The sequence below is a fragment of the Vulpes lagopus genome, chromosome 3 (assembly GCF_018345385.1).
Source record: "Vulpes lagopus strain Blue_001 chromosome 3, ASM1834538v1, whole genome shotgun sequence".
Classification (NCBI taxonomy): domain Eukaryota; kingdom Metazoa; phylum Chordata; class Mammalia; order Carnivora; family Canidae; genus Vulpes; species Vulpes lagopus.
In genome coordinates this window covers 98,618,378-98,760,471 of record NC_054826.1, presented here as the reverse complement: position 1 = coordinate 98,760,471, position 142,094 = coordinate 98,618,378, and the positions used below count along the sequence as shown (strand labels likewise).

General features: G+C 44.7%; 2 protein-coding genes across 14 annotated transcripts in view; one reads left to right on the top strand and one right to left on the bottom strand.

Annotated features, from left to right (window-relative positions):
* Nucleotides 1–16,872, bottom strand: part of TMEM130 (transmembrane protein 130) — a 17,289-nt gene extending 417 nt beyond the window's left edge. The window contains exons 1-8 of one of the 2 annotated variants that reach the window (XM_041747070.1): nucleotides 16,716–16,872; nucleotides 10,226–10,531; nucleotides 8,368–8,527; nucleotides 5,425–5,591; nucleotides 4,668–4,752; nucleotides 3,291–3,493; nucleotides 1,348–1,460; nucleotides 1–977 (exon numbers count right to left, since the gene is read on the bottom strand). The exon at nucleotides 1–977 is cut by the window's left edge and continues 417 nt beyond it. In XM_041747070.1, the coding sequence (XP_041603004.1) occupies nucleotides 789–977; nucleotides 1,348–1,460; nucleotides 3,291–3,493; nucleotides 4,668–4,752; nucleotides 5,425–5,591; nucleotides 8,368–8,527; nucleotides 10,226–10,531; nucleotides 16,716–16,800 (1,308 nt within the window). In that variant the 5' untranslated portion in view covers nucleotides 16,801–16,872 and the 3' untranslated portion in view covers nucleotides 1–788. The remainder of the gene's footprint in view (nucleotides 978–1,347; nucleotides 1,461–3,290; nucleotides 3,494–4,667; nucleotides 4,753–5,424; nucleotides 5,592–8,367; nucleotides 8,528–10,225; nucleotides 10,532–16,715) is intronic. The other variant, XM_041747071.1, reaches the window with a different exon arrangement.
* Nucleotides 16,873–21,294: 4,422 nt separating this feature from the next.
* LOC121486689 (transformation/transcription domain associated protein) lies at nucleotides 21,295–138,562 on the top strand. Of its 12 annotated transcripts, none has more exons than XM_041747820.1 (73): nucleotides 21,297–21,412; nucleotides 22,469–22,729; nucleotides 23,716–23,875; nucleotides 24,286–24,335; nucleotides 29,399–29,509; nucleotides 30,514–30,618; nucleotides 31,723–31,806; nucleotides 33,641–33,697; nucleotides 35,424–35,549; nucleotides 37,289–37,366; nucleotides 37,576–37,664; nucleotides 38,527–38,623; nucleotides 40,747–40,885; nucleotides 43,949–44,027; nucleotides 45,506–45,740; nucleotides 46,450–46,810; nucleotides 46,902–46,996; nucleotides 47,437–47,631; nucleotides 48,457–48,648; nucleotides 52,064–52,229; nucleotides 53,904–54,160; nucleotides 56,215–56,415; nucleotides 58,719–58,870; nucleotides 59,789–59,988; nucleotides 61,854–62,071; nucleotides 62,171–62,368; nucleotides 63,006–63,266; nucleotides 63,929–64,090; nucleotides 66,041–66,137; nucleotides 67,720–67,841; nucleotides 68,174–68,344; nucleotides 71,878–71,946; nucleotides 74,315–74,368; nucleotides 76,204–76,323; nucleotides 76,554–76,673; nucleotides 77,067–77,231; nucleotides 77,326–77,507; nucleotides 77,718–77,916; nucleotides 78,327–78,455; nucleotides 80,267–80,533; nucleotides 81,994–82,200; nucleotides 83,219–83,377; nucleotides 83,464–83,598; nucleotides 84,478–84,588; nucleotides 85,602–85,748; nucleotides 87,399–87,612; nucleotides 88,175–88,300; nucleotides 91,152–91,298; nucleotides 92,028–92,227; nucleotides 92,922–93,043; nucleotides 93,361–93,574; nucleotides 95,664–95,843; nucleotides 98,193–98,339; nucleotides 101,154–101,273; nucleotides 101,659–101,946; nucleotides 102,099–102,236; nucleotides 102,867–102,979; nucleotides 103,440–103,575; nucleotides 106,931–107,122; nucleotides 109,836–110,064; nucleotides 110,701–110,966; nucleotides 111,577–111,677; nucleotides 116,182–116,383; nucleotides 117,986–118,150; nucleotides 119,546–119,636; nucleotides 121,137–121,336; nucleotides 122,079–122,340; nucleotides 126,200–126,425; nucleotides 127,361–127,578; nucleotides 129,927–130,111; nucleotides 134,649–134,852; nucleotides 134,938–135,132; nucleotides 137,412–138,562. In XM_041747820.1, the coding sequence occupies exons 3-73, from the start codon at nucleotides 23,776–23,778 to the stop codon at nucleotides 137,694–137,696; spliced, it is 11,628 nt and encodes a 3,875-aa protein (XP_041603754.1). In that variant the 5' UTR covers nucleotides 21,297–21,412; nucleotides 22,469–22,729; nucleotides 23,716–23,775; the 3' UTR covers nucleotides 137,697–138,562. The 12 variants fall into 12 exon arrangements, with proteins under 12 accessions (XP_041603751.1, XP_041603754.1, XP_041603755.1 ...); XM_041747821.1 differs by having other exon boundaries at nucleotides 46,899–46,996; nucleotides 63,929–64,075; XM_041747822.1 differs by having other exon boundaries at nucleotides 46,899–46,996; nucleotides 109,836–110,031.
* Nucleotides 138,563–142,094: the final 3,532 nt, after the last annotated feature.

Genomic DNA, 142,094 nt, shown 5'->3' with positions numbered 1-142,094 from the left:
AGTCTCAGTAAAAGCAGGCGCTATTTATAAAGCACTCTGTGCTCATGAAGCATCAGCCCTGTCCACCCCAAACTGCTCAACCCCCACCCCCCAAAAGCAGGCAGGAAACAGTGTGTTGTTTAGAACAGGCCCTAGGAGCCACATGGACAGCACTCAAAGGGAAGGGTCAGGCCCAGGAGCTGCAGAGGCCAAGTGGAGAAAGTCTGGTGTCATTTTAGTTCTAATTCAGGACACAGTAACCGACATAACTGATACAGAAGACATCATCTGAGACACCTGTGTGACACGTATGATGTGTGCATCTGTGTGTGTGTATGCATGTGCTTGTCTCTGTATCTTTGAGCTTTTGTGATGTAGCCTTCACCATTGGTAACCTTCCTCCCAGTTCTCTGACCTTGGCAGGGCCACGCTGGGGAGGGAAGCTTGGACCCTAGATGGATGGCAGAAGTGCCCATGTGGGAAGGATGCGTGAGGGGCAGCCAGGCACACCTGGGAGACAGGAGGCACCCCGTTGAGTGTCAGGGCCCTGCTTAGGGTTCTTCAAAGGCAAGGGGTGGAGTAGGGCTGATGGAGGAGGTCTTACGGCAGAGGTTGGACTGTACAGATGGATGGATGGCAGGGATGTAGGGCTGAAGGGGGGGTGGTGGCGGCAGCTGGAAGTACAGATGTGTGGCCAGCAGGGTGGACAGCCCCGCCCATGTGTACCCCTCCTGCTTGGTGGCATGCACCACCCTGTCTGAAGTGCCCAGTTCGTGGTCAGTTAACGCTAAGATGGGACTGGGGGGTGCTCACACAGTGTAAGTTTTGACGGATTTGTAGAGGGGTGGCAGCAGCCCGTGGTTCTCCCGGACAACCTCCAGGTACTCAGATGGAGTCTCCAGCAAGAAGGGCCCGCAGCACATCTGGCAGCAGCACCGGACCCCAGCAGGCGGCTCCGGGTTCTTGTCAGACATGGGGGAAAAGTCAAAATCAGCCACCTATGGTGAACAAAACCCCATGGGTCAATCACCCGCCTGCCCAGACCCCCTTTAGGTGGCCTTACGAGCTCAGCTACCTGGTGGCACAGGCACACAGTGCTTCGCTATGCCATTGGCTTTTCTGCTCTCTGGTCCTCCCTCTTTGGGTCGCCCTCCCCCTTTCCAGCTCAAGGGCACGACTGCAAGGCAAGGGGTGAGCACAACCACGAGTCAGATGGAAAGAATTCAACTCAATTTGGCCCACCTATGAATGTGTCTTGGGTACATCACCCCCAGCCCTAGGACCCTGCTCTGACATCCAGACGCCTGCTAGGCACACCTCTTTCAGTGAGGGCCCGGTGGTCCAGCCTCCACACTCCTGAGCACCCACCTCTACCATGTCCTTCTGATGAGCGGCATTCCGTAGGGTCATGTACATGATGAAGGCCAGCATCATGGTGATAAGCGTGGCACATGGAAAAGCAAAGACAGCCGGCTGGATGCCTGGGGAAGAGACAGGGTAAAGTCACAGGGCTGGACAATTGGTGGTGAAGGCTTGCTTTCTGACTGCAGTGGGGAACAGAACAGTCAAGAGCTGTTTTTTCCTTACATACACGCATCCCAACTAGTCAAGCCCAATGGGTGAATCCTGGATTCTACATAAACCAAGTTGGGTGTGTTAGCGTTTTAAGAACTGTCCACATTACTTGACAAGAGGTGCACCCCGAGTGTGGGCTGGACTTAATGACTTGCCCTAACAAATAGCACAGGATAGAAGTGATGGCTTCTGAGTCCAGGCCATCAAAGAAATCATAGCTGCCTCCTTACTCTCTTGGGTGACTTGCGTTGGAGATGGGGAAACATGTTGTGACCTGTGACCTATTGTAGCTGCCTGCCCTCCACCAGCTCTAGGCTCACGGCCTGCCCCTGCTGCCAGGAGGCTGTGTGATGGAGCAGGGGGGACCTAGAGTCTGCAGTTAGGCGGCCCTGGGTTCGAACCCTGGCTGAGCAAGCTCCCTGATGCTAATGCTGCCCCACGAGGCTGCTTCAGGGATTCCACGAGGTGAGGGGTGGGAGTGTGCCATATGCATGGCAGGTGATCTGCACTGTGGGTCCTCCTCACACTTCCCCAACTCTGCCCCGGGTGTAGATGTTGCAATATGCCAGGAGGCTCTGCTTTCCAGGGAAAGACAACATGGAAATATATGGAATGCTGTCTCCTCTGTAGGATTCAGGGGGATCCTGGGCAACCAGGGCTCAGGAGGGCCTGAGGGAGGCAGGGCCCCAAGCCCTCAGTGATGCCCTCAAGGCCAGCCAGGGCCCAGAGTGGAACACGGCATCTGCCCAGTGGCTCAGACAGAGACTGAGGACATGGGAAGGGACAGCAGCAGCATCTGGTGTCCTCGCAGGTCTGACCCTGGGGCCAAGAGCAGCTGGCAAGGTTTCTCTGTGTACCCTAAAAGCTGGGACCTGGCTGGGCACCTGAGAGGCCACCCCTCAGGGTTTTGGGATCCCACTTTCTCCTCTATGTAAGGGAGTGCTTTTCTGGGGTCACAAGAGTACCCCCTGGAAAAGAAGGGTAGAATTTCACACTATCATCAGCTAATCCTCTGACTGTAAGCCAGTGGCTGGGGCTGACTGTGGTGACTCGGCATTCCAAAGGAAGTGTCCAAGGGTCCTAACAGATAATAGGACCCTCACTTCACACTTTCTCAGCAGCTCCCACTCCCTGGGGGCTAGTTTAGTGGCCACAACAGTGCCGGGATCTGGGTGATGGCAGAGAAGAGAGCACTGTGATTGTGGGGTCTTATTTAGAGGAGGAGTGCTCACGACGGGGACAGTGTGGCATTGGTAATATGTGGGAAGGAAACCGGGGACAATGACAATGGCAGCAAGTGAGAGTTGAGCTGTCTTGATGCTGAGTACCACAGGATCGATGGCCCTGGTCCATACAGTGGGTGTTGGGGCCGGTGGGAGGGGTGCTGACGGTGGTGTGGGCAGTGGTACTGACAGCTGTCTGCTGGCTCTGGATGGTCCTTCCAGCACTGTATGCAGATAATGGTGGCAGAGCCGGTTGGTCAGGTTGGCCACTGGTATTGCAAGTGGTGTTGGTGTCAAGGGTGGTGTTGGCAGAAACGAGGGGTCCTAGGGCTGCCTGGTGATGGCACTGGTCGTCTGGGGGAGCTAATGGGCACTTAGTCAACAACATTGGTTGGGCCAGTAGGTTTAGTGATGATTCCCTGGGTGGTGGGTTGGCTGCAGGTGATGGTGCCAGGGTTGACTGTTTTTTTGCTGCCTGTGTGGCACTGGAGCAGAAGGCAAGATGTCACTTACTGGAGGGCCACACCTGGATCCTGTGGTACTGATGCGTCTTACTGATGACATTTTCAGCCCGGATGCTGAAGCAGTAGTCCCCCGGATCCCTGAAGGTATGGGTCAGGTTGTACGCTGTGGTGGTCACGGACACCGGGTGGCATTCCCCTTCCTCCAGCGGGAGGCACTCGGGCTTGAGCCGCCAGCACACAGTCAGAGGAGGGCTGTGGGGAAATGGGAGTGGGTTTTCAGAAATGGCTCAGCGAGGGGTGTGGGCACAGACCAAGTCTGAGAAAGGCCAGACAGCCGTGAACTTTAGTGTACTTTTCAGCACAGAACACCTAGCTGTCCTGGCCTCTGCTTCACACCTCCCAGACCGGGGAACCAGATGATAAATAAGAGATACCCCCCACCCACCACAGAAGAAGATGCCAGGCTAGTGAGGCAAACAGGGACAGGCAAGGGCTGCTGGATGGGACAGAATGAGTGCTCCAGTGACACACGGAGTGTGCCGTGGAAGCACAGGGGACAGGTGAGCACATTCTTAATGAGCAAGTCAGGGAGGCCTTTCTGGAGGAGGCACCATTTAAATAGGATCTGAAAGGATAAGCAGATTTTTGACAGGTTGGGAGGGGGGAGGGCAGTCGGGGTTATCCACCTGCCACAGCACGGGCTCAGAGGCTGGGAAACAGCTTACAAGGAATGCTGAGCAAGCAACCCCAGGCCTGAGTAAAACACACCCTCCTGCCACCTCACCATCAGATCTGCAGCCTGAGTAGCTTCCCACCCCACTTTTCCAGTATTCAGCGCCTGCCCCCAAAGCTCCCAGAAAGCTTTAGAAGCTTCTTCCAGCTCCATGGCTCATCCTTCTCTTTTCTTGGCCGCTTTGCTGCGTCCCCATCTAGCCCTGCTTCCGCGTCCTGTCCCTGTGTTGAAGGGTGGGACTGGTCCTCCCCACAAGAGACCTTGGAGGGCTGAGCCCTGACTGCCAACCTCTGCAGCTCCATCCACCCTTGTGCAGAGAATATGCCCTGCTTCCCAGTAGCTTACTACACACTCAGCCTAACACTCTTGTCAAGAGCCAGGCCAGTTTGCTTTCTCAGGGCTGGAGGCAGGCCCAAGCCACATGCTGAGGGCTTTCACACGACTGGTTCCTCCCCTGCCTTTGCCTCAATGCCTACACTGCAGACAGCTCCAAGGGGCCTGTGCTTTCCCCGCTGGACCACAGTAATGGAGCTATGCCCACAACTTTCCCATGGTTGCAGGGCAAGGTAGGCACCAGCTTCCACCAGCCCCCAAACTTGGGCCCCCTCAGGGGATGGAGCAGGCTCAGGATCATCCATGGGAGAGCGTGGGCAGGGCAACAAATCACCCACTGTCCCATCGGGGTTCACTCACCTCCCCAGGAAGTTCAAGGTCACTGTCAGCTTTTGGAAGGTCTGAATTAGGGTGGGCCCCAAGACCTGGATGCCTCGTAGGGTTTCTGGAAGGCAGAGAGGGCCCCTGTTAGACCTGATGACTGAGGACAACTGTCTCAAAGTTCTCAGGGCTCAGGGTTGTGTGACCACCACCCTGTCCTCCTCCAGGCTCTCTCCCAGGGGTGAGTCGCAGATCTGCCCAGGGCATGCCTGGGTCCCTGACAGCAGCAGGTGCTGGAGCCCACTCAGAGTAAGGATGCTGGTAGGGGCGGAGGGGCGGGGGTCTCTGGTAACCAGGACTAAGGATGGGCTCCGAATAAGCCAAAGTCTGGGAGAGGCAGGTTTGGGTGTTTCCCCTCTGCAGAAGCCTGAGGCCGCCCAGCCCCAGCCAGTGTGGCCCGAGACTAAAGAGCAATGTGGACTGCCAACTCACAGCACAGTGTCTGGCCACAGGCTCAGGCTCTGGGAGCTAGGAGGCCTGGGTTCAAATCCAACTCCACCTCTTGGTGGCCATGTGACCTCCATTGGGCCTTCAGTGACCTCTTAGAGGGGGGATAATGACCAGCTGCTCAGAGGGCTGCCCCAGGGGAACGTGAAGAGAGGATGTGCACCCAAGCTCAGTCCCATGCCCAGCTGGAGCCACTCTATCTTCATGGGATCCAACCCTGGAAAGAGTGCTGCCCAGGGCTCCTCAAGGTGGCCAAATGCTCAACCAGTACCAATCCCCAGAGACGCACCCTGAAGCTTCAGTGAGGCAGAGAAGTCGCCTGTCTTCTGCACAATGCCCTTCCCAGCATTCTGCGTTGCCTGTTCCCACTCTGCCACCACCTTGAGCTTCACAGTGAAAGTTCCAATGATGGAATAGTTGTAATAGACCATAGCATCTTCAGTCACCATCTGGGTGCTGTAAGGTGACAAGAAGGGACTCACATAACCTCTTAGAGTCGGAGGTGTCCACAGAATGACAAGCTCGGCTACCAATGCTTTGTGAGCAAACTGGGCATCCTCACAACAGCAGCCCCCAGAGCCAGCCAGGATGCAAGGTCAGCCATGCTTGTGTGGTCATCTGGCTGCTGGTCATCTTTGTGCTTATAAATGACAGCTGGGAGAACTTCTAGCAACAAGCGCCTATCACCTGCCAGGAAATGCTCTTCCCCCTTCCACCAGGAATCTAAAAGAGGCCCTGCATTAGAGACAAGGACAATCCTGGGATGGAAAAAATACAAACTTTGGAATTAAGACCTTCTTGACTTTTCTAGATTTCCTATCTATATAACTCTTAAGTCTTATTTTTCTCATCTGTAAAACAGAATCGTATCTCCATCACAGTTTATGATATGACATATAAAATATTATGCTTTTTCCTGCAATTACCTGAATTACTTCAAAAGGAAATCTAATAAAATAAAGGAAATATTTGTTGATTTCTCAATGCTCTTTATATATGAAGTTTAACAAACCTTTATCTATTAAATATCTTCCAAATATTTTCTAAACCCAGTTTAGCTTTTGTCTTTTGGTTTGCTTTACTTCTTTCATACTCAGTGAAAAGTGAGGTTTTGGCTAAACCTAGTGAGCCAAATCTAGCATTTTTTTCCTTTATAGTTTCTGCCTCTGTTTCTCTATTCTTAGAAATGCTTTCCCCACTGCCAAATTATCCAATTGCAGAGGACCATCAATATTTCAATGTAGCCCTGTTTCATTGTGTTTTTTTCAATCTCTCTGGAATTGCTTTTAAGGATCAGATTGTTTTTCTTCTAGTTAACCAACTGCCCTAGTGCCATTTATTAAATAATCTATCTTTACTCACTGGCTAGAAATACCGCTGTTAACATATACTAGATGTGTACATAGACTTAGGTTTGTGTCTGCCTTTTCTGTTCTGTTCTGAGGAGCAGCCTTTTGTAGCTGCAAATTATTTGTGGCATTTTTTAAAAGATTTTACTTTTAAGTATTCTCTACACCCAACATGGGGGTCGAATTCATAACCCTGAGATCAAGAGCTGCATACTCTACTGACTGAGACAGCCAGACACCCCTATTTGTAGTTTTCATAATACATTTATGTATCTATATCTATTTTTCTCCCCATCTCCACTCATCACCATTCTGCTTTTCTGATTATTTTTCCTTCTGGCAATATTGAGAAATTCTCTCTTCATTTTTTAAGTCCTTTTAAGGTTCTAGGTACAATCTGCAGTTTTATTCACATAAATCCTACCACTTTAAGCTATGTTTATGCTCTTCCAGCTTTAATGTTTTACAACTATTGTAAAAGATTTTTTTCTATTGCAATTATATATGGAAAGGCTATGAATCTTTGTTTTATAACCAGCCATATCAGTAAAATCTCTTTTTAGTTTTAAGATTTTTCATTTGAGGCTTTTGCGTTTTCCAGGTCATCTGTGTGTGATGATTTTTGTTTCTCCTTTATAGAATTTATATTTCTTTTTCTTGTTTTATTTCATTGTCTAGTCAAAAATGTTCCATTATAGCAAAAATAGTAAATAAAGTATTTAATGTGAAAAGAAATGCTAACTAGTATAGAGCCTGTCCCCTGGTTTGAGACAGATTTTCCAGATATTCCTTATGTTATAAACTACATATATATTTATAATGACATACATTTTTATACATGTATATATGCATTCATGTATATATGTGTATGTATATGCATATTTAAACACCAAATTTAAATGAACTGTAGAATCTTTGTCACATCTCCAAAATTATACTTTATGGAACATTTATTGGACTTGTATCAAGCTTACAAAATAACTGGAGAGAAGTAGACATCTTTACAATCTTAAGATTCACAATCCTGGACATGGCGTATATTACCCGTCTACTCAAATCTTTGATATCTCTTAGTAGCTCTAGTTTTCTTCACACAAGATCTTGCCCATTGTCAGGTAAGTGTGCTCTTAGGTTTATTTTATGTACTATTTTTGTTGTAATTAGGAGGAATCCCCACTTTGTTATTCTAAATGGTTAGTGTACATAAGAAAGCATGCTGAGTCTGTAAGTTCCTTGGGGCTGAGGAGTGGTACACTAAGCCTTTGATGAACTTGGAAAACTGGTCTCTGTTTCTCTGCCTGAGAAATGTCTTAAGGAATGCCAATGAATGAAAGGTGGAAAAATATGGGATAGAGTAGGAAGGACCATCAGCCAGGGACTTGACCCAAATGGAAATGAGGGGTCTTCACAGAGCACCACCCTCATGGGAGCTTGGGACATCTGTGGGCTGCCTGGACTCAGTGCCTGTCACCCATTTCCTGACCTGCCTCCTCCAGCCTGGCTTGTTTGAAGTCAGGAGAAATGAAGCCAGAACACCTGAGTTCTATGACATGAGTATAATCGCATGTGCTGATATATTAGCCAGGTAGGTCTTTCTAGAATCAAATGGAAAAAATGTCCTATTTTGACCTGTCTTAGAGGGATGTTGGGGCACCAATGACCTCCTGTACTAGGTTGTAGGCACTTCAAAGGCAGGTCCTGTGATTGGCTCACTACTGGTCCCCACGTACCCCAAGCTTGACACAGAGTAGGTGTTGAAGGAATGTCTAGAGGCAGAGAGAGTGAGCAGGTGAAGGTAAGAAAGTACAGAGCAACTCTGCATGGGACGGTGGGGCCACCAACCACAGGCCAAAGCTCTGGGGCATCAGTGGGGAAGGACATACCCATCTCCGAAGTCCCAGTTGTAGAGAAATGAGGCAGTCTTGAAGAAGTTGCTTGGGTCATGGAGGAGGAAGGAAACTTTAAGGACAGTCTTGGTGAGGTAAGAGCTGGGCCAGGGCAGGGAGGTGTTCTGGGTGACAAGAAGGTTCCCCACGAGGAGCTCTGGGAGAGAGACCAAGGTGAGTGAATCTTGGTGAGAGGGTGGGAAGGTAAGGCCAGGGAGTGACCTCACATGCTGGCTGGCAGGACAGCCTCTCCCCACACTAACCTTCTATCAGAGTGAGTGGTAGCAGGAGGGGACCCAGCAGGTCACTAAACACATACATCATTGCCCCTGCTGCATGGAACACTGGTGAAGACTCACAGCACACATGTGAGCACACACATCACATGTATAGCCTTGCTCCTGCACCGCTTTTACCAGGATCCCAAACTTTCTAGCACAGAAGATGCCCAGGACCAGGAGGAAATGCACAGGCTTTGAAAGAAATCATCAGGAGAGATTTCAAATTATTAGATGAATCTAGAAAAATTAGCAGTTCTACTGATCACAACTTTACACCCAATGTGCTAGGCTGGGTAAGGACCACTGTTCTGTGTCTGTGTCTCTAAAAAAAAAAAAAAAATTAGGAGTTGATTTTTTTCACCCTAAAAGCAGAATGTAAGGTGTGCTCAATAAAACTCATTTGGAAACTGCTGAAAAGTAGGATGAAAAGAAAAGAAACCTCCTGTCAGTCAAACATTAACTATTGTTGATGTTTTGGAGAATTGCAAAGCATTTGTGTGTGTTTAACAGATATGGACACTACATACACATACATGTATTAAATACAGTTGAGTAGATTGGTTACTGAAGTTTGTGTTTTGGTTTTTAATTTTTTCTTTTTTTTTTTTTTTTTTTTAATGATTTTATTTATTCATGAGAAACACAGAGAGAGAGAGAGGCAGAGACACAGGCAGAGGGAGAAGCAGGCTCCACACAGGGAGCCCGACGTTGGACTCCATCCTGGGTCTCCAGGATCATGCCCCAGGCTGAAGGCGGCACTAAACTGCTGAGCCACCCGGGCTGCCTGGTTTTTAAAATTTTCTAAGCATGAGTATTCCCCCAGGACATTACAAACTTTGTAAAGGTAATTGTTATTCGTCATACAAATTACACCCATATACTTAACCAGTCCCTTTATGGTTGCGTACTTAGCTTACTTCATATTTTCTTCTGTTGCTATAAACATCACTGCAGTGAACATATCTGTACATAAAACATTACCCAAATGGAAATTTATTTCCTGAAGACAAATTCTTTAACAGATTGTAAACTCTAAGAGAGCAGGGAGGGACGCCTGGGTGGCTCAGCGGTTGAGAGTCTGCCTCGGGCTCAGGGTACCATCCTGGAGTCCCAGGATCAAGTCCCACATCGGGCTCCCTGCATGGGGCCTGCTTCTCTCTCTGCCTCTCTCTCTCTCTCTGTCTCTCATGAATAAATAAATAAAATCTTTAAAAAAAATAATAAGAGAGCAGGGACTTCCTGGAAGGAGAGAGAAGTAGTAGGGTGGGAGGCTGGAGGGAAGAGAATGAACAGACAAGAGATTGAAACAGTGCATAACCATTGATATGTATCGATCAGCTGCTCTGGATAGGGTTATGTTAACTTAGACCCCCAGTAGCAACATGTACTTTCTGTGTCCCTTCCAGTACAATGCTGCCAGCAGTGGGTATTAAGCATTTTCTGATCCTTCATTAACATATAACAGAGAAGGGACTAGGAGCCTAATTTGTGTTTAGAAGATTACTAACCAGGGTGGATGTTTTTCTCTGCAGCAAGAGTCTGAAGGCAAATTAGCAAACAGAAAGGGTCTTTACCTGTGATAGGGAGGACAAGGAGACTCCTCGCCACAGGCTGGCACGTCCAGCAGTCGGCAGCAGTGACCCAGACAGAGATGGGGAAGTCCCCAGGCATGTTCCCCACGGCTCGGATAGCGGAGCTGAAAGGCTCATCAGTCTTCCCCATGAGCAGCAGCGGGGTATGGATCCAGTGGAAGCGGTAGAGGCGGGAGTTGGTGGGCAGGACCAGGCTGCCGTTGTCGTTGGCCACTAGGCTGGCTGTGATGGTCACCTCTGCCCCCGTGGTGGCAGGGCCGTCGGTGGTGAGGTGGAGTTCATACAGCCCTAGAAGCCCAGAGACAAACTATTTCAGGAGAGGCGTGGCAAGGGACCTACTGTCACCCTCTGGGTTGGCTTCTTCTTGTTCTTCTTCTTTTTTTTTTTTTTTTTTAAGATTTTATTTATTCATTCATGAGGGACAGAGAGAGGCAGAGACACAGGAAGAGGGAGAAACAGGCTCCCTGCAAAGAGCCCAATGTGAGACTAGATCCCAGATCCTGGGATTACGCCCTGAGCTGAAGGCAGACACTCAACTGCTAAGCCACTCAGGCGTCCCTGGGTTGGATTCTATTATTCTATTTTACAAGTGGAGAAACTGAGGCCCAGGAAGCTCAAATGACTTGCCCAAAGTTCCTATGGCTAGTTCATTGTAGGCTGGGATTCGAGGTACCTGGGTGTCTCGGTGGTTGAGTGTCTGCCTTAGGACAGGGAGTTTGCTTCTCTCTCTGCCTAGGTCTCTACCTCACTCAGTGTCTCTCATGAATAAATAAAACCTTTTAAAAAACAACAAAATGAAACATTGTAAGCAGAATTCAAACTCAGGTCAAACAGACTCCAGAGAATTTCTTTTTATGCCAGCCAAGCAGAGCATTTCCAGAGCACAAGTCTGATCTGGCCAGAGTTATTTTTTAGCTATGCAAATGACTCCCAACATATGTTACAGGAGGGATCACCTTGGCTGCTGCCAAAAAAATGCCCTCTATTACCCACTCTTTCAGACTAGGCTTGACATGGCAAACAAAATTCTGATCTGAAACCCAAAGCTGAGTCTGGGGTCTTTTAGAGGCCTAAAGTGATAGACAGAGATAGAACAAGCCTTGGGACAAAGGTCCACTCTGATTCAGGCCAAGCCCTCTTCTGTATCTGTAACAGAAGAGGTTCTAGATCAACACTGCCCAACACAGCAGCCACTGGCCACACATAGCTGTGTGTTTCAATTACAATGAAACAAAATTTAAAACTCACTTTCTTAGCCACAGTAGCTGCATTTCTTTTTTTTTTTTTTTTTTAAGATTTTATTTATGTGTGAAAGAGAGCAAGCGAGAGAGAGAGAGAGAGAGAGAGAGAGAGAGCAGGGAGGAGGGGCAGGAGAGGAGGAAGCAGGCTCTTCATAGAGCAGGGAGCCCAATGTGGGGCTTGATCCCAAGAACCCAGGATTATAACCTGCGCTGAAGGCAGAGGCTTCATCAACTAAGCCACCCAGGTGCCCCATGTAGCTGCATTGCAAGCGCTCAGCAGCAAAGATACAGAATATCTTCATTATCATCAAGGTCCCACCAGACTGCACTGCTCTTAAATGACCTCTGGGATTCCCGCAGAGGCCAAGGCTGGAACTATATACCTCCAGCTGGTTGACTCCTCAGGGAACTTGAACTGAAATATGGGGGATGTAGCTCTTACAGGGAAACTGAGAATCAGTCTTAGAAGATCCTAGCAGAGAACAGGGCCTTGAGCGTTTGGGATGGAGGCCAGGTCAGAGGCCCTTTAAATAACACTCCCTTCCTGATTATTGCATGGAAGGTGACACTAAATGTAACCTGAAAATAGAGGAAATAGAAAGTTAAAACTTAAAAATTTGTCTTAAAAATACAAATAATCAGTAACAACCGGTATTACCATGTGTGGGCATTTCCTATTTAAAAGAAAAATTGTGCTCACACTTTGGAATTCTATATTCTAATTGTTGTTTTCAATTCCATATGTGGGCATTTTCTTAAATCATTATTCTTCAACTGCTACCATGTGCATAATATTTTGTGTATAAACAAAGTAAGATTTTTTTTAAAAAGGTTTCTTTCCATCATGAAAGTAATATGTATGTATAAAGAATATTAGAAATATCCCATTATCCCACCTCCCGAAAACAGCTGCAACCATACTACAGTCCTCATAGCTCTTCTTCACATGTAGTTTTTAACTGAGATATAATTACACTCTGCACACAATTTTAAATTATTTTATTTTCACATGACAACATGTCAAAGGCATATCTGTGGTCACACTAATGTGAATTTCACTCTTGGTTTGATGATCCCTCAAGCAGGTAGATCTTTTTTTTCCTTCTTTTTAAAAAGATTTTGTTTGTAAGCAATCTCTACACGCAACGTGGGCTCAAACTCACAACCCTGAGATCAAGAGTTGCATCCTCCACTGACTGAGCCAGCCGGTGACCCTAATTTTTTTTTCAAGTAAACTCTATCCCCAATATGGGGCTCAGATTCGTGAGACTGAGTCCCATGCTCTGCCAACTTAGCTAGCCAGGCGCCCCAAGCAGGTATATATATCTTCATTCCCAGAACTCTTCACTCTTGTCAATAGCACTACTGCACGTCTTGGTGACTATTTTGTTATAATTTGTAAATTTCCTCTTCAGATGAGATTTCTGAAAGGCTCCAGGTTAGAGAGTGTCTAGCCAGCAGACACCTCACCAGAAGAGGTAAGACAGAAGGAAGGCAAAGGGGCTGCAAGCACCTCTCCGCTCATTTCCCCCACTCCCATCCACCTTCCTGGCCTCATGCACCTGCTCCCCAGGTTTCAAGTGCCTCCTAAATGCTGGCGGAACCAAGTAACATAGACCTACTTTCTGGCTCCAGATCTGCACTGAGCAGAAGAGGAGCTGCTAACCACACGTCACTAAGTTTAAATTAATCAAAGTTAATTACTTAAATTGAATTTGAACCAATACTAAAAAGTCAGTGCCTCAATTGTGCTAGCCACATTTCAAGTGCTTCACAGCCAGATGTGGTCAGTAGCTCCTCTTCAGGGCAGATACAGAATATTTCCTTCATCATGCAATGTTCTGCTGGACGGTGCCACTCTAGGGTTCTCCCCTCCCCACACCTACCATTTTCAGCCATCACATTCTGTTGGGGCCGGAGAGAGAAGCTGTCCCAGGTGTAAGTCCCTAGTCCTTTGCCACTACTCCTCCCATCTGGGTACGTTTGCTTCCTCTCCATCACTACTAGCATTGCTAAAAGCCAGCATTCAGCCATCTGGATCACTGCTTCATTCTTGGCCCTGGCCTTCGGCCTCCAGTCCTCTCTCTCAGCACCATCCATCTCCTGCTCCTACCACCAAGGAGCTTCCTCTACAGCTAATGTTTTCACGGGCCAGCCTCCATGTAGAGTCCGAATTCACATCTTGGCACATCAATGCTGGGGCTGGCCATTTTAACTCTTGCAGTTCCTGTGACATGTTCTGTCCTTCCTAACCTCAGGACCTTTGCACATACTATCTCCACTGCCATTCTCCACCCACACATCGGTGGATATAATCTCTTCCAGGAAACCTTCCCCGAACCCCTCGTCCCCTCAGTGTTCTCCAAACAACCTGGGCACACAGTGGTCCCAACCCCAAGTTGACATGAAGGTTTCTTTGTCTCCCTGCAAGCTCCTTGAGGGCAGGGATCATTGTCATCTCCCCATTCACCCAACAGAGTGCTTGGCACGTAGGTTCAACACTGATGCTGCCCAAGAGAGATGAGAGGGACCAGCCCATGTGGCACTGCCCCAGGAGACCATTTACCTAGGTGGTACTGACTGACCCCCTTCCTTGTGCTCCACTCTACAAGCGCTGGGGAAACCCAGAAGTGCAGGACATGCCTCTTGCCCTCAGGGAGCTCACTAGAGATCTGTCGGACTCAGCAAATCTGTGACGGGAGCATGTGTGTGCTTCAACTGCATCCCATTAGCCTTGTGGCAGTGTCCCCTGCCTACTCTAGACTCCTGCTCCAGGTTCCCTCTGTCCACATCACATATTTCCTGTTCTGAATCCCCATCTCTAGAGGCATGTTTGGATTGTAAAGTCATTTGGACTGGCACTGAAAAATGGACCTGCAGGGTCTTAATCCCAAAGAGAGAATTCTAGATACTATGGCAGAAATTGCTTCAAGAAAACACAGTGTGTATTTTACACTGAGGGACATGAGTCTTCTGAGGTCCCCCATGTAACTACCTAGAGTCACCAAGCAAATCTGTACTCCCCCCCCCGGCCCCCCCACCCCCCGGGGTTGAGTTGTCTTCTCCCTCCCTTTGGCTATGAGGCAGCAAACATTTGGCCAGGCTTCACTGAAAGAGAGGCCATCTCATCCCTTCTCCCTCTTGCTCCCGCCCACCCCCCAGGCGAGGAGCGTGGGCCAGAGCGAGGCTGGCAGGTGGCAGGGACATTCGGCTGCATGCTAATGGCCATCCAGCATCTGCAGTGAGACTGGAGACAAGCGCATGTCAGCACTACGCAGACCCGTTGCCAGGGGAATGGACTGGCTGGGAGGAGGGAGGAGGTAGGGGGGGGCTGTGGCTACAGCTATGTTGCTGCAGACACTGACCCAGCTCCTGGGAGCCCCCACACCTGTCCAGACACAAGGATCCTCGGTGGGCACTTTTTCCCAAGCTTTTTTTTTTTTTTTTTTTTTTTAAGCAGATGTTTCACAGCCCCTGGGTAATGCTGCTTCTCTCTTCCTCAAGGCTCTCAGAAGTGTCCAGGGCATCCAAACTGAAATGGACTGTGAAGGCTTTGCCATGTGTAGCTAAAGGAACCAAGCCCAGGTCCTGTTGCCCTACGAATCTTTCTAGGTTTCAGACCCCAGGTGACATGGCCTTGCAGTACAGAGCGGCTAAGGGAGGGGGGTTAGGGGTCTCCACAGGTGTGCTGAGTGACCCAGAGCTGAAAGAGCCAAAGCAAAACACCAAGTGGCAATTACCACGAAGCCTGACCCACAGAAGTAACACTCACTCACTAATAGGCCCTGTGGGCTTCCACTTTGGAGAACGTCTTCCCTGATAACACTGCATGTGGGACCCTGAACATTCTAGAAAATGGCTGCATCGGCTCTTTCACACTGCACATGTGGATAGCCACGAACGCTTCCTAAGTTACCTCTGAACAGCATAACCTGGAATTAACGAATGGTCCAGTACTTGGACTCGGATCTCCACTTGTTGCGTGGGAAGCATCCCATACAGGCTGACCCAGGCCCCAGGAAGGACGGAAAGGGCTTCCAAGTCTCTTTTTTCACATGTGTGAAGGAGAAGGTATGCTCCCCAACCTCATTACCAGCTTATTTCGGTCATATCATGAATAGGCCAGGCTGGGAACCATACAGGACTTCCAAAGAATTAACGTTTTGTTTTTGTTTTGTTTTGTTTAGGCCACGGTGATCATTTCCAGACACATGTAAACCCAATGGACAAGAGACCCCCATCTCTACACGAAATTTATAGGAGGGAAGCAGGTAATCCTGACCAAGCATAATTCCCACAAAGTTCTCTTAATTCATCCCTAAGATACAGCTTTTTTTTTTACCTTTTGGATTCTCTTTCACAATTCTGCATTAGATCTCTTCCTCTCCCTACCATTCTTGGGGGAGGGCGGCGTAATGAAGAATGTTGGCTATTAAACACACGCTCATCCCCAGAGCTGCCACCTGTCCCCCAACAACTCTCCAATCCGGGTTCTTTTGTTGTTACCGAAATGAGGCAGGAAGGTTGGTGCTGGCCTTTCCAGCTGGGGGGAAGGAGGGGGCCTGGAGGCACGGACCGGTGGGGAGGGGGGCGGAGGGAGCACCCAGCAGGACCTGTCAGCTCGGGGTCCATTTTGGAAACCAATCCAAAGACGAAATGGCAGACTGGCCCCTTGGGCTTTAAAATCGCCACCTCCCCGAAGCCAACACAAGCAGGGGGGGAACCTCTCCAGACAAGATGCCATTTCAAGGCAAAGACGCTGCTCCGCGGGCAACCTGGCCGTGCTCCCTCGGGGGCGGGGAGGAGGGGAGGAGGGGAGGAGGGGAGGAGGGGAGGAGGGAGGGGAGGAGGGGAGGGCTGGGCGTGCGGACCCACCGCGCACATTCCCGGTCTCCCCGCAGCGTCCTCCCCGCCCCACCCCCAGCCACCCGCAGGGGCGCACCGGCCACCGCGCGCGGTTCCCAGGGCAGGGCCGATCTGCAGGTGGCAGCAGGACCGCGGAGCCCCCTCGAGGGCCGAGGGCCCACTGTGTGCCCAGGTTGTTTGGAGAACACAAAGGTGTGGGGAGAAGGATGAAGGGACAGAAGAGAGGGCTTCGAGGAGCCGGCTGGCCACCGTCCCCTCCGCCGCGCGCTGCAGAGGCCCCCGGGAGGAGGAAGTGCGTGCAGGGCGCACGGCTGGACAGCCCGGGAGCCCGCCCGAGGAGGCCGGCCGGCGGCGCAGCGCCTTACCTGCGGCCGCCCCAGCCGGGGCCAAGGGCAGGAGGCAGGCGAGCCAGAGGACGTGGCTGAGGCGCGGCCAGAGGGCCGGGGCCATGGCTGCGCCCGGAGCGGCTGGAGCGCCGAGGGGACGCGCGGCTGAGTCGGCGGCGGCGGCGGCGGCGGCGGCGGCGGCGGCGGCGGCGGCGGCGGCGGCGGCGGCCGCTCCTCCGGGCGCGCGGCGCGGGCAATGCGGGGAGGTGCGGGCGCGGCGCTCGCTCGTCCTCGCCTCGAGACGCTGTGGCTGCGCGCCGCCGCCGCGCCGACCCCGGCCCACGTCAGCCGCGCCGCGCCCCCTCCCCGCGTCCCGCCCTCGGCGCCGCGCCCCTCGCCGCACCCCTCCTTTCCCCTAGAACCCCCGCCTCCGGGAGTCCGCGCTCCAGCAGGCTGCGCCGCCTCCCGCGCCCCCTCCCCTCCCCTCTCCCCCCAGCCCCCCTCCCCTCCCCTCCCCTCCCCGCGCGGCTGCGCCGCCTCCCGCGCCCCCTCCCCTCCCCTCTCCCCCCAGCCCCCCTCCCCTCCCCTCCCCTCCCCTCCCCTCCCCTCCCCTCCCCTCCCCTCCCCGGAGCCGCGCTCTTCGCGTCTGCGCCGCCTCCCGCGCCCCCCTCTCCTCCCCTCTCCCCCGGTACACCTCTTCGCCCCCCCGGACCCCCCCATCCTCCCCTCCCCAGAGCCGCGCTCCTGCAGGCTGCGCCGCCTCCCGCGCCGCCTCCCGCGCCCCCTCCCCTCCCCTCTCCCCCGGTACACCTCTTCGCCCCCCCGGACCCCCCCATCCTCCCCTCCCCAGAGCCGCGCTCCTGCAGGCTGCGCCGCCTCCCGCGCCCCCTCCCCTCCCCTCTCCCGCCGGTACACTTCTTCCACCCCAGTCCCCCGATCCTCCCCTCCCCTCCCCTCCCCTCCCCTCCCCGGAGCCGCGCTCCTCCCGCCCGCGCCGGCTCCCCGCGTCCGCGCCCGCCGGCTCTGACTCAGCGTCCCCAGAGGCGCGCGCCCCGCTGCACAGCCGCGCGCAGGTCCCTTTGCATTCTTCTCCAGGTGCCATTTCCCCGCTTGACGCACACGATTCGGCGATGCGGCTCCTCATTCACGTGGAGCTGTGCGCCTGCCGGCCCCGGGGGCAGAGGGCCAGCAAACGCCTCCTGTCCCTCCTGGGATGCACTACATACGCCGAGACTCCTGTCATTCCTCAGTTTACCCTCTCTGTGCCAGCTGTGAAACGGCTCATGCTCACAGCTGGGCCCACAGTGCCGTCGCTGTCTGGGCGGGCCTTGTGAGACTCAGGCGCAATGAGGAGTGGCCAGGCCCTTCCTTGCCCTGCCGCGATAAAGCGGAGCATGTCTTTCTTCCTAGAAGGTGGCTGTGCCTGTCTGGCCTTCAAGACTGGAAGCTGGCAGCCTGGACCCTTGTCCCACCTCTGCCTTTGCTTAACTCTGTGCCTGGGCAAGGGATCCCACCTAGAGGGAGGGGAATTGGACGACCCCTCTGGCCTGGTGGGCCCTGATGGACCACGACTTGAATCACAGCATGGGAGTGAAGACACCTACAGGTATGGCCTCTGTCTCTGTGACAATTGTGGCCTCCACTGAAGATAGGCCCAGTGGCCACACTGCCATCTCACGCTAATGGAGGCCAGACAGATTTGAGTGACACCCCCCCCCCAAGGAAAGTTAAAAGTGCTAGACAGGGGTCACCACTCAGTAGCATCAATCACCATCGTGGGGACAATACCAGGCCTATAAAGTAGGAGACTTTGGATTCTCCCTGAGAGTTATGTGACCTTGGGAAAGTCACTTTCCTTTTCTTTAAAATGGAAATTGTCCCGTAGTAAGAATAAAATGAGTTAATACATAGAACAGTGCTTCAGACATTGCACTCTATCAGTACTGGCTGTCATCATTAGAATTGCTTTCAGATCTGGGAGAGTTTTGCTTGTCCATCAGGAAAATGGAAATTGAGAAAATTATGGTTGGAAAAAAATAGTATAGTAGTAATAGTAGTTTAAGGTTATAAACCGAGTTTCAAATATTTAACATTATTCAAAGGTTTGGTTCTTAGCGGCTTTTAAAACAAACTTAATGCAGGGGCAGCCGGCTGGCTCAGTGGGTGGAGCATGTGACTTCTTCTTGGGGTTCAATTGAATCCCCATGTTAGGTGTAGAAATTACTTAGAAATAAAATCTTCAAAAAAAATGTTTAGGGCCACCTGGGTGGCTCAGTCAGTTAAGTGTCTGCCTTGGGCTCAAGTCTTGATTTCTGAGTCCAGAAGTCAAGCCCCAAGTTGGGTTCTCTGCTTAATGGGGCGTCTGCTTCTCCCTCTGTGCCTCCTGCTCATGCTCTCTCTCAAATAAATAAAATCTTTTTTTTTAAATAAAATCTTTTAAAAAATAAAAATAACCTACTAAATGCAGAAAACGAAGTAACAAAATTTAGCTTTTTTATGTGTAACTTGATTGGATTGAATAATAATTTTACAGTAGTTGCAGATAGCCTTATCTGTGTTACAGAAGCCACCTGCAAAGGCCACCCTGAAACTGATGATCAGATTATGAGATTATTGGGGGAAAAATACAGTATTCTGAGTATTTCCCCTGGCGAAATTATTACAGTATTATGAGTTAGTGAATTGGGGGAGGGGAAGTGGGAGGAACAGTTGTCTTTTTACATTGGGCCTTAAGAAAGTTGTCTCTGAGGAGGTACATTTGAGCTCATCAAAGATGACAAGGAGCCAGCTTTGTGCCTCTGAGGAAAACATTTCAGAGGTCTGAGGTGGGCATGAGGCATAGCAAAGCCACTATGGCTAGAACATGAAGAATGAAGTTGGGAGGTACATAAGGCCAGGGAATGAGTATGAGCTGCAAAGTCTCTGGCCGGTTTTAAGCAGAGGAGGGGCGTTTTATAATTTCCCCAATAGGGATGGAATTGACAGTGTCTCTGACCTCCAGTTCAGGAGATAGACAAGAAAACAGGTAAAAATCAGGGATCCCTGGGTTTGGCGCCTGCCTTTGGCCCAGGGCGCGATCCTGGAGACCCCGGGATCGAGTCCCACGTCGGGCTCCCGGTGCACGGAGCCTGCTTCTCCCTCTGCCTATGTCTCTGCCCCTCTCTCTCTCTGTGTGTGACTATCAAAAATAAATAAAAATTAAAAAAAATCATAACAGTATGTTGGATTCTTTGCTAGGAGAAGGTAAGGCCACGGGAAGTGTTGGGATTTTGCCAACAGTAGAGCTAGGCTTAAATATAGGTCTTCAGCCTGTGCAATTAATCTGAAACTTACCAAAGGATTTGTCTATCTCCTGCTTTTTTCTCCACCCCCTTCCCAACAAAGGTTAGTAAAGAACAGCTGTTTGCACACTGATTTTAGCCCTCAGATTATTCCACCTTCCCCAACTTTGGACCTATTTCTCTTGGGGGTGTTGGTGGTAGTAGTAGAGAGGATTTTGCTTGCCAGATCTTTTTCCATGGGGAAAAGATGTTCTGACCCATTTTATTTCTCCCAGCTCAGACATAAGTAACAAAGACATCCACATAAAATCCCAGCACTTCAACAGAGGCTTGTTCTTGAGTGGCAACATTTTTAAACGTGCAAGGAGCATGCTTCTGAATAGGGCACCTTTCTTCCAAAATATCTTGCAGGTATTGCAAGCTGCATTTATTATGAGGCGTGAAATGTATCTATCTGGGAAGGGAACACAAAGACTTCGGTAACTTAGTGATGATGGGGGGTGAGGAGGAGTTAAGATATTGTCAGGAAAGGGCGGGAGGTGGAGCAAGGTCTTGGAGGTGGTGGAGATAGGTCATCCCTTTAACCCTCTGTCCATCTAACATGGTAGCCATGGATTACCAGGAGCCAGACGCTCACTATTCAACCATTCTCCTTGATGGAGTCATAGAGGAGGCCCAACAGTATTTTTCCCTTCTAAGGCCTCTTGGTCCAGCCCATGCCATCTCACCTGGACATCAGGGCGTTCTGCCCCACTCCCCCTCCTCATCACTGCTCTGTCCTGGCCTGAGACATCTGCCTGCCAGGTAGGAGCTTACAGAAAGAGATCCTCTGCAGTCCAGCCTCTGGGTGATGTGGCTGCAGAACAAATGATCAGGCTGGCCACCTCCGAGCAGAATACCAGGGCTTTCCTTTGCTTACAGGGTCTCGTCCCTTTCCAGCCTTAGCGTTCCCAAGGCCCCTGCTTGATTCTTCCCCTTTCAACCTGTTAACCACCCCAGGAAGGGAGGAGGGAGGAAACCCCGCTCGGCCAGCCACATTCAGTTCAGTGACGGACTCCTCCTAGGCCCGACCGCCGCCTGCTAAGGGAGCTGCTTGGGTACCCACCGCCGCGCAGCAGTCCCCGCTCTGCCTCACATCCTGCCCAGGCCCGGCTCCCACCGGAAGATTCCCGGCACCTGCAGGCCCCTCCAACCTTGCTGGCGGCCCCGCCCCCGCAGGCGGAGGTTTAAAGAGCCGGGCGGCTCCAGCCGGGTGCAGTGCCCCTCCCTGCTCCCGCCGCCCGCCCAGGCCGCACCCACTTGGGGGCGGCGCGCCCGGGCCTATTTCTCCCGCGGCGGGCGCGGCTGCTTTAAGCGGGGGCGGGACTGCACCGCGGCGGCAGCGGCGGCGGCGGGGGCATCGGCTCTGCTGGGGGTCGCGGGCTGGTTCTGCAGGGGGCCGCCGCCGAGATCAGGGTAAGCGCGGGCCGGCGCGGGCGAGCGCGGGAGGGCGGCGGAACGACCCCGGGAGGAGCGCGCGGCGGCCCGAGCCGGTGCGGGGTGGGGGGGAGGGCGGCGTGGGGAGGCCTGTGCGGCGCAGCGGCTCCGCGCAGCGACAGAGACAGGCTCGGTGCACCCGGTCCCCCCGGCCCTCCCCTCCTGGCCGCCGCCGGTGTTCAGCCCGGCCGGCCGGGGTCGGCGGCCGCCCAGTAGTCTCCTGCTGCTTGGCCGCGCTGGGGAGCTCGGGAGGCGGAGGGCCAGCGGCGCGAGAATTGGCCCTCGGCGCTCGCCGTAGCACGGCCTGGAGGGCGGACGCTGGGTGTCCGGAGACGGCGACAAAAGGAGGGAAGCGCAGAGCCGTTTGAGAGCGGGGAGGGAGAGCGTGGGGTTGGGGCCTCGTTTCCCCAGAGGCGCCCCGGGCCGGCCAGGCACCTCCCGGCCTCCACGCAGGCCCCTGGCTCGCCGAGCCCGGCGCGGAGAACGAAGGTAGCGGCAGCGACAGCGCCCCCTCTGGCCCGGCGGCGCCGCCTCGGGCTCTCGGCGCGGCGCTGCGGGGCGGGGCGGGACGGGGCGGCGGGGCCGTTTGTCCCGGCGCGGGCGCTGCGCCGGCTCCGGCCTTCCCACCTGGACCGGGATGCGGTGGCCCCTGGAGGCCAGGCCCGGGCCCTCGGCCCCCGGCGTCTTGGAGCCGCTCTCCCACTGACCGGCGTGATGGGCGGTGTTCCCTCCTCAGCGCCCCCACCCCAGGCCCGGCGGGACGCTGGGCTGGGCCTCCGGGGGCCCCGGGGAGTGGGAGAGTGGATCACTTCGGTTGGAGGGGGGGGTGGTCCAGGCCTTGAAGGAGTTTGGGCACGACCGCAAGGTTCGTAGGCACACGGGGAGGCCCCGACCCTGACTCTTGGGTCCCAGGGGATGAGGACGGGGGTGGGGGTGGGGGGCATTCTGTGTTTGGAGGAGGGCGTGTGACCTGAAAGAGGAAGCAGCCGTCGGGTCGTCCGGCGGGCCTGATGGAACCCCACTCTTGGGTCTCAGGGCGAGAGCAGTGCGATAGAGCAGCAATCCGGCGTCTCCTCCGTGTTGGAGAAGTGCTTTTGGTGTCTCAGAGAGAGTGGCCCGTGGAGGCTCTGTGGAGTCGGGGTGTCCCCATCACCACTTGGGGCCGAAGTGTGCGCTGCTGGGGAGGGCTTCCGGTACGGAGGGCTTTTGAAAGCCCTGCAGGAGGAAAAGATGAAGTCCTGAAGACGCCTCTTGACGCAGAGTGGAATTAAACGGTTGTATACACAAGGAAGATAGGTAAAAGCAAATTCAGTGGGTTCCCAAGATACTTTTGTGAGTGGTCCTAAAACAAACCGGGTCTCCCTCTATATATAATATGTCAGCCTGGAGAGGTAGTTCTTGAAGTGTGATGGGCAACAACTTGGAACATTCATTCAGGGAAGCATTTTCTAAGTGCCTACTTTTGTGCAAGCAAAACTTAACTGCTTCCTGGGCCCCTCCCTGAACCACCGTCTCTGGGTTGTGGTTGGAGGTCCCACCTTGGGCACCTGATGATCCTTGCGCACACTGAAGCCTGAGAACCAGTCACCCAGGGTAGCAGTTGTCCAATCCAGTCAGCTGCCTGTTTGCTGCTGCTGCTGCTGCTGCTGTTTTTAAATATTTTAAATTTTAATCTCTACACCCAGCGTGGGGCTCAAACTTAGAACCACAGAGCCTGCAAGAGTTGCATGGTCTACAGGCAGAGCCTGCCAGGCGCCCCTCAGCTACCTGTTTTTAATACAGCCTGTGAACGAAGAATGGTTTTTAAGTTTTTAAGTGGTTGAGAAAACGTCAAAAGAAGAGTAGTGTTTCGTGACGTTTGAGAATTATGTGAAACTCAAATGTAAGTGTCCATAAATTAAAAATTTTATGGGTCACAGCCATGCTCTTTCATGTATGTGTGTCCATGGCTATTTTCTGGCTGCAACAGAGCTAAGTAGTTGTGGTAGAGACCACAAAGGCTGAAATATTTATTGTGTCTGGTTTACAGAGTTTGCCCATCCCGCAGTCTAGGGAAAGAAGGATATACAGTAAGGGGAGGGAGGCGCCTTTGATTATAAAAATCATGTTTAGAAATTAATAGGTAAAATGGATGTAAGTTTACTTTCAAAAAAAGCAGAGGGAATAGTATTGTGGGCATTTAAAAAGTATTTTTGCTTAATATAGTCATTTAGGTAAGATTTTCATAGAGACTGTGAGCTGTGCCTTCAGTAAGTTGGCTAACCTTATGCTCCTTTTCATAGGCTGGGTGAACTCATGGACCTGATGCTTTTCTCTTGAGAAAGAAACCACTCAAAAGAAAAATGGCATTTGTTGCAACACAGGGGGCCACAGTGGTTGACCAAACCACGCTGATGAAAAAATACCTTCAGTTTGTGGCAGCTCTCACTGATGTAAATACACGTGAGTTGATCCTTTTTGTCGTTAAAAAATGTGTTATCGCGGTTCATCTATCTCAGTTCAGATGATGTGCACGTTGAGAATAAAGAGTAATGTTGGCTTTTATCCTAATTTTCCTATTCTCTGCCTTGTGGAGAAGCAAAGTGATGAGCATTATTGGCTAGAGCCCCAAAGAGGCACATGTGTGTATGTGTGTGTATGCATGTGTGTCTGTATCCTTGTCTGTGCATGCACATGTATGTCTGGGAGTACGAATGTGTCTGACTGATTATAGGGAACTAGTTTATGTGCCTTCTGTTGGACGATGACAGTCAAACTGATAAGATCTGATTGCTTCTCTTAAACATTAAATAATTTTATGAAGATCCTTGACATAATTTCAATTACCTGATAACTTGTTTTGTCATTTACAGCTGATGAAACAAAGTTAAAAATGATGCAAGAAGTTAGTGAAAATTTTGAGGTATGAACTTACTATATATTTTTTTGTTGTGAGGTAAATATTCACATGTGCTTCCCAATTGCTTCTCTGTTAATCTTAGTAGTGAGTCAAAAATCATTCTCTCTGTTAATGTGATTTATTGTATTTCACAACTGATATGAGATGTGTGCACGGTATTGTCCAACTTTTTTTTTTTTTTTTTTTAAGATTTTATTTGTTTACTATGAGAGACACAGAGAGAGTGGCAGAGACACAGGCAGAGGGAGAAGCAGGCTCCATGCAGGGAGCCTGATGCAGGGCCCCAATCCTGGGATTCCAGGATCACAGATGCTTAACCACTGAGCCGCCCTGGTGCCCCTGTCCTTACACTAGTGACTGTGAACCTCAAGTATCATTGAGGGATGTTGCTTTGGTTTTGGTGGTTAAACCTTTTTCCATTTTGAGGCATATACTTTCAGGATGCAGCCAGACTTAAGTTGTGGATTCATTACTTTCATATAATAAATGTGTTACTGGGTACAGAGAGCAGGACATCACTGTGGCTCTGTTACTTAGCACTTGCATGACCTTGAGCATTTCCTCTCTTCTGAGCCTCACGTTCCACAATTTCCCGGTATCCCGTGGGTCCCTGGGCCCTGTTCACTTTTCTTTGGTCTTCTCTTTGTTCTTTAGATTGGATGATTTCTATTCTCTGCCTTCAGGTTCATTGACTGTTTCTCTGTCCTCTCCAGTTGGCCAGGAGGTTTTCAAGTTTCAATTTATTTTTTATAAAATCTTTTTTATTTTAGTTTTTGTATTTTCAGTTTTGGCGTTTCTGTTTGGTTCTTCTTTTGATTTCACTACTTCACAGAGATTATCATCACATACCAACATCATTTTGTTGTTATTCTTAGACCATTTTATAACGACTGCATTAAAGTCTTTGCTAAATGCAACATTTGGCTAGATGAGGGTTAATTACTGACTCTTGGTCACATGATCCTGCTTGCGTTGTCTAGTAGTTTTTGACAGTATGCCGAATACTGTATATGAGGCCAGGGACTCTAGATTGTTACCTCCCTCTGAAAGAGTCCTGATATTTTGATTGTGGTAGGCAGTTCAGTTAACTGGTTGATCTCGAACATACATGGGCTTGGTTTTATGCTGGGGCACAGAGGATCATGGGAAGGCTAAGGTATTCCTTGGGTCTCTAACCTGGTGGGATTCACCCTTCAAACCCTGGCTTCCCATGGATATCATCAGAGGTTGATTTTAGGCTTGGCTTGTTTTAGAGACCTAGAATAGGCCTTACTCCAGGGCATGGTCCTTTCTCAGCTGGATGTCTGGGGTGTTAAAGAGGTGTTACGAAAGTGCACTGTGCTCAGGCTGGAACCCCAACATCCTCCAACATTGTTAAATCTCTGATACCTCTTCGTCTCTCAGTCCCAAAGCTGTCCCTGCCCGGTAAGCTCCAGGTGGTCTTTCCCCCTCTAGTATGTGGAGTCCAGCCCTCTGTCAAGGTCTCAGAGACTCAGAGAAGACCATGCCCTGTAGTTCCTGTTTCTCTGGGGCTCTGCTTTGCAGATTCCGGCCACTTGAACTGTTTGGAACTCTGGTGTTTGCTGCTCAGTTCAGCAGGTCTATCCTGCTGACCTTGGGTGTCAGCCTGCCACGCCCCAGTCAGGACATCTGTACCCAGGCAGAGAGCCACGGTGGTCATATAATGTCCCCTGTTCCCGGAGATCGTGGTCTTGTACTGCCTCTTCTCCAGTACCTGAAAACCGTTCTCTGGTTTCTTATCCAACTTTATGGTTAGTTTTGTGCTATTAGTTTCATGGGCAGGAGAGAAGATTTTATTTCTTATCTTTAATGTGAGGATAATAAAATATTTTTAAGAGAGTTAATGTGGTTAAGAAAAACAGATAAAATGTTTTCAGCTTCCGGCATGGCCATTTGGATTACAAAGGATCAAATAAATGCTCCTGCAGAATGAATCAGTGCCCTTCTCTGCAGCACTGGGTAGTATTTCCATTTGGTGGTTTTATTTTAAGTAGATGTTTTTTAAGGACTTGTTGCATTGAGCTGAGCTGGGAAAATAAATCCTGAGATATTTAGAGATTGAGCTAAAGAGCTTTCTCTTTTGCCCAAGCTGCTAACGCAAGCTGTTTAAAAAAAAAAAAAAAAAGGTAAAGAAAATCCAAAAAATGAAAAAAAAAAAAGAGGTGGGAGGTAGAACATGATTGGCTTGTGTTCTGCGTTTTTGGAAGAACTGATAAGTGAGAACCAGAGCCCCAGCGGGTTTGAAAGGATGGAGTCCGTCCTGGAGGAGCTGGCAAACCTTGAGAAACAAGCACGTATGTCAAGCGTCTGAGTGCGGTCCTGGGACCGAGTGTGGGCCTGGATCAAGTGTCTGACCTTTTCTCTCCTGTTTCCTGTCTGCCAGTTAGCAAGTTAATTTCTGACTTTGGTCACAGACACATTGATCAGACTCCCAGAACTAAAGTCAGTGGAGCAATGTACTTGGGGCTTTTGAAAATCAGGACTTTGGAAATCCGTAGGATATAAACATTTGCCTTAAATGAAATTCAGATGACTAAGGCCTTCAAAGAATCAAATACTAGAATGACAATCAGTAGGTAATTCTAAGTTAGCACCATTACCACCCCAGAAAAATACCAGAATGAGGGGACTGAAATTTAAAAAAAAAAAAAAAAAAAAAAAAAAAAGCCAGTGCTTACAGGAGTCTTAGAAACACATTTCACTAAGCACTTAGGAATAGAATTGTGGGCCAAGTAAATGTCCTGTGGGCCATCTTTTAAGATAGGAGCTAAAGAAACCTCCAAGTTAGAACTCCTGTGACAAATTCATGTGGATCAAAAAGCTGGGGGCTGAGTTGAAATCCTGGCAGAATAACCAGGCAGCTTGTGGATGAATCTTTTTTATCAGAGGAATCTGAAACTCCTGTTTTGAAAATTTGGAAGCCGCAATCGAATGGGCCTCTGTGCAGATGAGCTTAACTTCTTGGTAACTTTGATAAGGATACAATGGGAATCCTTGAGTTTTTGAATATGGATATTTTGTAAAAAGTCTTAAGCTTTGGGGACGAAAGTTGACACACACACACACACACACACACACACACAAGCTCCTGTTCCCAGTGAATTCACACACCCTACTTGGGGAGAGGCTAGGGGCTGTCCGAGGACTTCTCCCATGGTGTTCTGTGCGAATGGAGCCCTGAGTGGGTCCTGGGAGCCTGGTGCTCAGGCACACGTTCCAGGAATCACACTATTTTCTTTCCTGGCTCCTGTGGCAACCCTTTTATGGTTTTTACCTGTTTCTCTCTTTTCCTTCATAGATTCCTCTTCCAGGATTACCTTATAATATATAAATGCCTTATAAATGCCTTACCTTGTAGACAACCCCACATCTTTATCTGCATCCCCAGTGAGCGTCTGGACTTTCAGACTCTCGTATTTAATTAACTGCCCATATGTGTCCTCTCAAGGACTTGTCAGGCTAGCGATAGTAACAGTTGAACCCCTTGCTCTTATGCTCCCACCTTTTGCCATGCTCAACTAGTTTTAGTGCCTTCACATCCATACTTTTTTTTTTTTTTTTTGCATCCATACTTTCTTATAATTTTCTGCCTTTGCAATGGCTTTCCTTAGAACCTTCTTCATTTCCACTTTTTTCACGAGGTTAACTCCTGCTGGACTTCTAGGTCGTAGTGTAAACTTCGCTGCTTAAGGAAGGGGTTCTGTGTCCTTGGTTCCATCCAGTACATTGTGGTCTCTTAGTTGCCAGTGCTTCTTCTATTATAATTCTGTACTGTTCTTTTTATCTGTATTCCCAGCATATGACTGCCTCCCGCATCTCTGAGGGCATAAATTGTATCTACTTTCTTCCTTTCTATGTTTTTTTTAAAAAAGATATTTATATATTTTTAGAGAAAGTGCACGTGTGCAAACATTGGGGGGGCGGGGAGCAGAGGAAGAGTGAGATTCCCAGGCAACTCCCCACTGAGCGCAGAGCCCAATGGATGGCTCCATCTCATGACCCAGAGATCATGACCCGTGCCAAAACCAAGAATTGGACGCTCAACCAACTGAGCCACCTGCACGTCCCTCCACTTTCTTCATTTTATCTCCATGGAGCACATGATAGAGCCTCACTGAATGAACAAGTGAGGCCTTAATGGGGAAAGGACCTGGCTGTTAGAGACACTTAATTTGGAAACACTTCTCAAGCTTTTGAAACAATATTCAGCAAGCTTTATAATCTCTCTGAGCCTCTTTATGAAATGGAGATAATACTTACCTTAGGTTTGTGAGGACTGAGTGAGAAAGAGTAAAAATACACAGGACGGCAGTTAGCATACAGGTGATCTGGTAATATTGCCAGATGACAATGAGCATTTACCTTAGAGCATTTGCTGTGTCTTAAATTAACTCATGTAATCTTCATGTGATTACCTAAAACAGTAAATAACATGATACTTAACAGAGGGGACACAGAGGCACAGAGGCTAGGTAACTGCCAGAGTTTCCCACTTTCTAAATGGGATCCAGAAACTGCTCTAGGAGCCATTTTATGTCACTGTCTCCAGACTCTGGGGTCATTTCCAATTCTCCTTTTAAAGTCAGTGCTGGGAGAAATAACGGATTAGGTTAGATTATAATCTGTTGAATATAGATTTGACAACTCAGCTTTTCAGATTAGAAAAAGGTACCAGTTTGTTTAGGCTCTTCTTCATTTTCCACTTGAAGAGACTATGATCTAGAAGCTAAATGTCTTTTCAGAGATCTCACACTTAAGATGTGGTAGAGCCAGCCTCTAAAAGAGGCTCCAGATTCCACATTTTCCACAGCATTAGTATTTCTACTTTTAACATTTAACAGTTTTAACATTGACTTTGCATCTTACATTGGATTTCAGGAGCAATGATCATTTTAATTAAAACTGTGTCGTAACTGAAATGTCTAAAAGTATTAAAAATTGTTGGCTTCACTACAATGTTTTATATTTTCTTGAGGTTGTAATATGTGAATTTGAAATGAAAATGTGTACACAAACTTAATGGTGTTTTATTTTTGCACAATTAGAATGTAACCTCATCTCCACAATATTCTACATTCCTGGAACATATCATCCCTCGATTTCTCACATTTCTTCAAGATGGAGAAGTTCAGTTTCTCCAGGAGAAACCAGCCCAGGTAATCCATTGGGGAACATCAGTGGTGATGGGGGTGGGGGGAGGGGGGAATGTCATGCTGTAAGATTGTAAACTTTTTATGAATTTAAACAACTGAGAAAATGTGGGGCTCTACTTCAAAATAAGAGCATTTTTGTCACATAAGGATGACCTTGTCCCCAACCATGCCTCCTTAGTTAAATTTGGTTTTAAGTCGTTCACATTTGCCAACTGGTGACGTGGGTACACTGTTTATTACAGACGAGTTCAAATATCCACAGAAAAGAAGGAATAATCCTTTAATGACCCTCTCCATAGCTACTCCCTGACTTTGCTCTTCTAATTTGAGTTCTCATAACTTCCGACCAGTTTTGTCTATACCTCCACCCATTCTGTACACTCCCCTCCTTACCATGATCATTTTAAGAGTCTCCTATAAATGTTTCAGCGTCTCTTAAAAGTAACTCTTTCACTAGCATTATGGTAATTTTTAAAGTTACTGCCAAACAAAGTATTTTTATATTGTATCAGTTGAAAGTCTAGATGTTTGACCTACCTTTCAGTGTGGGCTCCATGGACCAAATCCTGAAAACTTGGTCAGCTTGTGATGAAATCATTCCTTGGGCCCAAGAGAATCAAGAGAGAGGATTGTAGGAACCAAACCCATGATGGAGGGAGATCCCAAACCAGGTTCAGTTTGTGTTGTGCTCTTTCATGCAAAATCCATCCCGACATTCACACACTGGTACCCTTCTGCTGGAAATAATGGTTTCATTGTGAAAGAGGGAAAGTTTGGCTTGGTAGGTTTGGTGCACAACTGTAGGGGTCTTGAAAGTAAAGGTTTGTGGTACGTACTTGGGATAACATTTAAGTAATTCACAGGACCGTTTCTGAAATGGGTCCATCTTGTCATTTGATGGTTCCCCGTGCTGGGTGCAGATAGCCGTGTAACTTAACGAGTGTGAAAGAATTACTTCGGGATTCTTGAAGGATTTGATTTTTACATTTTTAATTTTTCCTCACCAGCAACTGCGGAAACTAGTACTTGAAATAATTCACAGGATACCAACCAACGAGCATCTTCGTCCTCATACAAAAAATGTTCTGTCTGTGATGTTTCGCTTCTTAGAGGTAATCTTTGAGAATTCTTGTTATTTAACCATTTCCAGGTTGTCAGTGGTTTTCTTACTGTAGAATCTAGTACTGCACAACTGCTTCCCTTTCACTAAAGCTCTGATTCACATGAGTAAAAATTTTCTTAATGTCCATTTTCCACCATTTTGCCCACCAAATTACTAAGAAATATTATTATTGAAGATTCTTTTTTTTTTTTTTTTTTTTTGAGTCAGCAGGGAATTGACTAGACACAGTGGAAATTTTTAGAAAGGATTGGGTCAAAAAAAAAAAAAAAGAAAGGGTTGGGTAGACAGACTCGAGTGCAGGGCTCTTTGGCTTCGTGCTACTTCAAGCACAGTAAATACTCAAAAGAGTTTCTCAAATTCTTCAGGTGAATTTATTTGGTACCTGTTATATTTGCCTCTAAAATTGTTTTCTTACTGTTCTTAGCCTTGATATGTGTAGAATTCTGTTGTTTCTGGGCCCCTTGAAAAGATGAGCTTTATAGGGGATAGAGTTGGATTCAGATCCTAGCTCTGCCATGTGTTAGGTGTATCATGTTAGCCATGTGGCTTACTTTCTTTTAGCTTTAGCTCCCCTAGGTAAGATGTGGCTCACACCCCATTCAGAGAATGTAAAGTGTTTATCAGATGGTCTAATGAAAACATAGTGGGGTGTTTTTTTTGTTTGTTTGTTTTGTTTTTTGAGAGAGAAAGCATGAGCAAGAATTGGGAGAAGGAGAAGCAGACTCTCCACTGAGCAGGGAGCCCAACATGGGGCTTGACCCCAGGATCATGACCAAGCTGAAGGCAGATGTATAAGTATCATTTGGACCATTAAGACCTTTGTTCATGGTGTGACTTGTCTTAAGTGCCAGTTACTCATCTGTCAGAGTGTTACTCTCCAGAGCTTACTGGGCGGCATACCCTTTAGATGGTCTACCAAAGACCTCAAAAGCTTCTTATCTGAGACAACTATTCTGTGTTTTCTGTTCAAGAAGTCAAATCTGAGTTAGCTGATGTAGGGTGTGTATACAGAAAAATGCTTAAAGAATGGTCAGTAATCTTTAGATTAAAATAACCTCAGAAGTATAACTTTAAAAAAATTTTTTTTTTTTAGACGGAAAATGAAGAGAATGTTCTTATTTGTCTAAGAATAATCATTGAGCTACACAAACAGTTCAGGCCGCCTATCACACAAGAAGTAAGTGCTTATCCTGATTACGTTTATAAAAGTGTGTCAGTAGGTTTTTTTTTTCCACCATGTGATTTATTTATTCTCTTAGAATTGACAGGACACATGCTACTTTCAAGGAAAGGATAGCCTAAGTTTGGGGGAAATTCTTTATGGGTTTCATAGTGACTTTTTTCTTGTCAATGTTTACATAAATATTTGGGTGAATTTGTACATTCATTGAAATTTAGTAAACTACCAAACTCGCAGAGCTGTGTGGGTAATTCTGGTATTTACAGGCCTGGTGTGCTAGAAGGCTCCAGTCATTTTATGCTCTGCAGGGGTTTAAGATGTGGGTTCTGAAGCCTAGTGGGACCATCTAAAGGGCATGCCAGTTCTGAAGTCAGAACTGGATTGGAATCTCAGCTCTGTAGTTAGTAGGTATCGACATTGGTAAGGTTTTAGCCTTTTGGAGCCTTTTCCATAAAATGAGGATACTCACAGGACATATCCTCAAAAGGTATCTTGAGGAATTAAATTTTTTTTTTTAAACACATATAATCTGTATATTCTGGCAAACATACCCCCTCCCTGAGATGCCTTCTTTTTTATACTGACTCTTTATTGGTTCAAATTACATGTGGAAGAGTTCATAGAGGGCATAATAGCTTTTGTATAACAAGAGTGGAAAGTCAGTCAAAACTCAGGTCTTCATTAAGGAAGTCATATAGGAATAAAATATAAATGTAATGAGTGTGGGAAAACCTTTGATTCTAGGTCCTATTTTATGTGACACCAGAGAACTTAGAACCAGTTAAGTATGTAGGGATGCAGTAAAAAGGGAAACATGAAGATTTCCCATTTGGAGTCAGGATCCTTTAGTTGATTTTGAGCATATCAGGAATAAACCCCATGCTTTTCTGACTGCACTTTGATTTTCCCTCTGGAAATGCCACTCAGGAGTTTTTGGTTGAAATTTTGAAGATGGATGAGAAGCCCTTACCACCCTGAGATTTTTGAAGAATTAAATATAGAGTGATTGGTACCCACATAGTAAGCACTGAATATGCTGTGTTAGCTGTAATTACGGTTTTCTTCTGTTGTGAACCTTACTAAGTGCCTATTGTCGATTATTTTGAAATTAAAAGAATAAAGATGAAGTAGAATTCCCATTACCTGAAGAAAACTGTTTAATGTCTTGATTTTTGTTCCTTTTCCTATCTTAGGTATATTTGCTACATAAATTTGATAATATTACTTTTGACATTTTATGTCTTGTTTCCCTTCACATTGTATAAGAGTATTTTCCAATCATAAAAAGTTCCTTATAAAGGAAGTTTTTCATGGGTGCCTAATAGTCTTTCTTACGATGCCCTTGTGTTTGGATATTTAAGGTATTTCAAAATTTTTATTTTAGGACTTTGCTGAGTGTCTTGTTGACAGTTCAGATTATTTCATGGACTGGGTTTGTAATAGTAGGATTATCAAGTCAGAAGTGTTAATGCTTTAATGCTTCTGAAATTGTTAAGGCGATTTCCAGAAAGGCTTGAGCATTTGACACTTCCCCTGGTAGTATGGGAGAGTCTCTCTCCTGTTGGACTCTATCTTGCAGGGTGTAGCAGTACTTTTTGAAAGGCAAGAAGTGGCATTTATTTTAATTTTCATTCCTTTGCCCTTCCTGAATTAGAAACTTATTTCCTTTGTGTTTCTTTTTTGGCTTGTCTGTATTTTGAGTCTGACATTTTTCCTGCCAGTTTTATGAGTTCTTACATGTTAATACTGTTAACGTTTTTGCTACCCACTATGAGCGTTTTCTGTTGATAAATATCTTCCTTACACTCTCTTTTTAAAATTTTATTTTTAGATACATCATTTTTTGGATTTTGTGAAACAGATTTACAAGGAGCTTCCAAAAGTAGTGGTATGTTTTTAATATTGATTTTCTTATATTCATTTGTTCTTTCCTCATTCCAAAGGGAATTTGGAATATTTGGGTTGAAAGAGTAACCGAAGGGAATGCTGATTTTAGAATGAGGAGTAGTTAGTGGTGGTCAAAATGTAGGTTAATATATCAGCCATTTAAAAGAATTCTCTTGCTTTCACTGTTTAAATACATTATTTTTGACATAAAAGCAATAATATATTTTTATTGTAGAAATTTGCGACAAAACCAAGGCAAATTTGTAAGCAACCACTGATGTTGAAGTTTTGTTTTTTCACATTTTTCACGTTTTTTTAAAGATGGTTGTATTCCTGTTTGAAGCCTTTTTCGGGAAGTGGTGTACACTTTCAGCCTCCTTTTCAGTATCCTTAAAATTCTTTCCAATATTCAAAGAAGTCTTTCTAAGTGGCGTCAGAAGTGTGGGGAAGGGCATGGTGTGCCTGAGGGCGTGCTCCTCCCCACCTTACTCTCGCTTGCAACAACCAGTTTGGAACATCCTCCGGAACATTTCTGTTGGAGGTCCTAGTTCTTAGTGGCCCCATAACTTCCTGTCCTATGCATGTACCTGGACTGTCTCCGTAGTGCTGCTTTTCCAGATTTTCAGCTCCTGTCATAAGTAATGGTAAAAATCATTGTGCATAAATCTCTTCGTAAGTCAAGAGTTTTCTAAAGATATTTTTTTTTTAATTTAAAAACAATTTTTTAAAAATTAACGAAGTAAAATGGACTCCTTTGGTATTTTAAGGATTTTTTTTTTAAAGATTTTATTTATTCATGAAAGACACACAGAGGCAGAGACATAGGTAGAGGGAGAAGCAGGCTCCCCTGCTCCCCTGTGCGGAGCCTGATGCGAGACTCAATCCCAGGAGCCTGGTATCATGCCCTGAGCCAAAGGCAGACATTCAATCACTGAGCTACCCAGGTGCCCGTTTTAAGGATTTTAACTTAAGAATGTATAAAACTGGGATCCCTGGGTGGCGCAGCGGTTTGGCGCCTGCCTTTGGCCCAGGGCGCGATCCTGGACACCCGGGATCGAATCCCACGTCGGGCTCCCGGTGCATGGAGCCTGCTTGTGTCTCTGCCTCTCTCTCTCTCTCTCTCTCTCTCTGTGACTATCATAAATAAATAAAAAAAATAAAAATAAAAAAGTTTAAAAAAAAAAAAAAAGAATGTATAAAACTTAATTGAGTTCTGGGTTGCCAAGTCCTGTCAGCCTGTCATTTCAGCCAGAAAAGCTGCTGTTTGTCAGAAGCTGTTTTATTTAATATAAAGTCCAAATTACATTTAGAACTGAGGATGGCAATGAGGCCCTGGCTTTTAAAAATGTCTGTGCTTTGTTGTGGTTCCTGTCTTTGTTCTCTGAAGGAGACTTTGGAAAGTGGACTCAGTGGGGCCTAGCTTCTGGGTTCCTACCACTAGAGGCATGGGCTACATGAGGTAGTAATGTAACATGTCGTGCGTTTCATCTATCACCAGCAGGGAACAAAGGTAGAAAATACTTTGGGCAAGTTTTCGTTTTCCATTGTTGGGGTAGAGAATATTGTCACTGCCGTGTTACCTTCACCCATAGAGGACTCAAAGTTATGGCATCTGTGTGACAGAGACGGGTACAACGTTGGATTTCTTCCAGCACAGGTTGGCTGTGTTTCATTGAGGAATATTGTGTCTGACATGAGGAAGAATGACTTCCACTCTTTTTATGCAGAACCGCTACTTTGAGAACCCTCAGGTGATCCCTGAGAACACAGTCCCTCCCCCGGAAATGGTTGGTATGATCACAACAATTGCTGTGAAAGTCAATCCAGAGCGTGAGGACAGTGAGACGAGAACAGTAAGTTGTTTTTTTTTCAGTTGTTTTGCTTTGTTTTTATTCCTGTCTTCTTGGTAGAGGAAAATAATGAGATACGGACTTTTAATGTATATTTTTAGTATATTGTGGGGTTTTTTTCTCCAAACACTTGGGGCATTTAAGATAACATAAATGTGTGTGCCTGAGAAAGCTTCACTGATTCTTAATGCAACCCTGAAGTGCTGAACGGAAACTGTAGTGGAAATCCAAAATCACCTATTGGAAAGACAGCTGCCCAGCTGAGGGGATCGCTGCTCCATTCTTAGCCCTGACATTAACAAAGTCCCTTTAAAGCTACATATATTTAAGGAAAAAAAGGTGATTTAAAAAAATGAAAAAAAATAAAGCTACATATATAAATTTCTACCTCGGTACCTGAGAGTGTGGGCTCTGGGGACAGAAGCTTGGGGACCATGTTCCAGCACCACCATTGGGCTTTTTGACTGTTGCAAAGCATATAACATTTGTTCTAGCTTAATTTTCCCTCTCATTATCTGAGAACCCTGTCATGTGGAATTTTGTGAAGGTCATACTGGTGTTGTCTGCAGGTAATACATTGTATTGGATGTATATGGTACACAGGTAATGTGTACTGAGCAATTACGACGACTGTTTTCAGGATTGAGTTAAGAATATCATCTATATTTGTTTTATCATTTTGCAGAATGTTTTGATTTGTGCTAGGGTAAACAAGAAACTGCATTTTGATTGAAGCTTTCATTCCTTTTCTCTTCTGGAACCAGAAACTCATTTTCAGTTCCAGTCATTCTTTTCTTTTCTGTCTGCCCCTGCCCATTGTCCTGACATTTTCTGAGTCTGACATTTTGCTTACCTGCGCTGGGAGTTCTTTTTTTTTTTTTTTTTAAACACTACAGTTTTATTATTTTTTTATTTTTATTTTTTTAATTTTTATTTATTTATGATAGTCACAGAGAGAGAGAGAGAGAGAGAGGCAGAGACACAGGCAGAGGGAGAAGCAGGCTCCATGCACCGGGAGCCCGATGTGGGATTTGATCCCGGGTCTCCAGGATCGCGCCCTGGGCCAAAGGCAGGCGCCAAACCGCTGCGCCACCCAGGGATCCCTGCGCTGGGAGTTCTTATGTCAACATTAAAACTATTAAATTTTTAAAAATATCATAAACATTCTGTGTTTAGAAGTATCTTTGAAACTAGGTAAATTTGTACTTTCTGATGTTGTTCTTTTGAATCAATTAATAGATATTAATTTAAAATTTCTTCAAGTGGGGATCCCTGGGTGGCTTAGCGGTTTGGCGCCTGCCTTTGGCCCGGGGGGTGATCCTGGAGTCCTGGGATCGAGTCCCATGTCAGGCTTCCTGCATGGAGCCTGCTTCTCCCTCTGCCTGTGCCTCTGCCTCTCTCTCTCTCTCTCTCTCTCTCTCTATCTCTGTGTCTCTCATGAATAAATAAATAAAATCTAAATAAATAAATAAAAATAAAATTTCTTCAAGTGATTTGAATGTCTAAGTTTTGACAAATTTTTCTGATGTTTTTACAATAGGTGACTTTGGGAAATAGACAAACCTTTATATTAAATGATAGTTCTTTGTGCTTTGTTTTCAAAATAGTTTGGCTCTTTCACCACAGGTATTTACAAAGATGTGGCAATTCTTTCTCTCCATTTTGCTGGGGTGAGGCTATTAGCAGGCTCTTTTAAGTGCCATAGTGATAACCGTGGTCCTGCTTTTGCTTCTCTCTTACAGCATTCCATCATTCCAAGAGGATCTCTTTCTCTAAAAGTGTTGGCAGAATTGCCCATTATTGTTGTTTTAATGTATCAGGTATGCACATTGCTTATTAGTTTCTTGGGTTTGGGGATTCTTATTTTATGACAAAGTTCATATCTAATTTTCTGTGGCAAATGGAAGAAGCGTGTGATGTACACATGCTGACTAATGTAATGAATCTTAGGGGTTTTTTTTGGTATGCCAAATTATTTTGCTGTAGTCTAGTGTAAGAGCATGAAAATCTGCTGTGTTTGCTTTTTTAGCTCTACAAACTGAACATCCACAATGTTGTGGCTGAGTTTGTGCCCTTGATCATGAATACCATTGCAATTCAGGTGTCTGCACAAGCCAGGTGAGATTTCTGTGGACAGCAACATGGCTGACTGCCACGGTTATTTAATTCCAAATAAAAATACACTTGCTGTCATCTTTTGTAAGACACGGAAATTCTGGGTGATAACATTTTGGTCAGATGATACGCATTTTTGACTTTTTGAGCTTACATTTGAATAATGATGTAAATAGTTTTAGTTTCTTATTTTGAAAAGATGAGCTAATATTTTGGGTTTTTGTGTCTTGTGAATTTAGAACTATCATTAGGTGTTACTGTGCTCACTCCCAGCTGTGGGATAGACAAACCTTGCCACCTTCAAGCCCAGTTCTTGCTGTGCCTTTCAGCATGACTGCTAAAATGTTCTCTACCCTTGTTCCCCTTCACCAATCATTCAACGTGTGAACTGTACATATTTATCTTTGGAAGCCCCAGTGAAGCTTCTTCTCAAACTTACAAGCATCCTCTTGAGGCCTTTGTCACTCACTCTCTTGACTGCTGCCCATCTGGCTTTGGGTCATTGGAGGGGGGATCTGAGGGTAAATCAGCCGTAACAATCCCTGGTGGCCCTAACTGGGGTCTTTCATGGAGCAGACAGTCCCTGATAGAGTCTGCTGGCCGAGTGGGTCAGCCTGGCATTGGCTCTGGGATGCACATTGCAGCTGCTCTGGAATGGCTTCGAGAGCTGCTTGCTTTATGCCTTTAAACCCTTTGCATTATTTGGAACTGCACACAAATGTAGAATGTTTACGGTTGGTGCTGTGTTATGATCTGTGTGGAAATCATGCTTTTAGGACTTAGTCATTATTATAGGCTTTGATTAAATCTAACACCACCTAGAGTTAAGAGCTAATACTGTAAATTCTATTCACTTCTCATTTAGGCAACACAAGCTTTACAACAAGGAGTTGTATGCTGACTTTATTGCTGCTCAGATTAAAACATTGTCATTTTTAGCTTATATTATCCGAATTTATCAGGTAAGTTCATTGACTTTTAAGTCAAGTTTACTGAGATATAATTTACATACAATAAAATTCATCTTTTGCAGATACACAGTTCTGCAAATTGACAGATGCATACAGTTAGTAACCCCCCCCCCCCCCAATGTAGAGCATTTCAAAATTCCTTTTACACGTTCATAGTCCATTTTCTCCCCAGTCCCTGGCAAACACTGACTTGCTTTGTGGCACCTAGTTTTGCGTTTTCCAGAAGTAAAAAAAAATGACTTGGGTAATGTATATAACCTTTTGAGTGTCACTTTCACTTAGCAGTAGCACTGAAATTTATTCTTGTTATTTTATTTTTATTGGGGTTAGTTGTCTTGGTCTGTCTAGGCTTCCTAACAAAATGGCATAGGCTAGATGGCTCAACCAACAAAAATTTCTTTTCTCACAGTTCTGGAAGTTGGGAGGGCCAATATCAAGGTCCCAGCAGGGTTCAGATTCTGGCAAGGACTCTCCTGTGTTGCCAGTAGCCGCCTTCTTTCTGTGTCCTCACATGGGGACGGGTGAGAGATTGCTGGTTCTCTTCTGAGGCCACAGTCCCATCGGATTAGGGCCCTGTACTTAAGACCTCATTTGACCTTAATTATCTCTGGTTTCTGGGTGCAGTCACAACAGGGCTGAGGACCTCAACATGAATTTGAGGGGGCAGCGTCATCTGAAGCTGCAGTACTGACCTGTATAGGTGTGCTATGCTAGGTGTAGCCACTCACCAGTTGCTGAGCATCTGAGTTGTTTCTAATTTTTTTAAAGCAGCTTTATCAGGATATAATTTACATATAAAATTCACTCTTTTTAAAGTACTCAGTAAGTGGGTTTTAGTTTATTTACAGCCTTGTACCACTATCCCCACCATCCCATTTTAGTACTGTTTCTTCACCCTGAAAAGTCTTCCTGGCCCTGGTTGGCAGTGCCATTCAGTTTCCTATGGCCCTCAGCTCCTGGCAACCAGCGATGTCCCTTCTGTCTTGGATCCGCTGATTGCATTTCTGGCCATTGTTAATGAGTCCATCATAAATGGACACGGGCACACAGATACTTGTGTGGGCATGTATGTTGCACTGACTTCTGTGTCAATGCAATTTTTAAGGAGAGATTGGAACTTTAAAAAAATGGCATCATTCATAAGCCAGTGATAGAGTTTGCAGTGTTCTTCGAGAGGCTGGAGGGTGATTTCAGTTCTGTTTTTCCCCACTCGTAGTTGTAGTCTGTCTGTATTTCAATCCTGAGAAGAACTTGGAGGAAAGAAATGATCTTATTTCCCATTAGTCATAGAATGTTTTTGTGTAAACTTTTGGTGTAGTTGTGGTTCTCAAGTGTGGGATAAACCTAGTCCTGACCTATTGTATAGCAGTGGAATTATATTGCAGTTGTTTTTTTAAGGAAAAAAACTTTGTTATTTTCGGGAAAGTAAAAATGAAAACATGTTTGCCAAATTGTTCAGAATAAAAACTATCTTGGAAAGCATTCATAGCTCTTTTTGTCCTTTTTTAAGGGCATTTATCTAGATAATGATACTTTGCACTGAGAATATGGAACATTTGATTTTGAAAATCTGAATTAGATTCTCTTGGGTATTTTAGCCAGCTTGAGCTACCTTGGTGAATTGCATTGTTACTACTCCTCTGAAGGAAAATGATGAGAGCTTGTTCTTGAGGGAAAGGGGTCTCTGGTGTCTTTCACAACATACGTTAACGGGATGACAGAGTAGATTATGTTCTTTTTTTTTTTTTTTTTTTTGTAGATTATGTCCTATGAAATTTTCAATATTCCCCCTCCTTCCCACCAATAAGGAAGTGATTAGTATTCATTGTTAAAAGCTGGGAAAACACAGAAAAATACAAAGAAGTCATCCATAATCCCATCGTGTAAAAGAAACTGCTACTTAACATCGCTGTACGTCCTTCCACGGTGGCAGCGAGCACCCAAACTATTAAAACTTTCCAGATGCTGCTTGTTTATGAGGGTGATTACTTCATGAGGGTCCTTTGAGCCACACTTAGTCTTACTGAACTTTTTTGAGTTTATAAAATTGGGGTTTTTCTTACCCATCCCATCTATGTCAATATAACTTTGTTATTTCCATCCTCGTTTTACAGGAGTTGGTGACTAAGTACTCTCAGCAGATGGTGAAAGGAATGCTACAGTTACTTTCTAATTGCCCTGCAGAGACTGCACACCTCAGAAAGGAGCTTTTGATTGCTGCAAAGCATATCCTCACCACGGAGCTAAGAAACCGTACGTCCACTTTATCTTGGAATGCTTGCATGGGCCTGTCTGCCTGTGGTACTGTAGACATCTCCTTGTTGGTCTGAGTCTTTAGTTTGCTTGGGTGTTTTAGGCTCCATGCGTCCTTTCCTTACTGCTCTCTCAGATTTACGCTTCCTCCTTCTTTGCCTTGTTGCCTCCACACTCTCGGTCTGCCTCTCTCCTTTGCTTTCCACCAGCATTCTCCCCATGTCTTCCCAACAGTCTCGTGATTAATGTGATCATTTTCTTAGCATAATGGCGCATCCTCAGCATCTCCTGGTACTTCTCTGCCTTTTGGCTACATACCTTTTGAAACTGCAAGTAGCTGTTTACTCATTAACTCACAGCTAACAGTCTTTAAAAGGTGAGAAGAAAACAATTTTCTTTCTCCACACTGTGAAAATGGTAAATTGGTCCTGTTTTTTATGCACAAAATTATTACTTGCTTTTTGCTAATCTGATAATTATACTTTTTCTATCAATTATTGATATATAATTTTAAAATACTTTTCTATTTGCTATGTCCAAATCATTACATCAAAGTTATATTCTAATTGTTTTGGGTTTATTATTATTATTATTTTTCATCCTGTTTTGAGTTGGTAACCTTTCGCCAGTAATGATTGAATATTCAGTGTTTTATTTGCCTGGCTTGTAAATTGGAGCATCTGTAAAACTGGCTTTCTTATGTAGTTTTTAAACATGAAGCGTACGGTTTGAGTAGTAACACATGAATTAATACAATAAAGCTCAGGTGTTTTATGCTGTTAAAATACAAGTTATAGTGATATTACATATGGATATAGCTGAGTAGAATATAGACTTTTTTAAAAACTTTTTTTAATGTAATCTATAGAGTACCGAAAAGAAATGTATGAGTTTGCAAAAAACTACAGAACAAATGTGTGTGCACGTCCTCCATGTTGAGAAATTCAGTGTCACCATCCCGCAAAGCTCCCATGTACCTCCACGGCCAAGGGCCGTGGCAGTTTGTACAGTCACGGCTCCCTTGGCCATATGTGGCTCTTCTACATGTTCACCACTGAACAATATTATAATAATTTTAAATGGAACAGTTTATAATCTATTCACTGTGGTTCTCAGATGAACCATTAGCATTCCTGCCATTCGAGTAATGAGACTCTGGAAGGTGCGCTTGGGGAGCTGTGTAGCAAGAGGTTTCTACTTATTGAAATGCTGACAGATAAAAAAACCCTTTCCCATGCTTATCAGGGAATCGTGTTCCATTGCCTGCAGCCCAGCCCTGGTGAGGGCTTTGTTTCAGCCTTTGGGCTGTTCCACAAAGATCGTTGTGTTTCCAAGATACTGCTCTCAGGGTTTGATTGCATCAGGCTTGTTGAATTCAGCTTTCAGAGCCCCTCTCCCCCCTTTCAAGTCTCTCTACTGGTTGGTTTTGTTTATTTATTTTTTTAACAAAATACTTCACGATACTTTGTTTTGAAACCTATAGTAGTTCTTGGACTACTGTAACATCACATCTCAAAAAGGGTAACATCACGTCTCAAAAAGGGTTTCATTTAAAGAAATACTTAAGAAATTATTTCAGATGTTAGTGTTATTGTATATTATATTGTTTGAAAATACAAAAAGATGTGTTTATATAGCTAAAATTTACACGTCCACTAACATTTTCAGTTAGCCCTGCTTTTTTGGCATCCAAAACGATACCAAGAGGTAACTCATTTGCACAAATTCTGAAGAGCAATAGTTTGAGAAAACCTAGCTGTTCAACAATGTTACCCATTTTTCTGGAGACTCTGATTCTGGGTCATGGAGGGAATCTGGGAACTAGCATCATACAACTTAATTTCTTACCACTTCCTCCTTGCACATGTTGCTTGTCCCTAGCCAACCCACCAGCCACCAGTGGTTGGTGTCTGAGTCCTTTGCATTTTTCCTTCTGTGCCTCCTTCCTCTTGGCCACCTCACTGAGGGACATATCAGGCACATTCCCTCTCTAACTTTAGAGGGATTGCTGGTTGCTTTTTCATTTGGCACTTGTCCCTGTGCTGCTTTGCTTTGGGAGTTAACTGGAGATGTGCATTGTGTCTCTCCAGTGTTTACACTTCTATTATAGCTTTGACCCTTAGTAGCTGTTAGCTGGTGGAGAGTGTACTTTATTTTATTTGATTTGCTGATGCTGGCAACAATGCCAGGCTTATTCCAGAATCTAAACATCCTTTGGATGTTTGTGGCCAGGGCTCCCTAGGGGAGTGTGGAAGAGAGGCCTAAAAAATGTAGGTTGCTGCCTTATCTGTACATCCTCAGAAATGTAATTTGTTTTCGAGTGAAGACCAGCTGTTTCTACCCTGGTGAAGTCTACAGGCCTGCAGGGGAGTAGGGAGGAGGTTTGGTCATGATGCCATCTGCAGGATTAGAGAGAGAGAACTCGTGGTGAGTTTATAGTCTGCCTCACCCAATGTGTGGGGACCCCTAACCTGGGCTCCATGTGTAAGAGAACCCTGGAGAATTTTTAGACTTTTGTAAGTTATATGGAGAAATACCCTTATTTCCATAATAAGTAACCGTAAAATGTTTAAGAAAGGTGAGTTCAGGCCAATAGATAAAGAGACATTTAGGAGACTCAGCCCCTCTTCTCCAGATACGTGTGGGTGGATGGTGGCAGCTTTTTTTTTTTTTTTTCATATATATTTAAGATTTGTTTTATTTTTAAGTAATCTCTACACCCATCGTGGAGCTCAAACTCCCAATCCCACAACCATGAGTCACATGCTCTTCCAACTGAGCCAGCCAGGTGCCCTTCTGGTGGCAGCTTTTAAGGATGATGGGATGGGCCTCCATGAAGTACTAGGGGCAGATTCTCTGCCAGGGAACAGGAAGCTGATTTTTTCTTACTCTGTGATACAGAGTGTGGCCCAGCAAAGCCAGTGTCTTGGACTGAAATATAGTACATGTATATTTCTCCTACCCACACTTTTCCAAATCTAGACTGTAGCTTGGCTACTGTTAAGTAGTTCACGGTGTCATTGGTGTCGTTGGTGACATATGCGATGAACATTTGTGTTCTAGAGTTCATACCTTGCATGGACAAGCTGTTTGATGAATCCATACTAATTGGATCAGGATATACCGCTCGAGAGACTCTCAGGTATGATATCTATTGATAAAACACAGGAGGGTCAGTGAATCCTGGCACTTTATGTTATGAATGTTGCAGCATACATAGGCTTTACTCTCCCTTTAGATTTAGAATTGCAGGAAATTTGGAAATGCCTTAGGTTGCTTTTTGTGCCTTAGCTTATGGGGAAAAATTCATAGGTGTTTTGATTTAAATTATAGGTAAAATTGTATCTAATTTGTATTGGTTTTTCTGTTGTTTTTTTCTTTTTATATAACAAATGTATCTCTTTATTATGGACCCAACAAGAAGCAAGAAGGAAAGAAAACCTTTTGGTTCTACACAGAGTGTTCAAGTAAAGTGGATAATATTTTGATGTGTTTCCTTCTAGCTTTATTTTCTTACGTATTTCATAAAATGTAGTTGTGGTCATGTTTATTGTTTCTAAAGGAGAAAGTTAATATCTTTTATAATGTAAAATGAATCAATATCAGTAATTTTTTGTTTCTAATATGGGAAGTGTGGTAGGTCTTTTGAAAAATATGCAGAACAGTTTGAGGATAGTGTAGACTATGTTTTCCATATAAAATAGTTACAAATGTGAAGACACTTTTTTTTATAGCTTGCAGTTGAACTTGTCTGCAGTTGGACATAGATCATGTCACTCCTGCTTGAGATCTTCCAGTGGCTCTCTGTTGCCCTTGGAAAAGACCACCAGCCTCACCGCTTGCGTGGAATTTGGCTCTACCTTCCCAGACCTGCTGCAGCCACGCTGGCATCTGTGGCATGTTGGCCGTTCCTACTCATGGCCTTTGTCCAGTTTCCTCCATCTGGAGATGGCTCTGGCTGTCTGCCCTATGGCCCTTTTATCCTTAAGGTCTCAGCATCAGTGTGACCTTTTCAAAGGGGCTTTGCCTGCCCTCTAAGAGCAGTTCCCCCTCTGGTCTTTGTCATGGTGCGTTTTCACATCTCCCATAGCACGTACTGTACCACTTGTTCCAATGTTTCTCCTCCTATACATGAGCTTCCTGAGGGCAGGGGCCCTATTCACTTTGGTCACGGGCACACTAGTGTTTAGCTCATGGCTGGCACATGGTGGGTATCCAGATGTTTAGTCAGTGAAAGTGCTCAGTAGCCCAAATGTTCTCTTTCTATCTCCGTAAAATGGTCACAATGTCTAAGGTGTTAATTGGCACACAGTGGTTTATATTTGAGTAACAAAACCCGTTTTGTGTATGATTGAGCTGGTGATTATTTCTGCTTGTGTACTGTATGTGCAATCGTCATCATGACATGCAAGAACTTTGGAGGTAAACATTTAGGCACTGAGACTAGGCTTCAGCATTGTGGTCATGTAGCTGGGAAAACTGGAACCATAGTAAGCGCGCCCCAAATGTCCCACCATGATCATGAATTGCTGGGGCACATAGCAGGAGAAACAGTGGCCTGCGGACATGGCCCCATGGGAATGTTGACACACACACACTAGCAGAGGTCTCTGCCCACAGGCCCCTCGCCTACAGCACATTGGCCGATCTCGTGCACCATGTTCGTCAGCACCTGCCCCTGAGTGACCTCTCCCTCGCCGTCCAGCTCTTTGCCAAGAACATCGATGATGAGTCTCTGCCTAGCAGCATCCAGACCATGTCCTGCAAGCTGCTGCTGAACCTGGTGGACTGTATCCGCTCCAAGAGTGAGCAGGAGAGTGGCAATGGGAGAGATGTCCTAATGCGGATGCTGGAGGTACGGTTCTCCTGGGAGGTGTCAACAACCTGCTCTCTTTAATCCCACCCACTGCTAAACTTGTACAAGTGCTTTGCTAACAAGTTTATGCTGCTGTCAGATTGTTAGGCTGGATCCCTGGTGTCAGACCACCTGGGGTCAAATCCCTGCTCCCCATTAACTAGCCAATGCCCTGAGGCGAGATGCTTAACTTCTCTGTGCCAGCCTACTCATCTGACGAGGGGTAATCACAGTGTCTATCTCCTGGGATTGTTGTGAGAGATAGGACATAATTGGTGAAAGCTCTTACACCATGGTTCCTGGCAAGTACTTAGATGGAGTATTTCTGGGACACTATAGCCAAGGGCTGGGTTCGCTGTGAACACCTCTGGAGAGGCACCCAGTTGGGGTGTGGGTACTGGAGTAGAGTGTAATTGCCAAGGCTAGTGGGTGATAGTCTGGGTTTTGGAGTAGCCTGGGCCATGCCCAGGCATATTTGACAAGTACCCCAGCTTTGCTGAGCCAGAGTCTTCATGGCAACAGTGGAAACAGTGATGCCTCTGTAGTTACCATCAGGAAAGACGGCACACTCTCTTCCTTCGTGTGAAGCAGAGCGACCTCAGCAAGTGGTTTCAGATTTAGAGAGTTCCTTTTTCTGTCTTCTGAAAGTGTTGTTGGCCTATCAAAGGGAATGATTTTTGTCTTTCTTGGCACTTTCTCTTCCTGCTAGGTCTTTGTTCTCAAATTCCACACCATCGCCCGGTACCAGCTCTCTGCCATTTTTAAGAAGTGCAAGCCCCAGTCAGAACTTGGAGCCATGGAGGCAGCCCTGCCTGGGGTGCCCACTGCCCCTGCAGCCCCGGGCCCTGCCCCCTCCCCTGCGCCTGTTCCTGCCCCCGCCCCACCCCCGCCCCCCACCCCTGCCACTCCCGTGACCCCAGCCCCTGTGCCTCCATTTGAAAAGCAAGGAGAAAAGGATAAGGAGGACAAGCAGACATTCCAGGTCACAGATTGTCGAAGTTTGGTAAAAACGTTGGTCTGCGGTGTCAAGACAATCACGTGGGGTATAACATCATGTAAAGCACCTGGTGGTAATTGCACTCTTGAATTATTTAGACATTCTGTTTTTCACAGAGTGGGTTTTATTCACAGTGACTGATTATTCTTTCTCTCTTCCAGAAGCTCAGTTCATTCCCAACAAGCAGTTACAGCCCAAAGAGACTCAGATTTACATAAAACTTGTGAAATATGCAATGCAGGCTTTAGATATTTATCAGGTAAGCAAGTGTCCTTGAACCAGGCTCCCAAGTGTAGAAGAGATGCTAGCAATGGAAGGGGTCTTGAGAGTCTCATCTGTCGTTGTTTTGGATGGTCGACAGTATTTGTTCTGTAGTATTTGTTCTGTAATTTGTTCATTGCATTAAAAGTGAAGAGTTTTACTTGTGTCAGTATGTGCATTCTCTGGGAGGTGGTGATTAGTGTAAATGGACTGCAGTAGATTTAAGTTTACTAAATTTATTCCTGTTTGGAACCCTTAGCAAAGTTATTTTGTTTTGATTGTTTTCCAAAATCAAGCTGAGAGTAGCGAGGTAAAAGATTGGATGGGGCATTTATTATCTAATTTGAAATGTTCTGTTTTAATATGTAGCTTATCTACTTATGGAATATGTGCAGAGATGCCTAGTTTTAATGTCCATGGGTTTTTTTCCCGTGCTAGGTCCAGATAGCAGGAAATGGACAAACATACATTCGAGTAGCAAACTGCCAAACTGTCAGAATGAAGGAAGAGAAGGAGGTGTTGGAACACTTTGCTGGTGTGTTCACAATGATGAATCCCCTAACATTTAAAGAGATCTTTCAAACGACGGTCCCTTATATGGTGGAAAGAATCTCAAAAAATTATGCTCTTCAGGTATAAAACTCCTTTTTCCTATCTTTTCAATAGTAAATTTAAAGTTATTTATATGTTGAATACTTGGGTGTTCCATTTATTTTGAGAGTTTTCTAAATAATATGGCTAAGGATATGCTTGTAGAACAAAACATTTAGTTTTTGAGAGCATGTGTGCGCTTGTGTGAGTGGGGTTGGGATGTGGGGGAGGTGCAGAGGGGGAAAGAATCTCCAGTAGACTCCCTGATAAGCACAGAGCCCAATGCAGGGCTCCATCTCAGGGCCCTAAGATCTTGCTCTGAGCTGAAATCAAGAATTGGGCAGTTAACTGACTAGAGAAATATTAGGGTACAATACTAACATTTTTTTCGGGATGCCTAAGTGGCTCAGTTGGTGAAGCATCTGCCTTTGGCTCAGTCATGATCCCAGGGTCCTGGGTTCAAGCCCTGAGTTGGGCTCCCTGGTCAGGGGGAGTCTGCTTCTCCCTCTCCCCTGTCTCATGCTCAGTCTCTTTCAGATCTCAAAAAAAAAAAAATCTTAAATTTTTTTCAAAGTATCAATATGTTTTGGATCAGTTTCATTAGTAGGAATTAAATGTACATTAGAGGTAGGCTCTTGGTATTAGATGGTGAGGATAAAATAAGGAACCTAAGTCTTTGAAGTGAACTGCTCCACTCAGTGCTCAGAAGATTTATTTAGTTTTTTTTTTTTCCTTTCGGTGGATAATTAATTTATTGGATTATATGATACAGGTTTGATTTTGTATTTTTGGAAAATTCATTACTTTGTGCTAAAGCTGCTTTGAGGAAGGGATTATTTTTGTCACCTGTATGTCTTGTTTTGACAGATTGTTGCCAATTCCTTCTTGGCGAACCCTACTACCTCAGCTCTGTTTGCTACGATTCTGGTAGAGTACCTCCTGGACCGCCTGCCGGAAATGGGCTCCCACGTGGAGCTCTCTAACCTGTACCTCAAGCTGTTCAAGTTGGTCTTTGGCTCTGTCTCCCTCTTTGCAGCTGAAAACGAACAAATGCTGAAGGTAAAGCTCGTTTAGATCCAAGTGTACTTTGGGAGTTTTATTGTTTTTTTTTTTTTTTTAAGATTATTTATTTTTTCATGAGAGACACAGATTGAGAGAGAGAAGCAGAGACACAGGCAGAGGGAGAAACAGGCTCCACGCAGGGGAGCCCGATGTGGGACTTGATCCCAGATCCTGGGATCATGCCCTGGGCCGAAGGCAGTTGTTCAACCACTGAGCCATCCAGGGGTCCCTTATTGTTGTTTTTTAATTCCTGTTTTCACTTTTGCACAGACTGGAGTTGCTTATTTTGTATTTGTAAAGTATTCTTTGAATTATTATTTTTTTAAAGAATTTATTTATTCATGAGACTACATAGAGAGGAGAGAGAGAGAGAGAGAGGCAGAGACACAGGCAGAGGGAGAAGCAGGCTGCATGCAGGGAGCCCGACGTGGGACTCGATCCCAGGTCTCCAGGATCACACCCTGGGCTGAAGGCGGCGCTAAACCGCTGAGCCACCCAAGCTGCCCTCTTTGAATTAAAAAATACTTGCAACCAATAAGGGCCAGATGTAGAAAACATCTTATATATTTCTAAGCAGAGCTTCATTTATTTACCCATGACTTAAAGCAAAAACTTCAGATGCCTATGGTCGGCAGTGAGTCGCCATTAGTATTGCCAATACTGATTTTTTTTTTAATTCAAATTTATTTCTCTGGATTACACAAGTAAAATAGCACATCAATCCTTTTTTTTTTTTTTTTTTAATTTTTTATTTATTTATGATAGTCACAGAGAGAGAGAGAGAGGCAGAGACACAGGCAGAGGGAGAAGCAGGCTCCATGCACCGGGAGCCTGACGTGGGATTCGATCCCGGGTCTCCAGGATCACGCCCTGGGCCAAAGGCAGGCGCCAAACCGCTGCGCCACCCAGGGATCCCCTAGCACATCAATCCTATTTTAAAAATTGAGTGATAGAGGGATCCCTGGGTGGCGCAGCAGTTTAGCGCCTGCCTTTGGCCCAGGGCGCGATCCTGGAGACCTGGGATCGAGTCCCATGTCGGGCTCACGGTGCATGGAGCCTGCTTCTCTCTCTGCCTATGTCTCTGCCTCTCCCTCTCTCTGTGTGTGACTATCATTCATACATACATACATACATACATACATACATAAAATCTTTAAAAAAAAAATTGAGTGATAGGAACAAAGAGGGAAAAAATGTCTTCCCTGACTTCTCCTATCCAAAGAAATAGCTGGCTTTTTAACAGTTCTGATTAAGTCAACCATCCTGCACTTTAACTCTGTTTCTTCTCTGTGTTCTTATTTTCTGTGGCAATATAAGAACATCTTGTTTCGGGACCATTTGTTTATTTTCCCCCTTTTTATAAAAAATTTTAACCAATTTGTATTCCTTATTAAGACTGTCTTGGAGCAATGTGTCTCCTGACATCTTTTTTTTTTTTCCTGACATCTTTATGGATGACTAATCTGATCTCATCAGTTATTTGATTTTAGCAAATGGCTAAAAAACTTACCCCTGGTTCCATCTCCCACTGAAAAAGCAGCAGATGGTAGAACAAAAAACCTAATAAAAATTTACTTCCATCGAAGGCAGAGTATTTTAATTCCTGCAGAAAGTTGAATGTTATCACCAATTGTCTCTGAGGAGTGATGTCTTCCCATAGGGGAATTCTGAAGATATAAACAAGATCCTTTTTTTTTTCCTGGAGTAGTAAATGTACAGATGTCGACAAAGAGTACTAGTGATCTCTGCTTTTATGTGACTATTTCCTTAGGGTTTTTTTCAATTCTATAGTAATTACTTACCAACAACCTTGATGTTACTTTCCTGTTACTATGAAAGAAAAATACTTGAATTTTTCTAAGGTAAAAAATATTTGATTGTGATCTGTGTCCACGTGATTTGGTATCTTCAAAAAATATAATTTTTGCTAGCGTTAGATACAGAACAACAACAAAAAATACAGAACAAACCTTAATGGAAGGATGTTGGAATATCGTTCAAGAAAAACATTCAAAGAACAAATTTCGTTAAGACTTTTTGTCAAAATAATATATGTAATCGATTTAGTCTGTAAAGTAATTGTATTGTGCCATTTAGGACAACAGATTGGGAACTGTGTCACTGACACACCAGCACTTTTCAGTTCACATTCAATATGCCTGTAAAACATTTCATGTGCAGCCTAACCTGTCACATGTTAGAACCAGGATCTGAAATACTAAATAAAAAGCTAATCTGGCTTAAAATGTTAATTAAAGTTACTTTAAGCTAATAAAGTACTTTTTTTTATCAAAGAAATGCTTATTTTTAAAATTAAATCTTTGAAAACCTTTTTTTTTTTTTTTAATTATTTATTCATGATAGAGTTAGAGAGAGAGAGAGAGAGAGGCAGAGACACAGGCAGAGGGAGAAGCAGGCTCCATGCACCGGGAGCCCGACGTGGGACTCGATCCCGGGTCTCCAGGATCACGCCCTGGGCCAAAGGCAGGCGCTAAACCGCTGCGCCACCCAGGGATCCCTAAATCTTTGAAAACCTTATAACCTAATTTTTTAAAAAAAATTTTAACTATCTAAAAAAGATTTTATTTGAGAGCATGACAGAGTGCGCACGCTAGCAAGAGCATGTGCACGAGATGAGGGAGGGTCAGAGGTAGAAGCAGGCTCTGCACTCAGTGAGGATCACTCCCAGGATCATGACCTGAGCCAAAGGCAGCTTAACCAACTGAGCTACCCAGGTGCCCCTTACTTTTTCTTTTTTTTAAAGATTGATTTATTCATTCGGGAGAGGGAGAGAGAACACATAAGCAAACAAGCAGGGGGAGGGACAAGCACATTTTGTGCTGAGTGTGGGCCATAACTAGGGCTCAATCAGATGACCTTGAGATCATGACCTGAGCTGAAATCAAGAGTCAGACACCCCTTTATGTAAAATCTCAATTTTCATGGGCCTTCTCAATTTTGTGTATCATATTTGATAGTGAATTTTTATTTCCATTAGGTTACTTTTTGCATTTAGATTGTTAGAAGAAATGGGTGTCTTCATCTTGATTATTTAGTCTTCTAAAGGAGGTGACCATATATCTTATAAAGGAAGTGACTATATTCACAGGAATTGTAGGGCTGACAGACCTTGCTCCAGAGTTGTCATCTTTTCAGCATCATGGAACTACACAGTAACATGGGAACCTATTAAATGTTTTTTTCCTGGATGCCCTGGTGGAAACCAGCATGTATCTTAAGACAAATTAATTTGAACCAAATGAAGGCTGGAAAGATCTTGTTTTGTTTTCCCTTTGGAATGAAGTCATCAGAATTACCTTCCATTCCTGTTTGCAGTGAACCTTCAGCGTGAAACGTGGTGTGGCCCCTCCTTGTTTAGAGCCTATTAACCTGCCTTTTCTCCACCCTGCAGCCCCACCTGCACAAAATTGTGAACAGCTCAATGGAGCTTGCACAGACTGCCAAAGAGCCCTACAACTACTTCCTGCTGCTTCGGGCCCTCTTCCGCTCCATTGGAGGAGGTAGTCATGACCTCTTGTATCAGGAATTTTTGCCCCTCCTACCAAACCTCCTACAAGGTCAGAGCAGTGATTTTGGTTGCCTCTTAGTCTCGCGTGCACATGTGAATTTGGCTGCTTGTGTTTGTGGGGTTTGCCCTCTGTACCCACCAAAGGTCATTGTGAGGGGATGTATGTGTATGTCCCCTGCCAGAGGGGTGTGTGTGTGTGTTTGTGTGTGTGTTCATCCCTGTGTCCACTCTCTTTAAAAGCAGTGGGATTTTGAAGGGAGCCCTCCTGTTTAGGGCTAGACTTACCCCTCCCTGCTCAGAGTTGAACAGAGTTGGAAGATTTTCATCACCCTGGTTAGACTTTGCTTGTATTTTTGTAGCATTTGGTAAGCAAGCCTAGAAAGTGTTTCTAGGGCTACTTAGTAATAATATCAGGGATCCCTAGATGAAAAGAGAATCGGAGTTATAAAGCTGATTTATAAGTGTGTATTTTTATTTTGTTGCAAATTTACATAACTAGGATTCTATAATTTCCATATAATCAGGAATACTTTCAAGACATAGAGCTCAAGGGGCTGCTTAAAGAGAAGCTATTTACAACGTGTAATACCTAGGAGGCACTGGGAAATAGTTGACCACATTGCCTATAACATGGCCTTAAGTCCACCATGCAAGGTGGCCCAGCCATAATACAACTCTACTCTCTGTATTTTACCCCATTGCTGGTTGTTCACCAGCCTGAGCCCTCTGTTCTGAGGAGTCTGATTTCCTCCTCCTGCACTCTCTGTGCTGTCCCCAAGCTTGTTTCTTCCTACATAGTTGTGTTAAGTGGATCCCCTTCTGGGAACTTAGCCTTTCCCTGCCCTCCTTTGGACTCTGAATCTAGTGCTGCTGCTATGTGATGCCTTCACTGATCCCTGTTTCTGTGAGCTCTCTCCATCCTTGCTAGTTTCTCTCAGTACTCAGGGCAGGTCCTCATCTGATGTGTCTCAGTGAGGAAGTTAGGAAGGCACTCTGGGGACCCTCATGAAGAGTGGGGAGGTTGACTTGGTAAAAAGGAAGATCCTCTCCATTGGTAGGAAACAAAAGCGGATTTAAAAAAAAAAGGGTTTAATATATCATAGACCTCAATTGGAGTCTGTTAGAAGCCTGAGAAAAGATGTTAGGTTGTAGACCTCAGGCTGAAGGTGACTGCACCTTACTGGAGTCCGTGTCTTTAGATTGGGCTTGTTAAAAACCTACGATGTTTATGTATGTATGTATGTATATATAGAGAGATGTCTACATATTTATTGGTATAGGTATATAGATATCCCAAGCAGGCTCCACAGTACCCACAGGCTCCATCTTATGATCCTGAGATCATGACCTGAGTCAAAATCAAGAGTTGAACACCTAACTGAGCCATCCAGGTGCCCCAATGTAACATGATTTCTACAAGATCTACGTATAATGTTAATTATTTTATTGAGATAATTTGACATTAAGTAATTATATTAATTATAGCTTAAATTCTAATTTGTAATTTATAATTGTGTGCAGCCTGCTATCATCACTTTGAACATGACAGAAGGGGCTACGATTATAGAATAGATTTAGCTAATGTGGTAGATTAAGACCTGACACATCTTCCTGTTATCACGTTAATGTTTATGATAAAAGGCAGAACAGTTACCTTGTACAGTTTGTGTTGGGCTGTCTGGCAGTAACTCTCCTCTCTGCCTTCCTTGAACCCTGTGTTTAGGGCTGAACATGCTGCAGAGCGGCCTGCATAAGCAGCACATGAAGGACCTCTTCGTGGAGCTGTGTCTCACAGTGCCTGTGAGGCTGAGCTCGCTCCTGCCCTACCTGCCCATGCTCATGGACCCCTTGGTGTCTGCTCTCAATGGGTCGCAGACGTTGGTCAGCCAGGGCCTGAGGACCTTGGAGTTATGCGTGGACAACCTGCAGCCTGATTTCCTTTATGACCACATTCAGCCGGTCCGCGCGGAGCTCATGCAGGTGAGCCCAGGCTCCTCCAGTGCCAGTGCAGGGCGGGATGCAGGGTGCTCCTGTACCCGTTCTTACTTACTGGGGAATTCTAGGCTAGTGGTTTCTAGAAGTATTGGACCTCCACTGAGCTCTCCGTGCCCCATGTTGGGCTCTCTGCAAGATAAAGTAGTGTAGCTTTCAACTTGCTTTATGTGAGTCTTCTGGCTTATGCAAAGATATGAAGAATGAAGAAATACTATATGTGTTGAAGAGACATTCGTTTTGTAGTATTGCCCCCTTTGCAGAGAGCTTTTATAAGTGGCATGTACTCATTAAGTTGATGACCTCTGAAGGCAGATGTTATGGTTACTGTGCGCTGCCAGGGAGGTCCTTCCTTTATCCACAGAAGATCTGGAGATACCACACACTGAAGAGAAGCAAACTCGTAAGGGAAGCGCAGGGGTCCACTTTAGGGTCAAGGGAAATGAAGCAGATAATCAAGGAGCTTGTTTTGTGAAAACATTTTATATTTTCTCTTCGTGAGAGTTTGTGTATTAAATATTAGGTTTTTCCTTCATGTTTTGCTGTTGTATTGATTCATAATGTAGTTGGTAATTGTTAGAGGTTTAGGCTGCTTGTTACTTACTTATCTACCCCTTTGGTAGAGAGTATTTGGTCCCAAGTAGGGGTCAGAATGCCAACTCCTGTAAGATAGGATTCCAGATTGGAAATTGCAGCGTGCACTTGAGGCTGGGTTGGGAGACTTTCCCCACCAGTCCTGAAATGCAGACCTTGGGCTCCATCTAGGTGGGAGAGGATGGTCCTGGAGGTCAAGTCAGGGCCTGTAAGTCTACTTTCTCATCCATCATTTGGCGAATTGACTGAGAACCTGCCTCAAGAACAGCACTCTTGGTTCTGGAAGGCAGACTCTGGACCTGATGCAGGTGTGGGTGAGCACCATGTGGGAGGAGGAGGCGGGGATGGGACTGTGGGCCTCTTGCCATTCCAGGAGGCAGACAGCCCTAGGGAGAGACAGAGGTGAAGCTATTTCCTGCTTTTGGAGACAACCCCCCACCCTCTTCCCCCTACTAGACAAGTAGCATCTCTCTGTGATCTCATCACCCATCTCTCATTGCCAGTGCCACCCCCTCCTGGGGAGTTTAGCAGAATTTCCCTCTCCTGAGAATACACGAAAGGTGGTTGGGCTGGGCCCAGGGGTGGAGGTAGGGAGGCTTAGCACCCCTCAACAGTGTTCATTAATGACCAACCTTTTCGGACCTTTAGGGACATAAGAGAAATTGAAGCTTTGCTTTAAAAAAGAGTCCCAAGATTTTATATTGGCTATTCCTAGACAGTAATATCTGTCATTGTTATGGAAGGTGATTTAAGAAAATAAACTTAAATAGACATAGTAATTTTTAGGACTTAAGGTGGTGGTTTTAGGTAAAGGACTGTGGGAAAACTGACAAGTGTTTTGAAACCATTGAGTGCTTGTGGTCCTTAACACTAATTGTGAGTACGAGGTATACGTCTTTGTCATGTATTCACATAATGCAGATCCGGTCATGATCCGTGTTTCCCTTCTTATACCGTGAGATGTGTAAGATAGTTTATCTGTCATATTTATTTGTAGGAATTGTCATGTTTGTATTTTACAAAGCATGATAGTAGGAGTAAAAACCTGAGAACTCCCCATCAGACCCCAGGACAAGAACTTACCAGTAAATAGCATTTCCCTCACGCTTCTGGTCCCATTTTGTATATATGCTTAAACAATACATTACTAGTTTTCTTGCTCTTGAGCTCTGTAATATTTATAATATGCTACCGTTTGTGTTTCAGGGGTGTGGGAGGACATTTATGTTCACATGTGCATTTTCTTTAAAGACAAAATGTTTTTGGAAGGACGCACAAGACTGTAACCTTGGCTTCTCCCAAGAAGGAGGAAGTGCATGTTTGGAGGATAGAGATGGGAGGAGGAATTTTTGCTCTATAGTCTTTTATAACTTTGAAATTTTGATTTGTGAACCATGACAGTGCATTACCTTGAAAGGATTTTTTAATGAAAGTACGTTGCGTCGTAGGCTTTATGGCGCACTCTACGCAATCCTGCTGATAGCATTTCTCACGTGGCCTACCGTGTACTTGGCAAATTTGGTGGCAGTAACAGGAAGATGTTGAAGGAATCCCAGAAGCTGCACTATGTTGTGACGGAAGTTCAAGGCCCAAGTATCACAGTGGAGTTTTCTGATTGTAAAGCATCTCTTCAGCTCCCGATGGAGAAGGTAAATTTGGAAGTTTGGAGCTTCTTAAAGATAACTATACATTTCATTTTAAGAAAGCTGATTTGTGTTTGAAAACACGTAAATAAACCATGTACTCTCTTGGGAGGGAATTTATTATTTTTATTTTTAAGATTTTATTTTTAAGTTAATCTTTACACCCAGCGTAGGGCTAGATTCATAACCCCAAGATCAGGAGTCACATGCTCCACTGACTGAGCCAGCTCAGTGCCTTTTGGAGGGAATTTCTAATTCAAAGTACAAAATGTACTAGCTTGGTTGTCAAGGGGGCTTTCATAATACCAGGAGGCCAGTGGACGTGTATTGTGTGAGAACCGTGGACCCTTGAACAATTTTATCTTTCCTGATAGAGCAGGAGGTACCGGTCCCCAGCCCACCCTTGAACTCAGTCTGTTTTGATGCCTGGCAGGCTTTACTTCAAGGGTCATTTAGAACAGAAGTTAATCCCATACTTGTCACCCCTGAGTACCTGCTTCTCTCCCATCCTCTACCCACACCTAGCACCTGCTGCTTCCTGGGACGACTCCATGCTCTCTCTCCATCTGCCATTTAGAACTCCAGTTTTGTTGGGTAAAAAAAATGGACAGAGTCCCCAGCATCTTGCCAGTGTCCCACACTACTACTTTTGCTCTATCTATACTGAAAGCTGTTTCTGCCTCCCTTTACTGAGCCCTCCCAGTCCTCTGTCACATGCATATTGTTCTGCTTGATTCTAATCTACATTGTCAGGGTCGATTCTCCCCCTTATCCTAGAGCTGGCCTTTTTCCACCTTGTATTACAGCTTTTGTTACCATGTCTTTCCAGAACATTTATCTAGCCATTATATAGTGAGTATTTTTTTAAGGATGTTAGAGCCTTTTACATGCATCTGTGTGACTCAGCTGTTTTATAAGCCAAGTGCCAGCTGGGATTCCTGAGCTCTCTGTGGATCTGGTCTTAAACCAGCATTCTGTGGCCTGAAGCGACTCAAAACCCTCCCTCTGCTTAGGCTAACTGCCCTGTTGTATATTGTAGAGCTCTGCGTGTCCACCTTTTTGTGTTCAGAGTTTACCCATGTAGTGAGTTCTGTGAGGTTTTTCTTTTTTAACCAGACTTTCCTAAGCATCTGGGAAGAACAATATCCATCATGAGTAGTTGTCCCTCTAGAGTTATTTTCCATCATCCTCTCTCTCTATCCTCCTGTCCCCATACTTCTCAAGAACATACATTGCCCTGACCCTTCCCCAGCCCCATCCCATAAATGAGTGCCCTCCCCAGACTCGGGGAGGTGCACCTCCAGCTCCTCACCCAAATAAACACTCCTCACCCAAATAAACACTAGTTCCCTGCTAAGAGACTATAGCTAAAAATCTGTCTATATCAGAAGTTACTGTAGTGAATGCCCTGTGTCAGTAGCACATTCCCACATTTTAGGTAATAACTTTAATACCAGATTCTGTTTGCTTCAGCCCTGTCGGTGGCAAGGTTGGCATTGGTAGGGAACACTAAGATTTGTATTTGATCTCTGCAGAGACTAAGCAGAACCAGAAAATCCCTTTGGAGGTAGTTTTTCTCCAAAGGAGACCAAGTTGTGGAGATAGGCTTCCAAGTCTTCTTGGACACCGCCTCCCTGCCACCACCACCCACACCCACCCCCCCACACACACACACACATACCAGGTGTATGAGGGGCCGGTTTCCCAGCAGGGTGGCTGAGGGCATGGGGCACCCTGCTGCACCTGGAGGGGCTGCCAAGGTGAAGGGAAGAAGCAGTATGGCCACACCAAGTGCCAAGGAATCCCCATTAAGATAATCCTGCTTTTGGCACACTTTATAACCTGTTATTCTTCCGGCAGATAATTGGCTCAGAGGTTATATTGATCCTTAACCACTTCCAAAATTATCCCCACAAGCCAGGGTGACACATTGAGGAGCTGTTGTCTTGCTCTGTGTGGCTGTGTGTGAGTCTGCAGGGCAGGGCTGCTGTCCCTGTCAGTCCCTCTCTGCTCCTGCACACCCAGCCTTGGTGAATCTTTCATCTTTAACACAGATCGGGTTTTCAATTTATAGTTAAATAACTGTCATTAAGGATGCCTAACATCTTAGTTGTTAAAGGCTACACATGATTTTGAGCGTGTGACTGCCTCCCCCGCCTTCCTGGTCAACCTGATGGAATAGAATAAAATGTGTGTAGCTATGAAAGTTTTCTGAAAAAATAAAGAAAACCTTTTTATCTTCCAAAGAGAAAATTGAGTAATTGTGTAATTTCTGTGTAAACTCTAGTTTTTGTGTTCCTTTGCCGTAGGCCATTGAGACCGCTCTGGACTGCCTGAAAAGTGCCAACACTGAGCCCTACTACCGGAGGCAGGCGTGGGAAGTGATCAAGTGCTTCCTGGTGGCAATGATGAGTCTAGAGGACAATAAACATGCCCTATACCAGCTTCTTGCACACCCTAAGTATGTGGGGCACATGGTTGTCTGCGATGGGTGCAGCTTAGTCTGGACATAGGAGTGCAGAGGACCTCCCAGATTTCCTAGTGTTATGTGGGTGCTCTTTCAAGTCAGGAAGTTGACATGTTACCTGCCCAGTAGTGCTTGTGGGCTTTTAGATGAAATGTAGAGGACAAATCTGGTGCTTGAGAATTAAGGTTTCCCTTAGTCGTCATGTTCCTGATTATTGCCTCCCTTTGAGGAGGTCAGCTTCAAGAAGCAACGATCCTGCCCGTTTCTTGTGCTTCAGTATGGCATCCATAGTGCCTGGCACGTGGTAGACAGTCAGTGGCTCTTTCACTTTTCTGGTCTCTGGTGATCCTTTCATTCCCCAGATATTTGTCATGTGTTATTTGTATTTTGCTCTTACCAGTTAGGTAAGATGATGTTCTTATGTGATCACATGTGTACATTATTTTGCTGTGTTACACGGTTAGGGGAAGGGACTTTTCCTCTGTATTTTCGCATTTTTCACAGCATCAGTGGTAGGTGGTAGATGCGCTATCATGAGGTCTATAACTTTGTCTGATTCTGTTCCCGTGATGTGATTTTTCAACATACAACAGGCATATAGCTGCCTTAAATGGCTTTTTCATTTCTATTTGCTCATTGATGGAATTACTTCTTAGAATTTGGCTTACTTAGTTAAAAAGGATCAAAGTCAAGCATTGAATTTCTTTAAAAATTATAAAAAATAATGAATCTGCCGCCATGTTGTAATTTTGCTCCCAATTCATCACTTGTGCTCATATTAGGTAGAACATACTGGGAGTCTAGGACCACTGGGTATTTAACATTCATAGTGAAATTCATCATGTGAGTCCAGGTGGCATCATCACCTCAGCACTTCGGTGTTGTGAGAATGAATTCAATTCTATCTTTCAGCTTTACAGAAAAGACCATACCTAATGTCATCATATCGCATCGTTACAAAGCACAAGACACTCCTGCTCGGAAGACTTTTGAGCAGGCCTTGACCGGGGCATTCATGTCTGCTGTTATTAAAGATCTCCGGCCCAGCGCCTTGCCCTTTGTCGCCAGCCTGATCCGCCACTACACAATGGTGGCGGTTGCCCAGCAGTGCGGTGAGTGGGACAGAGGAAGTGGTTATGTGACTTCCTTAGACGTTGTGTTTCAGAGGAGCAGTTAGACTGGTTGGGTTTTGGCCTTGGTTTTTGAATCTCCCACTTACTGCAGGATAGTTGGGATTTCAGTGATGGGTGCAGTAGGAACTTTAAAACTGTTATCAAGTTTCATCTGTACAGTATGCCCAGTAGAAGATTTTCACCCTTTGTTTTTTGTGAAAACAGGGCCCGAGTACTTGTGGGATCACTGCGTATGAGACCGTTTGTGGTCTCACCCTTGTCACTGGTCTTCCCTCCACGCTTTGTGTTCCAAGGCCCAGCCTCTGCTCTCCACTCTCCACTCCTGGGCTGGCTCCTCCCCGTCTCCATGTGGTGCTTTTCTTTGCTCCTGGGGTGCTCATCCCTGCTGTTTCCTGCCTCTGCTTCAGGGCCCTTGGGCTCTGGATGGGGAGGGACCACTTTTGGTTGTCTCCTTGTTTTTCTTTCTAATCCATCGCAGACTGGGTATGCCTACAGAAGACACTAAAAATGTCCTGACACTGCCAGTTGCTGTGGAAATTTCTGGACATTTAGTCTCAGTTTTTGCACCTCCTCCCAGACCCAGGCTGGTGGGTGGACACGCTCAAGTAGCGCTGCTGCAGTTTGAGTCCCCAAGGCCCCCCACCCTCCAGACGGACAGCATTTCTCTGAATGCTACAGAACACCCAGAACGTTCCCCTTGTAACTCTTTTTGCCCTTCTTGGCCCAAATAGTCCATGCTGTCCAGTTTATCTTAGATTGTTTCTCAGTGTCCTTTTTTTTTTTTTTTTTTTTTCTCTCAGTGTCCTATTAACATCTTTCCAACAGACTTATAAGCTTCTCAATAATACCCATCTTGCTGGGTACCTGGAAGGCATTATTTTTATTTATTTATTTATTTATTTATTTTTTTTTTTAAAGTATGTTTTTATTTTTTTTTTAATTTTTATTTATTTATGATAGTCACAGAGAGAGAGAGAGAGAGAGGCAGAGACACAGGCAGAGGGAGAAGCAGGCTCCATGCACCGGGAGCCTGATGTGGGATTCGATCCCGGGTCTCCAGGATCGCGCCCTGGGCCAAAGGCAAGCGCCAAACCACTGCGCCACCCAGGGATCCCTATTTATTTTTTTTTAAGATTTTATTAGAACACAAGCCAGGGGGAGAGGGAAAGGGAGAAGCAGACTCCCCAGTGAGCAGAGAGCCCGATGTGGGGCTTAGTCTCAGGACCCCGGGATCATGACCTCGCTAAAGGCAGATGCTTAACTGACTGAGCCACCCAGGTGCCCCTGAGGTGTTAATTAATAATAGATTGTTCTCTTTGTGGGCTAGGTGTCATAGCTGGGTTGTTTTTGTAATTATCATTTGTATGTCAGGAATGTCCAGAGTGTAGCCCATACTTATTTCTGTGCTGTGCTCCTTGGCCTGTTAAATAATTTTTTAAAAGAAGATATATGAGTCTCATGATTGAGAAAACCTGAAAAGAATACAGCTTAGAATGGAAAACATTCAAAAAATAGCCTTTGTGCAAATCAGACCACCCTAGTTTACAAGTAACTGTAGTTTAACAGAAGTCGGTCAAAAAGTACCAGCATTGGATTTTATTGAACTCCTAATCTCAAATTTAAAAATGAGTTAGTTTTGGGGTACCTGGAAGGGTCAGACAGTGGAGCATACAACTTTTGATCTTGGGATTGTGAATTTGAGCCCCACATTGGGGATAGAGATTCCTAAAAAAATAGCTTAAGAAAAAAAAAAAAACGCTTTTTAATGTAGTTTTGCCATTTGAAGGACTAGAACATCCATGTAAATAACCTCTCCTTTCTTCCATGCCCGCCACCTCTTTCAGGTCCTTTCTTGCTGCCCTGCTACCAGGTGGGCAGCCAGCCCAGCACAGCCATGTTTCACAGTGAAGAAAATGGATCAAAAGGAATGGATCCCTTGGTCCTTATTGATGCAATAGCTATCTGCATGGCATATGAGGAAAAGGAACTTTGCAAGATCGGGGAGGTGGCCCTGGCTGTGATATTTGATGTTGCAAGTATCATTCTGGGCTCAAAGGAGAGGGTAAGAAAGGGGGATCTTCTCTTCTGCAAGCATTTTAGAAACCAGTTACAGAGAGTTGGAACAACGTGAGGGTCTATGTGTGTGTTTTTCTCTCTCCAGGCGTGCCAGCTGCCTCTGTTCTCCTACATCGTAGAGCGCCTGTGTGCATGTTGCTATGAACAGGCCTGGTATGCGAAGCTAGGGGGTGTGGTGTCCATTAAGTTTCTCATGGAGCGGCTGCCTCTCACTTGGGTTCTCCAGAACCAGCAGACATTCCTAAAGGCACTTCTCTTTGTCATGATGGACTTGACTGGAGAGGTAGGTGATGTGTGGCCCCAAATCTAAGCCAGCTGTTCTGGAAGTTTGCCTAGAGAATAGTTAGGATGAGGCAGTTCGGCAAATATGCTTTCCTAGAAGCTTAGGTTTCATTACAGTATCTTTAATAAGGACAGATTAGGACCCCCACATGCTATCCCTGGTTATCTAAATATCTTTCCTCCTTGATAAAGAACCGTCACTGGCCGAGTACGTAACACGGTATATCTGTGAAGGCAAATAATACGCTCGCCTGGAGCAAGATCACTGAAGACCAGCAGTTTCCACTGGGGCCCCTTCCTTCCTTCTCACCAGAAAGAATCACACACTCCTAGGGCTAAATAGTGCACCTGCTGCAGGAGTTTCTACAGCAGTAGCATTCTTTATGAAGCCTTATGTAGGTGTAACTGAGACAAATAGAATGTAGTGGGCGTTGCCAGCCTACCTGTTTGGTAAATAAAATGAGTATGTTTATCCACATGTTCTTTTCTGAATGACATATAGGAATTCTAAAGTGATTTAGCCACTGAAATACTGTGCAGAGGTTATGAAGTAGTCTTGTTAAAATTCACTGGCCCCGGGGGTGGAGGTGGGCCCTCCGTGATAGCCCCTTTCATTCTAAGGAGTCTCTGGCCTACAGGTTTCCAATGGGGCGGTCGCCATGGCAAAGACCACCCTAGAGCAGCTTCTGATGAGGTGCGCAACACCCTTAAAAGATGAGGAGAGAGCCGAAGAGATCGTGGCAGCTCAGGAGAAGTCTTTTCACCATGTGACACATGATTTGGTTCGAGAAGTCACCTCTCCAAATTCCACTGTGAGAAAACAGGCCATGCATTCGCTGCAGGTCTTGGCCCAAGTCACTGGAAAAAGTGTGACTGTGATCATGGAGCCCCATAAAGAGGTAAGATTTCTGTCACTGGAACTAGGATAATTTGAACAAAACTCTTGAGATCCTTTTCCTTCTCCTTCAGATGGGACTGGAAGAGGATATGTAATTTATAATTTTGTGTCCACTTCACAAAGTGCAACTATACATGCTGTCTTTGACCTCAGGCATAAAAGCAGTGTGCTTACATTAATGTAAGCTATCCATAGTTGTCAGTGTCAGGACAGAAAGCTGCTTTCCTGGGTCTCTGTAGCACAGTCTGGTCACTCTTTCTTGTTTTACGAATGGTCACTTTGGAAACTTGGGAGTTAAGTGTGTCTGACATGTAACTATCTACCATCCAGTTTTAGCACATGGAACATACCTTCCCTTCCCTAACTAAAGGACATCCATAAACACTTTCCATCTCCCAGTTTCTTTTCTTTTTTCATGAAAGACACAGAGAGGCAGAGACATAGAGGGAGAAATAGGCTCCCTATGGGGAGCCTGATGTGGGACCTGATCCCAGGACCACAGAATCACGACCTGAGCCAAAGGCAGACGTTCAACCACTGAGCCACCCAGGCACCCCCCATCTTCCATTTTCAAACTGATAGTCGTTTGAGAATGTTGTGATAAGCCATATTTGCTTTTTAAAGGATGGCGGGTTAGTAGTACTTCCTCCTTGCCTCCCCCAGGTCCTCCAGGATATGGTCCCACCTAAGAAGCATTTGCTCCGACACCAGCCTGCCAACGCACAGATTGGCCTGATGGAGGGGAATACATTCTGTACCACACTGCAGCCCAGGCTCTTCACAATGGATCTTAACGTGGTGGAGCATAAGGTGTTCTACACAGAGGTAGGGGGGTGGTGGTGCGGCGTGGTGTGGATGGTGATGACGTATGTCTGGTAGCCTGTCTTTGTGCACGAAGACTGGTCAGGCAGCACTCAGAGAAGGCCCGGGTAGTGACCACAGGTAACCAGCTATAACCTGGCACAACCGTCTGCACAGGTACGTTACAGAAGGTAGGCCGGGTAACTGGAGATGGTCAACCATCTGTGGCTGTTTTCTGAGACCTTAGAGCTTTAGCCTTCTCCGGGACTTGATCCCAGAGCCTGAAGGATGTAGTCTAGAGAAAGCTGTGCTGCCTACTTTGATTGCTTTTATCAGCTGGGGCCTAGAATAACACTGGCTTAGAGCAAGCGCCAGTTTATTGAATTTATTCATCACTTAAGAATGTGCTGTGTGCTGTGAAGAACTTATCACACATGAATGCCATTATTTAGTTTGGACAGCTCTTCGTGAACTAGAGATTCTGATTGTTCTCATTTTGGGTGATAGCAGATGGTGTCCTGCAAGTGTTTGTGAACTTTCCAGTATGGGGTGATATTAGAAACAGATTGAACTGTACTTTCAGTCAAATTCTAAGCATTAATTCATAGAATACAGTGATGGTTTGGTGATGAATCCCAATGTGAAGTTTTTTTTAGAACCTGAATCCTACTCTGGAGGCATTGTCAGAATGAACAGAGGCAAAAGTTATAAGGAAGCAACTTCTTTCTGATCCACACTAAGTTTGAATTTCCACTTACGAAAAATTTACCTCTTGAATTTTTAAGCTCAGTGTATTTGCTTGGACATAGAATTCTATGATCACATGGTCTAGCTTTGATCTTTTATATCTTATCGTATCCCTTGTGTAGGAGTCATAGTTCATATGTTTGGACAGAGGTTCTAGGAGAGCCACTGGAGGATGGGAGGAAGTTTCCCTTTGGTGGTTCCAGAGGCACATGTGTTTTCCCCTGTGTGGAAAGTTCCTCACTAAGCTTAAGACCAGAACCTGATAGTGTTGAGTGATAAATTGCAGGGAATGCAACTGGTTTCCCAAGTGTTTATCAGTGCACTGGCTGTATCAGAACATGTGGGATCTTTTTAAAAAGAGAGACTCCTGAGTCATCTCCCAGGTTTGGAGTCAGCCCTCCAGATCTACCAGCTCTAAGCTTCCCAGGTGATTCTGTTGTGGAGTATGCATCACTCTCTTTCTAGAGATAGCTATAGATACAGGTATCTATGTGTGTGTGCATACGCACGTATTTATGAGGAGAGTAACTCATAGTGATGGAGTGGAATAGGGTGGTGGCTTAAAGTGCTTATTAGTATATATGTCCTTTTTTGCTGTTTGAAATCTTTTACTAGGTAGGAATCTTTGAGGGAAAAAAGATACGATAAAGTTTATCCCATTTTCCCAGGATGTAAATAGAGAAAACAGTAATAGAACAACATGTATGATATTTTGGGTATTAGATATATAATATATACTGGGGAATGATAAAATATTTGGAAAGATTTTTACAGGAATCTCTCAGTTAACGGTATTCCCAGTGATCTTCAACTTCTTTATGCTTTTCTGTACTTGAAAAAAGTATTACTACTCAGCTATTGAATTACAGCACGTATGTTTGTTGAGCCATGGGCCCATGGCTCATAAGGAGGGAGATGTACCTGCCATCATGATATTTGCAGTTCAGGTGATTGCCAGTTATGGTATCAGAGTGGGTGAGAAAGTATCTAAGAATTTATTTCACTAATGAGGCTGACACAGTTTGCTTTAGAAGGAAGCTCTGTCACGTTCAATTTTCCCTAGGATTTGAGTTTAGTTTATCAGTCGTTAATCGTGTTGTGTGTGTTTGTGTGTGTGTGTGTGTGTGTGTGTATGTGTGTGTGTAAGATTGCTATGTTCTGTAATTTTCAAGGTTACTTGTCTTCACAGTAAGAGCAGGCTAAATTAAATTATTTTATCTTTTACAGCTGTTAAATTTGTGTGAGGCTGAAGACTCAGCTTTAACAAAGCTGCCCTGTTACAAAAGCCTTCCATCACTGGTGCCTTTGCGAATTGCAGCATTAAGTAAGTTAATATGAATTAAATCTGAAACAAGCCATGGGTATGAAGGTACAAGGAGACAGTGGTCTTTTGGGGTTGTGTGTTTTTGTTTTTTTTTTTACGTTCTTTTTAAGGTGGGATAATCATGTTTGAGTATTTGTCAAACATATAATCTGTTGACATTGTGAGATGTCAACAGATCATATAGATTGTTAGGATTCAAACAGTTGTTTATTCTTGTACACTATGCATTTTACTTTGTAGTAATTAACTCTTAATGCTATAGTTCTCTGATGAACACTCTGGTTGAAGAGAGCAGTCATAGCATTCATATATTGCCAGTTTCGCCCAAATCAGAGTATATAGGAAGATCTACTATAGCCTTCATAGGTTTTGCACATTGGTTTGGTAGCATTTGAGATTCTGCTGTCTTCAAGGCTTCATGAGCAACGTCAGCTACATTGTTGAATTTTTACTCACTTGAATTCTACTCACTTAGAAGCATCACACCACACCACACCCACCCCGTCCCCACCACCCAACACACTTTTTTTTTTTTGGTAAATAAATACCCAGTACAAGTTTTTTTTTAGTTGACTTGGTCTCTTGCTTTCTTGGTATGTATGTATATATGTATGTATGTATGTATGTATTTATATTTTTTTAAGTCAATGATTTTTTAATATTTATTCATGAGAGATACAGAGAGAGAGAGAGAGAGGCAGAGACACAGGCAGAGGGAGAAGCAGGCTCCATGCAGGGAGCCTGACATGGGACTCGATCCCGGGACTCCAGGATCAGGCCCTGGGCTGAAGGTGGCACTAAACCACTGAGCCACCCGGGCTGTCCTCTTTCTTGGTTTTTATACTCTATATGAAATGTTGCCAGAATCTTCCTTGAGTTAGAGATAGAGGAGCTGAGAAGCAAGCCATAATACCTGCATGAGCATGGGGCCGAGGTGTGGAAGACACAGCAGGTGGGAGGGAGAGAGATGCTCGGCAGCCAAGTTTGACAGCTTCTTTCCTCCATTGGGATTCCTTTCTTCCAGTGCCTCTTGTGCAATCCTGTTGGCTAGTACAGGCATTGCTCTTGGTCAGATGTTCTCTCTTGACTAACATATTCCCTTTTCTGAGAATATCTGTATTTTCAAAGCCCTTAACTCTAACTCCTCACGTGGGGAGAAGGCTGCCTGACATGGATAGTGGAAGAAAAGCCAGGCTGCATGTGTATTCCCTCATCACCAGAGTTCAAGGCCAGTTCAATGTGTCTGCCCACAGCCCAGCTATTCTCTCACCCCTTGTGGGGATGTCTTGGGGAAGGGGTGTCAGTTGGCACCTCCACTTCCTCCCTCTATCTATCTGGTCAGGGTAATATTTACCATGGCTCTTCTGACAGGCTGTTGGCTTCCCTCTTAAATAACACTGACCATGTGAGTTAGAAGATCACATGGCATTCTTTGATCTTTTTTGAGGGCAGACACATGGGAAGTGGTTCAGTGATTCATACTTTGTGTTGTTTGGTAAGAGCCTTTAGACAAGGAAATTGTTTATATGTTTTTAAGGTTAATAATGAAATTGATTAATCTCATTGATTTCTCTTCTGAAAGATGCGCTTGCTGCCTGCAATTACCTTCCTCAGTCCAGGGAGAAGATTATTGCTGCACTCTTCAAGGCCCTGAATTCCACCAACAGTGAGCTGCAGGAGGCCGGGGAAGCCTGCATGAGAAAGGTTAGTGGGATGCACGTGTAGTATGTGCGGGCAAGGGTCTGTCTTCAGCGCTCTTCCTGTTCACCTGGTTCATGCACCTGGAAGGCTGCCTCTTGTTAGTACACATTGGATTCCAGTAATGTCTCCATTTGTTTCCCAGTAACACTGAGCCTATTAAAATAGTGACAGTAATGACTAGTCTTCTTCATTTCATCATAAACTTTTAGAATGTGCTTGCCTAATATTTCATTTTCTCACGGAAAATAAAAACACTGCTAGAGTTGAATGAGTTCATTCTGTTATAAAGTGTATTTTGTTGTCTATTTTCCTCCATAACCTTTCTTTTTAAATAGTTTCTGGAAGGTGCTACCATAGAAGTAGATCAAATACATACACATATGCGACCTTTGTTGATGATGCTGGGGGATTATCGAAGCTTGACGCTGAACGTCGTGAATCGTCTGACTTCCGTTACCCGGCTTTTCCCAAACTCCTTCAATGATAAATTTTGTGATCAGATGATGGTAAGCCATATTACATTTAAACATACTCTGTATTCAACCTGAAATTTTAAGGGTCTTTTTTGGGGGGGGGGGAGTAACATGGGGGTGGTTAAAATTCAGGAGGTGTGAAAGGGGTACTGTGAACATCTCCTCCCATCCCTGTCTTCCAGCAGCCCATCTCCCCTTCCCGGGGATAGCCAGTGATAATGGTTTCCTGTATGTCTGAGATGTTTTACATTTATAGGAGGACATACATAATTCTTTTGTTTCCCTCAAAAGGCAGCACCATGTACACACGGGTCATATTCTTTCTATTTACCGCTCATTTCAGATCAGAACATGAAGTGTTTTTTCTTTTTGTTAAATTTTTTTAAGATTTTGTTTATTCATGAGAGACCCACAGAGAGAGAAAGGCAGAGAGACACAGGCAGAGGGAGAAGCAGGCTCCATGCAGGGAGCCCGATGCGGGACTCGATCCCAGAACTCTGGGATCATGTCCTGAACCAAAGGCAGATGCTCAACCGCTGAGCCACCTGTCTTCTGGCTACGTAATATTTCATTATGTGGACATGCCAGAATTTGCTTCACCATTCCCCCACTGACGAATGTCTAGATTGCTCCCAGTCTTTTGCTATTATAGATGTGATGTATTGAAAAACATGTAAGAACTTTAGGAGTTTTTTGGGTTTTTAAAATTACCAAGAAAATAATTACGCAAATAAAATACCTGTTGGACAGTGTTTAAATTTGAATATAAGCAGATGAAGGAGGTTCAGCTGTTAACTTTCTTCTGCATTCAGTTTTGCTTCCAGTAAGTAGACGTTCATAAATAACTTAGGATTTCATGGTATGTTATTGTGGACGTGTACGTACTTCCCATGCTTCTGTTTCTCAGGTGGCCTTTGGCCATTTAGACATCTCAGGACACCAAAGATAGTTGGGTTTTTTTTTTGGTTTTGGTGCACCTTTACCCTAGCTATAAGTGGGGGTGAGGTGACATATATAGATGTAGTGTATGTAGAGTTGCAGATATATGGATGTGTGAGGACCACACAGCTTTTTCTGTCACCTGCTGCGTCTTCGTACCTGCAGATACCTGAAAAAGGAACAATGACTGGAACACCTGACTTGGAGTTGGTAGTATTACAGTTGGCCCTAAGAATTGGAGCTGATGCCCTATTAGAGTGTTATCGGGAAACAGTATTCCATGGGAGTAAATCTCCCGAATTGGAAGGCTCTTTCCTGTTTAACTTCTAGATGTGTATACACACCCTCCCTACCAGTGTATGTGCATGCGCACGTTCACAGACGTGATCACAGTAGATGAGGTTGTATCACTTCCTAAGGAGAGCACATCGGATCTGCATTTTATCCTCCATTCAGTGTGAGACCTGTGCATGTGTGCCGACTGTCCCAGTGTTGTCATGTTCATTTCTTCCCTCTCCGCTGTCATTTTTCGCTGCCTTTGCATGCCTGCCAGAAGCGATGTGTTTGTGGCTAGTGGGTGGTTTTACCACCAGGCTGACCCTTCACACTTGGCTGTGAGCTGAGAGTTATTCGGTGAATGGTATTACCCAGATTTTGTAAAACAGTGTGAAGAGACTGCTGTACCACTTTACAATCTATAGTTTCTGACTTGGGGTAGGAGTCGTCTTCTCCCTAGAGTGAAGTTTGGGGGTTTATGTTTTTGATTTGTTCAGAGGATTTTTCCCTCCCTTCTTTGGCATGGTAGCTATTTTCAGAATGGTTAAAATTTCTCTAAATGTAGAGAATGTTGATGTTCTTGGATAAAGAAACTGAAGCTACCATTTGTCCAGCTGTGTTCCTCTGGCTCACACCTTGCTAGAGTCCAGTCCAGGTCTCTGCCAACAGGGCATTTGCGTGTGTGGCATGGATGGGTCTTCTGATGTGTTCATGCCTGCTGCGTTGCAGCAGGGGTGGTGCAATGGTCAAACACACATTTGCCCTTTGAGTCCTGGTCTTCAGAGCTGTGCTCTATCTCTGAGCCTTTGTTTTCCCGAGTGTGATGGACTTTCAAGGTTAGCAGCTCAACCCTTCAGCATAATTTTAAGAGCTGAGACACCCTACTCTGTAGAATGGGCATTCATGAACACAATCCTGAAAATTTGCCATTTTAAAAATTTGAACTGCTTGACATTTGACTTTGAAGTCTCTCATGTAGTTATTTGTGGTGGATAGCTCCTTTTTGAACTAAAAGTGAATTTATATACAATCAGTGTATTTTTGGGGGGAATCTGAAAACAGGATAGGTGATGCAGCTGGCTGCTCCCATTTCCTTTGGTTTTGTTCCTCTTTTATCTTTGGCAAAATAGCTGTTGTAGTAAGGTCAGGTTTCATGAATGTAGATCTTGGCGATTAATATCTTTCCAGGAATTTTACTGGCAGATAGCTTAGTGTACTTAGTTTCTTTGAAAGCATATAAATTTTAGTTTTTCTCAGTGTGTGTTATTTGGAACACTGGCCCTATAGGTGTATTTAAGTCTAGGTGTATTTAAGTCATGTGTCCCCAAGTCTCTTTTACCATGGAGTCCTTTTAAAAACAACTAGTTAACTTCCTGCAGGGTTTCAGTGTTTGAAGAACAAGTCTGGACAGTGTGAGACAATGAAGATAGTTGTGTTATTTGGATAGTCTTGTGGTTTTACCTGTAGGCTCTGAGTGCCTATCTGCCAGGCTTTGCTGGACATCATGGCTGGGAGGCTGCCTGCTGCATGCCCAGGTCAGATCAGAGTTGCTCTGGGCTCAGGGATCGCTCTCCTCCATGGTCTTGGAGTAGAACACAGTCTTACCATGTTAACAGTTGCCCTTGTTCTGCATAGAAGGGAAGTGATTCCTGTTTGCCCTAATTTGTACAGCCTCTGACCATGCTCATCTCACCTGCCCACCCCCTTCCACCACCACCATTCCTCCCACCCCATGCCCATTGCTCCTTAGCCATACATAGCAACCAGCCTTCTTGTTGGTGGACTCAGGGCCTTTCCCTCTCCTTTTCTCTGCCTGGTGTGCAGGACCCTCCTTGACCTTGACTGCCTTCTCCAGCTGATTCCTGTTCCTCTTTCGTAACCTTTAGCATGACTGTTCCACAGCAGGCACCTGTGTCCTTTACCTGTTCTCCCCACTTGAACCTGAGGAACGAGGATAGGATGATGTCTGCCTGTCTTTCTCTTCTCCACCCAGGTACCTAGCATGGTGCCCGGCTTCTGCAGGCACTCAATGAACAGGTGCAGCACCAAGTAACATGGTAATAAGAGGGCAGCAGTAAGATGCCAGCACTAGAATGATCAGGTTTCAGGACTTTTTTATTTTATTCTATCAGCATAAATTCAGCCTTTTGTTCATAGAACGTGACGCAGATGCTAGTTACCCTCCTCTCTAGAGCATTGGTTGGGCTGTTTCAAATATGAACACTGCCATCCTACGTTAAATATAATGGAAATTAATAATTACATATGAATTTTCATGTAAGAATAGTATGGAATCGAACTGATCCTCTGTGAGGGGAAAAGTGTCTAAGGATGTTGTTTTTTCCCCACAGCAACATCTACGAAAGTGGATGGAAGTGGTGGTCCTCACCCACAAAGGGGGCCAGAGGAGCGACGGAAACGTGAGTGACTTGTTTGCTTCTGGGAAGGGCAGCCCTGCCGGGCACTGCTGCTGGCAATGTTAATATTGGAGCAGTGCTTTTAAGTAAAATACCGGTCAGAAACCCAGTTTATGTCATCATAGTCCGTGTAAAGTGTTGAACATCTTTTACCAGCATTACATTTTGCCTTTATTTTTCTTAATTCTTGAACATTTCTTTTTGTGTTTCTTTAAAATCTCCTTTGTTCACCTTAATATGACATTTTTGTTGATGAGAATTCTGGGAAGCCTGAAATATTAGTATTTCATTTTTACTAGTTTTGCTATAAAGTACATTTTCTAGAGTGTTTTTGGCAGCTGCTGTCTGCATGGTGGTGCATTCCTCAGCTGTGGTTTCCCATTGTTTCCCATCATCACTGCCTCATGAAATTAAGTATAGATTTCAGGACTTCAGACACTGAGGATAGTGTAGCAAAGCATCACATAAATACCTGCGTGTATGTTTACGGGTCTGAAGCCCCACCAACTGTTTGCCAAAAATCAAATGGCCAGTACTTCAAAAACACATTTTTTATGGGTTTAAGGGAAAACTACTTTAGTTCAATTTTTTTATGTGCCTGATGTTGGTCATTTTAAGATTTTGCTCTTAAAAATAATGGTTCTTGCTGTTTTGAATCTATTTTGTATATGTTAATATTCCTTTAAAATACTTTTTAAGTTGATGACTGTTCTATCGGTAGGATCGTGTTTTCCCTAAGTTCCTGTTAAACCTGGTGAAATTGTATGGCAGTGTCCTAATAAGGGGATTCTATAGCTTTTCAGAGGCATAATCAACGTGGCTTTTTTGTCTTCCTGTGCCTATATGTTGGATGCTGTTTTTCATCCCAACTTGGATTTTTTTTTTTTTTTGGCTTAATTATGCTTTGTTTTGACCATTCTGTGTCAAGGTGTTTTGTTTATGTAAGTCTCTATTCCTGCTGCTTCTAAACAGCCAACTAAGCAAAACTAAACCAGGATTTTACACTTTTTTAGGAGTGTTATACCACCATGACCTCTTTGAAGGTTCGTTACTTATATACACAGGGAAAAATCAGGAACCTCTTTGTGGGGAAGAGCAGAGTGTATTTTAAAAGCCTAAACTTTTGGGAGTAGGTACAGGTGCCTCTGTGCTTTTCCTCCCCGTCTCATCCACTAGGTATTTTTGCTCTAAGTTTTATGTTTGTTTTATCTGTTAACTCTGCAACACACAGTTCTAGAATAAACATTTAACAACTCCTAGGAGGCAGGTGAATTACTTCCATTAGATCAGGAAGATTTCATAAATTTGTATAGCAAGTTATTTGGAGGGCTCCTTAGATGGGGCAGGGGCAGTGGGCAGGAGACGGAGCTGTGAGTTTCGGAAAGTCCTCCCAACTCCTGCAGGAACATGTGGTGACCACCGTAGGAGTCTGCTCCTTGACCGGCCTGGAAACACCCAGCTCTGCAAGGGTAGCCTCAGGCTGTGGTGTTTGGGGTCCATGAGCAGCGTGCCCACCATTTCATCACCTCAGCCCAGGGCCAAGCTGCCTTTGTACTCTTGAGCTCTGATAATTTTTTATGGATGTTGTTCAGAATTGAGTATGGATCTTACATCGTGTTTGTCCCCATTTGGTTGAATCCCCAAGTAATATTACATAATTGAGAACCCATAACTGAAGACTTATTAAATAGTTGACTATAATAAAACAAACACGGGCTTTTCTATAATGCTGGGTACTGTGATGATCAGAGCTTTGCATGAGCACCATGTATAGGAAGGCTTGCCTGGTTCTGGCGTTAAACTCCCTTGGGAGGACTCACGACCACATGTGCTGAGTCTATGTGCATACACAGCTTCACTCCACAGAATAACCCAGATATCTGTGGGCGCAGCATGGCCTGTGGGTTCCTCTGGGTGTGGGGGCCTCACTCATGCCCAGTTGAGGGAGCTAAACCACCTGTACTCTTCTGACTTGTGCTGGGAGAGAGGAAGAGATTTTCTTTCATGTCAGCACTGCACATAAGGTCATAGCTTACTCGAAACAAAACCAGATTTTTAAATGCGTTTGTTTACCACAAGGTCTGACAATTTCTCCCCCTGGGCAAGAATTCTGAAATTCCTGCGTTTTAAATTTTATTTAGGGAAGGGAGGTATTCTGTCCTACACTGTTTGAAGGGCTCTGTTTTGACATCAGAAGGGTGGAAGGTGTATTTTTTTTGCTGTTGAGCATTTGTTAATTATTGTGTGTGCTTTTGATAATTGTCTTTCCTGTCTTGTTTCCCCCAATAATCTTTACTGTGTATGAGTATATGGGAAGTTTTTATGTAAATAACATAAATAGAAAAAAGATGATTTTCCTCCCCATCCTCAGGAGAGCATTTCCGAGTGCGGGAGATGTTCCTTGTCTCCATTCTGTCAGTTTGAGGTGAGAATAACCCTATTAAAGTCAGTTTATGACTTGTACTGTGAAGAACAGTTTATCTTTTCTTTTCTTTTTCTTTTCTTTTTTACCTTTTTGTTGCCTTTTTTCATGCTGTAATTTTTGTTTTGGTTCAGCCTGCCATGGAAGGGGTAGAGGTGAGAATCTCAGTGGAGGCACAGGAGGGGGTGTTGTCGCATTTGGTTTTGCTGTGATTTGTGGTTCTGTGGTGGACAGAGTGCGTTGTGCCTTGGAGTGCAGTGAGCCGTATTGTCTGTCTGTGGCGGAGTTGTATTAGTACCATTGCTGTGAACTGTCCGGATGCCAAGCATGTTTCCTATTAGGATGTTTTAAAGCAAGATGCTAAGTTCTTTGGTTTCCTACATGTTAGAATTGCAAAATGTCAATACTGTCTAAGATTCACCTGGGTTTCGCTCTTCATCATGTTTGTACGAGCTCACACATCTAACAACCTTTTAGAAGGAAACCACACAAAGAATAGCATACCTGCTAGGAATTGGGAGGAGCTCATTTCACACTCGCAAGTGCCCACTTGCCTGGAGCTTAAAACCTCCTTGCCCCTCAGCACCCAGGTCCCCCTGCACCTCTTGCTCACTCACACCACACTGATGTAGTCCCAGCGCTGGGACTTGGGACAGTCAAGCCCCGAGCTTTCCCTCTGCTGTAAAATGGGGATGATAACATTGTCAGTCCTGTCTTCCGGTGCTCTCATGAAGACCAAAAGAAGTGGTTCCCTGACTGCACTTGGAAAACAAAAACCATAATACAAAAGTGTCATGATTAGCACATTGTAATTTCAGAATAGAGCTTGCTCTGTGTGAAGACCTGGAAATTCTGTAGAAAAGAACTCTACAGGAGAGGTGGGGTGACACCAAGCCATGTTTTCTCATTTCTTCCCCAGCTCAGTTTAGTCTTTTTCTCCATAGAGGCTTTGGGGGAAATATGTTCAGGTGTTCCTAGGATGTGGTCCCTCGTGACGAGTGTTCATCATCCCCATTTTACTGTCATTAGTGTGATGGACATCCTGTTACACACAAGGCAGGGGAGTACATCAGGGAGTCTTCCCTTCCGTGGCCATGGCTCCGGCCATGTGGGATCTCTTTGAATGGCGGATACCACACAATGGGAACTGCCACTGAGAACAGAAAGTTGGAACAGGAGTGATTGACCACTGAGCTGTTAGCACCTTAAAAAGTGCAGAAATTTGGCACTTCACATTTTGGATATGATTCAGTAGAGCAATTTGTCAGCTTCATCTTTAGGCCTGGTTGACAAATACTTCGTACTGTGGTCAGTCATTTATTTACATTCATGTTTAATTTTTCAGGATAAATACTTAAGGATTTTTTGAAGACTTTCTTTGTGCTAAGTTTTGAAGGCAAAAGGAGTCTGTACCCTCAGAACTTAGTATGATGGGAAGACCCCATGATGTCACAACAAAGCGGGGGAACCGTAACACTCTGACAGCCACAGGCATGCTTGTTTCCTCCACTATAGGGGGCTAAGCGTAGGCAACCCAGCAGTTCACTTCCAACATTTGTCCCTATTCTCGAAAACGGACACAGCACAGTCACAGGTGTACACAGCTCCCTCTCCCCTCTGTTGTCAGATGAAATCTGAGTGCAGAGGGCAGTTAGTTTCCTTGGGCCACAGCAATTACCTGACATTGATAAATTGTGGCTTTTTACATGTTAATTCTTTGCTTCTGGTGGCTAGCCTTGTGAATGTAGCTAGACCATAGTAGGGTCTGTAGTAACATTGGTATCTCTAGCTGCTAAAATTAATTGGCCTATTTTGTAATTTCTGGTTTTCTTCATTAGGAGATGAAAATTTGTTCGGCTATTATAAACCTTTTTCATCTGATCCCAGCTGCACCTCAAACTCTGGTCAAGCCTTTGTTAGAGGTGGTGATGAAAACAGAACGGGCTATGTTGATTGAGGTAATGATCAAACTTGGGGTTAATTCTGATTTTTCCTCCATCTGTTGGCTTGTTATGTTTTAGGTGAATTAATTTAACAGCATGAAGCATGTTTGATTTTAGCATTTGCTTATAGCTGTAGCACACTCTACTTACAAGAGGGAGAGATGCCTTCTCCTGCCATGGTAGGTCAATAGGCCAATGTAGCCTCAAACCCCAAGAACATGCCATTTTCTCCATGTGTTTTCTAGGCCGGCAGTCCCTTCAGAGAGCCTCTGATCAAGTTCTTGACACGGCACCCCTCACAGACAGTCGAGCTGTTCATGATGGAAGCCACCCTGAATGATCCCCAGTGGAGCAGAATGTTTATGGTAGGCACACGAGCTGCAGTCAGGTGTGCCTGCAGATTTGTGTCAGCTGGAGTGCTCTGAAATCTGAAATTCATACGTCACTGTTCAGTTCCCCAGCTGTATTTTTCTGTAACATATCCGAGTGTTAGAAACATCATTGGTGTGTATGTGGAAAGTTTGAATGGAGGAATCCTCCTTTAGGATTTTGGTGGTGGTAACGAATGAGTTGCTGAGATAATGAAATCCGTAATCACAAAGTATTATTACTGCTAAGAAGCAGGGTTTTTTGTTTTTTTTTTAAAGGGCGCTTATAGCGACTTTTTGGCTTGCCTAGAAAGACTTAGAAAGAACCGTAGAATTTGGCTTTTGTGGGTTTTGACTAGCTTAAAATAGCTTGTTTTATTCTGTTTTCAGAGTTTTTTAAAACACAAGGATGCCAGACCTCTGCGAGATGTGCTGGCAGCTAACCCCAACAGGTTTATTACTCTGCTGCTGCCTGGTGGCACCCAGACTGCCGTGCGTCCTGGTTCGCCCAGCACCAGCACCATGCGCCTAGACCTTCAGTTTCAGGCCATCAAGGTAGCATCTCTTCTCTGAACACCTGAACTCTTCAGAGTTTAGGCAAGATGCATAGAGAACCCTGTCAGTTCCCTAACTCTCGCTTCTTTAACAGATCATAAGTATTATAGTTAAAAATGATGACTCCTGGCTGGCCAATCAACATTCTCTGGTGAGCCAGTTGAGACGCGTGTGGGTTAGTGAAACCTTTCAAGAAAGACACCGAAAGGAGAACATGGCAGCCACTAATTGGAAGGAACCCAAGCTGCTGGCCTACTGTCTGCTGAATTATTGCAAGTGGGTACCTCTGTTTGGCTTTACATTGAGTGACTTGTTCTATCCGGCAAGCTGAACTAGAGTCTCTATGGGAATTTGTGCTTAGCTGTGGTTCACTGGCCCCGTGCAGTTACACGTGTTAGAACCGATTGTGACTTTGAGCTGGTCAGAGCTCACATGTAGTTCTAAAGCTGGCCCCAACTTAATCTGTCTTCTTGTTTGACCTTGCAGAAGGAATTATGGAGACATAGAATTGCTGTTCCAGCTGCTCCGGGCTTTCACTGGTCGTTTCCTTTGCAACATGACATTCTTGAAAGAGTATATGGAGGAAGAGATCCCCAAAAATTATAGCATCGCTCAAAAACGTGCCCTGTTTTTTCGCTTTGTGGACTTCAATGACCCCAACTTTGGAGATGAGCTGAAAGCTAAAGTGAGTCCCACTGTTAGGCGGCAGGAGCCATGGGCATTGGAACCAATTTCCTAGAGAATTGAGGGGACTGTCTGTTATGCGGTGTCTCATGGATAGTTCCATAACGTGGACTGTTCGAAGCATACAGCAGATCTGGAGTGAACCAGTGTTGAACACTAGTCTATTAGTGTCCTTGTTTTTAGAAAATGACTAATCTGACATGAGAAGAGTAGACAGACTGACGTCACTTTTCCTCCTGTTTTCACCTACCTTTCCAGTTATCCACTTCAGTAAAAAGATGATTAGTCACACCCTTGACAAGATCTGGCATCACGGGTGCAACATGACCCACTGATGCTCCTGCCTGCCTTAGTAAAGAAACGAAGAGCATGGCTTTGCTTTTCTCCTTCATTTTAAAATTTTTTTTGTAGGTTTTGCAGCATATCTTGAATCCTGCTTTCTTATACAGCTTTGAGAAGGGTGAAGGAGAGCAGCTCTTAGGACCTCCCAATCCAGAAGGTGATAACCCGGAAAGCATCACCAGTGTGTTTATAACCAAGGTGACGTCACTAATACGTTGGCATGAAAAGTAACTTAGCAGATGAGTAACAGAATGCGTGCGAGCGTGTATGTGCGAGTGCATGTGTGTAATGGGTTCATTGAAATAAACCTGTTTCCCTAAGGCTCTTATTTCTCATGATTGCATTAATTTATAGCAGAGCATTATAATTCTTACTGGTGCATTTTTAAAGGTAGCTTTACTTTAGGATGGATTGACTTTCCACACTAACAGGTTTCAATGAGAAACCAAATGTATGCTTGAACTGAAGTAGATTCAAACTCATGTTATCAGAGTTACTTTGTGAAAACCCCTCTTGTTGGTCAAAGTTTCTGATGTACAGTTTCATCCTTAGCTTTGCAAAGGGACATATTACAAGTCAGTGAGAACATCAGATCGGATCTGGTTGTCACCGTGATCTGCCTTGATCTTTTGTTGTCAAGTTCACGAAACCGTTGTGGTAGCAGTAGTGTCTAGTTACCTTAGGTGTTACAGTCTCTGTATTTTTATAGTAGCATTTCCAGAAAGGTTTTACTGGGTTGTGTGTTTCTTTGAAAAGTGCCTGCCTGGTGTTCCACACAGGGTCTGTCCTCTCCCATGCAGGTCAGGCCTTCGAACCTTGTTGGCAGCCAGCTCTTTCACCTTCTGTTTTCATGCTGTGTTTGCCTTGAGGTTGGTTGAGTGTTCTGTGTACATGCTGTCTGCTGGGGTGCTGTGAGCCATGGGCATTCCTAAGGTGGTGTGCTGAGTGCCCATGAGCCCTTGGGAAGGACTCGATTCCTCACCACTTCTGTCACTGTTTCATCCTGGGGTCCAGAGGAAGGGGACTGTTGTTCTACTTGGCAGTTTATTGGTCCTAGCATAGTCTTTGTCCCTTAACACAGGCCTTCCTCCTATTGTTTTCACCCTACCTCTGCCCTCTCTGTGAATGTGAGCTGAGCCCAAGGGGTCTTTTTCAGTCCTCTTACTGATAACTTGCTGTATTCTGGGCAACTAGATGCAGAGATGGTCACCCAGATGTGGCCCCTTCCTTTGTGCTGCCTTCTCTAGACCGTATTTTGGGTCGGATGCTGCTGATGCGGCACAAGTAGGAGCTGGCATTTCAAGTGTTCGAGGAAGGACACCGGGCAGGTGGGGGCCCCACGGTGGGGCCATCGGGAAGAGAGGGGACTTGGGGGGGCTAGAGGGACCCTGATGGAAACACAGTTATGGGGAAGACTTTAGCCTTTCAGAACTTTGTGGTAGACGGAAGTTGGTCTGGATGTCCACTTGAGTGAGGCAGTTGGTGCACCTGATTGAGTAGAGATACATGGGGTGTTCCTTGGAGTGTGCATTTTTTCTTATGTTCATAAAACACGGAAATCTATCAGATAGCTGATTATGTAGAAAACCGTAGCAGTTTCTTGAGAGATTTGTTCCGAGGTAGCATTTTCTGATCCTAATGCTGAAAAATCAGGACTAGATAATTAATAGCTGACTAGGAAAAAAATCTCAACCTCTTGGAATTAAGAAACTCCATCCTGCAAACCACCTTGTATCAGAGGAGGCCCTCCTTGTCCCTCAAGTTCCTCTACTCCCTGCATTACGACTTCTAATTCTGCCCTTGGGCACTGAAATAAGTTCATTGAATTTCTAATCCTACATGTAAAAGGAAAATTGATATGGCATCATTGCTTCCCTTGTGAAACTTGATGTTATATATCGTGTGCGCACACGTGTGTGTGTTTTAAAAGTTTAAACTTGCATGATCCTTAGTAGGTAATGCAGTTCAGAACCAGAAGTGAGTTCCTTTTCTGCTTGTCTTTCCCACAGGTCCTGGACCCAGAGAAGCAGGCAGACATGCTGGACTCCCTGAGGATTTACCTCCTTCAGTACGCTACCCTGCTAGTGGAGCACGCCCCCCACCACATCCACGACAACAACAAGAATCGCAACAGCAAGCTGCGCCGCCTGATGACCTTTGCGTGGCCCTGCCTGCTCTCTAAGGCCTGTGTGGATCCGGCTTGCAAATACAGTGGGCACTTACTTCTGGCGCATATTATTGCCAAATTCGCCATACACAAGAAAATTGTTCTTCAGGTACCACAGAGCTCCCTCTACCCTCCTCATAGCCCCCAACACTCAGTGGTCTTGCACACATGTGCATGCTGCCCCCTCCTACAGTCGTGGCCTCCTTTCCTGTTGTCTTTCCCAGCACCATTAAAAATGCTTGTTTCTGACATCTTAAAAGCACTGTTGTGCTCACTTCAGCATATATACTTAAAAAAAAAAAAAAACAAAAAACACTGAACTCTCCTGTGACTCTGCATTCTCTCTTCCCTCCCCAATTGCCAGTCTGCTCTCCTGTTCCTCTGCAGCCTTGCTGTTGAAACAACAAAATTTCTCCTTTTTCCATCTCATGCTCCTCTACACATTGCATTCTGTCTTCTTTTATCCTGGTCCATTGAAACCATTCTGGAAGGGCCCAGCCCCCGTTTTAGCTAAAGACACTCAGCACTTTAGAACCTTCATCCTATTGACCCCCTGCCGACAAGGAACACATCTTCCCTGAGTCCCTCAGTGGTTTAGGCCTTGATGCCAGGCAGCCCTGGGTTTGAGTTTATTTTTTGCTGTCACAAGTTCTTGTGACCCTGAGTGAATAAATTATTTCTGTCTTTGTAAGAATTAAAGGTAATGATATAGTTCAGTGCTTAGCCGGTCTGTCCCATTAACATCATATACATGATTGCCCTTCTCCTCTGAGATCACATGATCTCCCCCAGGCATGTCTCTTCTCCCAGCCAGAGACCCAGAGGCTATCACTGACACCAGTTCCCCCCCAGTGTCCAGGCGTGAGTGAGTCTTGGTGATTCCCCTCCACCCTCAACACCTGTCAGGTGGTCTTTGTGTCCTGTGACCTTACATCAGAATGTCACCTCTCACTTGCACTGTCCCAAGGGTGCCTCTGATGGCAGCCTCTTTTTCTCCATTTACCACACTGTATCCAGAAAGAAATGATCTCTGTGCTTCAACTGACTTCCCATGAGTCACACTAGCCTAAGTCCCTGTAGGGAGCTAGGTCTTACTTCTCTTTGTCTATTGTACCCTCGCCCAGCATGGGCACAGTGTGGGTGCTCAGTAGGAAGAGAATGTGAATGAGTTCATCACCCAAAACTTAACAAAGGAGAAAGCAACTATGTTCTTTCCTAATAAGACAGCCCTAAGGAATTTTGTAAAAATCATATTGCAGAAGTGTCCTGCCTTGGTTCAGAGTGATTGGGTTCTTTGTTTCTCTGAGCCTTCATTTTCCTATATAAAACTGTCTTCCCTGGGATCCCTGGGTGGCGCAGTGGTTTAGCGCCTGCCTTTGGCCCAGGGAGCGATCCTGGAGACCTGGGATCGAATCCCACATCGGGCTCCCAGTGCATGGAGCCTGCTTCTCCCTCTGCCTGTGTCTCCGCCTCTCTCTCTCACTGTGTGCCTATCATAAGTAAATAAAAATTAAAAAAATAAAAATAAAAATAAAAAATAAAAAAATAAAACTGTCTTCCCGGTGTTAGGTTTTTCACAGTCTGCTCAAGGCCCATGCGATGGAAGCTCGAGCAATTGTCAGACAAGCGATGGCCATATTGACTCCAGCAGTGCCTGCCAGGATGGAGGATGGGCACCAGATGCTGACACACTGGACGAGGAAGATCATTGTGGAGGAGGGCCACACAGTCCCTCAGCTGGTTCATATCCTGCATCTGATCGTGCAGCATTTTAAGGTGTGTAGGAAGTACTGTAGATGGGGCTGGCTGCATGTTCAGGCATTTGCTTTGACTTTTCACTTCTCTCTAACGTTCTGCAATAATAAGGTGGCTATTTGCCTTTTAGTAAAGGTATTTCTGGTCCGTTGATGAGCGTGTGTGTGTGTGTGACTTTGTCAGTGTGGAAATGGCTCTGGTTTAGAGTAGTGTCCCAGGTTTCTGCTTTTGTCTAGGACTGTATGTTTCACGTAAGTACTCAGGTAACAGTGAGTACTATTGATTTAATACTTTGGGAGGTAGTCACCATTAACTCTAGGTCTTGGTAACATGGCTTGAAGAGTTGTGTCACCAGCACCTCCTTCTTTATAGCCAAATTCCCCACTTTGTTGGATTGATTCAAGTGTATTTCTTATAGATTTTATGTAGAGGAGAAAATTCTTTATAGCCAGCTCTTTTAGAATCGGAAGTTTGCCTCTTGGTGTTGGCTGAATATCTGCAACATCAAGCCTGAAGTTTGGTACATGTTACTAGCTAGCCTCACCTACCTAAAGAGAATTCAGTATTGTAACTTTTTTTTTTTTTTTTAAGATTTTTTAATTTATTCATTTGAGAGAGAGAATGTACAAGCAGGGGCCTCAGAGGGAGAGGGAGAGGCTGACTCCCTTCTGAGCAGGGAGCCCAATGTGGGGTCGATCCCAGGACCCTGATACCATGATCTTCGCTGAAGACACTTAACAACTGGGCCACCCAGGCACCCCAACATTTCCCCAGTCTGTTCAGATGGTGCTAAAGGGCTGAAATCCAGTGTTCTGTTGAGATTCAGCGGGAGGCTGGGGGAGAGGGGTGATAAATACCCACACACATACAGAAAGTAACGAGAAATTTCCTAAGTCATGAGTCAGAATTTTTAAGCAGGAGTTTGGGTTGTGTGCATGTATATGCATGTGCACATGTGCACGTGCGTGTGTGTGTGTGTGTGTGTGTGTTGGGGTCATGGTGCAGCAGCACTGGTGTGATGCAGACCCCGTACCTGCAGGTGTACTACCCGGTGCGGCACCACTTGGTGCAGCACATGGTCAGCGCCATGCAGAGGCTAGGCTTCACACCCAGCGTCACCATTGAGCAGAGAAGGCTGGCTGTGGACCTGTCTGAAGTCGTCATCAAGTGGGAGTTGCAGAGGATCAAGGACCAGCAGGTAGGTCTGTCAGATTTCTTCCAGACTCATTCTTTCTGTTATTCCCTAGAAATCAGTTTGTAACATCATATTATGTGTCTTTTAAGCCGGATTCAGACATGGACCCAAATTCAAGTGGAGAAGGAGTCAACTCTGTTTCATCTTCCATTAAGAGAGGCCTGTCGGTGGATTCTGCCCAGGAGGTGAAACGCTTTAGGACAGCCACAGGAGCCATCAGCGCAGTAAGAGCATGTGCTTGCTTTTATGGGTTCTGTGCTTCCTTGGGGGATTTTGTTCATTTATTCTACAAATTCTGAGTGTGTGCTAAGTGCCCAGCACTGTCCCTGGACGTACCTGGGAAAGGCTGCACTCAACAAGTAGAAACCGAATGACGGCAATCAGAAACCCATTGACACCCAGGGGACTTACTCATGGTGTTATCCAAGTCCCCAGACAGGGTTTTCTTTACGCACGTGTAATGCCGTTAGAATCTTGACGAGAATGGTTAATTACTTGCAGTAAGCCATTGAGAGAAACACTTTAGGGTAAGAAAACTGATCAAGAATGTGCAGTCATGTCAAGTTCAGTTTTTTAAAAGACTGTCTTATTTTGTTTAGAGGGCAGCCGCCAAGAGAGTCCTGGGGATGCTCGCTCTCCTCACCGCTTGTTGAGGTGTTGGCTCTGTCACTGTGTGCCTGAGGTTGAACTGTCCCCCTGCTACCACCACCACCACTGCTACTGTTCATTCCTCCAGAGGATGTGATCACTGCATCCACCTGTGCTCAGCTTGGACTCCCAGAGCCATGGGAGGTTTTGTCCATTTATGTGTCTGCACATATTGGTGGCAAGCAGGTCCTGCCAGCCCAGCCCAAACACCTTCATGGAGGGCACGATGCTGCCTCCCCTGCTCCCTGCGGAGCCTCGCAGCTCTTCTCCTTCCTCTTAAGCTTCTCTCTTCCACACGCTTTCTATAAAGCAGAGTACCAATGGCTGTCTTATCAAAAACTAAGGGAAGCACCCAGAACAGTATCTGCCCCCAGAAGGACTGTGAGCTGGCTGCGTAAGTCAGCACCTTCCTTTGGGGAATGTATTGTTGAGAATGCGCTTTCTGCCTTTTCTAGGTGTTTGGGAGGAGCCAGTCACTGCCTGGAGCAGACTCCCTTCTTGCCAAGCCTATTGATAAGCAACACACAGACACTGTGGTGAACTTCCTCATCCGAGTGGCTTGTCAGGTGCGGCTTTCTGGATGTCCTATGTTGGGGCTTCTTCAGAACAGGCTTCTTAGTAGATTCCAGAATATTATCTCTGATAGAAAATGGATAAACCAAAGTCAGGCTAGCTCTGTCATTTTCATACCAAATTCCATTGATTTTGTGACATACTAGTATTTCTGAAACCTACATATGTTTTATGAGTGACAGGATTTTTTTTTTTATTTTTTTAGGATTTTTTTTTTTAAACATGTTTTTGTTTCAGCAGTGATAAAATAATGGTGTATCTTGTAATTAAGGGCATCTTGGTGTTGGCAAAACGTGGCAGTAGATCAGTGATCTTGGGCAAGTTACTTATCTTCTGAGCTACCTGTCTCATAAAGGTGCTGCTGGGATGATTCAACCTACATAAATTATATATAACATTCAGTAATCTAAAGTGCCTTTAAGCCTGTATTTATTTGTTATTCATGTCAACATATTTTTTCATGATTTATCAGGAATCTATTTCTGAAACTTCAGTTTTCCTTTTCAAAAAAGAAAAAACATTGTAAATGAAATTTTCCTAAGTAGTTGGGTTTTTTGTTTGTATTGTTTTTTAGAATTTGGGAATCTTAAGTTTATGTAGTTATTAAAGAGAATAGCAGGTGTTGGAGTACTGGTGAGGACTTCAAAGTACTGAAAAGAATCTGCTAAATTAGCCAGTATCTTCTTGGTGCTTAAGTATGCTAGGCACAGCCCAGGAGGTCCATGGGGAGGACCCAGTACTTGGACCCCACCCCAATAGGCTTGGGGAGCTGCCCAACACTAATCCATCAATCACACAAATGAGTGCAAATCCCCACTGACTCCATAGCAAGGAGCAGGAGGATATCCCATCAGGGAGTATCTCCGAAGCAGAGAAGGCTCAGTGGAGTCTGATGGAAGAGGAGATGGCAGGGTGGGAGGGGGCTAGGATGCATGGGCAAGAGGCAGCGTCAGGAGCCTGCAGTTGTGCCGGTGAGACGGGGCCTTGAATTTGAGTGCATTTCCAGGTTAACGACAACACCAACACTGCGGGGTCTCCTGGGGAGGTGCTGTCCCGCCGGTGTGTGACTCTTCTGAAGACTGCCTTGCGACCGGACATGTGGTCCAAGTCTGAGCTCAAATTGCAGTGGTTTGACAAACTGCTGATGAGTGTGGTAGGTGCATGTGTCTATCGCTACCACCTGGGCTGGGGCTGGGGCTGGACTACCAAATGCTGAACCCTCTGTTACCTCAGCCAGTTTTGGCAGCTAAGGAGAAGGGAGGGAGTTTTGCTTCCTGAAACACGTTTTAAAATTTCAGCTCCTGCCCCCAGTAGTTAGGAGCTTTGGAAGCATAGCAGTTCTTTTGCCCGTTGAAGTCTCATTTCTTAAACTGACTTCCCAGCTGGCTTGGGGTAAACAGTTTTAGTTTATTTATGCAACAACCTCTAAAGTAAACTTGAATTTTTAAAGTGGACATAAAATTTGTTATTGAGAACTGTAAATTCAAATAGTAAAGAAGTTAGTCCCCAAAGCTGATTATCTGGTAGGTTTTTTGTTGTTTGTTTCTATAAAAACCATGGTCCTGTCATTTCTGGCAGCTACAAGCCTGTTTTAAACATTTGTTATTTTGCCTTACAAAGACTAACATAGTTGCCTCCATTTTTTGAAAGGTTACAAAGATTCCCTATGCTATGAAAACAGCTGGATCATAGGTTGCCTGTCTGCAGTACTTGTTTTGATTCTAGCTTGACATAGAACTTTCAGGTTTCCTGCAGATTTCTTTCCTCTTTTTCAAATGTCAAATTGCTTTCCTGCTACACACAGTCACAGTTGAGTCAAGCTCAGCCATGAGTGGACAGCCTCTGCCATGAAATAGGCTAATGTTTTCATGATGCCATGTGCCATGCCCCCAGTGACTTTCTACTTTGTTCGGTAGCAAGAAGATTTTATCTCAGCCCAGTGCACACATATATGCATGTGTATATATATGTATGCATGGTATGTGTGTGTGTAAACCGCAGAAACTTTTTAAGAAGCAGTACTGTACTATAAACCATGCACTCTATTTCTTATTATTATTAATGCTGGCATCATCTGTTAGATTGATTTCATGATCCACAATCTCAAAGTTACTTCCTTTTGGAAGGATATATGTATTTTAAGTGAAAAAGAGGAGAGGAGAAAAGGAAAAGTCAGTGCAATGATTGCATTTTTATTTTTTTAAGATTTTATTTATTTATTCATGATAGACACAGAGGCAGAGACCTAGGCAGATGGAGAAGCAGGCTTCCTATGGGGATCCTGATGTGGGACTTGATCCCAGGACCCTGGGGTCACAACCTGAGCCGAAGGCAGATGCTCAACCACTGAGCCACCCCAGTGCCCTGCAATTGCATTTTTAGACCAGGTTTTGTTGATTTTCAATTTTTTAAAAAAGATGCCATTTTAAAATAATCCCTAACCCAACATGGGACTCAAACTCACAACCCTGAGATCGAGAGTCACATGCTGTATGGACTGAGCCAGCCAGACGACCCTGATTTTCACATTTTTAATATTGGATATTAGTATCTTTCATGAGCTTTTTTAAAAAGGAGGTTTGACTAAATATTTAAAGAAATTTATTAAAAGAATTTTGAAATTCTGCTGTATTCGTAAGGTATGGTTGTCATGGGTTTTTATGTGTATAGTATGTTTATTTTTTGGTGGTTTTTTATTTCATTAATGGCATGCAGTTTTAGGTTTTGCTTGGTTTGTGTTTCTGTAATGGACTGTACCAGAGGATTGATATTGTCTCTGTGTGACCTGTGTTCTCCATTCCAGGAGCAACCTAATCAAGTCAACTATGGAAATATTTGCACAGGACTGGAAGTGCTAAGTTTCCTACTCACTGTCCTCCAGTCTCCAGCCATCCTCAGTAGCTTCAAACCCCTGCAGCGTGGCATCGCTGCGTGCATGACGTGTGCAAACACCAAGGTTCTCCGAGCAGTCCATAGCCTCCTCTCCCGTCTTATGAGCATTTTCCCAACAGAGCCAAGTAGGTGACCTTTTCCCTGGTGTCTGAGTGGATGGGAGGGCACGGAGCTTGTCACTTGAGAGTGCTCATCCTCTGGTTACTATAGTGAGCATTTTATTATCTTGCTTTTTTGTGTGCTTTCACCTTTTCTTTTAAAAAAAACGGACATAGAACTTAATGGTAGCAGTCATTGCATCGTGTTTTCTGGTTTGCTTTAGAAATGCTGTTATTTGTCAGCTGAATGTGACTGTTTCCTTATGGCAATAAGGGGGAGTTGGGTTATAGTGTTTTGTCAGATGTTGAGCAGCTGCCAAGATCAGATTTTGGAGTATCATAAGTAAGTGCATCTCGAGTGTGTTAATGGTAGAGCTTGGTGAACTAAAATGTCACTTAGCTTGGTAAAGTCGCTTCAGCCCAGAGAGGAGCGCCACACATCCTGCAGTGGGAGAGGAGCACCCCTGCCAGTTGCCACAAATCCCAAGATAACAAGCTCAGTGCCTAGCATTAGGAAAGTTGACCTCCTAGTGCCCGGACAGGCCTGAGGACCCAAACCACAGGGCCCACATTCTCACTTTTGTTTCAGGCACTTCCAGTGTGGCCTCCAAGTATGAAGAGCTGGAGTGCCTTTATGCAGCCGTTGGGAAGGTCATCTATGAAGGACTCACCAACTATGAGAAGGCCACCAACGCAAATCCCTCCCAGCTCTTTGGTGAGTGTGTGTCTGCCTTGGTGCTTCTAGTAGTGGTTCCATTTGGCATTGATCCCTGTGTTCTGTGGACCAGCTTTCCTTCAGGGAAAGGCTCGGAATGTCAGGAGGAGCTTTGAGCTGATGTGTGCTGCAGGCATCTGTGTGTGGCCTGCTACATACACCATAGGCCACCATCCCCTGTGGTATTTGAGGATAACACCCTCCACCTGACCAATATCTGGGCTTCCTCACTTCTTCCTGCCTCAGATGCAGGATGGGGTTGCTGGGGAATAGTCCCATGTTGCGTGGATACTGCTGACCCAGTATCACGTCAATCACGAAGATGCTGCCAAAGCAGTGTACAAGTATGTATAACCACTGCCTTTTATACTATGCTCACCTGTTAGTAAGCCGCTCACCTATTACTAAGCCACTCACAAGACAAGAACTGGTCCCTGTCTGCTTGATGAGGCTCTGGCTGCCCCAGGTGAAATGAAAGTTGGTTTCTCAGGTAATCAGGCCAGCTAATTCACTTTGACCTCCAGAGATCCCTAGAAGTCTAATGTGTAGATACTTTGCTTTTCCTGAAACACATCTGAGGAGGATTAGACTTTGGGTTAGCAATTTAAAATTTTTTAAAAACTCATTTATTGTATAAAATTTTGAAAGTACAAAGGAAGGACAACTAAAAGTTGCCTCTCTACTTATTAACATTCACCCTTAACATCTTGACACATGTGTCTTTTTTCTGTATATACATGTATAAATGCATATACAGGAAGCCCTTATTACTGCAAACATTTCTATCTGAATTTGCAAACTGAATACATTATTTCTTCTGAGTTTCTTGCTCTCCAAACTCTTGCTACTTGCTATCTGAAATTCAGGAGCCAGATAAATTTAGTTAAAATTGTATCCGTAATTGTTGAAGCTTGCCATCCCTATTCTGGAACCAGATCGATTAGATAGTTGAGGAATGCTTTTGTGACTTTTTTTGAAGTTGGATCATACAGTAGATTCTGCTTTATAACCTGGCTTCCAGAGCATGAATATTTTGTTAATTCTCTAGAGGACTCTTTTAGAAGAGCTGATGACCAGTGGCCTTGCCTCCCTCCTGTGGGAGTGACAGCAGGCTGAGGGCAACACTGGGGCTGGTGCCTGGAGAACTGGTCACATCACTCCCCTCCCTGTTCTAGAGTCAGTTACTGACCCATCATCACCAAGTGTTACAGGTTCCCTCTTATGGAATCAGATTGATCATGCATTCACCCTCTACTGAGAAATGGTACAAATCTGTGAGTATTGCACCTATAAACGGCAGATAAATACTCTTTCATTGGTCTGTAGTGGGAGCCATGAATATAAATTTAAAATTTAATGCGTAGGTCAGGTTCATTAATAAACTGTCAGAAAAGGTAACATTTTTTTTTCATGTATTCCATGTTTAAGCTCTGACGTTTTGCTGATTTTTATTGAGCTTTGGCAGTTTTACAGAATGAGTACAAGCTGAATTCTAAAATACTCATCATGTCCAGATAGTCTAGATTTTTTTTTTTTTTTAAGGACTGTCTTTCTTTCTTCCCTTTTTTTTTTCCCCTTGCCCAAGCATATTATGGGACAAAAAACTTCACTTAGGATGGTTTGCTATAACCTAAAGATAAAATCCACACACAACCAAAGGTATGAACACTGTTTACCAAAGCATAAAAATTGGCTCTTGTGCTTGGTGTTGACCGTGCATTAAGAATTAATTCTTTGGGGATCCCTGGGTGGCGCAGCGGTTTAGCGCCTGCCTTTGGCCCAGGGCGCGATCCTGGAGACCCGGGATCGAATCCCACATCGGGCTCCCGGTGCATGGAGCCTGCTTCTCCCTCTGCCTGTGTCTCTGCCTCTCTCTCTCTCTGTGTTTCTATCATGAATGAATAAATAAAATCTTTAAAAAAAAAAAAAAAAGAATTAGGAGTGAAAACACAGTGCTCTAAAGTGTAGCATATGCCATTCAAAAGCTTGGAATGTTGACATTTGGGGTTCATCTATACTTTTATCAGAAAGGAGCACATTTTTTTGTTCAGCACATTTCAAAATGTTTTAAATATTCCATAAACATGGAATATGTGAAAAAAAATGTTACCTTTCCTGACATTGTTTAACAAAAACAATTGTTAAAAAAACGTTGTTGTTGTTTACGTTATAAAATGTTTTATTAACAAAAACACAAACTTCGAGGAACATGGTGCGTTTTAAAAGCTAAGAAACTCATTCGTGAAGCACTGCTTGTGTGCACCACATATTCCAGACTTTTTCCAAATAACATTCTATGTTATCAGTTTAGAAACAAAGCACTAATAAGTTCAGAGGGGTCTTATTTCTCACTGCTTGAAGTTTTAAGAAATATGCACTAAAGCATATTGTAAACCAGTAATATTTACAACAGCAGAAATGATAATTGTAATAAGTTGCATTTTGGCTATGTTTCAAAATACTTAACAGGTCAACATCATTCTGTTCTTATTGGTCTTGTGTCTTGCACACAGTAGAAGCCCAACAATCTAGTGATCAAGAACTTCAAATGAATAATGTAACCACTTCTTTCAGTTCTAACACGTGCCAATTTCAGGCAGAAACCTTGGGTGTTGATACAGAAGCCAGTCTGGTATGACTGATGGCATGCTAACCCTTCAAACAAAACATCCCCAAGACAAAGTATTTGCTTTCCAGGTATAAACCATAAAAAAACAAAACAAAACAAAAACCACCAAAAAAGAAAAAAGAAAGAAAAAGGATCACAACAAGTGATCCATTTTTTTTTAACTTTTCTTAAAAAAAAAAACAAAAAAAACCAACAACCAACCAGCAAATTTCTGCCTTTTAGGGACCCTTATGATTCTCAAGTCAGCCTGCAGCAACAACCCAAGCTACATAGACAGGCTCATCTCGGTGTTCATGCGCTCCCTGCAAAAGATGGTCCGAGAGCACCTAAACCCACAGGCAGCATCGGGCAGCACAGAAGCCACCTCAGGTGATGGTTGTGGTCCCTGTGGGTTTTCGCAGGCTTTGTGTCAAACCTCAGGGGTGCTGCTGTGTGATTGAATGCTGAACCGAATGTGAAGTCCTCTTGTGTTTATGCAGTGCCTTGTCCATTTGCTCTCAACAGAGAGGTTTTGAGCATCTTATTTAAAACCAAAGCAAGACTCGTTTTTAAAATGAATTAACTCCCAAATTTGTGAATGTAAGGATGAAGGAATTTTTAGGTGGCTACACATTTATGTGGAACATTCACCATTACACAAGGGCAGTCTGCTGGTTTTGCTGTAAAACAGATTGCATCACTCGAGCTGTTAGGCCTGACGATGACTTAAATTGTAGGTTCCAGGCCTGAGCTGTGGGCCCCAGGAACCTGCGTGATACATGGGTGTGGGTGGGAGCTGTGATTGGCACCGCCATTAGAGGCAACTCGATACAGAAGTGCCATGAATGTAGTTTCAGGGCTGGCTGAGTATGGGTCATCTGCCCTGGTCTATCCGCTCCACTGTCCCATCACCTGTGTGGAAGCTCTTAGAAGGCCACCCTCCCAGGCAGAGTAGCAGGGGAGTGGTGAGGTACCTCAGATCCCAGAGTTCTCACTGGAGAAAATACTGGGGAGGGGGAGTGATGGGCAGATTCCGACACTCCACGTCACACACAGTGGTTGCCTATGGAAACACTGAGTGTGGATTGTGGGGTGTGTTCTTTTTCTCTGCATGAGCAGGAACGGGTGAACTAGTGATGTTGAGTCTGGAGCTGGTGAAAACACGCCTGGCCGTCATGAGCATGGAGATGAGGAAGAACTTCATTCAGGCCATCCTGACCTCCCTCATTGAAAAATCTCCTGATGCCAAGATCCTACGGGCTGTGGTGAAAATTGTGGAAGAGTGGGTTAAAAACAACTCCCCGATGGCAGCCAATCAGGTGAGCAGCCAGAGGGCTGTGCCCTGGCCAGGCAGCCACCTCCGTGTGTGTGTGTGTGTGTGTGTGTGTGTGTGTGTGTGTGTGTGTGTGTGTTTGAGCACAGCTTTCTCAGCTCTTCTCCTGAAAGTTCTCCAGCAAAACATTTTCTCCCCTCTGTGGCATTAACAGTATTCTTTCTTAAGATGAATTTTTCTCACTATGCTTAGCAGATTTTGACTGGAAGCTTGAAATAAGAGGTCAGTCCTCTTAATGTGGTTTTTTACTTGTATTAAAATGTTAAATGAACCTTACTTACGTCTTTGTAGCGGTGTAAAGGTAAGACCCAAAAAATTAATAACAAGGGACTATTATTGAATTTAGTAAGATGCTTGCAAACTTATAATTTCTTCTATAATTTAGTTGCTTTCTCTTTCTAGTGAGTTGCAGCCCCAAGGAAAATTAGATGGGTGGCTATCTTGATTTTAGACAATTTGCAGATACAGTGAGGATCTTTCTGTTCATAAATGACCTTGTCTTATTTTACTTGAAAAAATTACAGGAGGTTAAAAAAAGAGAGAGCAGATGGCTAGAATACTTTTGAATATGTCTTTTCTCGAATAGAAATAATTGACCTTTTCTCAAAAAAAAAAAAACATATATATATATATATATATATATATATATATGTATGTATGTATACACCCAATTCATATAGACGCCTACACTCCGGGAGAAGTCCATTTTGCTTGTGAAAATGATGGCCTACATAGAGAAGCGCTTTCCGGAGGACCTCGAATTAAATGCCCAATTTTTAGACCTCGTGAACTATGTCTACAGGTAATAACTGCGGTTAACCAATTATTGCATGTGTGTGTCCACATTGTGTCCTTTGACAAACTGATGTAACAATCTTTTCATGATTGTTAAATTTCAAATATCCATGTAAATACTAAATCTTGTAACATACTTTGGCATGATTAATGCACCTTTTGCTTGAATGCTACATCAGCTCAGGTTGATTTGTGATACACCCTTGGCTTTCATATTGGTGTTTTGGAATGTTGGTGCCCGCTTGTCTTCAGCTCACTGGCTTAAGGCCTACAGAGGCCCCCGCTTGTGTGGCTCTTCACCCAGTGTTACTCCTTCCATTTCAGGGACGAGACCCTGTCTGGCAGTGAACTGACTGCAAAACTCGAGCCGGCCTTCCTCTCTGGGCTGCGTTGTGCCCAGCCTCTCATCAGGGCAAAGTTTTTCGAGGTTTTTGACAACTCAATGAAACGTCGGGTCTACGAGCGCCTGCTTTATGTGACCTGTTCCCAGAATTGGGAAGCCATGGGAAACCACTTCTGGATTAAGCAGTGCATTGAGGTAGGATGGGCTCAGCTCACCATCAGTGGCCAGGGCATTGAAACTAGGAGGTGTTAACATCGTCTAAGATGAATTGGAAACCTCCACTGTACTGAATTGGAAACCTCTTCTAGGAAGAGACAAACACTTTTAAAGTTGTGCTTAAGTTGAAAGGTTGTTTTAAGTTGAAGGGTTGTTTTGTTTTGTTTTTTTTAAGGGTGATTTTAAGCTCTTAGAAAATGGAATGGTTTTCCTTAGTTTATAGCTAAAGGGTTCATTTTCTTCAGATAGGAAAATTGTAAATTCTGTCTACATGCCCTTAAAGACACCATGAACTGGGATTGTCAGGTTCCGTCATTCTTAGAGCAGGAAGGTAGAGCAGCCAGGCCAGACCAGCCCAACAAAGCCATGGACTTTGATCCCTCAGTGTGAGGAGTCAGGGTGCCAGTAACAGGGGCCTGGGTAGGCCAGTCAGACCGTTCTAGTGGGTGGTCAGATATTCATGACATTTCTGATAGGATTGTAGTGAGACTTCCGATTTCTTGTGTGTTACTGAAATCCGCTTTCATTGGCTTAGTTACCTGCCTACTGCACTAGGCAACCTAGTTTCCCATAGGTTATCAATGCTATGTGGATGATTCTAATCTGCTGGTGTGGAAGGGGTGAAACCCAAAGGTCACCACGTTACTTTGTCCAATGAGACCGAAGATAGCGAAGTTCTTTTCAGGGGAAGAAGGGCCTTGTGTACTGGGTGTCAGGGAGAGCTCATTGACATGTCTGTGTTGGTACTGCACGTGCATTTCATAATGGCATGTGTTTGGAACTTGGCTAATGGCCACACGGGCAGAGTTCCTGATTTGTTCATCTTTCATTCGAGAGACTTGGTTGCTGTTAGGTGCCAGGCCCTGGGTTGGGTACATCTTTCATACAAAGATGAAAACAACCTTAACCTGTGGTAGGTACACTGGAATTGATGGCGAAAGGACAGGTTATAGGGCACAAGCTGGGGATCTGCCAATCCTTCCCCCCATTTGTCCTCTCTGGTCTGTCACCAAGTGTTACCAGTTCAGGGCCACCTGCCTCTCAGCCTTTCTTCTCCTTCCTCCCTTGTGTGGCCACCATCATTGCTCACAAAGATGACAAGAACAGTGTGCTCACTGTCAACACTTTCCTCCTACCCACCACAGTTTTGCTGTTGTGACAGAATTGTCCTAAATAAAGGAGATTGTGTCACTTCTTGCCCCCGAGTGACCAGACCGTTGCCTCTCCCTCCAGCCCTGTGTTGACCTCCATCCTGCTGGCCTCTTGTGTTCTCACACAGGCAACATTCTTAACACCAGGCTAGAGCAGGGTCCTTATTTTTCTTTTAGTCTCCCCATCTCATGAACATGTTATCACAGTGAGTATGTATGTGCCTTTTTGTTTGGGTTTGGTTTTGGGAATTTTTTGTTTGTTTTGTTTTTTAGTATGTGTCTGTAATGTGTTGAAATGGGTCTTATCCTTCCTCTGACACTTCGGGTCCACCGGAGCCTCACAGCACCAAGTGGGTACTCAAGGAATATTTGCCTCCAAAATGCAAGAGTGACTTAGTTGAGGGGCAGTGGCCAAGTGGTGAAGCATACTGGGATGTGGGGACTCATCAGGGAAGTGTTAGGTGTGAGTGTGGAGTGTCACGTTACAGAGAGTTTGTGAGCCACACTGAGGAGCTTGTACTGTCCCCTCAAGGCCGTGGGAAGCCACCAGGGGACACAGGAAGAAGAACACTCAGGTCAGGTTTGTGTAAAGAGACAGGTTTGAGAAGAGGAAGTCGATGAGTTAGGAACTTAGTCCATTCACAAGTTGAAGGCAGGTGGAAGCTCATCTGGTGGGGGAGAAAGGTAATGAATTTATGCTTAAACATGGAGTCAGAGGTCCTGAATGAGTGGTGTCTGGAAGAGAGGTTCAGACTCTCCGTCTAAGCTGAGGAGAAGCAAACAGCAGAGTTGTGAGCCCAGGAGTCCTCAGCAGGTGCACTCCAGTCAAGAGGACTAGGTCTTAACCGTGGGTCCCTGCACCCCAAATGCTGGACAAATGTCCTAGGTTTGTCTGCTTTTTCATAAACTCTCTTCAGCTGCTTCTGGCAGTGTGTGAGAAGAGCACTCCCATTGGTACCAGCTGCCAAGGAGCTATGCTTCCATCCATCACCAACGTCATCAACCTGGCCGATAGCCACGACCGCGCAGCCTTCGCCATGGTCACACATGTCAAGCAGGAGCCTCGGGAGCGAGAGAACAGCGAGTCCAAAGAGGAGGTAATGCTCCAGATTGCATAGTGCCGCCTCCTCACAGCAATGTTTCTGTTTCCATCGATGAATTTTATATCAGCCTTAGATTTTGGGGAGGTGGGACGGCAAGATTCGCATATTTAAAACCTCTCTCTACCTCAGAGTTCAGAATATGGTACTTGTGTTCAATTAGATTTTTCTTTTTTATTGAGGTACAGTTGACATGAATTACATTAGATTCAGGTGTCCAACAGGATTCAGTATTAACTTGTATATGTTACTGAACAGTCACTACAGTAAGTCTAGTTAACATCTGTCACCACACAGTTACAAAAAAATATTTTTTTATAATGAGAACTTTTACTGTTTACTCTCTTAGCAACTTTCAAGTATCCAGTACAGTATTGTTAACTGTAGTCACCATGCTGTGCATGACATCCCCAGGACTTACTTTATAACTGGAAGTTTGTACCGTTTGACCACCTTGACCCATTTTGCTCATTCCTGATCTCCCTGCCTCTGACAAGCACCAATCTGCTCTTTATGAGATTGTGTGTGTGTATAAGATTCCACATATGAGTGAGATCATATGGTATTTGACTTATTTCACTTAGCAAAATGTCCTCAAGATCCATTCATGTTGTTGTAAATGGCAAGATTTAATTTTTTTTTTTTTTATGGCTAAAGAATACTGCATCATATGTATATACACACCATGCCTTCGTTATCCATTCTTCTGTTGATGGAGACTTGGGTTGAATTGATAAGCATCTCGTAATGCCATTTAATTTTGAGATAGGTCACTTTATCATGAGCTAGTGCTGCTTAGTATAGGATATCCTAGTGTTTGGTGATTTTTCTCTCCAAGTGAAAGGTAGCGCATGTTGTGTTAGCACTACTCTCGGGAGGAATACCCACCATGGCTCCAGGGGGTTCCAGCCAACAGCTTGCTGTGAACCTCCTGAATCTCCATCTCATCCTGGCAGGGGCAGCCCTGGAGCCGAGACCTGGCCATTATGTCTTAATGGCCCTTAACACTCCAAGAGGAATGGCTCCCAGCATAGAAATTTAAATTGTGTCTCCTTTAGGTTGTTGGTTGTCAGAAGCTATCTCTCCTTGGAGTGTTGGGTTTTAGAAGTAGTCATCCATGGGTCCCCAAGTGGCCCAGTTGGTTGAGCATCTGACTCTTGCTTTCGGCTCAGGTCTCAGCTCAGGTCACAATCTCAAGGTGGTAAGACTGGCCAGCATCAGGCCCCACACTCAGCAGGGAGTCTGCTTCCCCTTCTCCCTCTGTGAGCCTCTCCCCTTGCTCACACAAGTACCCACACATTCTCTCTCTAAGAAATAAAATCTTAAAAAAAAAAAAAAAAAAAAAAGGCAGCTGCAGCCAGTATTAAAGGAGGAGGCACCTTCTTTGCTTTAAAAGGGATAGCTTAAGGGCAGCCCCGGTGGCTCAGCAGTTTAGCGCAGCCTTTAGTCCAGGTCTCGATCCTGGAGACTCAGGATCGAGTCCCACATCAGGCTCCCTGCATGGAGCCTGCTTTGCCCTCTGCCTGTGTCTGTGCCTCTCTCTCTTTCTCTCTCTTTCTGTGTGTCTCTCATGAGTAAATAAATAAAATCTTTAGAAAAAAAAAGGATAGCTTGATCCCTCTTCTACATGTAGGATATCTACTCCTTAACAAATGAGAATTTAAAATTTTCTTCTCTCTTGCTAAACACTAGATCATTTAGTGATATGATCTTTTCCTTCTGTAATTCTGTGTGAACTAAATTACCTACTTTGAAGTTATTCTTCTGCCTTTTCAAGGATAACTTGAAATGGGGATAACTTGATTTGGAGGCTGGTTTGATGACTAGATTTTGGCTGTGACTTCTCAGAAGCTTCAGACAGAAATAAGATTTATTCCTTTTGGAAATAAGTCCTATAAAACATTGTGCCAACAGATTCTGCACAGTGACTCTGACAATATTCTTAATCTGAATGAGGAAGACAACAATTGCATTGTGAGGATATGACGGGCTGTAATTCTTTTAGTGCCTTATATTTATCATTTTTACTGTTTAAAGTTTATACTTTATTTTTCGTTTTACTTAACCCAATCTAAATAAGAGAGCAAAACAGTGACCTTTCCATAGTGTTGTTTTGGCTTTTTTCCTTCTCCCCTTTAGTGTTACATAAAAAAAGAGAGGTCTGATCTAGTTAATCTGCTTGTTATTTTAGAACTTAAGATTATTTAAATAATTATAAATTTCCAGGAACCTGACTAAAATTTTACTTGCCAAAAATGTAACAAGAAGCTTGTAAGAGTCCTGTTTGTTTTGTTTTCTTCAACCATTTGATCTTTTGGTTTTACCTATTTGTGTTTTGTTTTGTAGGATGTAGAGATTGATATTGAGCTGGCTCCTGGTGACCAGACCAGCACACCCAAAACCAAAGAACTTTCTGAAAAGGACATTGGGAACCAGCTGCACATGTTAACCAATAGACACGACAAGTTCCTTGATACTCTCCGGGAAGTGAAGGTCTGTGTGCAAGTTCAGAGGGAGGGTGGTTCTTTTTCCCCCACTAAATATATTGAATCCTAAAGTAGGATTATACCACAGTGATGTAAAACTGTCTTCTACAAGTTATAGGTAGCTTTCTTTCCTTTCTCAATTGACGCCATCATAGTTCCATGAGACTCTAAAGTGGATATTCCCTGTAAAGATTTGAGAAACAAGTCTCAAATCTTTATAGCATCTTGTGGGAGAAAATAAGAAAAAGAAGTTAATTTTTCCACTGCTACCCTTTGAAAGAAATGGCAAAATTGTTTACTAAATATATGATGAAAAATACATGATTATTTTTCAAGTGCAGTAAAAGGGAAGAAATGAGAATAGGTTAACATGGTAAACAAAGTCTATGTCACTGTGCAAAGAGAGGTCCTCCAAGTATATCTAAACTCTCGCTTCCACAAACTCTTGGGTTAATTGTTAGGTGTAATCATTTCTAGTTAAAGATTAAGAGAATCCAGGGGCACCTGGTGGGTGGGTTCAGTTGCTTAAGTATCTGCCTCCGGCTCAGGTCCTGATCTCAAGGTCCTGGGATGGAGCCCCATAATTGGGCTCCCTGCTCAGCAGAAGTCCGAATCTCCCTCTCCTTCTGCTCCTTCCCCACTCATGCATGCACACACTCTCTCTTAAATAAATAAAAATCTTTAAACAAAAAAAACTAGGAGAATTAGTTAAGGTTCCATATGTCAAGTTCGTTTTGAGGAGTATTACAAAGAAACAGTGATGATTCTGTTCATATCATGAGCCTAGGTGAAAAAAAATTAGAAACTACTTCTCACAAATAGTTTCAACATGTAATTTCTCTGGTAACCTACCCTGATTTTGTGTATTAAATCAACCTTTAAGCTTTTATATCTGAGTAATTATTTATGTGTTGATAAACATATAACACTTGGTCTTCTGGTGCATGGGACAGAAATCAGCATCCTTAACGTGTAGATGGAAGGTTCTCTCATTTACAGCCTGAAGACTTTACCAGGCCCCTGTCCCTCTTGTCATCACTGTCAGGAGGAGGGATGGAGGATCTATGCCCCCAAACCTAAAGGCCTTTCTTGGCTAACAGTCATCACAATAAGTCCCCATGTAGATATTGACTTACTGGTTGCTTTGGCATGAGTGTAACGATCAGCTCGTTGTAGAAATCCGAGTACATTTTAGCAATACTGAATAACTGAATGAAATAGACAAGAGGAGCCAGCCCTCATGGAGCCATTGTTGTAGTAGGGAAAGTAATAAAAAGAAAGAAAGTAAGTCAGTATGTACTGTGTCAGGTGATGAGTGCTACAGAGAAAAAGCAGCCAGGTGGCTTAGGGAGTCAGAGGGAATGGTGTTCATGTTACTATATCATGTGTTTATAGAAGTCATTTTTTTTTAGAGCAAAGTAGGGTTCTAAATCACTGCATTTTTGTAAGTCAGTTTAGCCCTGACATTTTCATTCTCGAAGCTCCTTGACCTGTGAAGTGGTCAGGGGCCAGTTGGCACTTCCAGGCTGTTTGTTTCTAAGTCTAGAGGGACTAAGAAGCATCCAGACAGGTCCTTCACGAAACCAGGCACACTTGCTCTCTTTTCTGCTGTGGGCATCTTGTCCCAGAATTGACCATTTTATTCCTTGGGACATCTGTGGAAGCCAGTGTCCCCTCCCTAATCTCCCTGATATTGTAGGGCCACCATGGCATGCACACACGTATTTACCTCTCTCTATGGGATTGTGTGAACGAGAACAAGCCAGGAACCTATAGAATCCCCCATCTGCCCTCAAGACAAGCGTCTTTATTGGCAGGTCTGTGATCATGTGTGGCCCTTTAGTGCTTTGGCCTCTGCTAAATTGACCTGGAGCCAGGAGGCAGCTGACATAGTAGCCAAGGAGGAGGGAGCACCCATGTGAGGTCATCCAGGCTCATTTTATCATGGTCTTCCTCATGGGGTGGTCTGTTACCAGCAAGGAGCATTCTTTACTTAAATGTCTTCACTCATTTTCTTTGAAGTATTACATCTTTGCTTTCTGCATTTTTGGTAGATATGAATATGGGAGTGATTTTCTTTCTTGGATTTGCTGTTGAAGTAAGGATAGCATAATTATGACCCCCCATCACTGGAGCCCTGTCTCTGTGAGGAGGTGGGCTCCACTGGCCCAGGAGGCTTCAAGCCAGCTGCAAACCTGCCTGTTTATAGGAAGTATTGGCAGCTAATTCAGACTTCCAGAAACAGCAAAGCTGTGGACAAAGCCAGAGGCATCTGTGGATTTGGTTTAGTTTTTGGGCCCTGAGTTTCCTACCCTGACCCCTCTTGCAGTGCAGGGCAGGCATCCTGTTCCAGGCCAGGCTGCTCACTGTCCACTCTTGCCCATGGTCAGCTGCACAGACTCTTGAGTTCTCTCAGTCCCTGATTTGTTCTTCACAGTTGTAGTTTTTGGCCAGTGACTTACCTCCTATGCATGTGCTCCTCCTCTTTTCTCTTTCACATTTCCAGTGGCCTCTGCTTTGGTGGCATCTCTGTGCCTCTCGTTTGCACATCTGCACCAGCCTTGCATTTGCCCTTCTCAGATACTTGAAAGGTAAAAAAAAAAAAAAAAAAAAAGTAGGCATATCACTAGCTGCTAAGCACACACCATGGGTTCCTAATGCTCAGAATCTGTGTTTTTGCTCTGACATGAGACATTACACTTGCTCAATCTGTGAACGTTTGAAAGTGGAGGAATGTCTGATAAAGCATGAGACAATAGTGTCCTGAGCGTGGACATATGAAGCACCCGCATGGCCACATGAATCTTTGTTGTTTCTGTAGACGGGAGCACTGCTCAGCGCTTTTGTCCAGCTGTGTCACATTTCAACAACACTGGCAGAAAAGACATGGGTCCAGCTTTTTCCCAGATTGTGGAAGATTCTGTCTGACAGACAGCAACACGTGAGTATATATTTTAAATCCTGTTTCAGGGGGTACCTGGGTGGGTCAGTAGTTGAGCATATTTGCCTTTGATTCAGGCCGTGGGATCGAGTCCCACATTGGGCTTCCCGCAGGAAGTCTGCGTCTCCCTCTGCATATGTCTCTGCGTCTCTCTCTATATAAGTCTTTCATAAATAAATAAATAAAATCTTTAAAACTAAAAATAAATAAACCCCGTTTTGGAAAATGTAGTTTTAGGTTTTGATAAATATTGTGAAAGAAAGGACTCTAAGCTTCACAGGACAAGGAAACTGCTCACTGTAATCTAATAAGTGAATTCTCCAAAATCCTGTCAGATGCTACATAAGAGAGTGAAGACTTCAGTTGCCATGCTCTTTGGTTTCAGGCTCTGGCCGGTGAGATTAGCCCGTTCTTGTGTAGTGGCAGCCATCAGGTGCAACGTGATTGTCAGCCCAGCGCGTTGAACTGCTTTGTGGAGGCCATGTCCCAGTGTGTGCCCCCGATCCCCATCAGACCCTGCGTTCTGAAGTACTTGGGGAAGACGCACAACCTTTGGTTCCGCTCCACGTTAATGCTAGAGCACCAGGCTTTTGAGAAAGGTCTGAGTCTTCAGATTAAGCCAAAACAAACAACGGAATTTTATGAGCAGGAGAGCATAACACCACCACAGCAGGTGAGCCCCGCCTCTCTGTCGTCTTGGCCGGTGACCTCCCCATTCTAGTAAACCTCTCCCCAGGGATTTTAAGTTACAGCACAGTGAAGTTGCTTTATTGGGAAGAAAATGTTTTTGTCACAAGCTCTTAAGAAACAATGCTCTGTTTTCAGGAGATACTGGACTCCCTTGCTGAACTGTACTCCTTGTTACAAGAGGAAGATATGTGGGCTGGGCTGTGGCAGAAGCGCTGCAAGTACTCTGAGACTGCGACTGCCATTGCGTACGAGCAGCACGGGTTCTTTGAGCAGGTAGACACCAGAGGCCCATCCCCTGGTCAGGCCGTGGACTTGAGGAGAAGTCGTTTCTAACGTTCTCAAGTCAGGGTTCATACTAGATAAATTCACTGGTTTATTTCAAGCGTTTATCTTAAATATAAAGACCCTTTGATTGGAGTCTCCGTTTAAGAGAAACCTACGTGTAGGACGTGAACATTTTTGAAACTCAGTCCTGAACCTTTTAACATTAGATGCTAAATGTGGATGCATTTTATCTGCAGTCAGTGGTCCTGTTGGAAATGGCAGGTAGATTGTAGTTAGTGTTTAAACTTTAATCCTCACGTTTGTCCTTCATTGAAGTGTGGCCACCATCCCAGGATATGGGTCTCAGTCCCATGGTAGGGGTACTGAGCCACAGAAACACCAGAAGCACAGGCATGAGCTGTGGCTTCTGCTGTCCTTGCTGAAGGACAGAGAGATGTGCCCCGGGGCGCGGCAGTCTCTGTTGGCTCCATCTGTCCTGTGGGGGATTATGTGGTGCCTCTGTTCCCTGCATGTGCAGAGCCTCAGGTGGCAGTGATCTTATAGAGAACCATGTAGGCTGCCCCCAGACCAGAGTTCCAGCTTGCCCTAAGTAATTGAAAGCATTATTAACTTCCTCAGGCACAAGAATCTTACGAAAAGGCGATGGACAAAGCCAAGAAGGAGCATGAGAGGAGTAATGCATCCCCTGCTATTTTTCCAGAATACCAGCTGTGGGAGGACCACTGGATTCGGTAGGCCCAAGTGCTTGACATACCCAGGAGTCTGTTAAGGAAACTGGTAGAAGAAAAGTCTCTGAAATGTTCTAGTAATGAGTGCTGTTAAAGGGGAGCTTTGCTATTTTCTTTATGGCCTTAGAAGGAAAAGAATAATCTCAGAACAGCATTAAATATGTGACTAATTAAAAGCAACCATTGGAGAAACAACAAACGATCTCTGCCTCCCCACAAGCTCTGGTACTTTGGACTTTGCTGTGTGGTGGGCGGCTCTAGGTGTTCCAGGGGGTCAGTGTATTTCAGAGAGCTGGGAGCTCACTGCAGTGGGCACCTTGCAAGCCCACCCTTTGCCCTGTAGGGGGAATTTTTTTTTTTTTCCCCTGCAGAATGGCAGTAAACAATTTAAAATCTTACACTTTACCCTCTCTGAATCTGTGTGTTGGTAATTGAACTTGCTCTTGAATCCCTGGTCTTCCAGGTGCTCTAAGGAGCTGAACCAATGGGAAGCCTTGACGGAATACGGCCAGTCCAAAGGTCACATAAACCCTTACCTGGTCCTGGAGTGTGCTTGGCGGGTGTCCAACTGGACAGCCATGAAGGAGGCATTGGTGCAGGTGAGACACCCTCCCAACCACCAGGTGCCCCTCCCAGAGTCAGATGATGATCTCTGCAGCTGTGTGTGGTCCTTTCATGAAGCCGTGGATCTCTAGCGAGTTCTCATCACTTAGAACAAGCTGGGCAGTTTGGCAGGTGAAAGATAGCTCTTGGGAAACAAGCGTTATTTTTGGTTCTCTCTTAACACTTCCCAGATTTGTGCAATTTGGGAGTTAGATTAAGCATTCGTTTGTTGTGGTGGAACTGGTGCAAGAGTGCTGCTAGAGGTGAGCACAGCAAGGGTGAATCATGCACCGGGCCTGGTAGATTAGTAGCTGCTGTCGGCAGGTATCTGCTGAATGAAGCATTGTTGTGTTGAGAACATGTTCTGTGGTGGAAGTTAAGTATAAGTGAAGCTAAGTCATGAATTTGAGTTCCACAGTTTTTAAATTAACTTCCATCCAGAGGAATTCGGTGCACAGCGGGAGAGTGAGCCCAAAAGCCCTGTTCTCTTTTTCCCACCAGGGGGAATCCAAAAGCCACAGTCTTGGACGGCACAGCTCTGTGTCATCTGAGCCCCCTGAAAGGTTATGATTTTTGCCTTAGACAGTCTTCAGAGGCAGCCATTACTGTTGCTCTTTATCGTTTCCTGTATCTGGGCCCTTCCCTCATATTCTCCCTCAGCCCCTTTCCCTGCTTCTGCTCCTCATCTTTCTACCTTTTCCATGTGGTATTCATGGTTGGAGTGGAGGTGAAGAAAGTGTGTCATCCTGTTCTCACCTGCCCTTTTACCCAGCAGGACTTGTTTGTTCCCTTCTCATAATATGGAGTTCCCTTCTCGTAAAACACATCCTGAGATTATAGTTACTGTCTTTGAAATGATGAACCTGACATTTTAACCTGACATTTTAACCAATCTCATGGCTACCATGTTTATGTCATTACTGATGTCACTTTTTAACAAACATGGAACATGTAAAAGATGGTAGAACTGAGAAAGTGAACCACAGGGGGTGGAGATAGCTCAAGGCTTGGGTCTGGGATCTGGAAACTGCTCATTTGATGCAGGGAGTTTATGCCAGAGATAACCAATCACATCAGTAAAATGTAGATCTTGTTTGTAACAAAATGCATTTATAATGGATTGTTATTTCTTTGCTCTGATAAAGGTTCTGCTGAGTAAATATTTATAGCTCACTCTGGCATTTCCTTTCTTCTCCCTTTCCAGAGTTTCACTTAGCTGGATTCATGTAGTGTCATGCTGTCTGTAGGGCTGAGAAATGACTTTTTTCTTTCAGAAACCCTTAATTTTCTAAAAATTGTAAGGCTTTTACTGATTAGAAAAAGCTCAAAGTATATGAATAAACATTCTGGGTAGTCTATAGTAAATTCAGATAGTCTTGGTCCAAATAGATGGTCCAAAATTATGTACTTGTTTACTGATATGTTAAGGAAAACCCCCCTCAGGTTACTTCTGATTTTGTTCTGTGCATTATGATTTCAGGACTGCTTAAAGAAGTATGGTTGTTTCTAGGTTTGATTTAATCGATGGAGGGTAGCTTGTTTTGGGGGGTTAGAAAATAGGAGATGCCTTTGTTCTTAGTGTTATAGAAGACAGATGTGATTGACAGAAGCCCATCTTGAATAGTATTTAAGCCCAGAAAGTGTGAGATTGGTATGATTTTAGAGGATCACGTTGGAAGCAGATGTTTTGACAAGTTTGTCTTCGTAAATTTCTTCATTGTTGGATTATTGAGATAGAAGAGAGGCCATGAGTGTGAAAGTCCTTTAAAGAAGTAAGATGTAAAAATAAAAAAAATAAAAAAATAAAGAAGTAAGATGTCAAAAAAATAAGCCAAAGAGTTACATAAATGCAGGATGGCACCATCATCGTCATTACACTTAATATAATTCAGGCAGATAGTATTTTGGCACTAAAATGTGTGTTTTGTTTTTTTTTTAATTTTTTTTTAACTTTTATTTATTTATGATAGTCACAGAGAGAGAGAGAGAGAGGCAGAGACACAGGCAGAGGGAGAAGCAGGCTCCATGCACCGGGAGCCCGATGTGGGATTCGATCCCGGGTCTCCAGGATCGCGCCCTGGGCCAAAGGCAGGCGCCAAACCGCTGCGCCACCCAGGGATCCCCTGTGTGTTATTTTTTATCATTACCGAAAGCTGCTTCAGAACGAATGTTACGTTGATTTTGTGACAGCAAATTCTACAAAATACCTTCAACAGATATATCCTTTGTTCTTACACACAGAGATTATTTTTGAAAAGACCTTCATTTTTTTTTTAAGACCTTCATTTTTTATCACTTACGTTTATAAATAACTGTTAGAGATTGATAAGCTGAGATGAGTTCTAGTGCTTTAAATTTTTTTTTTAAATAAGCAATGTTTTCACATTTATTTTTTCTTTTCACATTTAAATACCCAAGTATCTTTTTTTTTTTTTTTTTTAAGATTTTATTTATTCATGAGAGAGGCAGAGACATAGACAGAGGGAGAAACAGGTCCATGCAGGAGGCCCGATGCCAGACTCGATCCTGGGGCTCTGGGATCATGCCCTGCACCAAAAGCAGATGCTCAACTGCTGAGCCACCCAGGCATCCCATCTAGTGCTTTCTTTAAAAGGTTAGGCAAACAGCTTGCAAGGGCAGAAGTGGTGAGCACATGGAACCTTTATGGGCTCTGAGCCAGGTGGGGGTGGGGGCAGGGTCAGAACCAGGGAGAGGAAATGTGACAGCTCTGGGCTCTCCTTCATGATAGAACTGACAACCAAGATGTGAAAACTCTGGGGGAGATTTTTTTTTTTTTTTTGGTGCGGGGGAGATTTTATAGTAGGTAACAGAGTGTGGCTTTTGAATGACAGTCCAATTTATGAATGTTCTCTTCTTATCAATCGGAATTGTTGCCTTTTGCTTTATTGTAATGTGGAACAAATTGGATTGATGTCCTAGGATAACAGTATGAATTGGAAACAATTCCAAATTGTATTTATCAGAGTGGAGATAAACATATGTTTAATACTTTGGAAATTTACTGACTGACTTTGTAGCCAAGTGGTGATTGTTAATCTGGCCTGTCACAACAGGGTTGATTGGTTTCTCTCTTTTCTGGAACTGCTGATGACTTAAGGCAAAGAACCTATAGAGATTGGCTACTCACTAGTATTTGGAAAAGGAAAGTATTCAGAAAAATGCAGTCTAAATGCATGACTTCTCTAAAGAAAGTAAGCATTTATTCATAGCTTAATTTCTGTCTATTGCCTTGCATAATTGGCTATAAAAAAAATTGGCTTGCATTTTTGACCCTTCATATTGAGAGGAAAATTGCCCATTGCTTCCCATGTGATGTTCTTTAACCACCAGGTGGAAGTAAGTTGTCCCAAAGAGATGGCTTGGAAAGTCAACATGTACCGTGGATACCTGGCTATTTGCCACCCTGAGGAGCAGCAGCTCAGCTTCATCGAGCGCCTGGTGGAAATGGCAAGCAGTTTGGCCATCCGTGAGTGGCGGCGGCTGCCCCATGTGGTGTCCCACGTGCATACGCCTCTTCTCCAGGTGGGTGAGGCACGCTTACCCAGGAGTCTTGTGGGCCTGTCGCAGCCCACCTCCTGCCCAGGCGTAGGTCCATAAACCAAGCTGGACAGCAGGAAGGAAAATCCTTCCATTCATCTTGTCCTCTCTCATTTAAACTCGTTCTCAGTAAAAGAAAGGCCAGGGTCAAAATATAGAGAAATAAAATGTTGCGTCTCATTTTTAGAGCTTCCATGGGATGTAAATGACAGAGGACATTTAAGAAGTGATTTTGATGATTCTCATTTTTGCTCTAAGCATTTTCTTTAATGCCCATTATACCCCATCAGTGTGATGTCACTGTGCAACATGAGACTGCAGAGTGCCGGTTGCATAGCCTGCGCCTTAGCCTCTTCCTTGCTGGATCATCTGCACTGTTTCTGATGGTTCATTCCAGCCACACAGGTCACCTTCACTTGCCAGGCTCTGACACAGTCTCTCCTACAGCCCCTCGCACACAGTGCTCCTCTGCACAGATTGTACTTTTCCCACCTCTCTGCCTGACCTTGAGGATCCATATAAGCAGGAAGTGAAGGCTAAGACATAACTGAAAATTGCCCAGCTGAGTGTTGAATGCAGGCCACAGCAGGCACACGGCCCCTTAGCAAATGCTGAGCAACTTGGTGGTTCTGGTCGTTTACTGACATCTCTGGCTCCCTGGCTGGCCACTAAGCCAACCGAGCATAGACTTAAGTGGTTGCGTTCTACATACAATAGAGCCTTGATAGAGTAGCGTACCAGCATACTTAGTGGGGGTCCCAGAGAAAGTGGAGCCAGAAGAGGGGCCAGAAGGAGTATTGGAAGAAATTATGCCTGAAAACTGCCCAAATTTGATAAAGAAACCAATTTTATTTATAAAGGAGATACACAAATGAGCTTATATGCGCGGGAAAAATTGCTCATCATTAGTCCTTAGGGAAATGCAAATTAAAACCACAGTGAGATATCTCCTATCCCCTACACTGCTGGAATAAAGACGATAATGAGAGTTGGTAAGGATGTGGAGAAATTGGAACTGATGGGATTGTAAAATAGACTGGAAATATTCTGACAGTTCCTTAAAATACTAAGTACGGAATTCCTGTAGGATAGCAGTTTTGATCCTAGAGAAATTAAAACATGACCATACAAACACTTGTCCATTGGTGTTCATGGCAGCAATATCCAATAATGGCCAAAATGTGGAAACTGCCCAGATGGCCACCACCTGTTGAATCAATAAACAGTGGCAGATCCAGGCAGCAGACTGGCATTCGGCAAAGGCCCATTGCAGCAAGGGTGAGCCTTAGCAACACACTGAGTGGAGAAGTGGGCACAGAGGGATGCTTGCTTGCTGTATTGCATCTGTGAGGAGTGTCAAGGATGGGGAAATGTGCTGAAATGATGCAGATCCCACCCTGCGGCAGGAAGGAGGATGGGAAGAGGCTGCTGGCAGATCCAGGGCCACTTTTGGGAATAAGGTAGGCGTTCCCATGCGCAGATGAAGATTATATGACTTTGGGAACGTCCTAGAAACTACCGAATTGTACACTATAAAGGGAATTTCAGTGATGTTTTAATTGTATCTCAGTGAAGCTGTTGTAAAACAGATACTGCACTGTTGTGCTTTCAGTAAGCTCTTGGCAAGAGAAGTGTGCAGAAAACTGAAGGTAATGCACTGAACTCAAGGCACAGATGGAAAGTGGAGCTTCTTGCAGGCAGTGTCTGCAGTTAAGATCAGTCAGTAGGCCAGCAAGTACTAAATCTAGGTGCTGTGCTCAGGAGGTTCTAATAAGTTTAAAACCGAGATTCTGCTCTAGAAGAGTGTCCAGCTGGAAAGGGAGGACAGCCATAAGAGGCAAAATTTAAAATGAGGGAGACTGATTCGGTGCCATGCAGTAGGGTGGAGAGTGAACATGGGATTTAGTGAAGGGAGAGACCCCCGTGGGAGGGGAGTGGAACCTTATGGGTGGGTAGACTTGGGATGGACTCAAAGTTGTGGCCAGGGCATTTGGAGCCAGCAGCTCATCTGGGGTGTAAAGGGGACAGACTCGTGAGGGACGTGATAGAAAGCATATGTGCCAGCCCAAAGGGATCGCCCAAACCATGTTTTGAGATGCTTAGTATGGCCATGGGGTTTAAGTGTGGCTGGAGACCCTGAGGGCCGATGGACCAGACTATTCTGACCTGAGCCTTCAGTAGGAGAGCCTGGCTTAGTTGATGTCAAAGGGAATAATAAAGAGTTTGGGGAGCTACCCGTTAGTGAAGTGTGCTGCCTGCACCACTGTGCTCCTTCTCCTATCTCACAGTAGCCCCAGAGATGAGTTTTTTGTTGTTATTGCCTTTTCTTTTCTTTTTAAGATTTTATTCATTCATGAGAGACAGGCAGAGGTGAGAGAAGCAGGCTCCCTATAGGGAGCCTGATGCGGGACTCAATCCCTGGGATCACGACCTGAGCCAAGGGCAGACACTCAACCACTGAGCCACCCAGGTGCCCCACAGCTGAGCTTTTAAAAGTGGGATCACAAGAGCAGAGTTTAGGGTGAAGGTTAGACAAAAATGTGGATTTGCAGTATCTGGACAAGCTCGAGTGCTTCCTTCAGTATAAGTGAGTCGTGAAAGCTTTACAGTCACCAGATAGCTGATGGACTCTGGTTTATTTTCCTCATCTGTTTCTTACCCTGCTGCTCACTGTGGAATCCCTTCTGGTCCCATTCAGGCAGCCCAGCAAATCATTGAACTGCAAGAAGCCGCACAAATAAATGCTGGCTTACAGCCGACCAACCTGGGCAGGAACAACAGCCTGCATGACATGAAGACAGTGGTGAAGACGTGGAGGAACAGGCTGCCCATCGTGTCTGACGACTTGTCGCACTGGAGCAGCGTGTTCATGTGGAGGCAGCATCATTACCAGGGTAAACCCACCTGGTCCAGCATGCATTCATCATGTAATTTTCCAGACATCCCACTGTTCTGCTTTCATGTCTTGGTTTTGTTGTGGGTTTGGTTTTTTTTGTTCCTGTTTTTGTTTTTTGTTTTTTGTTTTTTCTTTCACCAGATGTTCTATTTTCTGGCAGGTTTGGTAGGTGGTGGTTGGTCTGGTGAGGGTAAAGGTGAGGGCAGTGAGAGACAAGGAGCTTCTCCCCACCTGCTAATGCTTCTCTGGTGAGAACAGTTGCCACTGGGAGTACAGACGGTGGGATCTGAGCTCCAGGGTGTGGCGCTCATGGTGGAGGCACCCCGAGGAGGAGCTGCTTGACAATGGCTTGTGGAGCCTTCTCCAGGTGTCCTGGTCCTCTCTGCTCCTCCCTTCAAGCTGTCAGGCACCTCTTCAGAGCCACCTTTCTGATTTAGTTAGCCACGATGCTAATGCTCAGCCATTAGGCAGTGCTGCTTAACCTCTTATTTTTATATAAAATATCTTCCTTGTATAAAACCCAAGGAAAAGCAATGAAGGTTTGTCACAGAGCTTCCCGTTTTCATAAGCCACATGTGCGTGTTTTTCATTTTTTATTCAAGCCTTATTGCGGAACACTTTGAGAAATGTTTGGCAGGGACTGATAGCTCTTTTCTTTGCTCTCTAGCTATTGTAACTGCCTATGAAAACAGTTCTCAGCATGACCCAAGTTCAAACAATGCCATGCTTGGGGTTCACGCATCTGCATCGGCGATCATCCAGTATGGGAAGATCGCCCGTAAACAAGGACTGGTCAACGTAGCTCTGGACATACTAAGTCGCATTCATACTATTCCAACCGTGCCTATCGTTGATTGCTTCCAGAAGATTCGACAGCAAGTCAAATGCTACCTCCAGCTGGCGGGAGTCATGGGGAAAAACGAGTGTATGCAGGTAGAGTGTCAACGGAAGCTGGTGCCTTCCCCCTCTGCTGAGGAGGTCTGGTGGAGCACAAGTACCCATATAGAAACTCCTGGTACAGAACGCAGGAAAGGAGGGTCAGAACTTTATATAAACACAGCATTATTAGCAGGAAACAGTCCCTTCACAACTAGAAAGGGAAAAGATACCACTTGAGTGTTTTTGTTTTTTGTTTTTTTTTTTTACCACTTGAGTGTTGAAGGTCCACTTTATGTCTCTGTTTCACCTTGTCCTTGGTTAATATATTTAAGGAGAGAAAATGAAAAACAGCAGGATTATGGGTGTAAAAGTAGGTTTTGATGATGTTGAGAGGAATATTAATGAAAACAGTGAAACGGACTTAGGCATACAAAGCTTTGGAAGAAAGTATCTTTAAGGTATCAGGATCGAATGTGGCATTTAGCAATTCCGTTAAAGTATGCTTGTCAGGCAAGAACTGTTCATGGTAGCAAGTTGGCTCTCAACTTAAGTTGTTTGTCGATGACCCTTAGGACTTACTACCTAGAGAAATATTTTAATGCTGTTTTAACATCACTGTCTAAAAATTTCAAGAGCTTTTTTCCTACTTTTTTTTTTTAAACAGGGTCTTGAAGTTATTGAATCCACAAACTTGAAATACTTTACAAAAGAGATGACAGCTGAATTTTACGCACTGAAGGGAATGTTCTTGGCTCAGATCAACAAGTATGTATGTTATACAGGAGGAGAAAAATTCATCAACTTAGTTATAACTTAGTGTCATTGTGAAGCTGCAGCTTAAAGTCTGTATGATTTAGTGATAGTTGTCAGAGGTGATTCTCCAGGTAGTCTGTCTCTGTGAAGATAGTAACTTAGAGCAGATTGATTAGCCAGTGTGATGTGTAGTACTTAAAGACACTTTTTAGAAATGAATTGCTTAAACACAGAACTGCTGAGAACATAAATACATTTCCCCATTTTCACAGCATGACATTTTGGACTAGAGTTGATTTGATTCCTTTTATGGAAACAGTTCTTATTTTAGAACGGGGTCAGTCAGCTCTGACCTGCAGGCCAAATTTGGCCAGCATCTGGTTTTTGTAAATGTTGTCTTGGAACACACCCATCCTCACTGATGTTGTCTATGGCTGCTTTCACACTATAGCCACAGAATGGAGTAGCTGTGACAAATTGTTTGGCCCACAAAGTGGAAATCCATTTAGTGTCTGGCCCATTACAGAAAAAGGTCCTAGAACCCTGCTTTAGAGAAATGAACATGAGATGAAATTTTGTTAAAAGGATACTGATGAAATATATTAAGATGCTGCTTATTGCCATATGTAGAGCTGTAAAGCCCACTTTTTACATTTCAATAAAAGGGGTTGCATTTTTAGCTTATTTTAAATAAGGAAGTGATTTTGTCAAGATAAAATTTTTTTTTAACATTTCAAATTCACGTGACCTAAAATACACCATTCAGAAGTGTACAGTTCAGTGGGTTTAGCACATTAATGGTGTTGTACAACCATCACCACCTGCTAATTCTAAAACATTTCCATTATCCTCAAAAGAAACCATATACCTGTTAGCAGTCACTCCCTGTTTTCTCCTTCCTTTGTACCCTGACATCCACTAATCTTTCTATCTCTGTGATGTTCTTATTCTGAACATTTTGTTTTGTTTTTTAAAGATTTTTTTATTCATGAGAAACACAGAGAAAGCGAGAGCGGCAGAGGGAGAAGTAGGCTCCATGCAGGGAGCCTGACTTGGGACTTGATCCTGGGTCTCCAGGATCAGGCCCCGGGCTGAAGGCGGTGCTAAACCGCTGAGCCACCCGGGTTGCCCTATTTTGAACATTTTGAATAAATGGAATCCTACAGCCTTTGGCCTTTTGTGCCTGGCTGCCTTCACTCAACATCATGTTTTCATGTGCTATAGCCCGTGTTAGTACTTCGTTCCTTTTTGTGGGTGAATAATACTCCACAGTGTGTCTATATGTTTTATTTATGCATTAACAATCAGCGAACATTTGGACTATTTCCACATGTGATTACTGTAAGGTGGCTGTGAGCGTTCACGTACAAGGTTTTGTGTGAGCGTTTGTTGTCACTTGCCTGGGGCATATGGGGGTGAATTTGCTTGGTCATGTGGTATTTCTTTATCTTTTTGAGAAACTGCAAGATGGTTTTCCAAGTGGCTGCACCATTTCACACTCCCACCAGCAGAGTTTTTGAGTTTCTAGCTTCTCCACATCTTTGCCAGCAGTTGTTGCTTCCCATTTTTCTGATTGTAGCTGTGCTCATGAGTATGAAGTGGTGCCTCACTGGTTTTGTCATTTTCCTGTTGATCGGTGATGTTGAGTGTTTTTTCTATGCCATTTGTTTGTCTTCTCGACAGAAACGTGTGTTCAGTTAACTTTGTCCATGACTAGGTTGGATTATTTGGCTTTTTATCACCCAGCTCTAATTCTGAGACATTTGGATGTGTCTCTGAGGTACACGGTTGTAGACATTTTCATGCTTTCTGGAGGCTGTGTTCTCACTTTCCTGATTATGCCCTTAATGCACAAAGCTTTTCATATTGAAGTTGAGTGTATCTGTTTTCTTGGGTTGCTCATACTTCTCATGTCTTTAGCTATGACACCATCACCTAACTTAAAATCACAAGATTTATTCCTATGAGTTCTTTGAAGAGTCTTAACAGGGTTAGCTCTTCAGTCAGGTCTTTAACCATTTTTAGTTAATTTTTATATGTGGCAGGAGATAGTGGTCCAAATACATTCTTTCACATGTGTATAATCTGTGTCCCAGCACCAGTTGTTGAAAAGACTTCTTTCCCATAGAAGGGCCTTGGCAGCCTTTTGGAAAGTTAGCCGACCAGAAAGGTAAAGGTTTGTTTCTGGACATTCATGTCTGTTCCATTAATGTATATCCATCCTTATGCTGGGGCCACACAGTGTTGCTTACTGTTGCTTTACAGTAAGATTTGGAATTGGGGAGCATTCTTCAACTTTATTCATTTCCAGGATGGTTTTGGCTGTTTGGAATCCCTAACATTTCCCTTTTTTTTTTTTTTTTTTTTTGTATATTTTTTTTATTGTACTTCGATTTGCCAATATATAGTATAACACTCAGTGCCCTCCTCAGTGCCCGTCACCCAGTCACCCCATCCCCCCGCCCACCTCCCCTTCCACCCCCTTGTTTGTTTCCCTGAGTTAGGAGTCTCTCGTGTTCTGTCAGCCTCTCTGATATTTCCCACTCATTTTCTCTCCTTTCCCCTATGATCCCTTTCACTATTTTTTATATTCCCTGTATGAGTGAAACCATGTGATGATTGTCCTTCTCTGATTGACTTACTTCACTCAGCATAATACCCTCCAGTTCCATCCACATTGAAGCAAATGGTGAGTATTTGTCCTTTCCCTGACATTTCCACATGAGTTTTAGATTCTCCGTTTCTGCAAAAGAGATCTTTGGAATTGGAGTGATTGATCGCAGTGAATCTATAGGTGAATTTGGTGTTACCATCGTAACAGTGTTAAATCTTCCAGCTCATGAACAAATGATATTTATTTAACAGTGTTTTCACTTAATAGTGTTTTACATTTTTTAGCATTACAAGTCTTGTATTTCTTATACTAAATGTATTTCTAAATATTTTATTCCTACTGATATTAGTGAATTTTATTTCCAGATTCTACATAGCTAAAGTATAGAAATACACCTGAGTTTTGTATGTTACTCTTAAATTTTCAACTTTGCCAAATGTTTATTTGCTCTGGTGTGTATGTGTGTGTGTGTGTGTGTGTGTGTCTTCTTTAGGGTTTTCTGTATATGAGATTACATCATCTGCAAGTGGAGATAGTTGTACATCTTCCTTTCCAATCTGGATGCTTTTACTTTTTTCTTGCCTGATTGCTCTACCCAGGACTTCCGGTAATAAGTTCAATAGAAGTGGTGAAAGTTCTTGTGTTGTTCCTGGTCAAAGAGGAAAACCTTTTAGTTCTTCACAATTGAGTAAGATGTTACCTGTGGGCTTTTCCTGTGTGACCTTTATTACGTTAAAGTAGTTTTCTTCTATAACTAGTTGGATGTGTTTATCATGAAAGGGTGTTGGATTTCGTCAAATGCTTTTCCTGTACCAGCTGAGATGATTGTGTGTTTCTTTTTCCTTCTGCTAATGTGATTCATCACATGGGTTGTTTTATTTTTTTGTTTGTTTGTTTGTTTTATTTATATGTTGACCCAACACCTTGCATTGCTGTGATAAATACTACTTGATCATGGTGTATAATCCTTTTCATATGCTGTTGGGTTTGGTTTGCATTTATATTTATGAGGGATATGAGTATCTATTTCTCTCATGTCTTGTACATTGTTGGAAGATGTAAAGCTGTCTCTTATTTGCAGATAGTAATGTGGTGCAGCCACTGTGGGAAATAGTTCATGAGTTCCTCAAAAACTTAAACACAGAATTCCCCTATGACCCAGGAATTCCACTCTAGGTATATACCCAAAAGACTTGAAAACGGGTGCCCAAGCAGGTTCTTGCCCATGAATGTTTGTAGCAGCGCTCTTCACAGTAGCCAAAATGTCAAAACAACTCAAATGAATGGATAAGCAAAGCACAGTGTAGAGACACAAAGTAGTATTCAGATGTAAAAAGGAATGTGTTGGGGATCCCTGGGTAGCTCAGCGGTTTGGCGCCTGCCTTTGGCCCAGGGCGCGATCCTGGAGTCCCGGGATCGAGTCCCACATCGGGCTCCTGGCGTGGAGCCTGCTTCTCCCTCTGCCTGTGTCTCTGCCTCTCTATGTCTATCATGAATAAATAAATAAAATCTTAAAAAAAAAAAAAAAAAGGGAATGTGTTGACACCTGCTACAGCATGGGTGAACCTCAAAAAATCTGTGCTAAGTGAGAGAAGCCAGGCATGAAAAGTCACGTAATACACGATTCCGTTTCTATGAGAGACGCAAAATAGGTCAATCCATAGAGCCAGAAAGTGGGCTGCTGGTCCCCAGGGACTAGACATTGCGGAAGATGGAGAGTGACTGCTCCACATTATGGGGTCTTCTTTTGAGATAATAACAGTGTTGTGGCACCCGATAGAATGGCAGTTGTATGACAGTGTTAAGGTACTAAATGCCACTGAATTACTCGTTTTAATATGGCTGACTTTGTTACATGAAGCTCACCTAAAAAAAAATCGTTTTGATTTTGTCTTCTCACAGATCTGAGGAAGCAAACAAAGCATTTTCTGCAGCTGTGCAAATGCATGATGTGCTGGTGAAAGCTTGGGCCATGTGGGGTGATTATCTGGAGAACATCTTTGTGAAGGAGCGGCAGCTACATCTGGGGGTGTCTGCCATTACCTGTTACCTGCATGCATGCCGACATCAGAATGAGAGCAAGTCAAGGAAATACTTAGCCAAGGTAAGGCCAAAATAACTACTTTTCACCAAAGGCTGCCTGGTAGCCTACAGGTTTGCACGGGAAGCCAGCTCTTTCCTCATCCATGCTGGAGGTAAGACATTCTGTGGTGACACTGTCCATTCCCATCACTCTTCACAGTGTCTGTCATAGTTCAGTAGAAAGCTAAGAAAACTGAGGCCTAACATACCTGGAGTCCCAGGACTTAAAAGCAGCAAAACCATGCCTGGCATCAGTCCTGGGAGTCAAGTCCAGTGTTCTTGGGACCTCACCCTGGACACAGATTCCTACAGACTGACAAGTAGGCTGCCAGGAGAGCTTACCCGCCTGATACCTGGTAGATTCTCCCCTCTCACTTGCAGGAGAGGTGCACACAGTCCTAGAGCTGCTCCGCTCTAGTCGCAGGTGACGTGGGATCACATGATTTCTAGAGACACTACAGAGTATGGTCACCCTTGGTGGATTTCTGTCCCATGTTGCCCCAGCACAGCATGGAGGACAGGGCTGGTGGCAGATGAGCACCTGCCCAGAGATGCTGCTAAAACTGTGATTCTTTCTTCCATGTTGCACCCTCTCTTCTGTCTCAAGAAATAACATAAATAAAACACAGAATTAGGGGCACTTGGAGTGGCTCAGTCGGTTAAGCATCTGCCTTCGGTTCAGGTCATGATCCTGGAGTCCTGGGATTGAACCCAGCATCAGGCTCAGTGGGGAGTTCAGTGGGGAGTCTGCTTCTTCCTCTGCCCCTCACCCCACTCATGCTCTCCCCCCCCCCCAAATAAAATCTTTAAAACAGACCCAGAATTAATCCTTGTAGAAAACTTAAAAATAGACCATTCTGCTTTTTTGTTTTGTCGCATTAAAGGTTTGGATTTCGGGATCCCTGGGTGGTGCAGTGGTTTAGCGCCTGCCTTTGGCCCAGGGCGCGATCCTGGAGACCCGGGATCGAATCCCACGTCGGGCTCCCAGTGCATGGAGCCTGCTTCTCCTCTGCCTATGTCTCTGCCTCTCTCTCTCCCTCTCTCTGTGACTATCATAAATAAATAAAAATAAAAAAATTAAAAAAATAAATAAATAAAGGTTTGGATTTCTTAGAGCCCCTGAATGTCCAAATTGGGAATGAATATCAGCATCTAGTATTTAAAGCCGACTCCAGAAACACACACCAGCTGTGGTGACACACACACAGAAGTTCTCTAGATATTTGCCTATTTCTCGATGTAATTGTTTCAGACATTTGTGGGTGCCCCATTCCAGGGTGGTGTTCATCACAGATTTTTAGCAAAAGTCCATTTTGTTTTGGTGATGTCGTGAGTATGAATTAGCAAATTGATAGGCTCTTGAGTCTCTCGCCACTGCTTGCGGCTGATTGGGTCAGTTAGTGATTGGCAGTAATGTTTAATCTTGGTAAGAACTGTATTTGCATTTGGGGTTTCCTTTGTATATTGTATACATTAAGTTTAGCAATATTGTTTGTCCTTTTGGACATATTTTCCCACATTGCCAGTAAGGCTATTCTATATGCTGTTTTAACGTTGAAGGAAAGTCACTTGATGAAGGGCCTCAGAAGTTTCATTCACCTCTGGGATTTTTCTTCTATCTTAGGTGCTGTGGCTTTTGAGCTTTGATGATGACAAAAACACTCTGGCAGATGCTGTGGACAAGTACTGCATTGGGGTTCCGCCCATTCAGTGGCTGGCCTGGATCCCGCAGCTGCTCACCTGCCTGGTGGGCTCTGAGGGAAAGCTGCTTTTGAACCTTATTAGCCAGGTGGGAGTAACAAGGTCTCTTTGTTCATGAGAAAATTATGCCTTCATTTCATGTGTAGGAAGGTATACACATTTAGATATCACTTGATCTAAAACACATTTAAAAATGATTGGAACAAAATAATCTGTTAGATTGTTACAGTAATAAAATGCTGATTTCTTTGCTTGCATATATTGCCACACAAAGATGCAAGTAAAACAAGTGTTCTTTTAAAATGTGCAGTTACTAATGAATCCTCTGAATTAGCGAAATGTGTATCTGATATTTTGCAGCCAAACTTACCTTCTGACTAAAGTCTTCATAATTGTAGCAGTTGTCATCCCTTGTGTGGTTCTTCTGGGTGAAAGCTGTGTGCACTGTGCATGTGGTTAGGGAATGGGACACACTGGGATCCCATAGGAAGGTTTTCATGACCATGATTTGAGATGATTTCAGGTTGTCCCTTGGTGTGAAAAGCCTGATGAGTAGAGGAAGGCCCCCAACGGTGGGAATTTGGAGACCGCTGTATGTCATATAGCGCCTGTGACTGACTCCTCATGAATGAAGAGCATCCTAACCAAGCATTTAGGAACTTGCTGCTCATCATTCTGTCTCCAGCTTGCTTTGCCCTTTACATGTGACTCATCATCCATGTTGTACCCAGAAATAGTTTTATTTTCCCCCCTTTAAAGCCTGCAGCAATGTGCCTGGGTATTGGCATTTTGCCTAGAGTTTATCTCCTGGGATGTAGATACAGTCTATGTGATGTAATCATTCATCAGACATCTCTTAATGTATGTTAGCCAGCTATTGTGTGGCCTGTGGCAGAGCTAGACTCTATTCCTGTCTTTTCATAGGCACATTTGGAAGGGTCTGAGTAACTAGCTATTCTGGCATTTTGAAGAAGCCATAGAACCCCAGTTTGGTAAGGCAAGTGTTTCTTACCTTAAACAGAAAATCTTCTGTATCCTCCTTGCGGTTATATGAAGTTTCTCCCTAATGAACCCATTTGTCAGTTAGAATCTGCTTCCAGTTCCCAGTGAATTGTGCCTAGCATAAAGACTGACCTTACATGTTGTCCCATTACTTGGCTGAGTGAGATCCAGAGACCAGTGTGTTTTGTTGTCTTCAGATTTCCCGAATCAAAGGCAAATGTGGTTTCTGTCTTTAATAGTCCCCAGGCAGTGTACTTATACTGTGTTGATCTTTCTCAGATCTTTTAGAGTAAACTAGGCATTTTACCTGCTGTTTAATCCGGACTCATACATGAGCCCCTGTGGTGCAGTATTTGTCTCCTTGGTTCAGAGGTAGACCCCAGCCCATTGGCAAGTAGCAGCAGTGACTTTCCGTACAAATTGTCATTATCCAGAAGCACAGTGATGAGCAGTGCTCTTTATGTTCCATGTCTCTGAGCAGGTTGGACGCGTGTATCCCCAGGCAGTCTATTTTCCCATCCGGACCCTGTACCTGACCCTGAAAATAGAGCAGCGGGAACGCTACAAGAGCGGTATGTCTCGGACAGGGCAAGCTAATCAAATTGTGGAGGGCTCATTCTGTGGGGGTATTCCATGTTTGGATGGCTGGGGACACACTCCTACCCTCAACCTGTCTGTCTTTAGCCAGCGAGAAGACACTTTGGGGCTGGAAAGTAAAGCCTAATCTATGAAAAAAGGCAATGGCTCTCATGGTTGTGATTTAGTAGAGTGTTGGTTTATCTGAATGATTTGGTCCATAAGTAGAAAAAAATATATGAAATTTTTAGCTCTGGATAATTATAAAGTTTAATAATACATTCTGGTAAGGAGTATAAATGTCAGTGTGTATGTCATTTAGCTTATAAAGTCTTTAGCTGTCAGAAGAAATCAGCATAGAGATCAGTCTTACAAGCTTCACTTAGAAGAGTCTTAATCTGTACTGAATAGCCCTCCTATGTAAGAAATAACTTACTAATGGTTTCTTTTTCCCGCTACACATGGTGCCTTGGTAAACCATTAAAGCACCATCTGCTTCAGCCCATTTTTAACACCCAGATGTTCATGCTGCAAGCCCAAAGACTTTGTAAGGTCACCTGATCCACTGGGCGTGGTCGCATTACCCGCTGCTGAGCTGGGCTGGTCAGGAGACTGCATGGCACGTTCCAGCTGTAGCCTCACGGGTCTACCTCGGTAGATGTGCGTTTGGGTCATTTGAAAATTAAGGTTCTTTTATTCTGAGTGAGCCAAAGCTAGAGAAATAGGCATTTGGTTCTACATTTCTACAGCATATTTCTCATACAGCAAATAACTGTATTTTTCAGAAATACGTTTTTAACACACATGATTTTTGCTTTCCTAAATGGAAGAAAATGTAGACTTGCTCATTAGTTACTTTCTGATTCTCTAAGCTATCTGCAAAGAATGTATTGTGAAATATTTTCCCCAAACTTTTAAAAGATGCTCAGGCTCATTAGTAAAGTTAAAAATGAGAGGACAGGGATCCCTGGGTGGCGCAGCGGTTTGGCGCCTGCCTTTGGCCCAGGGCGCAATCCTGGAGACCCGGGATCGAGGCCCACATCGGGCTCCCGGTGCATGGAGGCTGCTTCTCCCTCCGCCTGTGTCTCTGCCTCTCTCTCTCTCTGTGACTATCATAAATAAATAAAAATTAAAAAATTAAAAAAAAATACTTTAAAAAAAAAATGAGAGGACAGTGAACACTTGTGCGCCCCCACCTCAGTCCACCATGTACCACACAGCCCTGGTTGCTCTTTCTCTTGATGTGATGCTTTTTGCTTTTCACGGAAACATCTGAGGCCAGGTTGGTAGGCAGTCGCGCTCCACGTGCCCAAATCCCTCAGCGCACATCTCCTTAGAGCCAGGGCGGCTCCCACAGTCCCTGGGGAACCGGCCTCGTGATGTATTAACACGCCTGCAGGAACCAGCGTTCCTTTGGCCGATGGGTCCTCTAGAGCACCATCTCTCGCATCGGGCCAGTTTTGCGCTGACATTGGCGTTGTGTGTGTTACTCTCAGATTCTGGACAGCAGCAGCCAAGTTCAGTGGGTAACCAGTCCCATTCTGCATCAGATCCAGGGCCCATAAGAGCAACAGCACCAATGTGGCGCTGCAGCCGAATCATGCACATGCAGCGAGAACTCCACCCAACACTTCTGTCTTCCCTGGAAGGCATCGTTGATCAGATGGTCTGGTTCAGAGAAAACTGGCATGAAGAGGTATGTAGGGAACCTACCATCCTGTGTACTCTGGGCTGTCTTACCTTCAGATTAGCTGCCTGGTCCATGTATGTGTTCTGTGTTACCTATTTGGACAGTAGAGTGAGCAGATAGCTATGTCTGCATCCTAAGGTAGCCTCAGATATTTGAAGCAGAGTATGCCAGAAGAAGATGAGATTGAGAAAGCCAGTTCTGGCCTCACCATACATCTGTGCTCACATCTGTGAGTGCTGTAATTCACTACCACCTAATTCCAGTTAACCAGGAGCAGTAATGGGTGTGAGCAGGGTCCATGGTGTAGGTAACTCCAGAGGCGGAGTTCTTCAATGAGCTTTTCGGTAGCCAGGCCCTCTCCTTAATCTGGTGACAAAAGGATGAGTCCTTATTATCTAAATGTTTGTTTTATTGGCCAGGAGGCCCCCTTATTACTGTTTCTTTATGCAGCAGTAACTGCAAAGCTGTCTGCATATAAGGTGTTTTCTATGGCTAATCAACAGAAGGGTGTTTGTATGACGTAAGTGGGGTTTTTTTATTTTTTGTGTTCAGGACACTTCTCCTCATGGTTAAAAACATAGCTGACAGTGTGGAGCATACAGGTTGCCTCTATGCTGTACTCACTGATCTTACACCTACTATGTGCTGGGAGGTGGTGGAGGGGACATGCTGGTCAGATGCTTTGTGGTCTGTTAGTTGCTGGAATTGAGAGCTGTTTTGTAAATCATCTTGGGTCTCTTTCCACTAGGTTCTCAGGCAGCTCCAGCAGGGCCTGGCGAAATGTTACTCTGTTGCATTTGAAAAAAGTGGAGCAGTGTCCGATGCCAAAATTACCCCCCACACTCTAAATTTTGTCAAGAAGTTGGTGAGCACATTTGGGGTAGGCCTGGAGAATGTGTCCAATGTCTCGACCATGTTCTCCAGCGCAGCCTCTGAGTCTCTAGCCAGGCGGGCACAGGCTACTGCCCAGGACCCTGTCTTCCAGAAGCTGAAGGGCCAGTTCACAACCGGTGAGTCCTTTCCTGTACCTAAAGAAGTGTTCCACTCTCCTGTACCTAGAGAAGTGTTCCACTCACTGTTCTTCGTCTTTAACATTTCATCTACTTGTTATTTCTTTGTTTTCATGAGCACTGTCCTGGGTAAGCTTGCCATACTCTGTTTAAAATGCAGACTCTGGGATCCCTGAGTGGCTCAGCAGTTTAGCGCTTGCCTTTGCCCCAGGGTGTGATCCTGAAGTCCTAGGCTCGAGTCCCACATCAGGCTCCCTGCATGGAGCCTGTTCCTCCCTCTGCCTGTGTCTCTGCCTCTCTTTCCCTCTGTGTCTCTCATGAATAAATAAAGAAAATCTTTAAAAATAAAATAAAATGCAGACTCAGATCACAAGGTCACTGTGACTCAGCAACCTAAGGTTGCACATCCTTCTCTTCAGTGAAGGGTTAAGGTCTGGAGCCAGGCTCCATGTGAGGAGATGGAGGTTGTTAGGAAGAGAAAGGTTTCATGGGGAAACCACCCTTTCCTGTCCCTTCCTCCATTGGGTTTTTGTTGGAAAACTGAACAGTGGGAGGTGAGATAGGCTCGAGGTACAGGGCTCAAGGTGACACGTAGAGTTCAAACCTGTAGTGGATTCAGGTGGTAGAAAGACAAGGAGATTGTATCATCATTACTTGTCCTTGTTTTGGGTTGGGTTCGTGTGTCTTCCGAGGCCCCCAAGAGCATGAATCTTGGCTCCAGCTTTGCATGATCAGTGGCAGATGAGTCCAGTCTCCTTTGGCCTCAGCCTTCACCTGCCAGACAGGCCCCTGGTTCCCTCAGTGCGTGCATACATAGGCCAACTGCCAAGGCCAACCATGTCCCCTGGTGTGCAGGCAGTCCTGCCACCCATGTCCCACTGCCACCCTGCTGACCTGCCCGTCCTCTGGCAGAGGAGCCCTGGCAAGCACCAGGTCTCAGAGTATCTCTTTAGCTGCCTGGGGAACTCCTGCAGGCTTTTGAGTCTCAACCCATGAATGATCATCATAGGAAAGAAGATTTGTCTGGTCAACTTGCCTGCTAAAAGAAACATTTTACTTTAATTATTGCTTTTATAATTATGTCCAGAACTTCTTTCTTCACTGATACACTAAGCCATAGAAAAAGTGGTCACACTGTTAGTTGTTTAAAATATCTTTTAAGAACTGTTCCGTTGTAGAGAACATAGCTAGAAATATGTGCTGTGTAGATGAGATTGAAATCCTGTAAAATATTTATCCCACTAATGGCAAAGGATGCTTTGCAGCTACAGCCATGAGTTTCTTTTGATCTATGTCAGATACAGCATGTCCTGCCATCATTCCAGGTAGCCCCAGGGCCCCGGGTTTCTTTCCCTTGTGGTGTGAGTGGGACTTTAAAGGTAATGCTGGACTCCCCTTAAGCTTGAGGGCCTTCCTCAGTGCACCTACCACCTTGACAAAGATGGTGTTTGAACAGTAAAACATGAGCCTCTCACACCTTTTTCACATGAAAAGAAATCTGTCATCTTAGATTTCTTTTTTTGTGACATTCACATGATGGGTCTGTCACTATTCCCTGAAAAAAGTCCTGAGATGAATTTTATGGAAACTATCATATTTTACTCCAGGGAAATGATACTCAGTATGTCTTTATCTTAAAATGTCCACTCATTAAATCAAATGTAGTCTGAAATAGATTTCATTATGAGACAAAGTCATTTGGATTTTGATATAAAAAAATACAAAACCTGAAATTCGTAGGAAGAGCGCTATGAGGCTCTAACCCTCTTCTAAGCATGGAGTTTCATATGTCAGAGCTCTGCAGCCCCTTTGATCCTTCTTTCCCAGGAAGAACCAGCTCTTGTGTTTCAGTGCGATGTTCTAGTCCACACAGCAGAGTGAGAGTTGCCCCACCTCCATCCTCGGGCAACATCGCACATGTTGGCTAACTCCCAACCCCATAAGGAAGCAGAAGAAAGTTCGAAGATAGTATCTCACCTTTATCCCAGGGATTGAGAACATATGTACACACAGGAACTTGAACACGAATGTGGCAGCCATTTTATTTGCAAAAATGCCACACTGAGAATTGATTAGCAAAGTGTGCCATATCTGTACTCACATGAGATAAATAAAGTGGGGTTTTAGCCATTGATTTGGCAACTTGGCTGAACCTCAAATTATGCTGAATGCGAAAAAGCCAATCTCAAAAGGATACTTATTGCATGGTTCTTACTTAAGAAACATTTGTAAAATAACCAGTTGCTCAGTTGGTTAAGCAACTGCCATTAGCTCAGGTCATAGTCTCAGAGTCCTGGGGATTGAGCCCCACATCGGGCTCCCTGCTCAATGGGGAGTCTGCTTCTCCTTCTCCCTCTGCCTTTTATGTTGACTCTCTTGTTCTCCCTCTCGCCCACGTGTTCTCTTTCTCTCTGTCTCATAAATAAATCTTTAAAATTTTTCTTTTTGAAGTAGTGTTACAGTGGAAGTGGAGAATGGGTTAGTGGTGGCCAGGAGTTAGGGATTCAGGGCTCAGGTGGGTGTGGCCATACGGCTGACACAGGGTGCCTGTGGTGATGGACAGTTGATCACCTTGATTGTAGTGCTTCTGGGCGTGCTAAGGTCACGCTGGGGTTTGGATGGCCATAGTCCCTCTGGTGCCTTTGGGCTGCCTGTGTAGGTGTTGATGGGGCCTTCACCAGCCCCTGGTTCTACGTTCACATTGACTCCCAATCATTTTCTCTGCGTTTGGCCCTGGTCCAGTCCCTAGCAGCCCTGGAGGAGGCAGCAAGTAGGCCAAGCCTGCAGGAGGCAGTGAGGACCTGGGAGAGGAGTCTGCATCAGGATCTCCCACACACAACCTAACTCTGCAGAAGAGCATCTACAAGAGGCGCCAGAGAGGGCAGCCTGGGTAGCGCAGCAGTTTAGCGCCGCCTTAGGCCTGGGGCATGATCCTGGACACCCAGGGTCGTGTCCCATGTTGGACTCCCTGCATGGAGCCTGCTTCTTCCTCTGCCTGTGCCTCTACCTCTCTGTCTCTCTGTTTCTCATGAGTAAATAAATAAAATCTTTAAAAAAAAAAAAAAAAGGCACCAGAGAGCCCTTCAGCTTGAGTGTGAAGGTACCCTGCCGCATCACAGATTCCCATCCTTGTCAGCAAGAGGATGGTAGCTCCCATGGGGTCTATTTGCAGCAGAAATGATTCGACTTATCCTGACCTTCAGGCTCTGGCAAATTAGAGAAACTCGGAGCCCCTTCCACCACCGGTGCTCATCTGTGTGGAACTGAGGCTTTTTTTAAAGACTAACTTTTCAGCTGAATTGACCTTTTAATATCGAATTTCAGTAAAACCTGAGAAATACAGGAGTGTTTTAATTGCTTAAATGAAAAGTGCGTGTTTTCCATTTTTGTCACTTCTGTTTCTTTTCTTAATTTCTTCTGATCAACTGATTTATAATTTACTGTTTGCCTGGATTGGGCTTTTTTTTTTTTCTCCTTTAGCTTCAGATTGATGACTGTGTTGGCTTTTGACATGGGGCCATGGTTCCTGAGTGTGATGCTTGCTCTCAGGCAGGGCTGGCCCAGGGGGCTCCTATGCCCCTTGGAGGGCTCCACGTAACCTCTGGTGATGATGGGGGATGAGCTTTCCTGTTAGCAGTTCATCTCTTTCCTCCTACAGTTTCGGGGTCAGCAGAGATGTTGCTCAGGCTTCAACTTACACTTTAAAGAGCGACAGAAACTAAAATGCTTTTTGCTCCAGATTAGACATAGAATAAAACATGCCTGTTTCCTACCCGCGAGGCTCTTGAGCATGATTTTGTGGTGAATTCCAGATAACCCAGATGATTAAAAATGTTTTTAATTATATTTTATTTTGGAGATTTTGACTTCAGTGTTCCAGGATCCATGAAGCTTCATAACCTTATTTCTAAGTTGAAAAAGTGGATCAAAATCCTGGAGGCTAAAACCAAGCAGCTTCCAAAGTTCTTCCTCATAGAAGAAAAGTGCCGGTTTTTAAGCAATTTCTCAGCACAGACAGCTGAAGTAGAAATTCCAGGAGAATTTTTGATGCCAAAGCCAACCCATTATTACATCAAGATTGCTCGGTGAGTGAACCCAGCATGGCAGTTGATCCACTAACACACACCACTGCCCGCTGCAGGGCAGAACTGGTACCGTGGTGCAGACTCATTCCCTCCCCCATGCTCTCCTAGTCCCTGAAACAGGAGAACATGAGATTGTGGAATCAGGCACTTAAAGGGTCTGGCCTAAGTGATGGGTGAAATGTCTGGAGTCAAGTTTGTGTTTCCTTTGCTTTTAAAAATACCTTTTCTGAATCCCCGTGGAACTGGACAGAATAGAAAGTTCCCCAGTCTATAAAACTCTTAAAGCTCAATATTCAAAACAGAATTGGACAATTGTAATATGTATTAGAGCATATGTTGTATCTTATTGTAAATGCCAGAAGTACTGTAACAAATGGTCATAACCAGAAGTCTGCTTTTTCACGCATCCAGAAATGGGTTTCCCAGTCATCTGGATGTGACTCCTTTTCGGGGCCAGCCCTCCCTGCTCCCTGATTTCTGTTGGCGGCCAAGGCCCGTGGCAGGGAGGTAAAGGCAAGGGTGTGTAGTCTTCACACTCACTCTTGGGGCACCTGCTCCCCGGCGGGCTCTGTGCCTGATTATCCTGCTCCTGACATTCAGACTCTGCCTCCCGCCCCCCACTGGCTCTGTGGCTGGGGGGGCTCAGCGCCAATTCAGCTCCTGAGGCAGGACCCTATGGCCTGATGGTTTTAAAGCTTACAGCATCATCTTCTCTTCCACCTTGTGTTTTCACTCTGCCAAGGTGTCTTCCCCCACATTGTAAAATAATGTCACACCATTTATACCTTGTCAAAGTGACACCTGGACTTGCAGTAGTCTGTGTTGTCACCACAATTCCAGATGCCATTCTTAAAAGTTCTGTTTCTTCTCAAAGGAAAGGATTGGAAATTGAGGCCTTGGGGAGCTAGTATTTCATTGTGTGCTTGCTTGGATAGGTTTATGCCCAGGGTGGAGATCGTGCAGAAGCACAACACCGCAGCCCGGAGACTGTACATCCGCGGACACAACGGCAAGATTTACCCATACCTCGTCATGAACGATGCCTGCCTGACAGAGTCCCGGCGAGAGGAGCGTGTGCTGCAGCTGCTCCGCCTGCTAAACCCCTGTTTGGAGAAGAGGAAAGAAACCACAAAGAGACACTTATTTTTCACAGGTATGAGAGGTGCACTTTGGGGGTACACAGCTGATCCCGCTAGCCTTTGCGGGTTTTCATGTGCCGTCTCTTGGGAACCGAGAGTGCCCTGAAGCACACAAAGGAGGGAGAGTTCTGGAATGAGGGCCCTGCTCCAACAAGAAGCCACTCCCTAGCCTTTCGGCTCCTCGCTACAAGATGAGTGCTTTGATGAATACTTGTTTAGATAAGCGGGTGCCGTGTCTGGGCACACTGCTTTTGCTCCTTGCCCGGGAGTCCATCCATGCTCTGGTGAAACATTGGCTGAGTACAGGGCATATTGTGAGCATGTTAGCAGCATGTCATGAGCATGTTTAAGTGAGCTCTCTGGATGACTTCTGGAGTTCATGTTGCACTGTGTGGCCACTGCTGGCACCCACCTTCCCGGCAGGACATGCAGCATGAGGAGGGTCGAGAAGCCCTGTGAAGGCTGTAGAAATATTGGTCACATGGCAACCAGTTTTCTCTGAGTAAGATCTTTCCATGTCAACTTATGTGTGATTCGTGGATGATCCATTTCTGTCTAATAGGGGCAGAGGTGAGCTGCCTATAATCCTATTCAGAGTAGAGAACCATTGTAAAAACATTTTAGCATCTCGTCTCCAAGGTTAGGAGCCCATCGCAATGCATATTATCTAGTCCCGTGTGGAACTTTCTTCTGACCACTAAGAATCCAGCCCATTTTGACCTAAAATCTTTTACCCTTAAGTTCAATATCCTGAAAATAAGTAGATCGAAAAAACAAATCTATAGAAAACCGTTTGCATGTTAACATGTGTATAATGTGATCTATAGTGTTGATCATGTCTGGGGTAATAGATGGTTCTTTGGTTTTTCCAAAGAAACAAACTCTTGGTCAGCATCATACAACAGTTCACATATATGCCGTAGAGTCACTGTGGAATTTATGGTTTGAAGCCATGGCAGCAAGCCAGTAGTTGTGCTTTAACTGACATTAGGCAAAATTCATTCTGGGTTCAGTAGAAGTCAGAAATGTGTGTGTGTGTGTGTGTGTGTGTGTGTGTGTGTGTGTGTGTATACCACACTGACACCAAATGTGGGTGCAGACGGTCATAGTGGCCTAGGGACTGGCTGGTGCAGACACCAGGTCAGAGCTTCCGCTTGCTCACTAAGCAACATCAGTGTAGCTTGCTGCTATGCCCCCCTGTGGACAAGCTTGATTTTGCTACCTTCTTGCTATCTTTTGGGAATTTTGGCTTGAAATGTCTTAAGGCGTACCTGGCTGGCTCAGTCCGTAGAGCATGTGACTCTCAATCTCAAGAGTCTTGAGTTCAAGCCCCACATTGGGCACAGAGCTTACTTTAAAAAAAAAAAAGTCTTAGTAGTAGTATCTTGATCTAGTATTTTTAAAGTATAATTTGCCAACAACATTTTGGGGTACGTACTGTACTCATTTATGGATGAAGAAACTGAAGTTTGTAGAAGTCCAGTGACCATTCTCAAGGTCACATCACTGGGAAAACAGACTTGGGATGTGAGTGCAGGCTGTCTGGCTCCAGGGCTGGCACACCCAGCACTTTCTGGTTGAGTGCAGTCCTGTTGGAGATTATCATCATGTGAGACGAATTGCTTCATCAACTACGTCTCCAGTGCAAGAGTGGTCATCCAGGTGCCACATGTGCCTCACTCTCAATACAGCTCCACAAAGTTACTGAGTGGAGTGATCAGATTTCGTTCTGGGAGCTTTCCATAGCTGAACCACAGAACACAGAAAATGACTGGAGTGTTTTCCTAATTTCCCGAAGGTGGGGCCAGCCATCCCGACACCGGGAGACAAGTTAACATAACCACACTGGATGGGCACCTTGGAGTGAGCGGGAAGATTGAACTCTCCTGATAGAACCCTGATGGAGGACATTGGCAGAATCTCTAACTTTTATTTTTATTCATGAGAGAGAGAGGGTGGCAGAGACACAGGCAGAGGGAGAAGCAGGCTCCATGCAGGGAGCCCAATATGGGACTCGATCCCAGGACTCCAGGATCATACCCTGGGCTGGAGGCGGCGCTAAACCGCTGAGCCACCCAGGGCTGCCCTCTAACTTTTATTTTTAAAGATTGCTTTCTAAAGTGTTTCTGTTCACATGTGTTTTAATCACAAGTGATGGCAGCTCGGGCTCCATCACCCAGGAGACATGGGCCTTCTTGCTGTATGCCAAGTAAGCACATGGTGTGTGACTTTCAACTTTACCCCCTTCCTTTGCTCATGAAGGGCTGAGTGAGCTGCTCCCAGGACGTCCCTGGAGGTTAGAGTCAAGCGCTACTTGGTGTATTCTCTCAGTCTGCCCAATTTCCTTCTCCTTTCTCCTCAGTTCCACGAGTGGTGGCAGTGTCCCCACAGATGCGCCTTGTGGAAGACAACCCCTCTTCTCTTTCCCTCGTGGAGATCTACAAGCAGCGCTGTGCCAAGAAGGGCATCGAGCATGACAACCCCATATCCCGGTACTATGACAGACTGGCCACGGTGCAGGCACGAGGGACCCAAGCCAGCCACCAGGTACCAAATCAGGATGGTCAGGAGTGGGAGCTGCTGCCTGCAGCCTCACATGCAGCTGCTTTCTGCGGCAGTGCTGCCATGACGTGTGCTTAGAGAAGTAGTGGGCAGCTGAGAAGGACCTTGTTGCCTCCTTGGACTTGTGAGGTAGTAGAAATTAGGTGACCATGGACCCTAATGAAGTGACTTTTGCTGCACAATAACTTAATGGCAAACTCATTTGGCAGCCAAACTTAATCTAAGGATCATTAGGCTATTTATCCACTTAATAATCACCTTCATCTCGTTTGCTGCTGGGGTATTAGGTAACATATAGTCTCTATACTGTGGAAACTTTCTAAAATATAAAAATCGGTGAGCTCTGAAACATGTCAGGCCCAGCTGTGTTTTGGTTGTCTTGGGAGCACAATGCCTACCACAGGTGAGGACTGCTCTAGGGTCATCGGGTGGACGAAGGGCCCTCTCTGCCTGCAGATTCCTACCTTGGTAGAAAGTAGGAGAGGTGTGGAGTCTGAATGAGGAGATTTTGTATGGGATTGTGTAGGTCACCAAGAGGCAACTTTCTTGGCCTGCTCCCCAGACACCACTGTGTTCCTTCCTGTGCCTCCTGAGAGGGCTTCACAGTTTCTGGGAGAGAGAGCATGGAGCTGGAAGCTGTCCATGCTCCATCCTTCCAGGTCTGACTGCCCAGCAGGACCCCACATGGTCTCTAAGCTGGACCTTTACCTTCATTAGTCACAGCCCTTTATAAAACACTGGGAGATCCTCATGTAAGTGTTTCAGTTAGTCTGGAACCTGGGAGACTTTGTGTTTTTAGCAAGATGGAGCCCACAGGGTACTCACCTCACCCACCTAGGCAGTGCTCAGGGCAGGCAGGGCCTGAGACAGTCCAGGCCTTGAGGTCTGGTGCAACCTCCTACCCTTGTGCAAGCAAACTGAGTGGAATCCTTCCTCTGCTCTGATTCGCCTCTGTAGACACAGCTTGTAGCCTGCCTTGGGAACTGGTATCAGGGTTTCATCAGGCCACAGGCCACTGCCTGTCACTCTGTGGACCAAGGACCATTCTGAGGGTTTGTGGGAGATGAATGGATTATATTCTGAAGGCTACATTTGCCTTTAACAGTGTAGAAATTGATGATTTCCATGTGCAAATATTTGCTTGTGTGAAGATGTCTTAGTGTTTTATAATTAGCTGTGTGACTAATGAAGGTAATGGTTGGCCATGCTTAGAGACCACATGGGGACCTGCTGGGCCAGCTAAAGATGCTGACAACAGTACATAACCGTTTAGTGTCATAGCGTTTTCTTACTCTTTGCACCCTAGCTTGTTTTCTTGCTAACTCTGCTTCTTCATCCTTTGCTTTTTAAAATACCTTTTTGAGATATCATTTACTTGGCAGAAAATTCACCCTTTAAAATGTACAATTCAAGGATGCGTGGGTGGCTCGATGTTTTGAGTGTCTGCCTTCGTCTCAGGACATGATTCCAGGGTCCCAGGATTGAGTCTCACATTGGGCTCCCCATGAGGAGCCTGCTTCTCCCTCTGCCTGTGTCTCTGCCTCTCTCTCATTAATAAATAAATAATATCTTTTAAAAAAAACATAAAAACTACCAAAATTCCTTTAAAAAATAAATATACAATTCAGAAGTACTCTGAATTGGCTCATTTAGTTAAGCATCCAACTCTTGATTTCGGCTCAGGTCATGATCTTAGAGTTGAGAGATCAAGCCTTACATTGAGCTCCATGCTGGGCATTCAGCCTGTTTAAGATTCTCTCTCTCCTTCTCCACCCCCTCCTCCAGAATACAATAAAATAACATGTACAGTTCAGTGTTTTCAGCATATTCACAGAGCTATGCAGTCATCACCACTGTCTATAAAACATTCCATCACCCCAGGGGCACCTGACTGGCTCAGTCAGTAGAGCATGCAACTCTTGATCCCAGGGTCATGAGTTCAAGCCCCACATTGGACATGGAGCTTACTTTAAAAAAAAGTTAAATAAAACACTTCACCCCAAATAGAAGCTTCATACCTTTTACTATCACTCCCTTTTCCTCTCTGCGCCCCTGACATTGGCAAACATGAATCTTCCAGCCTTCCGAATATGCTTATTCATTATATGAAAAGAATCATACCATGTGCTCTTTTGTGGCTAGCTTTCATTTAGCGTAACGTTTTTGTGGTTTATCCATTTTGTAGCATGTATCAGTAGTTTGTTCCTTTTTTATTGCTTAACAATATTCCTTTGTGTGACTGTACCACATTTAATTTATCTGTTTGTCAGTTGTTGGACTTTTGGATTATTTATACTTTTTGACTTATGACCAGTGCCAATGACTGTAAACATATATATGTTTCTGTATGGGTGTATGTTTTCATTTCTCTTCAACATATACCTAGGAGTAGAATTGATGGGTCACATGGTAAGTTTTATGTTTAACATTACATGACTGCCAAACTCTTTCCCAGGTGATTGCAGTGTATAAAGGTTCTCTTTTCTCTGCATTCTTGTCGATAGTTATTATTCTTTTTGGTTATAGTCCATTCATTTTGGGTGATAACAAGTGATATTGAGCAGTTTTTCATATGCTAACTGGCTGTTTACATATTTTCTTTGGAGAACTATCTATTCAAGTCCTTTGCTCATTTTTAAATTATATGACTTGTTTTTCTGTTACTGATTCTAAGAATTCTTTGTATGTTCTGGATGCAAGTGACTTCACTTTATTTCCTGTATATTGGCTATGTTTTCCTGTTCCTTCACTTTTCTCATGATTTTTGTTGAAAACAATATTTTTAATTATACGTGGCAACTCTAGAAATCAGATCCTTTTCCCCAAGGCTTGTTGTTATTGCTGCGGTTTGCTTAGTAATTTTCCTGGACTAATTTGTAAAGTCTATGTTTTTGTCATGTGCAGCCATTGAAATCTCTGTTCAGCTAGCTAGTGATTTGGAAGAGATTTCTTAAATGCCTTGAAGCAATAAATCTTTCCCCTTTTTAAGGGCTGTGTGTGTGTATGGGGGGGGCGGTGTCTTCAACATGCCCAACTCTGCCTTCCTGTTTATCGAATCTCAGGGTCAACCAGATGTGAGAGCATGGGGCTTTCTGAGGGCTTTTTGAAGCTTTCTCATGAGCATACAAGTGGTCTTCCAGATTCTTAGGAATATATTAAAGCTTTTCCAAGCCTCTTGTGGTCATCTCATTCCCTAGTTCTTCCTTTTGTTTGCTGTTATCTTTTGTGCTCTAGCTGATATCACTGCCTCAGGCATCTGCAGCATTAAATGGTTGTCACTGATTGCTTTCAGCAAATTCCCTTCAGTTGAAGTAGGATGCTCCTCACTGAATTCTGAGTTCAGAGACAAGCCCAATGAATGGAACTTTTTTCAAGAAGCTCTTAGATGACTAGTGATAATTCTCTGGAGATGAGGCTTTGGGGGGCTCACTGAACCCATTCACCCATTCCAGTGGCTATTAGGCTGCTGGTTTCCATATAGCTGCCATGATTGCAAAGCTGTTGGGTTGTTTTTTTTGTTTTGTTTTGTTTTTTTGTTTTGTTTTTTTTTTTAAAGCTGTTGGTTTTTAAGGCCAGTGTGGAGGTGGGTTAAAAGGGATGGGAATAGTATAATTAAACTGCTACAGAGCACACTGTCACTAAAATTCAGCTTTTTTTTCTTGAGTAAAAGCTATTCAGATTGTTGTAAGCCTTTAATTTCCAGAATTAAAAAAAAAAATTCCAAAGTTCATATAAAATTTTTTTAAGTTTATTTTTATAATTTGTACTACTGTTCTTGACGGTCTATGTGGTTCTTGGTTGCTTAGGGCCTGTATTCTACTGGCTACTCAGAGCCCATGGGTAGGACTTCAGCAAGAATAGACCTTGTGCCTTTATCATTTGGTCTAACAAGAACTAAATTAACTCCGTAAACTTTTTTATTGAGACTGTCTCTGAATTTACAGTGTTTGAAATAGGTTTACAAGTCTCCTGCACAGAATTAAGTGTAAAAGTGTTATGTAATATATCTGCTCTGAGAAACTAGCTCCTTCAGTTTATAAAACTGTTGTTTTTAATAGTCTTAGCTAAGAAGAGTGGTATCCAGTTGTTCTTTTTGTTAACTGGTCTAGTATATTTTGTAGTTAACAAATTATGGTATTCGGATTTATGTAAATTCTTGGTAAGACAAATATCACATATCATGTAGCTACGGCTCTTATTCGGATGGCTCTATCGTTCCCTAAAGCATACAACGTGAGCCCTGGGGACGGCCTGGGTGGCTCAGTGGTTGAGCATCTGCCTTCAGCTCAGGGCGTGATCCTGGAGTCCCGGGATCGAGTCCCACATCGGGTTCTCTGCATGGAACCTGCTTGTCCCTCTGCCTGTGTCTCTGCCTCTCTCTCTGGTCTCTCATGAATAAATAAATAAAATCTTTAAGAAAACAAAACAAAAAAACGTGAGCCCTAAAGGGAAAATTTTCCTTTGAAAAGAAGAAAACAAGTGAATTAAAAGGAAGCTATCGTGGAGTGATATATCATTTCAGGTCCTTAGAGACATCCTCAAAGAAGTTCAGAGTAACATGGTGCCACGCAGCATGCTTAAAGAGTGGGCTCTGCATACGTTCCCCAATGCCACAGACTACTGGACGTTCCGGAAGATGTTCACCATCCAACTTGCCCTGATTGGCTTTGCAGAATTCGTCTTGCATTTAAATAGACTCAACCCCGAGATGTTACAGATTGCTCAGGTAATTTGGTGTGAACAGGCAAAGCCTCTCCTTCAGACTTCTGCATTGTGCTGGTTAAGTTCTGAGAACATCTCCTCATGTTTAGGACACCGGCAAACTGAATGTGGCCTACTTTCGGTTTGATATAAATGATGCAACTGGAGACTTAGATGCCAACCGTCCTGTCCCTTTCCGCCTCACACCCAACATTTCTGAATTTCTGACCACTATTGGCGTCTCCGGCCCGTTGACAGCCTCCATGATTGCCGTCGCCCGGTGCTTTGCCCAGCCCAACTTCAAGGTAGGCCACAATGACTGCGCAGCACACACAGTGTTACTTAAACACTACGCGGCCTTGCGGGCTGCTGGTCTGCTAGTAAGGAGAGAGAAAGCTACTTATTGCTGAACAATTCAAATTTTTTCATTTGGGAAAAAGCATTTTGAAATTTTTGCTGTCTAAAGCATTTAGGATGTTGAAGCAGCATTACAAAAAGGAGTTGGAAGCCTCTGTTGGATCATTGTCCCAACTATTACTGTTGCTCATCGGGTTTGTTTACTTGATTTTGTAGCTGCTTTCCATTTTGCTTTTATGTAAATCTTTCGGCTATAAAAGGGCAGAAGAGGGGATCCCTGGGTGGCGTAGTGGTTTGGCGCCTGCCTTTGGCCCAGGGCGCGATCCTGGAGACCCGGGATCGAATCCCACATCGGGCTCCCGGTGCATGGAGCCTGCTTCTCCCTCTGCCTGTGTCTCTGCCTCTCTCTCTATCTCTCTGTGACTATCATAAATAAATAAAAATTAAAAAAAAAAAAAAAAAAGGGCAGAAGAGTGGCACCTGGCTGGTTCAGTCAGTAGAGCCACGTGACCCTTCATCTCCAGGTGGTGAGTTCGAGCCGCACACTGGATGTAGAAATTACTTAAAAATAAAATCTTAAAAAAAAAAAAACCAAAAGGTATTGTCTGCAGGATAGCACCTTTCTTACTAGCACTGTGGTTACAGTGACGTGTAAGGCACACCCTGAGGTCCCAACAGTGGAAGATGAGATGGATGCCCTTGGCCACAGGAAGCTGTGGGACAACTCTGTCATGGTAACAAGGTGGCCACCTCTGTCTTCTTCGGGCAGTGATACAGGGAAGGAGGGCAGACCGGGATTCAAATCCATTTCACACTGACTCCGAGCCTGTCTTCACCACTAGAGTAATCTCTCCTCACAACTAGGGACTAAACCAAGTTATTTTTCTTTTAACTTAAGAGACCACTGTACCCTTTTTTTTTTTTTTTCTTTTTTCCCCACAGACAAGCAGTTTGTGTCTTGAGAGGCCTTCACATACCAGTTGCTTTCCAAAAATGGTCGGAACAGTTTTAAAATTATTAGCTAAATGCTTAACTGTGAACACAGACTTTACATTACATATATCTTGTGCTCTTCAGTGCTCAGTTGCACGCGTCCCTCTGTGGAGTGCTTTCTGAGGAAAGCATGAGTATGAACATGAGTAAAAATAGCCTTGAGATTTCTCTGTGAGTGAGCAGTCTGTGCTCTGATGCAGCAAGTTCACGGTCACTTATTTGGGGTGTAAGGCTTGAAATAGAACGTTCTCACAGAGATAGGAATGTTATACTTCTGGAAACAATCATCAGGCAGTCCTTAGAATGGCATTTATTTGAAAACTTTAAAGAATGAAGGAGGCTCCCCATATTTCAGAGGCCTGTTACAGCTTGGACTAACACCGTGCATTGCTCTTTGTATAGACAGTGCAGTGTAGTTCGGAAGGAAGTGGGTTTTCTCCAAACTCTGGACCAGATTTCTTAACAGCCTAAATGTAAAGAATGCCTAATTCACTAAAATGTAGACCATTTTGTATGGGAATCTCTTCTAAAAACACATTTGGGAGGCTCTATTGTTATGTTCTGTATATGGAGAAATTAAGGTACGGGGTGGGGGGGTGCGGCTAAGTAACTCTCCCAAGGTCACCCAGACAAAGAGTATTGGAGCTGGGGCTAGAACCCAGAGTCTGTATTGTGTCCGCAAAGAGGCCTGGGGTGGCTCTCCTTGGCCTGAGACCCATACCGTGTGACACCCACATGCGATGTGTCCTTGATTCCTTCCTGTTTCAGCCCAAATGTGACCTTGTCACCAGCTTCCCTGAGAACCCCCTATGAGCCCGCCTTACCTGCTGTTTTCTGCACCATGCCCTTCATCAAGGGCATGTCAGGCATTTCTCTGTTAGGACCAAAGCCCCATAAGGGCAAGGGCTGTTGGTGTTTCTGCTTTGTTTGCTCTTGGCTGCAGTGCCAGAACAGGCCCTCAACAGGTACTCAGATGTGTGGGGTGAAACAGACAATTGGCACCAGGAAGCAGTGTGACAGCAACAGGTGCCATTGGATACATGTGCCCTGACTCAGACCAGAATGCTTTGCCTTTGGCCAGTGCTTGACCCCAGGTGCCTTCCCTGGTGTATCGACGAGGCATCCGCCCCAGCCGTGGGTGCTATGGCTCACCATTGTTGGGCCCCACCTCATTAAGAAGCTGCCCCTCCAGGTTGCTCCTGGTTAACCCAGCACCATTTCCTTCTCCATGCAGGTGGATGGCATCTTGAAAACGGTGCTTCGGGATGAGATCATCGCTTGGCACAAAAAAACACAGGAAGATACCTCCTCTCCCCTCTCTGCCGCCGGGCAGCCTGAGAACATGGACAGCCAGCAGCTGGTCTCCCTGGTGCAGAAAGCAGTGACTGCCATCATGACCCGCCTGCACAACTTGGCCCAGTTTGAAGGTGGGGAGAGCAAAGTGAACACCCTGGTGGCCGCCGCCAACAGCCTGGACAACCTGTGCCGCATGGACCCTGCCTGGCACCCATGGCTGTGAACTTGCCTGCTTCCGCCACCCCAGAACGTGAAGCGCCTCTGGGCTCCATGCCCACTGGCTGTTTAGCTCTTCCCACCTGTCTGCTGCACTCACTGCAGCCTGCAGGGTCACCGGGCTGTGGTCACCCCCAATAGCGTGTGTGCGACAAAGGGGAAACAGTTTTGGGAGAGCTGCCCCACCTGGAACAGGGGCCAGGCCATTAGCAAGGACAAGGTGAAAACGTCTGAAATTTACAATTCCTTTTATGAAACCAGGATTCCCCAGTTGGGGATGTCTTTGTGAATTCTTTTTTATTGTGTTCCTCCCTCGGTGTGAATGTACAGATTGGACTGTAGAAGACAGTTCTGTCCGTTTTTAACTCTGAAGTAACACCTCACAGGAGCTTTGCGCTTTTGTACAGACCTTTGTAACAATTGTACAGAAAACCTACTCTGTTAGAGAAACAGGAAATTATGAACAAATCGTGCTGGTTTTTCTCTGAGCACAAACTTTGATGCTGTATGTCCGCGGCTGTGGGATCTCACTAAGTGGCTGATGTGGGTCAGCAAGGCCCCCTCTGCCCTGTGGGAACACCATTCCTACACGTTTGGATTCAGATTCCATTGGGAGCACACGAGCTCTGGGAGCTGGCAGGTGAATCTTATGCTTTTCATCGGCTGGTTTCTTGGGCACCTTCTAGACATTTACTATCATTGTACCTGGAAAAACACTTTTTTCCTTCCTAATTTAAAAAAACAGCAACAAAGGTTTGTCCATTCACTCCAGTCTGTTAATGTTCACATTTTTATAAATATGAGCATTGAGAATGTTCTATCTAAATTTGTACAGTGTGATTTTTTTTTTAGAATAAATATTTTATAAAAGGATGTGTCGCCTCTTATGTGTGTGAGTGAAAACGCTTGTTTCTGTGAGGTGTTCCCTCAGCCCCTCAGGGACTGAGCCTTGGGGCCAGCACAGGCCAGGCTCCAGGGTGGCTTTCTGGTGACGGCTGAGAGGGGTCTCAGCTTATAACTTCGGGGTCTTCTGTGATGGTGACAAGGAAGGCGGGTCCTGACTGACAGGGTGAAACGTGCCCAGGAATCTGGTCCCTTTGGCTTGGTTTCCCCACCTCACGGCTGCTGCCTGTGACTTGTGTGCAGAGGGGCAGGTGGGCAGGCGCTTGGCCTCCTCCGTCCTGTGGGTGGTGCCCACGAGGCAGAAGAGCCTGCCCCGGAGGACCTGGAGTGGGGGTGGTGTCTGAGGATAAAAACCAGAAAAATGGCCTGAGGGACAGGGCTTGCGGCTTGCATTATAAAATTATGATTCTGAATTTAAAAGGACTCCTCCATCGGGAAGCGCTTTGCTGAGAGGCAGACGGCTTTCACACAACTCAGGGCCAGGATGCAGCCCTTCCCAGGCCTTGCCTACAGCCCTCTTCATCCACCGACACCCCAGGCCAGCATGGGGGAAGCTGCCGCTGGTTTCCTGCAGTGTCACTGCAAAGTCCAGTCCAAGGGGCAAAACCAGAGGGAAGGAATAAGCGAAGGTCACCATGAGAGGGCCGGTCTGTACCTGGGATGCAGGGTCTTGGCAGTGGGTGGCCACAAGGTGGGGCTGTTACACGGGTCACTGGTCCTCAGGTAGAGGGTCCCTGAGCCCTGAGTGGGTGGCCCTCCACAGAGGAGGGGTTTCCAGCTCAGAAAAGGGGAGCAGCTCCTGAAGGTTCAGCTGTGGAATGTGGTGGTGCTGAGAGGCGTGGTCAGCATTTGGAGGACGGAAGTCAGTGTACTGAGGGCCCCAGGTTCTGAGCCAGCTTCATTCAAACCATGCCCTTGGTGCCCATCCCCCCACCTTCAGGTTTCTAGGAAAACCAGCCTTTGAATAGTGAAGGCAGAGAGTGTTCCTCCGTGGAGTTTCAGCACCTTCTGCTCTCCATCCATCCATAAGTGGAAAGGTCAGGGACCTGGACTCAGGAGGCCAGAGAATGGGTCTGTTTATGGGGGTTCTCCAAGCACCACTGCAAGGTAGGTACTGTTTTATTAAACACATTTTTTTTATTATGAGAAAAGATACATAATATTCACCATTTTAACCATTTTTAAGTGTCCAGTTCAGTGGCATTAAGAGCATTCACATGGTTATGTGACCCCCACTCCCACCACCATCATTCTGCAGAACTTTATTCGTCTTCCCAAACTGAAACTCTGCATCCATTAAACACAACCCCCCGTCCCCGGCACCTGCCCTTATACATTCTGTCTCCTGGATTTGTCTCCTCTAAGAATTTCCTTTAAGTAGAACCATATGGTATTTGTTCTTTTGTGCTTGGCTTACATCCCTCAGCATCCGTCCTCTAGGTGTGCCTGTGGTGTAGCATGTGAAAGCAGTTGCTTCTTTTTTAAAGCTGAATCATACTGCATCACATGTATATGTGTATATACCACATCTTGTCTTTTCATCTATCGATGGATGGTTTTTGGATATGGTAAATAATGCTGCATGAACACGAGGGTGCAAGTATCTGTGGGACTCCCAGTGCTCAGTTCTTCAGGGAATATGCACAGAAGTAGAGTTGCTGGATCATATGGTAATTCTGTTTTTAACTTTCTAAGGACTGCCGTGCAGTTTTCCTTAGCAATTGCCTCATTTTATGCCCCGACCAGCGGTGTACACAGGTTTCAGTTTCTCCCCATCCTTGTCAATGCTTATTTCCTTTCTTTCTTGTAACAACCATTCTAATGGGTGTAGTAGGGTAACATCCATCTTATTGGGGTTTTGGTTTACATTTCCCTTGTGATTAGTGACTTTGAGCATCTTTTGATGAGTTTGCTGACCATTATGTATCTTCTTTGGAGAAACATCTATTCAAATCTTTTGTTTCTTAATTGGGCTGTTTTGTTTTTTAATTGTAGGAGTTCTTTATATATTGTGGTTCCTAACCTCTTACTAGGTTTATTATTTACACATATACTCTCCCATTTTGTGGGCTACTCTCCCATTCTGTTGACAGTGCCCCTTATGCCCCTATGACAGTGCATAAGTTTTAAATTTTGATATAGTTCTTTTGTTGCCCATGCTCTTTGTTGCCATATCCAAGGAATCATTGCCAAACCCAATGTCATGAAACTTTTCCCATTTTTTCTAAGACTTTTATAGTTTTATTCTTTTTTTTCTAAAGATTTTATTTATTCATGAGAGACATAAAGAGAGAGAGAGGCAGAGACACAGGCAGAGGGAGAAGCAGGCTCCATGCGGGGAGCCCGATGTGGGACTCGATCCCAGAACCCCAGGGTCATGCCCTGGGCTGAAGGCAGGCACCGAACCACTGAGCCACCCAGGGATCCCCTATAGTTTTATTCTTACATTTAAATCTTTGACCCATAAAGTAAGGGTTCTATCTCTTTCTTTGGCCTATGGATACCAGTTTTTCAAGTGCCATTTGTTTCCAAGTGCCACCCTCCACAGAATAGTCAATTTAACCATATATGAGGGGATTGATTTATTTATGGGTTCTCTGTTTTTTTTTTTGTTTTTTTTTTTTTTATGATAGTCACACAGGGAGAGAGAGAAAGAGAGAGGCAGAGACATAGGCAGAGGGAGAAGCAGGCTCCATGAGCCCGACGTGGGATTCGATCCCGGGTCTCCAGGATCGCGCCCTGGGCCAAAGGCAGGCGCCAAACCGCTGCGCCACCCAGGGATCCCCTGGGTTCTCTGTTCTATTACATTGGTCTGTATGTCCTTTTATTTTCTAAGTATTTATTTTAGTAATCTCTACACTCAGTGTGGGTCTCGAACTTAGGACCCTGAGATTGAGTCACATGCTTTTCCAACTGAGCCAGTCATGTGTCACCTATATATGTCATTATGTCAGTACCAAGCTGTTTATTACTTAGCTTTGTTGTATGTTTGGAAGTGAGGAAGTATGAGACCTCCAACATTGTTCTTTTTTCAAGATTCTTTTGGCTAGTTGGGGGTCCCTGAGATTCCATATGAATTTTAGGGTGGATTTTTCTTGTTTTGCAGAAGTGGTGTTTGATTTCTTTTCTTTTCTTTTCTTTTCTTTTCTTTTCTTTTCTTTTCTTTTCTTTTCTTTTTTCTTTTTTTTTTTTTTTTTCTGCAAAAAGCTTTATTGTCTCCATTTGGTCCACGTTTTGGGAAAGGGCTCCAGGATGGTTAAAAAGCTGCCTCATGGCTGCATGGGAAAAGGTTCAGGCACAAGCCCTGGCACTGGGGGATGCCAGAGGAGCCCCTCAAAGGCTGCTGGTCTCCAGAGGCTCCTAGTCGTGCTTGAGAGTGAGCCTTTCGAAAAGATACTCACCCAGCCCAGCCTGGGGGGTGGCCAGCCTGCGGAGGTTAGTCAGGCGGTCGTCCATCTTCTTGATGAGTTTTACCTCCTCATCTGGGAAGTGGTTCTCCAGG

Bases quoted from the DNA above. Each gene is read 5' to 3' on its own strand.
- LOC121486689 (XM_041747817.1), top strand. From the start codon at position 23,776: ATGGCATTTGTTGCAACACAGGGGGCCACAGTGGTTGACCAAACCACG. The intron at 76,674-77,066 runs GTAGGCACACGA...TTCTGTTTTCAG, and splicing joins AGTGGAGCAGAATGTTTATG to AGTTTTTTAAAACACAAGGA. The intron at 110,967-111,576 runs GTAGAGTGTCAA...TTTTTTAAACAG, and splicing joins GGAAAAACGAGTGTATGCAG to GGTCTTGAAGTTATTGAATC.